General features: G+C 39.2%; 1 protein-coding gene across 1 annotated transcript; it reads left to right on the top strand.

Annotated features, from left to right (window-relative positions):
* Positions 1-13,695: 13,695 nt before the first annotated feature.
* On the top strand, positions 13,696-90,829 carry mdfi (MyoD family inhibitor). The gene is made up of 5 exons (XM_007247753.4): positions 13,696-14,202; positions 16,443-16,592; positions 54,883-55,089; positions 84,542-84,835; positions 85,227-90,829. The coding sequence occupies exons 2-5, from the start codon at positions 16,481-16,483 to the stop codon at positions 85,478-85,480; spliced, it is 867 nt and encodes a 288-aa protein (XP_007247815.1). The 5' UTR covers positions 13,696-14,202; positions 16,443-16,480; the 3' UTR covers positions 85,481-90,829.
* Positions 90,830-113,275: the final 22,446 nt, after the last annotated feature.

The raw sequence follows: 113,275 nt of genomic DNA, 5'->3' as shown, positions 1-113,275 counted from the left end.
GTGAGCATTTTTCCAGAGCCCACCCTGTTACATCATCACTACGACCACTCAAATCCTCTCCACTCAGTCCTCACTTTCCCCCCTCTCTTTTTCTCTCTATCTCTCTCTCCTTCTCTCTCTTTCACTGTTGCACAAGACGACTTGCACTCCTCCCTAATGAGTCTAATTAAGCGCTCTCTGACAGACTAAGCCTGGGCTGGACCACTGGCTCAGTCAGAAGCACAGCAGAACAAAAGCATCTTTGTGAGTGATTGGAACCACATTTTCATCCACCTCCCTCTCTCTTTCTCTCTCTCTCTCTCTCTCTCTTTCTCATTCACTAGTTCTCACTGTCATTCTCTCTCTCTCTTTATTTTTATCTCTATATATTTATCACCAAATTTCTCTCTCTTTCTCTTTCGTTCTCTCTCTTTGTCTCTTTCTGTCTTTCACTTGCTCCTTCTCTCTCTCTCTCTCTCTTTCTATATATATATATATTTCTCTCCCGATTTCTCTCTTTCTTTCTGTCTTTTACTCCCCCCTCCCTGTCTCTCTATCTCTCTCTAATCCACTCTCACTTTCGCTCTCTCTCTATATATATATTCCTCCCTATATCTCTTTCTTTCATTTACTCCCTTCCTCTTTCTTTCTTTCTTTCTTTCTCTCTCTCTCTCTTATTCATTCTTTCTCTCTTTTGTTCTCTCTCTGTCTCTTTGTTTTTCACTTGCTCACTTTCTCTCCCTTTCATTCTTTGTTTCTTTCTTTCTCTCGCTTTTTTATTCACTCTTTCTCTCTTTCATTCTCTCACTGTCTTTTACTTGCTCACTTTCTTTCTCCCTCTCTTTATTCCTCCCTTTCTTTCTCTCTCATTCTCTCTCTTATTCAGTCTTTCTCTTTCGTTCTCTCACTCTTTCGTTCTCTCACTTTGTTTTTTTTCTTCCTTTCTTTCTCTCTCATTCCCTCTCTCTCTCTTTCTCTCTATTTTTCTCTGTCTCTCTCTCCCTCTATATATATATATATATATATATATATATTTACACAAACTTTTTTTGTCTTTCACGCCTCCCTCCCTGTGTCAGGTTGTAAGGTTATTCAGCAGGAAGATAAAAGTTACCAGAACAATACATTATGAAAATTTAGACTGATATCAGAAACCTTTGGTCATATTTATTGGGGCTATACATACAGAAGTATTGTGTAACGCAACACACCTGACGTCTCAGCATGGAGTTGTAGAGGTTCCTAATGGCGTCCTGTGATAATCCATACCATACAGCTTGAATATTATCACACAGTTCCTGCAGCATATTCTGTGCCTGACACCTCTTAAAGGGAATGGCAACGGACACGCTGATTGGTTTATTTTATGTTGCGGCGAAAACGCAAGGGGTACTTTTCCCGTGGTTATGATAGCGAAGACATACTGACAATCCTAAAATCAAGCTGCATGGTATGCGGTTGACTGCTTGCATATAGAGTGCAAAAAATGGCCCAAAATGTGATCCGACATCGGACAAAATTGTATTGATTACTGTTTTTATGTCTATATAAAAACTGCTCTGCTCATTTACTCGTTTACTTGCACGTTTCTAGATCTCACCATCACAAAGTTCCCCCAAAATAAAAGGCCCGATTGATTTAATTCCTCTGGCAGAAGGCTTGTGATGCTCGCTGTAGCGTAGCTGATTACACAGTGTCCAGTCCAGTAATGAACATGTGGACATAAAGTTACGTACGTTCCTCCTCCTCCTGATCTGCCGGACTCTATAGGCTGAGACATACAGCCTTTTCTTTACCACGCACCACATGCTCACACAGCCCGCATGCATAACAATGCTGATGGTTGTCCAAGCACTATTACTCCCGGTCTGGGTCACATTATTTCATTAAAACTGTGCCTGTGGGGGAGAATAGCACAGAATACCACTGTCTCTGAAAAAGCCTTAAACTGGGAGGCCAAGCTGCAGTCTTACTGGAACCACAGCAACAACAGCATGTCCAGTACCTGCACTGTCAGCTGACCGACTGTGAGACTAATGAGATGTTTGGTAGAAGTTCAAGGTTTGGTAGAACTTTAAGGTACAACACAATAAGAACAAACACATAAGTAAAGTAAAAAGTGTTGGCACTGAGTGTTCCAGCTGTTAAAGCACTGCCACTATCCATGATCGAGAGATCGCTGGTTTGAATCCCGGTCATGCAGCTTGCCATCAGCTACCAAAGTGCAAAGAGAGCATAATTGGCGTAGATGGCGCTCTCTTCATACATCACTCCAAAGGATGATGTCACTCAGCACAAGGCATCTGTGAGCTGATGTATCGAGTACCCGAGTCGCTGCGCTTTTCTCTGAGCGCACTGTGATGCTACTCAGCAATGCTATATCAGCAGCAATCCGAAATAAGGCGGTGGTTGACTTCGCATGTATCGGAGGAGGCTTCACCATGTGCTAGTCTTCACCCTCCGTGTCTTGCGGTATTACTAGTGATGGCAGATATACAGCTGAGTAGCAGCTAAATGTGTCGGTCAATTAGCCACATGAATTGGGGAGAAAAATGGGGGAAAATTAAAAAAGAGAAACGAAAAAAAGTAAAAGAAGCAGCACAACAACTCAAAGAATTTTGCTTCTAACAGTTGCATTAGTTGCACTCCAAGATTCAATGGTGTTAAGTTTACTTTAGTAAGTTTAGTAAATATTCCTCATGTATCGTTTGTATATGTCAGGAAGTGCAGCAGTGAAAAACGTGAAGAGCGCAAATGCGAGTATTTATTGAAATGAATATAAAACAAAAATTGAAGAAACAAGGAAACACTGAGTACATGGACAAAATGATAAAGGAACCACGAAACCTGATAAACGTATAAGAAGCAACAAAGTAAACAGGAAACACAGGACTATAAATACAAATGGACGAAACAGAAAACACCTGGAGACAGGTAACAAAGGGGGCGGAGCTACAAATTAGCACAGGTGAAAACACAAAGGTAGAGACGCGGTACGAACACACAGGACCACGTGGGGAATGACAGGAATGGAGGAGGAAAGGTAAACAAACACAGAGAGCAACACAGGCACACAGAAGGGAAACAACAGGGAACAGGTCAAGGATATGACAATATAAGATATGGAATACTGAATACCCAGAGGAAAGTTATCCTGGTGGGCAAGACTATACACTGATGATGAGTGAAAATTTAAAGGACATGCCCATTTAACAAATAAATGATGCCAGGAGCCAGAATTAAAAAATGTACATTACCAGTCTAAAGGTTGTACATACCTTCTACCTTCTGTTTTCTTTTTTTTTCCTACCTTGTAAACGAATACTAATATCATCCAGACAATTAAGGAACACTAATAAGGAATCATGTAGTAACTTAACAGTGTTAAACAAACCAAAATACTCTGTGAGTGTCCAAACGTCACAATAACTCAGGAAACCTGCACAGAACCACCAGGACACCACCCTTCACCCGTCAACTCCCACCAGAGCCCCATCCTCTAGATCAGTCAAAGATCTGGTTAAAGCCAAATTGATCATTTTGGTTGGGAAACTCAAACTGTAGACAGCAGAATTTGCCAGCAGACTCTGTCTGAGGGAGGGATCTATACCTACTGTGAGCCAGCAGATGAGGGAGATCTAAGTACTTTCAATTAGAGAGTTTTGTGCTTCAATCGCAGCTAAGCTTAAACTAGCTTGTTTTGCTTGTGTTGTGCCATGTGGCACAAACTAACACTAGCAAGTGGTAAACGCTCAGCGTAAACCTGGGATGTGCCCAGCAACAGCTTTAATTATTGTTAACAGCTGAAATGTTTTGTAAAGCCCATAGACATATTCTAACTTAGGTAGATAGTCTAAAATAGGTATAATATGTTCCCTGTTTAAAAACTGATGTACATTTTGTCATGTGCATTTTCTAAATGTGTCTAAATGTCTTTAATATGTCTACAGGGTGGTGCTACTGTCTAACTGCCTGCCTGTCAAAATACTGTAGATCATATTTTTTAATCCGAGCAATTTCAATGTGGTAGGTGTTCTGAGATTTTTCATTTTTGACATCTCTAGGTTTACCTCAGCAGTTCCGCTGTTCTTCGGAAAATTCAGAGCGTTTGTTCAGTTTATAACTTTAGCTTTGATGTGGTTGTACATTCGGTCACGGAGGCTCCACCAATAGCACATAGGTCTGAAGAATACACAGGTTCACAGTATTTTCCTGTAAAATAAAACCCTACTTATCATTCATATCCATGTATCATAACACAGTACGCCGAGCGCAGTGCGTCAGTGTAAACACCACAGATTTACACACTCTGGCTGCAGTGCTTAATGTATGGGGTATATACCATAGTCTGTAATATACAGTATAGTGTTGAAATAAATGTGCAAACCACATGCGCTTCCTCCAGACCTCAGAAGAAAAATACAACCGCGATAATATAAACAGAGGAATTCAGGACTGAAGCTGACAACAGGAATATAAATTGGAATGTGTAAAATCGGCCATACCACCCAGAACCGAGCAGGGATCACACAGTAGCTCTCTATCTGATTTATGAATCATAAAACACCTCTCATTCCTTTCATTTTATATCTGTTTCACATACAGTATCATTTCAAATTATGGACACACCTTAAAGTCATTGTTTATTCATTATTTAAAAAAAAATGCTTTGTAGATTAATACTAAAGATATGCAAACTATGGAGAAAAACATATGGAATTATTTAGTAAACAAAAACGTGATAAACAAAGCAGGATATGTTTTATGTTTTAGATTATTTAAACTACCATATTTTTTGCACTATGAGGCATATTTAACCTTTTAATTTTTCCAAAAATCGTCAGTGCGCCTAATAATCTGGGGCATCTTATGTTTGAATTTTACCAGTCAGGTTGTAAGGAGCCGTAAAGCCACCTTTTGAGTTTCAGTAAAGTTTCTCCAGCACCAAAACAGATTGAGACTGTATCAGTATTAGCATTAGCCGCTTACTGTGCTAAGCACTAACTCTTTTGCCATTCATAGGGGAGTATTATCAGCCTGTAGTCTGCTGCTAACCCTGGCTTGCAGTGCTGGAGCAGTATAAGCATTAGCCGCCAATCACGCTAAGTGCTATCTCTTTCACCATTCAGAGATAAGTACTATCAGCCTGGAGTCTGCACCTTTACTGTGTTAAAACAAGCTATGTGGGACGAACCGCTAGCTAATATCGCTCTGGTTTACTAGAACACTCAGGGTTCCTAGTGTAGCGCTGTTGGGCAGCATTAGCCGCTAACCACGGCTAGCCTTAGTGAAAATCTGCAAATCTAAGCTTACTGTAAAAATAAACGGAAGTGCTTTACTCCCAAATAAACAGTTTTCAGGAGAGAAATCTGTGTAGATTAACATCCAGCGCTTGTTTGACTTGTTTTAAGAATTACACCACCCAGAAGTGAGACCTCAACAAAGTAAGGAAAAAGAAGAAATGAGGTCAGTCAATCCAAAAATTAGTAAAAGCCTAAAAAGTATCCTTAAGTGCAGTCGCAAAGACCATCAAAAACGTTATGATGAAACTGGCTCTCCAAAAGTTTTAACAGAGTTACCAGCCTCAGAAACTGGAAGTTAACAGCACCCCAGAAAAGAGTTTACTCTTTAAAGTTTACTACATGATTAAATTACCTAAAATCACAATGTAGTATTAAATTACTATGTAGAAAAAAATATATAAAAAAACATTGAATAAGAAGGTTTGTACAAACTTTTGATACTGTATGATCATGATTCTGTTGAGGTGCAACACTACGCCAATCAGCCATAACATTATGACCACCACACTGATAATCCATCCCAATAATGCAATAGACCATTGCTATACATGACATTTCCTGGATTAAAATTTAATTTTAATTTCATTTTATTATTTATATTATTATATTTATCAGATCCTCAAGAGCTATTAATGAGTTAAGGCTGATAGCTGGGCCTATCACAGAGAATTCACTCCAGTTTGTAAAAAAAAAAGAACACTTATTCAGCCATGGACAAGCCAGTTCTCTGGGAGCACCTTGTGGCTGCAAAACAAGCCTTCTAATATTATTGGAAGGGACACATCAGTCCAAATATTTCAGTGCTCTATTACCATTGAAGTTTTTAAATCCCTGTTGCTGTCTATTTTTCCATCTACTCACCATCACTTTACCTTGTACTTGATGTCTTTAATTCCCTTCCATTGGATTTAAAAGTTAAAATTCCGATCTGGCTGTTTAAACTGAGATACATTGCGGCAAATTGGATATCTATCAGATTCGAATAAGAAAATTGGATTTAAACATTTTAGATTCAGTTACAGTAGTCTTCACACTGTAGGGCACACTAAACCCTCCTGTTATGTTCCGGGTCAATTTGATTAGTCCTAAAGTTTGAAAATCTCGGAAAAATAGTTAAAAGTATTTTTTCATTATGAAACTTCTTCTGCTTGCCTTAATTAGAGTAATCAACATATAATATAAAAATATTATATAAAAAAATGAAAACAAAATTCCAATGTTATGTGTTAATGTTATGCAAAACTATTGTTTTATATGTTGGTCTTTTAAAAGTAATACAGTTTTTAAAAAATGTTTTGTATGAAAAACGAGTGAATTATCCTAATTGAAGCACTACCTGTTAGAGTTGAGGAACACTATTGCACTAAATGTTGATAGAATAATTAGCAATTAAAATATTTACACTGCTTGTAAGGATTTTTTGAGTTTTGGACATCTTTTGGATAACTAAACCTGCACCGGGTCAAATTACCCTCGGAACACCATTGCTGTACTTGACAAATGAACATAATAGGTTAAAATCCTTTAATTTTCCCAAAAATCGTCAGTGTACCTTATAATCCGATGCGCCTTACGTATGAATTTTACCAGTCAGGTATTAAGGAGCAGTAAAACCACTAGGGCTGCAACAATTAGTCGATATAATTGGAAATGTCGATTATTTATAATCGTTAATTTGTAACGGTATCGCATTACACAAAGTGCTGGGGACAGAAGCGCAATGGGAGATGGGTAAATGGCTCACTCACACAGGATACCCTCATCTCAGGCTGTGTCTCCAAAAGTGCCCAAACACAACAGATTACATATTTAATCACTAAATAATCTGTACTTTCCACATTTAAACAACAACTAGATTTAAATGCCTTTTAAATCTCATGTTCAGCTGTTTTTATCGTTTTTAGAGATGGGGGACATGGCAGAAATAATCGTTGACTAATCAATTAATCGAAAAAATAATCTTCAGATTAGTCGACTACCAAAATAATCATTAGTTGCATGAAGTACTGCATTATACAGGAGATTTAGTTTAGTTCTCCAGTACCGAGACTTGAGGCTAAGCGCTAGCTTTTTTGCCATTCAGAGGCGAGCAGTTTAGATGTAGTTACAGTGTTAAAAAAAGCTATGTGGGACGAACCACTACCTAATATCGCCCTGGCTTACCGTTACTCAGTTGGTTTGGCTCTGTCGGGCGGCATTTACTAGCGCTAAGCTCTGCTGCAAAACAAGCTGTTGAAAATATTGGAAATCTAAGCTTACTATAAATAAACGGAAGTGCTTTACTCACCCAAATAAACAGCTTTCAGGAGAGAAATCTGTGTAGATTAACATCCAGTGCTCGTTTAACTTGCTCGTTTCTTGCTGCTAACATTGTCACATGACGTAAAAAGATCAGATTTTTCCATATTTACCTGCTGTGTGAAGTAGTCTTCATTTTTGTGTGTTTGCGTCTCTGTCCCTTGCTCTCCCCAGGCCCCCAGCTTTTCCCTTCCAAAACGTGCCACCGGAAGTGTGCTGCTGAGGGATGAGAGGACCATTTGAGCAAAGCTATCCATTCACTTCCATTCATTTCGGGGTGTCTTTAAACCAATAATAAATGTATTTCCAAGCCGTTTTCGATTATGACACGGCCCGTGTTCTTTTTTACAAAGAATGGATTTTCTGCCATTTGATCCATAAGATTAATAATCTGTTCATATCTTTAGAAAATAAAATTTTTATACAACTATGCTAACGATGACGTAAAAAGACAGCGACCCAAAATACCGTGCTGTAATGTTTGGAGAAGTTGCTCCTCTTGATTTAAAAGTACAGAGCTGTTTGAATTAGAGCAGGGTCAAAGTAACCTCTTATTATGCAAATATAATACTACTACTATCAGTTATAATACATTGTATAGTAAGATAGTAATAAATAGAAGTAAGATAGACTATGAGAATTATAATGTATAGATATACCTGTAATTTATATTACATATTTATTATTCGTATTACTGAGTTTCTAAATGCTTGTTATATAGAAAAACTATGAATATTCTTCAGTAAATCCGTGGACTAATATTGGATATCAGTAATTCTAGTTTTTATCTGCTGTTTATTCAATAAAAGCCCCATTCTGGGACGGAATGGAGCTTTTCTCACTGTGGAGTAAATAGTTCTGTGCAGCTCCTATAAACAGTACGGTTGTTTGCACGGCACCCGGAAGATTCGCGTCATGCTGGCGCCTGCGCAGTCTCTCACTTTCCCGGTTAACGCCCCACGAGAAGCCGATCAGGAAGTGACGCGATTGGCCTCACCTGGCTGCGTTGAAATCAGCGGGATGGCTTGGTCCAGTTAATATATACTGTCAATGGCTCTCCCCCTGCAGAAAGTGCAGCTGACTCTACCTGACCAATGAGAGGCCTAGGTGGAGTGTTGAGGGAGGAGCCAACAGTTTAAATGCAGCATTCAAGATGGCGCCCTGAAAGAGGGGACTGTTGTTACACTATGTGCTGTGTGTTAGTTTGGTTTTAAATCTTATGTTAGAACTATTCTGTTGGGGTATTTATTTTACCTGCATGTTCTGTAAATTTGTTTTATTTAGTTTTAACTCTGTTTTAGGGATTTGCTTTGTTACCCTCTTTGTTATATCAGAGATTGTTTGTTGCACCTGGAGTTTCATACGGTGGCCGAGAAAGCCCAATGCAGTGCAAATTGAAAAGCGCTGCAAAAGCACAAAACACATCCATCAAAATTACAACACAGGCGCAGCAAATAGAAAAACGTGCTGCAAATAGAAAAACGCACTGCAAATACAACCACAACACAACGGAAGTGAGTCACAACACAGCGGAATTTTCCCGGGGGACCTTAAAAGATGCTGTACCAGCTGTGTACAAAGGACAATAAGCTTCTGAAAAACAAGCTTCTGAAAAGTAAGTTATAAAAGTATGTTTATTACCTGTGATTACCACGGTTGTGTGCATATTATTAAAGGTTCTGCTTCACAAAACGCCTTGTTTGCCACTTATTGTCCTTTGTAAACATAGTGAAGAGTGAAGACGTTACTGAAGACGCAGCTTAGCTGGTACAGCATCTTTTAAGGTCCCCCGGGAAAATTCCATTGTGTTGTGACTCACTTCCGTTGTGTTGTGGTTGTATTTGCAGCTCGTTTTTCTATTTGCTGCGCCTGTGTTGTAATTTTGATGGATGTGTTTTGTGCTTTTGCAGCGCTTTTCAATTTGCACTGCGTTGGGCTTTCTCGGCCACCGTAGTTTCAGGCACCTATACATTTCTCAGTTTGTAGGTCTCTACTCTGTTTAGGCTGGTTAATACCAATGTATTTTTTTGCTTATTGGCCAGGGAATCTTGAACTAAGATTTGATTAATTAACATCTTAAATTGTTTTTAGGGTGTCTGTAAATTTGCTGTAAATTTATATTTTCAGATGGTACATTTTCAGATGGTGGGAAAGAACTTTATTGGTGAGCTAGCTTGTGGTACCGGGGAGAGAACCTGGGGTACAATTATTATTATTATTATTTTTTTTTTGTGGGTTTGTTTTTTATCAGGCACCACTTTTAAAGATATGGGCAAATCAAGTAATGATTAAACTATTAGTATTATAAACATCACTACAATTTAATTGATCATTTTGTCTTTTTTTTTCCTTTCTCCGTATGTGCAGGAAGCTACAAAAGAGCTCATTATAAACAACATGCTTTCACTGTTCTTTTATGTGTTCTTTTATTGTTCTTTATGGTTTCTACATGCAATTCAGTGTTTTAATGTGATTCAACTTACATGTGTTATGTTTGCTTTGTTCTGCATCACAATGTAACCAAATTGATGCATTTATAAATAGAAAATGTTACATTTTGATTTAAACTGCAATAAATTTTGTTCCAAGAAAATTTCTACTTCATTTTTGGGTCTTAAATTATATTTATTGTAGTCTTAAAGGTCTTAAAGCATGTTTTTTTGTGTGCATGAAACCTGTCTTAGCATATTTTAGCTTTTTGCTTGGATGGTGTAGTTAACCATTTGGCTAATTCTTAAGTTGTGAAGTATGTGGGTGTTTTTTTTTTTTTCTCTCCCCTTTCCCCCCCTCCTTTTTCTCTCTTTCATTAGTACTGTCCAGTTTGATTATCCCATTGTGATGCTTGGTAAAACAGCAATTTTAGAATGTGATGTCTTTTAATAAAGCTCTCCTTTTTATATACCTTTTCCTCATGACTCTTATTTTCTTCTAATTTTCTGGGTTTTATTAAAATATGCCACATTATTGATCCCATAACCTCTAGCAAAAAATACTTTCTCTCAACTGCTTGCAAATCTACTTTCCAAGTTGTTGAAGATGGAATATAGAGCTAGAATTTAATTTCCACAATTAAAACATTACTGCTTTTTTTAACCCCCATTTAAGTGAAAGGTTGATTAAAATGTTTGTTTTGGTAATGTAATACATTTATAAGTGGTTGACACGTCTATCTTGATATGGTTATAAAAATACCCATTATTAACACCTTATACTTGCAAGGCAATGAGTCACTAAATTCTCTTTATAATAATGTTAGATTTTGCTTTGTTTTTCTATTGTTTAACACATTTGTGAAGCGGTGGTTTTCCTTTTAAATTCAATTTAGTTGGTGCTTTTTCCAATTGATGTCTCAAAGCAGCTTTACAGATCTTAAACTTTATACAACCTCTGGTGAGCAAAGAGAAATTCTCGGAGCTAGAAGTGCTGGAAGTGCACCCTGCTGGCACACACCCGACCTTCAATGTTGAAATGTGGTTGAAAGATGACTAAAGTAATGTCTGTTGTTTCAATGTTGAAACAACGTTGAATCAACACTTAATGTTCAATGGTTGTGCTAACGTTGAAATTTTAACCATAGGATTTTCTCATTTTAGTGAGCTATGGTTTATTAAATGTTTGAACGTATGATGTGGAAACAACGTTACTAGATCAATGTTGATTAACTTTTCAAAAAAACGTTGATTCAACGTTGAAATGCCAGCTGGGAAGACTCGCATGTACTTTGTACTATCAAGGCTAATATATAAGGGATATAATATATATTAATATATACTAATATATAATCCTTCTCTGGTCAGACTACTTTATAAATAAATGTTAAGTCATTATTCATCTACACAGGTCTAATATATTGAGGTGAATAACCACACCAGCAATGGAAGCATTTATAAAATTTTAATTTAGAGTTCGATATAAACTTCGATGTAATCGGTAGTGGAGTGAGCAGATAGTCTATAATATTGTCAGTGTAGCTAATGACTCTGGCAGATCTGAATATAACAGCCTAACTAAAGGAAGAGAGCCAGAAGGTAACATAGACACAGAGGCACCCTGAAACTCAGCAGTTACATCCTCAAACTCAATCTAAATCCACACTATTATTAAGATACTACTTTGCTGCTCCATCAGTCCCAGGTGTTTCTACTCTTGGGTATAAGTAATCTATCCTCTCATTTTAGAGCTGCTTTGTCCGATCCTATGTTAGCGTATAAGGGCTAAGGTGGTTACTCTGTTACATCATACAGTACTTTTGCTTCTTGTTTGTCTTTATTTATGATTTGTGTTTTGTTTTCAACTTGAGTCAGCACTCAACACTGCTGACCATTTATCAGTCCACTCCGTACCCAGACTAAACGTTTTAACGTAGTAATACTGCATAAATATTTGGAAACAGCATAGCAACTCTAAGAACTCTGAGAAAGAATACTGTATAGTGTTCAGCTATGTTTTCTCTCAGGAAATGACATCGTAATTTGCTGACATCATGTGTTATTGGGATAAAGTGTTTCTTAATGAAGAGGCTTTTTAACAGGTAGGCGACTTTAGTTAATGACTTTTGGACATACAAAATGGACTATTTTACTGAAGAAAGATATACATGCATTATTAATAATATGTAAAATAAATATATCATATTCTATCCACTTTGTCCTAGTCAGGGTCGCAATGGATCCAGATCCTACCAGCAATACTTAGGCCAAGACAGGCATACCTGCCAGCCTGTTAATAATAATAATAATAATAATATCAGTATCAGAATCTAAGCTTTTTTTTGGTGGTACTTATAATGGACACTATTACCTCACAATGCAACATGAAACAGACCAGGAGAAGCTACTTACATCTGAAACCATACTGGGGGGGGGAGGGGGGGGACGGTGCATAATAACACAGTTGTAGGTGCAGCAGCAGCAGGAGTGCTTGTAGTGCATATTAGCATAGCAGCTTTTTTTTGCATCCTGTTTTCTTGTTAGTACAGAATAATTTAGTAGGTTAATATTTAATTTACAGTATATAGTATACCTTAGCGTACATTGGCAGTAGACTAGTTTGTCGGATGCAGCCACTGCCTTCCGTCTGTTTACTGCCACTTGTTGCTGGTCACATTTTTTTTACTTATTTGGACAGATGTTGACAGAATTGGCCAGCATAAAATGACTGTCTTTGTTTAATAACAAAAGATGGATCTGGGACGGGTCATGCTGCATGGCATCAGCAGCCCGAGTCTGAGAGAGCACAATACGAGAGTCTCTCTCTCCACATCACTCCTAATGGAATGTTGGTCAGCACTGGTGTCTGTCTGTCTCAGCTGATGTAATGTAGCCAGGATGCTTCAGTAGCGGTTTGAAAAGAAGTGGTGGAAATTAAAAATTAGTAAAAGTTAGTAAAAATCATGTAGTAAAACGTAAAAAAAAAAAAAAAAGTTTTAAACAAACCAAAATACTCTGAGGCTGGTAACTCAACATAGATAACTCTTGGTGTTTCTTTCCTGGGTTGGTCCTGATGAGTGCCAGTTTCATCATAATGTTTTTGATGGTCTTTGTGAGTGAGCTTGAACATCTTTTCTTGAAAGTCCTTGAAATTCTTTAGACTGACTGATGTTTGTTTCTTTTTTTTTGCACAACTGATGCTCTCAAACACGTTAAGAGGGCATGAAATTCAAGTATTTAACTCTTGACAAGTTTAGCACAGCTGTTAACTGAAAGCTCACATTCCAGGTGACTCTACCTAAGCAAGAGGTTTCTACTTTGAAGAATCTAATATATATATATATATATATATATATATATATATATATATATATATATATATATATATATATATATGTTTGTTTACTAAATAGTCCCATATGTTTTTATCTTCTTAGTTTAATTGACATCTATCTACCAACTTTCTAGAAATAGTTTTTCAAACAGTGTTTTTTTTTTCTATTATTACTCTGATTATTAGTATCAGAATGTGGCTAATTATTGTGGTGGTTATTATTTTGGTGTGTGTGTGTGTTTACACAGCAGTAAGTGATTTGTTAGCTGGGCTGGGGATTATTATAGCTGTGAGAGGGGGAGTAAAGGCTGAGCTGTGGCTTTTCTTGCCTGGAGGTAGCATAGAGCACAGTAATCAGCCAGAGAGTGATTTCCTGTGGAGGACAAGTTCAGAGCTGAGGAGCTGCTGCAGACTCTCGGAGTTCGCCTTCAGAGCGCGAGCAGAACTTCTGCAGAACTTTAGGAACTTTTACACAACTTTCTTCACCAGAACTTTTGGCTACAGCTTTTAATTAACTTGCTCGTGCGTTGGTTGTTGTTCTTCTTCGTGTTGTTTTGTTTTTCTTCTCTGAGAGGAGGAGGAGGAGGAACTCTGACTGACTGGGCTCGAGCGCAGTTTTGCTGTCAGCTTTGTGGAGCTGGACACTTTTGGACAAAAGCAGGAGAGCTGCGCGCGAGCGGGTGCAGTAAGTGCTCGGACAGCATGTTTGGACAGAGCTGTGAAAGTGGTGCTCTGAGCTTCTGATGAAGAGGAGGAGGTGAGGAAGAGAAAGAGGAGCGGAACCGTTAGAAGTTTCTCCTCGTGCAGGAGGGGAGCGAAGGATATGCGTTAGCCGAGGAGCGCGTGCTGCGTGTAGAAGGTGAGCGGGCGCTCGCGGGAGTTAAGTTTTGTTTGGCTGGGTGTTGTTGAGCTCGCGCTCGCGTGTTTTTCTGCTCGTTGGCTCGCGGTAAACTCCGCTGTGCAGTCAGTAAAGCGTTCAGCGCGAGCGTGCTCGGACTCGTCAGGGCTCGAGGAGACGTGGGCTAAAAATCACTGTTGGTGCACGAGAGTGTGGAGCTCGAGCTCAGTGTGAAGTTTAACATGCCTTACTGCAAGTTCACTTAACTTAACTTTATTTCACAGCAGTTATATACTCTGCTATATCAACTGCCATGATCATTTATTTGATTGCATTTATAGCTTTCTTGTCTATTTATTTATTTATTTATTGCACAACTCTGAAATTCTGTTGTGAGGCCAATTCTTCTACATGACATTTGATATGTTATTTATTTAATTATTTATTTATTCATTGCACAACTCTGGCATCCTTTTATAAGCCAATACTTGTACATGACATTTGATATGTGTTCTTATTTATTTATTTATTGCACAACTGTCGCAAATCTGAGCGAATTCCGATACATGAGATTCTATATTTAAGCTTGCTTAATCATTTTCAATATTACTGGATTTCGTTGTTCTTTATTTATTTAGTGGCTGCACTTTTTTTGGGAAATATGGGCAATTCCAAAATACAATATTTAATATTTTGTTTATTGCACAGCTTGCGATATTTAATATTATTGTTTTTTCTTGTTTTTAGTGTATTTAGGGGATATTTAAGGAATGCACAACTTTTAGAACTTTGGGCCAATTCTGTTACATTATATTAGATACACTCTATTACAAGTGTTCTTATTTACTTATTGATTGCACAGCTATGGAAAATCTGAGCCAATTTAATTACGTTACTCATAAGATATCCAGTATTCGTTTTATTTATTTAATCTTTTTTTAACTTGTTTATTCAATATTATTGTGTATTTGCTTCTTCATTTTTTATTTACCTAAGGGCACACAACTACATTCTGGGCAAACACTCTATATTCAATATTATCTGATATTATTACTTACTGTTTTTTTTTTCAATATAAAGCGCACCTGATTATAAGGCGCACAATCAATAAACGTCTAATATCTGGTTTGTTTTTATACATAAAGTGCACTGGATTATAGGGCATATAAAACAGAACACTAGTAAGAAATATCTTGTTGACATGTTTTCCCTCTAATTTAACAGGTCTCATTAAAGTAAACAAAACTATGATTCTTAAAAAAAAACATTTCAGATGAGTCAGACAAGTCAAACAGGCAATGGATGAGAATCTACACAAATTTCTCTACTGAAAACTGTTTATTTGGGTGAGTTAAGCACTTCCTTTTATTAACAGTAAGCTTAGATTTTCAATAAAGGCTAGCACTGCTGAAGCATTAGCATTAACGCTAATGCTAATGCTGCTTCAGCAGTGCTAGCCTGGGTTACAGGCTGATAATACTCACCTCTGGACAGCCAAGGGGCTAGCACGTAGCACGGTTAGCGGCTAATGCTAATACTGCCGGAGAACTAAACTGAAGCTACTGTATAAAGCTGTACTTCAGCGCAGTGGCTTTTCTACTTCTTACAACCTGACTGGTAAAATTCATACATAAGGCGCATCGGATTGTAAGGCGCACTGTTGATTTTCCAGAAAATGAAAGGATTTTAATACTTTACCTACTTACTTACTGACTTACTCATTTATTGAACAATTATGGAAAATCAGAGCCAATCACAACACATAATACTCGATATCCAACATCTATTTTTTTGTATGTTTGCTTATGATAATCTGTATTCTTGGCTTTGCTGTTTTATTAGTTATTATTTGAATGAATGAATCTATTAGAGGTTTACACTACTGCTGGAATTGTTTGATAAAAATGTATTAACAATATTTTGTTTGTTTTTTCATGCCAGTGTTGCCAACATATTTGCATTTGCTAAAGCAGTTTTTTTTATAGGGATCTATTGAACTTTTGGCTTAAACCAAATAAAATAAAGGCTGAATACCAGTACACCTAGTTTGCTAATTCCCATTGTAGCCTATTCCTTTAAGTGTTTTGGACTAACCTGGCATGAAAAGACTGAATCCAAACACGGTCCAAACACCATCTAGAAAACGTGTTAGGGGTTATAATGGGTGGTTTGCATTCTCCTGGTGGTTGCTGAACCATGTTCTTCACTGTATGTGTGTAATTTGTCTGTGTGTGTAATTTTTCTGTGTGTGTGTTCTGCAGGGTAGTTTCTGGTCACCTGGCTTGCAGCTCCAGAGCAGATGTGGGAGGAGGAGGAGCACAGCCCCAGTGCCAGCTTGCCTGAACCTCCAGATGGGGCCTGTCCTGCCCCTGAGACATTGCCAGAGGAGCCCTCTGCTGCCCCCAGCTCAGGTACCCACGTCACCTAGACTTTCTGCTATACAGCTGGGCATATTGCATCAACTCTGCCATGGGTTGGTTTGGTTTATGTTGTGTAATGGATCAGATACGGTTCTGCTTACTAGACTTAGCCAATTAGTTTTGCCTTTATTGGAGTATTTCTGGAGTCTGGAGTTTCTACTGTCCTGGATAGAAGGCTTTTACTAGATTTTGAAGCCTTGCTGTGAGAATTTGATTGATTGCATTCTGTGTCAAGAACTATCTGGTTGGGATTAGTTTCTCAGGAGGTACTGAGGTAATTTTCTCTTTTATGGGAGTCCACTGTGATTTTATTCCCATCCGCAACGACCTTATATACGTTTTTTCTCAGACATTCTCTGAGAAAATTACAGGCAGAATTACCTACTGTTTTTTGTTGAACTCCCGTTCGGTTTCATCACCTTATGTTTAATTAGATTGCTAAAAAATAGCTGCCATGCATCATAATTACACTTTGAGCATTCATTTCCACAGAGATTCACATAAACACAACAGCGAATGGAAATGGAGGAGCTACTGAACGCGATGTCTGTCATGTGACCAATAAAGCCAAAAAACTCACTGGTCCTCCTGTTTTTTCAGTTGCAGTCTGGATGCAAGAGTTTTATCACTGAGTAGAAGTGTGAAATATTTTTCACAGACGTCCCCCTGAAAAACTTATCTTGTCCGGATAGGGCTATTGAGAGGATATCAGGATGATCACCACCCCAACTCACCCCCAACTCATCTTATCCAAAGGTATTGGATGGAGCACCATCATTCTAAAGAACCTAGTTCTTGTACGGCTCCACCACTCTATTCTGGAAGGCCTTATACCCCTCTAGCTTTTATCCCATGCCTTTAGTATGTTCATCTTTGTTTGTCTACTTCAGGAAGTTCTATTTTATTGGCAATACTTCTCTGTCAGCATGGTGTAACTTAATAAAAAAGCTGTCCACAAACATTAGGGCACATAGAGTATGTGCATAGCAACTGTATTGTGGCATGGAATGGGCACCTAGTTGATCTGCTCCAGAGAATCTTATTCTATTGGTCAACTCTACTGGAATTAGAAAAGCTGTGTTTTTAGTGTGCATCTGTGCAGTCCATCCATTATTAGTAGGGGTGTCCATATAAACATTTGTTGAGCCTGTTATTGAGACTGGTATTGTCTTTTTTTTTTAAGCGGGCCGACACCAAAATCCAGCGAAATGTGAATAAAATATGTTTATGAACGGATTTTAATAGGAATTCCCCTTGATGTGAAACAATGGTAACTAGGACGATTCACAGGGTGGAGCACAAGGTGTAACACTTCCACAGTAGAGTCTGAATCACCAGGCCATGTTGTTCAGCACTGCATATTTTACAGTTAGCGGAAAAGAGAAGATGAACACATTTTAGGGTTTTTTTCCTTCCTGAAAGTCTGGACCAGAGTCAGAACCAATGTTCGTGCGTTTGTTACGTTGTATACGGTACATTTTAGTCCGGATAGTTTTAGTTTCACATAGTGCTGGACGATATGGCCAAAATTCATATCACGATATATTCCTTAATTTCGGTCGATACGATATAATTTCGATATCGATATAAATACTTAGAAGGCCACAGAAAACTGCGAAGAATCCCTGCAATGGAAATATGTACCTACTACTGTCTGAAAATTTAATTTAAGTCTTTGAAACCTCCTTTCACAAAAACATTATAATACTTAAGAAATAAAAAATAGTCAAGATAAATCAATGCTCAATTTTATTTGCATATAGCAAAATAAAAACATGACATCCCTGTCAAACATAAGCCTATATAACTATTACCAATAAAAATAACTTTAAATTAGGATAGAAGCAGAGCTTCTTATTCTTTTGTAAACAAATTTAACAGATCAAAACAAAAGTGTTTCAACTAGGATAAAGAATAAAAGAAGCCTTTATATACATAAAAGCAACAAGATTTTCCCGTCAAATAAACAAACCTATAGGCTTTATCAACTATAAATAACTTAGTTACAATATAAGCTACAAAAGTGCTTCAGCCAAAATACAACTCTTTATAAACATAAAAGGAACATGATATCCCCGTCAAATAAACAAACCTAAAGGATTCATAAACTTTAAATAACTTAAATAACTTACAACATACGCTATAAAAGTGATTCAGCCAGTATAAGGAAAATATTGTATGTAGTGGAACTGATTGAGGTGGTGGAACAGATTAGATGTTTTAACGTTACCGCTGCTGGTCGGCTCCACTCTCCGGCACAATTTGCAGCAAACTGAAGTTTAGCAGACCTTCGAGAGTTGAACCAAATCCTCACCACTGAATTAGACCTCCCTCCTTCAATTGATCACTTGTGGAAGCGGCAGGGGCATTCATTTTGCATCAAAAATGTCCCGTGCTGGGAGCCAAGAGGACCCGCGACTGACCGCTGACCGAGCGGACCCGTGGGCGGACCGAGCGGACCCGAGGCTAGGCTAGGCTCGGCTCGGCTCGGCTTGGTTCCGCTCCGTTCCACTCCAGCGCGGAGCATTTCAGATGCGAACCGAGCCTACCTTAGCCTTGGATCCGCTCGTCCCGGCTCCGTTTGGCTCCAGCGCGAGGCATTTTAGATGCGTAGCGGACCCGAGCCTAGCCTAGCCTAGCCAAATCTAGCCTAGCCTAGCCTAGCCTATCTGGCTACGTGCCTATGTGATTACATCATCACGCACAGAGATAGTCCAGCTACGGAGGCTGATTGTGTTCAGCTGTGCGGCGAGCTGACGCCAGTAAAACGCCTGTCCGTGACAGATTCTGTAAATAATACATATCGATATACCACAAAAATGATATCACCGTTATTGAAACATTTCTTATCGCGATAAATACCGATATCGAATTATTGTCCAGGCCTAGTTTCACACTATAGTTAGCGAACTTTGCTAGGTCCTGTTATCGCCATCACCTACTTGACTGGGCAATCGATTGGTTTGTAGAAGGACGTGTGTCAGATGTTGGTGTTTGTTGTCAATATGGAGAGTTGCCAGTTTAGGTGTTGTGCCGAATTCTGTCTCCTTGCCAGAATCTGGCTTTTCTTTACGTGCTTTAAGGTAAAAGGAGATTCCTTTTATATCTGTTCATAAATAAGAGTTAATCTACAGTTACAGTTGATACAGAAGAATCACCAGTATAATCTATTGTACTCATACTGCTGTGTGATAGTCCTGCACACCAAGGGGAGTCAGATTTCAACAAAACACTGCTTCTTTTCCTTCTTCTTCTTTTTCTTCTTCTTCTTCTTCTTCATCTATTGTTTAATGGGTGACAATTGCCTGCGTTAACACAATAGCCAACCTGTAATTGGTATACAAGTCCAAACCAATAAGAACAGTAGTTTTTTACACAGTAAATGAACTAAGATTGAATCCTGTGTTGATGGAATACTGGATCCTGCTGCTTTGCCATCAGCAGCCAGAGTCAGAGAGAGCACAGTTAGACCATGCTCTCTCTGGGTGGGCATAGTAGAGTAGATGGCACTGTCTCTCTGTCTAATCACTGCCAGTATAATGCTAACAGGCATTAATAGAGGTGTCTGTTGTATTAGCTATATTACTATTAGTTTTGGGGATCTGGTGTTGCTGCTGTTGATTGGTGGCAAATGGAAAAGAGGCTGGGTTTGACTTCACATATATCAGAGGAGGCGTGCACTGGTTCTTATTCTCCTAGTGTCAAAAACATTGCTAGCTATTGATTAAAGGGTTAAAGGTTTAAGTAAATTTGAGTAGAAAACTGTACCTACTGTATCTACTGTAACTGTAGATTAATCCATAAATCTTTTATCACACTTTTATTCTTCAGCATGTGCTACTCAGTTGAACAGAACAGTGCAGCAGTAGACTTCGCTAATGCCGACAGTAAGCTTCGCTGATAAACGGCGAACATTTTTCAGCTTTCGTCAGAGTTTGAACTACTGCTGGTGTTGATGGGCCAACTTCACTGACATCTGGTTGTGTTTTCCTGCTGTACTGTCGCTGATGCGAGCGCTGCTTTACGATTCCGTGCGAGCACAATTTAACTTGTAAGCTCGGGCCTTCGCGAGAGCGCTGTTCCGTAATCGCTTTTCTGATTTGAGCAAAATCCTCAACTCTCCATATTTGGCTCCAGTCTATTTTTTTCTAAATATCCCGGCTGCTTTGATCCGACCTGGTTGTAGATGCAGGCGGTCCGTCGGGTGGCCTGCTTCTCATCTGCTGCTTTCCTGCGGTCGGGCCTCTGTTTATGGTTCTGCACAGGGTTCTGGTTCACGGTTCACACGCTTGAGAGGACAGATCTCAGATCAGGGATGAGGGATTTAATCCAGAAACTGATGAGAAAATACACAGGCTTCACAATGCATGTGATCTTAATCACGCTAATACCTGTCATGCCCTTACTTCCCACCCAGTGTCGTTTCTGATTCGATCCAGGGTGGAACTGGATGGATTAGAATTCTAATCAATGTAATTGGAAGCAGATAAAAATTATGATGCATTTGGTGCATTTTAATGTGTTCTGATTGTGGTTTTAGGGTGATTGAAATGTAGCTTCATGGTACTTCAAGACAAAAGTAAAAGCGTTTGATAAGTCTGTGTATGGTTTCTCCAAATCTTTGTGGACACCCCTTCTAATGAATGATGCTTTCAGCTAATGTATTTAAATTTGCACTAATTCTTGAGGTATGAAGCCTTTAGAACTATGGAGCTATGGAACGGTGGAACAGTGTTCTTTAAAGTTATGTTTGAAAAGGAGCTGTGGTGGTTACTTAAGCAATAATACACTAGAGGAAGTGCTGTAATGCGCAATACTGGCACTGCTTTAGGCTGAGTACTGTAGTGCAGCACAGCAGTGCCAATATTACATGTTATATCACGAACCTCGAGTGTATTATTGCGATTATACCACAGTTGCATTATTGTTGTTTACTGAAAGATTTTGAGTTAAAGAAGACAAGAAAATATTGTCTGTTTCGTTATAAACACTCTTTTAGTTAAAATTGTTCCATTGCTGCTCTGTTTGTAGCTGCACTCTTTGGCTTGTAAGCGCTGCATTGTTGCTAAATTACCTGTATGGGACGAAGTAGTACATGGAGAGCTTCGGTTACAGTGCAATACCGGCTGATGATGGCACTCATAGAACAAGAACACCTCTCAGCCAATCACATTGTAGGGTCAGAACTAACTGTGGTATAATATCCAATATCTTGACCTCGTTAACAATTGACACTAAATGCAATCTAATCCTTACAGCAATTATCCAAAAAAGGGTTTGCAAGGTCATTGCTAATGTGTTGCTAGGTAATTTCTCAGGTAAATGGTTGCTTAGGTGATGTTAAGTTGCTGCCAAGGTTTTTTTTTTTCTCCTGAAAAGTTGAGATACTTATAGCAGGATAAGCTTATTTTAAGTACCCTTTGTTCTCAGAATAAATAAGGAATTAATCATTTTGCATCCCAATACTTCATCCATATATTGTATATAATTAATTAGCTATAGTTAGATGTTTATGAATATGTTGAGATGATCAACAAACACTAGCAAACCTTTACCAATTTCTTCATGATACTTTCTTTTATGCTTACGAGTAAAAATCTAAATGTTTTTATGTTTTTGGCCATTCCAACCACTAGCTAGGTCTTCTTCAATGTTCCCCATGATGCTGCAAGCTCTGGGTGGGTAAAGGCTTGGCACATGCCAGTCACACACAAATAGCTGCTGACATTAGCCACCCACTATCTGTTGTGTTAGCCACTGCTACATCATTGCATCATTGAACGAACACGCTAGGAGGAGAGCACTAATCGTGCGAATCTGTGGAACGAAGTTACACCAGTGGTTGTTGATGTAGAGCAGTTGAGGTGGTGAGAAGGTGGTACTTAAGGACACGTGTATAAAAGTATAAAAATAGATCTCCTAGAAATAGATTCCAAAAAGAGGAAACTTTCTCGGAAAAAGAGGACATTATGGTCCCTTGAAGTTATAAAAGCAAACAGACACCTGCGTTGGTTAGTACAGGTGGTGATAGGAGGATTAATTGCTATCCTACCCACTGAGAATGAGCATGTGTAACCCAGTGGTTACAGATGAGAGAGACTCTACTTTGTGTTTTTGGTTGGAATTCTTAATTTTGACAAAAAAATATAAACAGCCTGTACTGAAAGGTAGCTTGGACTCCATTTAATATTTACCACAGTACTGTGACATTTACAGGCTAACATGCTAATAGTCCTAATAAAAGGACAAGAGATAGCTAACTTTATCTTTTGTGGGAAATACAGACTCGTAGTTAGTAAGCGTTATTTTACTGTATTTTGCTGCACTAGCTAATTGTATAGATCTATAGCATAACTATGCTTAATTGAAAACCAAAAATTGTATACCAACTTGTACATACTTTATATATGGAAGCCCATTCCTGTCACCTAAAAAAATAAAAAATAATCCATTACAGTTTTTGTGGAACAAAATTAGTCAACTTTTTATTGCTACAGCAGAACACAGCAGTTCACTCCATAGATATCTTATATATGTATATGATGTCTATGGTTCACTCCCCACAGTCACTGCTGTCTTACTCTCCCCTCTCTACTCTTCTCTCTTCACCTACTTAGCTCCCCCTAGTGGTTCGCTACACACCACAGTATGGTAGCTTCACTGGAGGTAAAAACTTTTTTCCCCAAAAGCAAACACACTTGCTATCTCAAAATAACGACTTAGTAACTCAAAATAATGAGATAGTATCTCAAAATAATGAGATAGTATCTCAAAATATTGAGATAGTATCTCAAAATAATGACTTAGTATCTCAAAATATTGAGATAGTATCTCAAAATATTGAGATAGTATCTCAAAATAATGACTTAGTATCTCAAAATATTGAGATAGTATCTCAAAATAACGAGATAGTATCTCAATATAATGACTTACTGTCTCAAAATAATGACTTAGTATGTCAAAATTTTGAGATAGCGGTTTACTTAATAATAACTTAATACTTAATAATTCTCTCAACCCCGCCCAGGTTGATAACTACAGACCGGTCTCACTACTACCCTTTCTCTCTAAAACACTCGAGAGAGCAGTTTTAAATCAGGTCTCTGGCTTCCTCTCCCAGAATGACCTCCTGGACCAGAACCAATCTGGATTCAAAAAAGGACACTCTACCGAGACGGCTCTGTTGTCTGTGACTGAAGCGTTGAAAACTGCTAGAGCTGCAGGCCAGTCCTCAGTGCTCATTCTGCTGGACCTCTCGGCCGCCTTCGAAACGGTCAACCACGACTTCCTCCTAACTATACTTTCAAACATGGGGATCTCAGACAATGTGCTGTCATGGTTTAGATCATACCTCACTGGGCGCTCGTTCAAGGTGTCGTGGCAAGGACAGCTGTCCTCAGCCCACTCCCTATCCACTGGGGTTCCCCAGGGTTCGGTACTGGGTCCCCTTCTCTTCTCAATATACACCACCTCTCTTGGTCAGGTTATCCACTCACATGGTTTTCCCTACCGTTGCTTTGCTGATGACACCCAGCTATACCTGTCATTCTCACCTGAAGATAACTCAATCTCTGCACGGATATCGTTGTGTCTCTCTGACATATCCTCATGGATGAAGGAGCATCACCTTCAATTAAATCTCTCAAAGACTGAACTTCTGGTCATACCAGCAAAACCATCTTTTCAACACAACCTCTCTATAAGCATCGACTCTCTCTCTCTCACCGACAAAGGTTGCTAGGAACCTGGGTGTTATGGTTGATGACCAGCTCTCCTTCACGCACCATGCGGCCTCGGTTGCTCGATCCTGCCGCTTCGCGCTTTATAACATCAGGAAAATTAGACAGTTTCTGACGCAACAGGCCACCCAACTCCTGGTACAAGCAGTCGTCATCTCACGCCTCTACTACTGCAATGCCCTGCTAACTGGCCTCCCGGCCTGCGTAGTAAAACCACTCCAAATGATCCAGAATGCAGCAGCACGTCTGGTCTTCAACCAACCAAAACGGGCACATGTCACCCCGCTGTTCATTGAGCTCCACTGGCTACCAGTTGATGCTTGCATCAAATTCAAAACTCTTACAATCGCCTACAAGGTGATGACAGAACAGGCTCCTTCCTACCTGCACTCACTCCTGAAGGCTTACGCTACCTCCCGGCCGCTGCGCTCCTCCAATGAACGTCGCCTCGCTTTGCCAAACACTCACACAAAGCAATCCAGACTGTTCTCATACAGAGTTCCCCAATGGTGGAACAAACTACCTTCCACTACCAGATCAGGAGAATCTCTCGCTATCTTTAAGAAACTCCTGAAGACAGAGCTCTTCAAAGAGCACTTACTCTCCTAACACCTCTAACACACTAACTACTTCTAACCCCATTTCCTTCTTCCCCTCCTTCACTTCTCTATCCCTTTATTTCCCTTCGACCTCCTTTAAGCCCTATCTAAAAATGGGTTATCTAAATTCCTATTACTTTTGTACTTCATTATTGTAAGTCGCTTTGGACAAAAGCGTCTGCCAAATGAAATGTAATGTAATGTAATGTAATGTAATAAAAAAATTTGCTGTATTATTATTTTTTTTTAGGTGGCGAGAATGGGCTTCCATATTTATAAAAGAAACGCAGTAAACAGTCTTTTTTCTCTGGATAGACATCCCACACCTCTTTTCTCCTGTCGACTCTTGTTTTTCTTATGTTAAGAAATGTATTAAAGGAAAATGTATAATTCACTACATGATATTTACTGGTTAACAGGCTAATAATCTTAATAACAGGATAACAAATGGATAGCATTTTATAGGAAATACAGACTTAGAATTATGTTAGTTTACTGTATTTTGCTGCATTAGCTAATGTAACTGCATAGCTTGATAGCGTATCAATGCTAGCCTAAAGACACAAGTTTAAAACAACCATAAACAAAAACTCTTTAAACCTGATAAAAGAAATATACAGCCTTTTAGCACTGGATAGACATCCTGCGCCTCTCGCTGCCCCTCCATTCTCTCACTCTTTCCATATAAAGGCTAATACTAAAGAGCAGCTAAATCCATTCAATATTCACCATAGTACTGTGATATTTACTGGCTTACAGGCTAATAATCTTAATAACAGGATAACTAAGGATACCATAGCATTTTATAGGAAATATACGCTGATAATTATGTTAATGTACTGTATCTGGCTGCACTAGCTACTGTACCTGTGTAGCTTGATAGCACACAAATGCTAACCTAAAAACACAAGTTTAAAACAACCATAAATGGAAATTCCCCAAACCCGATAAAAGAAATGAAAAGCCTTTTAGCACTACATAAACACCCCACGCATATTTTCACCTGTCCTTTTAATTAATATGAAAATCAAATTACTGCACTTATAATGAATGTATATTTCATTAATATATTGTTCAATATTATTTAAAAATCATTAAATACTGTATCAAAACTTTCTTTTCTATCCCTATATGGGATAGGTTGCCCAGTAGGCTGCTGCACATTGAGTGTAGTTAGTCGGTCTGCTGTGGGTGGTGGTCCAGTAACAGACAGGGCTTTGTCACAGGTATTCCAGAGAAGTGAGTGGGAGCTTTTAAGGGGCTCCGAATTCCACAGAAGAGAATGGCCCACTTGGGACTGACCCCTTGATCTTTCGGCTTGTCTTCCTGGCAGCGGGTCAGAGTGCCTGATTTGTCACGCTGCATCACACAGCACTGGGGGTGAAGGAGTGTGTGGTTCACGTATGTAAACGTGCGGTACATGTACTTGCCTCCATATGGATACTCTGACGCGTGTGTACTACATACAGGGTGTCCACGCATTCGATTTTGCCATTGGCTTCGGAATGTTGGAATGACTGGAATTGGTTATTTTGCAATTATGTGACTATTGGTATCTGTTGCTCCTGGGCTTCTTCTTCAGTTGAGGAATTTAATTCACTTTTTTCTCCTCTGCAGTGGAGATAAATCGTTATGTAAGGCATCCACTGAAGGCCAAGAAAGTGTGGCGATCTGGTGGAGACATTCCTGAGAATCCTGAGAAATGCTGTGTGTGGGCAAGAATTGTCCTACTGAAAAATGGCATTTGGAAACACGTATCTCTGAGCTGTTACTGTCCCTTGTATGACTACTAGGGGTGACTGAGTGTCATATACGTGATGGCTCCCCATATCATAACACTAGCAGTTGCTACATTTTGTGTTACTTAAGCAATAAAACACGAGAGGGAGTGTGTTATCGCGAATAACATCACGGCTGTGATTTGGTCGTAGGCACGAGTTGAAAGTGAATGCCAAAGATCATCGACCAGCTGTTTGCTGTTTTGCACTCCAGCAAAAGATGCTCCACATTTGAGCTGCTAACGCATCTATTTCCCTTTATAAAGCTACGAGTCGTCTCTCAAATATGACGTCTTTTGTTGGTGGTGAAAATGGTGGCGTTTATACAGGTATCAGTGTGCACATGTGAGGTGTTTCAGGGACAGATTTGTTTACACTACACACAGATACAGATCACTTACGTTTGTAAATGTGAATCGTCAAGACAGCCAAATCCAATTTGAGCACAAATTTGATTTAAGAGGATTTGAACAACGTGGCTTGTAACATGAACGTAGCCTCATAGTTTGTGCCTGATTTGATTTGATGTGTGCTTAACACTACTAAACCTAAATCTGATCCTAGAATACTCACCTGCTTCTTTCTGTAAAATCTATACCATACTTTTACTTTTAGCACTTGAGTAGAAACTTTTAGAATAAATTACTTGCAATACTTAAGTAGAAAAAATGTTGAATACTTTAGTACTTTTACTTAAGTAAAAATGCTTAAAGAACACTTCTACTTCTATTCAAGTAATTTTTTTTGATAGATTACTTTGATACAGTACTTTTACTTAAGTCTGGATCTCTAGTACTTCATACATGTCTGAGCCTCAGTGATGCAGTCAGCGATCTCTCACCAAGAGGTACGCTACCCAAACATGTCCTCTAACATACAGGGGTTGGACAGTAAAACTGAAACACCTGTCATTTTAGTGTGGGCTAAATTGGACCAGCCTGGTGGCAAGTCTTCAATAATTGCACATTTCACCAGTAAGAGCAGAGTGTGAAGGCTCAAAATATTGCAATGCACACAACATTATGGGTGACATACCAGAGTTCAAAAGAGTACAAATTGTTGGTGCACGTCTTGCTGGCGCATCTGTGACCAAGACAGCAAGTCTTTGTGATGTATCAAGATCCACGGTATCCAGGGTAATGTCAGCATATCACCAAGAAGGACGAACCACATCCAACAGGATTAACTGTGGACGCTGTAAGAGGAAGCTGTCTGAAAGGGATGTTCGGGTGCTAACCCGGATTGTATTAAAAAAACATTAAACCACGGCTGATCAAATCACGGCAGAAATCAATGTGCACCTCAACTCTCCTGTTTCCACCAGAACTGTCCATCGGGACAATAAATTATTGTGCTCTAAAACCAGGTGTTTTAGTTTCATTTACAGCAACCCAGGGTGTGGCCATTTTTGTAATTGAGTATATGTCAAATCAGATTTCATCCCCCCTAGTTTGTTTGCACAAAGAGCAGCCATGCTTAATGCCAGCCTAGCAGGCGGAGGCCCAGTTTTCGCTCCTGCAGGGCAATTCCCGGCCCAGTCCTGCGTCTGCACGAAGAGCGCCGAGCCACGGGTGAGCTTGTCAGTTCCTGCATAGCTGCCGCAACCAGCGTGCAGCAACAGCAACTCCGCCTCAGTCAAAATTAGACCACCTTGCTGCGCCTTGGTCCGCCCTGCAACCACTAATTACATTTAGCTATGCATTGTTCTCCAGCCGGAGCTTTGTCTAGGCTTGAGTCTGAGCGTTCGTGCCCAGCAAACTGCCACCTTTCCGTGCCTGTAAGCCCTCGGTTACTGCGCCGCTGTTCTGCGGCGTGCGCTGAGCTCTCTCGGTGTCAGCAGTTTGTGGTAGAACGTTTTGCTCCTCTGAATTTCACTCCGGTTGCTTGGACGAGCTCGGCCTTCTCCTGAGGGCAAACACAAGGGCCGCTCTCACGAATGAACAAAAAGCCTGCTTTCATCGCTCCTGACCTCAGAGCTCCTCAGAGGAGCAGCGCCGGCTCTAGACCTGCCTTCACTGTCCGTCTCTCAGTGACTCAGATTTGAGGGGATTTTACAGAGCAGGATGCAGCCTGTTGGTTTTAGAATGTTTAGAAAAACAGAGGATTATAAAACAGAGTATCCTATAGCAGTGTGAACGGATGAGAGCATTGGAGAACAATGACTAAATAAATGATTGAGTGTTCTGAAAGAGTTTGAATGGAACAGGTGCTCTAGATTAGTATGAGACAAATGTATGAGAATGTTCTAGGTGCAGGAATAGAGGAGAACATTCTAAAGCAGTCTGAATGTAAGACAGTATTGAAGAATAGTATGAATAAAACAATTAAGTGTCAGTAGAGGAGAGTATTCAAAACCATTTTGAAAGAGGGAGAACACTCTATAACTGTGTTTTAATGGAGGTGAGCATTCTTGAACAATTTTTTTTTGTTTACAGTATGAATGTGGGAGGGTGTTCTACAGTGTACCTTATTTGTTTAATGTATGAATTCTACTAGTTAGGTATTATTGAGCAGTAATGCCCCTCCACTGAAGTACAGCATTATAAGGGTGAGTTTTCCGTAAATGAATGAATGAAGTTCAGCTTATAAAGCGCCTTTCTAGAAACCCAAGGACGTTTTACAATGAACACGTTTTTACACGCAAGTACATTACACATCAACACTCATCCACACACCAGTGAGAAGCGGCAGCCAATAGCGCACAGCATACTCTCAACCGGAAACCATCGGGCACTACAGCATCGGGCACTACAGCATTTACCCAGGACAGAGTGCCAATCCATATCTGGGCACAGTCATACATACATTTACACACAAACTTTCATACATACCACACACCTTACACATACACACCAGATCAATTTAGAGTATTCAATATACCAGATCAATTTAGAGTATTTAATTTTTCTGAGCAATTTAGAGTATCCAATTTACCTGATCTCCATGTTTTTGGACTGTGGGAGGAGTCCCGGGGGAAACCCATGCAGACACGGGGAGAACATGGAAACTCCACCCAGATTGGACTTGAACGTGCTAACCACTAAGCCATCGTGCCGCCCAGCTGAAGGCTGGGTGCAGTAGCATTAGCATTAGCTGCTAACTGCAGTGCTAGCTCTTCTTTCACCGTTCAGAGTAGAGACGAACCGAACAGTGTTTTTAGGACCGATTTCATCTTGATCAGCCGATCGATGCTACCGATCTTGGGTGGGACCAAATACAACATTAATGCCACACAGGTGCCAGGCAAACCTGGTAAAGATTCCCCTAATTAGTGGAGTGTAGGAGCTTAAGTGTGCGCACACAAAACTGCAGTGTGGAGCTCAGGTTGGAAACAAACGAAAGCGTCGGCATATCTACCTCTAAAAACAGTCTGAACTATATTCCTACATAGGCCTGTCACAATAATTGCAATATTGATTTATCGTACGATAAATGAACATCACCTCAATAACTTTTGATAATCGTGATGTCGTCTATTGTGTTTATTTGTATTTTTGTTCACATATATAACAGTGAACAGTATTTTAGCCAGTCATGCTTCAATAACTGTGACTCCATAACATACACACTGAAGAAATGTGAAGAAATAAGTATATAATTCCCTAAAAACTAATTATAATAAATGATTAATTCAAATTTAGTTTTCTTTAAAAAGTTCAAAATTGATTTTGTATGCTATTCTCTTATCATTATATCAGTGGCATTTTAATAGTATTAAAATGATAAAAATATCGTGTATCGCAATCATTTCTGGGACAATATATATCGTCCACAATTCCTACAGCTACGTGACTCCTGCTGCTGTTAGCTTGTGAGTTTTCTAACTTTGTTACTCACTGACTGGGCTGAAAGATGAACTGTGGAGAGCGGTATTATCCGGTTAGTGGGATTAAAACCTGTGGTGCGGAGCTTTTTAACTGTACCGCGGAGCTCACCTACTGTTTTTTTCCCGCGAGACAGGTTGAAGCTTGACGAGAAATATCGTCATGTTTTAATCTCGCACGAGATCTCGTCACACCCCTAGTGAAAATTGGACTGAACTATAAAAATCTGTTCTATTTACACAGTTTTACAAGACTCTAATCTATTCACACAGTTCTAGAGTTTAATCCTCCATTCTCAATGTTCTTGAATGTTCTCACAAACCTTTTTGTGTCCATAAAATTCTGAATCGGATCATCAGTCTTCACTCCTTTAGCTGTTCACCTAAGCCTAGCCTCCATGTGATCTTACTATGGGAGAAGTTGTGCTTTATGAAACCTCCTCCAGACCTGATCCCAGACCAGCTGGACCCGCTCTGATTTGGGACGGGGCCCGAGGTGCACATGTGCATTAAGAAGTGGCTGATTGTGGACATGGCGCCTGTCCCAGTCTGAACACTGACTCCATTGATTCTGTACTGGGTGCCGGTGCCGGAGCAGCGCTTGCTGCTGTCTGCTGGACTCGCTCACTTTCAGATATCAATAGTGAATGTGCACGCTCACGCTCTGAGCTGTGATAGCACATGTTTCTGTTTGTTTGTTTATTTACTTATTTATATATTTGGGTTAGAACACACACACACACACACACCATGCATCAACTGCCAAGACATATACTGCATTTTTCACATAACAATAACATAAGTCACCAAAGCTGAGATTATACATTTATAAAACAGAGATGCATTAATCTACGCTTAGTTGTCCAGTAGCAGTGCTGTATGGCCCAGACGGTGTTTTTTTCTTATCTTGTCAGACCTCTACTTCTTTTCTTCACTGCTTAGACTAAGACTATTTTTCACACAATAAGGCGTACTTAAATCCTTTAATTTTTCCAAAAATAGACGCCTTATAATCTGGTGCGATTTATGTAAGAATTTTACCAGTGAGGTTGTAAGGAGCAGTAAAGCCACTCCAGCATTATACAGGAGTTTCAGGCAAGTTTCTCCAGAACCAAGGCTGGAGCAGTGTTTGTATTAGCTACTAAGTGCTAGCTCTTTTGTCGTTCAGTGGTGAGAATTATCGGCCTGTAGCCTACTGCTAACCCTGTATAGAAAACATGGCGCCTTCCCTGTTCCTTCCTAGTGTCGCATAATGCGTATGATAATCCAGTGCGCCTTATGCATTAAAAAAGAGACCAGAAAATAGACATGCCATGTGTCTAGGTCAGCCAGACCTCTTTCTGTATCAGTTTTCTCCAGTTTCCAAGAGTCTTTTAAATGTGTGGGAAACAGTACTTATCACTCTTTGGCTTTACCTGTAATTTCTAAATTTCTCTAAAGAAAAGACTTAAAAATTTTAAATATCATTAAAAAGTGACTTTATTTCAGTAATTCAGTTCAAAATGTGAAACATATAAATTGTATTGATGTTTTACACACAGAGGGATCTATTTTAAATGTTTATTTCTGTTCAATAATTAGTGAATACATACAGTACAGCTCTGGAAAATAAACAGTTGTTTTATTGTATGAACTACGAACATCATTTTTCCCAAATTCCAAATAAAAATATTGTCATTTAGAGCATTTATTTGCAGAAAATAAGAAGATGCAGAGCTTTCAGACCTCAAATAATGCAAAGAAAACAAGTTCATATTAATTCATGAAGTTTTAAGAGTTCAGAAATCAATATTTGGTGGAATAACCCTGGTTTTTAATCACAGTTTTCTTGCATCTTGGCATGTTTTCCTCCACCAGTCTTACACACTGCTTTTGGATAATTTTATGCCTTTACTCCTGGTGCAAAAATTCAAGCAGTTCAGTTTGGTTTGATGGCTTGTGATCATCCATCTTCCTCTTGATTATATTCCAGAGGTTTTTAATTTGATAAAATTAAAGAAACTCCTCATTTTTGAGTGGCCTCTTATTTTTTTTCCAGAGCTGTATCTCCTTTAGGTGAGAAAACATGATGATATCAATAGTTAGAGGTTTCCTTTAATTAAGAACTGCCTACCAGTGAATTATATGTGGTGTGGTCCCCTATAGGTGCTCTTACAATGGAATACACTCTATATGATGGTACAAGACAAAGTCAATTATGTATTTGGCGACCAGTCATTCTTCACTGCAGATTTATAGGGAGTTTAGAGCATCTATGTTATGACGTCACATTAAGGAAACCTGCTTAGAACCTCCAGAGCCCCAGCCGCTAGAATAGTTAAAGAAACATTATTTCAGTTTGCTGGTTCAGAAACTCAGGCAGTACACAGCATGATTAGCCAACAGACTTCGTCTGATTGTGGGATCTGTACCTACTGTCCATGGAGTAATGAAGCAGTAACCTTATTAAGTCAAATTGGGAGATGAGTCATAGGGAGTTTAGAGCACCTACTGTATGTTTCAATAACAATATCAATATTTAATGCCATGAATTGATAATGTATCGCAAATGAAATGATACAATATATCGCAATACCTATATATCTGACTCTACAGTCTAAAATGTACAGTTCCCAGAGCTCAGTGCTGGAGGGCTTTATATTCCTCTAGCCCACTACTGACAAAAGTTATGGTGCCAATAATTTAATGTTTTTTTATCCGCTCTGAAGAGCTCTATTGAGATAAATATTGTTTTGTTGGTATCTGCAAACGCTCATGTTTCTAGTGTGGACGTGTGCCCGAGCTGAGAGTATGGTGGGCATTAGCGTTTTATAGAAAGAGGGGGGAATTTATGGTATGTGTTGCCTGTCCAAGTGATTACCAAACGCCAGAAGCCGGCTGATATTCCTGTTATGTAACTTTCACACTCCGCTCTGATAGAGTGCAACTATTGATTATTTTGGTGGTTGAATAATCGATTAGTCGATTAGTCGAAGTCAGTTTGATTCTGATTCAGAGGGTCCCAATTCACTTTGATTTCTGATTTGTTTCAATATTGATTGATTCATTTTCAAATATTTTTTACAAATACAGATTTTGTTCAGATATGAACAGATATGTAATTGTAGAATTTTAATCTTTTTAAGCCATTATTAAAGAACACTACATAGCAAGAATAGCCAGCAGACTTTGTCTGATGGAGGGATCTATACCTACTGTCCATGGCAAGTCAGCAGATGAGAGAGATGCTTTCAAGTACTTTCAACTAATGAGTTGTGTGCTTCTATTTCTTTTAAGCATGAACTAGTTTGTTTTGTCATTTAGCACAAGTTAAATTAAAATATTATATATATTGTTTTACAGTATTTTTCAGACTATTATAAGATGCACTATAAATGAACGTCATTTTTCTGGTCTATACTCATATATAAAGTGCACCAGATTATAAAGCACATTAAGCTAAAGGGGAAGGTCGGAAAAATTCTTAAACATTTGCTTTCAAAGTCAAACAAGCATTGGATGTTAGTCTATACAGATTTCTCTCCTGAAAACCACTTATTTGGGTGAGTAAAGAGCTTCCGTTTATTTACAGTAAGTTTAGATTTCCACTATTTTGTGTAAGGGTAAGTTTTCAGTGAAGTTTCTCCAGCTCTAAGGCTGGGTGCAGCAGCATTAATGTTAGCTGCTAACTACAGCACTAGTGGGATTTAAATGCTGCTTGATAGCGCTAGACTAAGAAACCCTGAGTTTTCGTTCGTCCTACATAGCTTGTTTTAACACTGTACACACGCAGGCTATAGTCCGATATACTCACCTCTAAACGGCAAAATAGCTGGCGCTGTGGTTAGTGGCTAATGCTAATGCTGCTGCACCCAGCCTTAGTGATGGAGAAACTTTACAGAAAACTCTTATAATGAATCTTTTAATGCTGTACTTCAGCATCAGAGTGACTTTACTGCTCTTTAATACCTGAATGGAAGAATTTAAACATAATGCTAATAACCGAAATTTTGGGAAAATTAAAGGATTTTAAGTGCAACTTACAGTCCGAAAAATATGGTAATCGGCACAGCTCCATTGTAAATGAGAGTAATTCTCAATTAAGACCTTATAAAATCTCATTTTCAGTTGTTTTTTAGGAAATATTCAGAATTTATAGGGCATTTCATGAACAATAGTAAAATGATACAATTGTCAGTTTATACAATTGTCGATAATTGTGATTTTTTGATTAATAGAGCTTACTTGTACAGTGAGGATGAATAGTCTCTTTCTCCTTTCAGTGTCACTCTTCAGCCTCTTCCATTCATTCCTGCTGTATTTATTCACTCTCTCGCTCTTTCGCTCTTTAATACACTACTTTTTACACACTCGTGCTCTTGTTATTGGTCAGCCTTCGAGCAGAATTCTTGGCACCAATACATCATGAGACTAAACCCGTTTTACCACAGGGTCACTATTTATCTTTTTCCCGGTACTGCGCTACTTAAGAAGCGCCCAGCGGTCCCACAGGACTTGGTGTGGCAGCAAATCCACTCCATATGATTTCCTTGGCCCCGGATTAAAGCTGCGCTGAGCTTTATGCTCTCAGTGATAAAGTTGTGGTGAGAACATCGCGTGTGCGTAAAAAAGGCCGTCCTGTAACTATTGAAGCCTGATGGATCTTTTGGTTTGTCTTCAGAATGAAACGATCGCTCTCATGAACTGACACCGATTATATTTAAAGCCAGTAAAAGCCGTTAGCGTGAACATCTTGGCTGAATATCACTTTTAACTGATTTAAAGTTTAAAGTTGAAGTCAGAGATACATACCTAAAATAAATACCAAAATATCTAGAGTGCAAACACTTTTTTATTTATTTTATTTTATTTATTTTTTTATTTTTTATTGTTAATTAGATACAAATCAAATACAAATTAAATATCTCTAATATATATATATCTAAACCACTTAAAATAGAGTTTCTTTGATTTTACTGAATTGAAAACCTCTGGAATATAATCAAAAGGAAGATGGATGATCACAAGCCGTTAAACCAAGCTAAACTTGAATTTTTGCACCAGGAGTGAAAAGCAAAAAGTTATCCAAAAGCAGTGTGTCAGACTGGTGGAGGAGAACATGCCAAGATACATGAATTAAAAACCACTGTGATTAAAAACCAGGGTTATTCCACCAAATATTGATTTCTGAACTTTTTTAAAACTTTGAGTATAAACTTGATTTCTTTGCATTATTTATGGTCTGAAAGCTCTGCATCTTTTTTTATTTCAGCCATTTCTCATTTTCTGCAAATAAATGCTCTAAATGACTATTTTTATTTGGAATTTGGGAGAAATGTTGTCTGTAGTTTATAGAATAAAGCAGCAATGTTCAATTTACTCAAACATATGCCTATAAATAGCAAATTAGGAGATTTTGCTACATACTGTGTCACTGACACTATATGACAGTCTGACATGACTGCCATTCCTGTCAGTTAATTCATTCTGGGTGCAGATATTTTTTGTGTAATTAAAAGTGTTGTAGTCATTTTCTACATTAGATTAATACTAAAAACATTAAAACTATGAAGGAACACAAACAAATATATGTTATTTAGTAAACAAAGTCAAAGTCATTCATTTTGCTACAGAATAAATTAGATAGCCTTAATTAACAAAACATGTTGGGTTTGGATTGGAACAATATGGTTTGATATAGATAACTTATTCGCCAAAAAAAAAAAAAAATAAAATAACACTTGGTGTTGAATAATTTGGGTTGCCAAATATTTGGATTATTTCTCCACAAAGTGGCCTCCACAATCACCTGTATTAAAACTAGATTGAGATGGTTTGGGAATAAGTTGGAGAACCATTCAAGCTTCATGAAACTCAAGAAAATTCAAGAGTGGGTAAAGCTGACATCAAATTCTATACATAATAAACCAAATGTACTACATAATTCCATATGTGATGTTTTATAGTGTAGTTCTTCAATATTAAACTACAATGTAGAAAATAATAACCATAAATAAAAATTAAATTAAATGAGATATGGTATCTCCAATCTCTTGATTGCCTCTGTCTATATTGTCTATACTGGCTTCCTCTGGCAGGTTTTGTGTAGGTGCCTCCTGCTGTCGTCTCTGTGTGGGAAAGGATAACAGCATTTCATCATTTGAGACTCTTTGTGGGGTCTGTCTTTGAAGCTGTGATTATGGCGTTCAGTCGCCGTCGTCCTCGAGGGAGTCATCCTGCCATCTTCAAGTCCAAACGGATCTGAGGGTGGCAGAAAAATCTTTCTCACTGTCTTTTCTCTCAGTGAAGGCTGGAGAGCTGCTCTTAAGTCAAGTTAGAGCTTTAATCTGGCCTGTAGTTTTGATCAAACCCAAGAACTTTCTATTGGAGTCCGACCCAACCTAAAGTTTTAAAAGTTTAAAACTCCTCTTCATCCCAGCAAAATTCTCTTTCACAATAAAGTTATATAAAACTGACAAATAATCCAACAGACTTCTGTCAAAAATAAAATTGTAGCTCAATAAAATACCAATCAAACTCAAATATTGCCCAACAGCTTGTTCAAACCCAACAAAATTCTAGTCAAAGAAAATACTTTACATTACTACATTATAACCAAGCAAATACATTATAAACATCTCTGCAACCCTACAAAAATAGAATATATGAGTATTAGCCCACAAAATTCATTCTAAACATGACTGTTACCCAACAAAACTCATCAAATGTAACTTTAACTACTAAATTCTGTCTAAAACTGAATATTGGCTAAATATATATAAAACTAATTATTTCCCAGCATTATTGTAACACAACAAAAGTCAAGCAAAGCAGAGTCCAACCCAACCTACGTTTTTATGTTTAAACTCTTCATCCCAGCAAAATTCTGTTCCAATGCAAGACTAACACAAAAAATGTATATAAAACGTGACTTTAACTACTTAAAAAGGCTGTCTAAAACTAAATATTGCCCAAGATAACTGTCCAAGCATTTAATGTAACTCAACAAAAGTCCAGCAAGGCAGAATTTTGTCGAAAGCTGTTTGTAACTTATTACAAATATCCAAACATTACTGTAAGCCAAAATAAAATTCCACAAAACTGATTAGAACCCAATAAAATGATGTCCAAATATCACTGATATTTTATAAAATTACATTCAGCCATGAATATTACTTCAAAATGCTATCAAAAACTCACTGTAATCCTATTTTTTTTGTCTAAATCCTACTTTTTACCATCCTTTGATTGAATCTAAAGATTAACAGTCTACAGATAAATAATAATAGTAGTTGTGTATGTCTTAAAAAAATCAGATTAATTACAACAATATTCTGTGATTAATCATGGTTGATCACATTTGGTTTTCCTTCTAAGTCTTAAGCATTTAGGAATAAAAAAAGAAAAAAATAATGAATGTAAGAATGGCGAAATATAGTATATATTTATATTATTGTTGGCAGTTGCTCAAAAAACGCATTTTATTAATCAATAAAACATACAATTTTTTTTTTACTGAATTATAAGATTAACACCTTTTAATAATAACAATATTTATATTTTAGAATAGTTTATTGTAATGTTGAAGGAGAGAAACCATGCAGTGTGTGACAGAGAGAGTTACAGAAAGTTATGAGATCCATACATCCATATTTCAAGCTTAAATAAAATGTAATCTATCTACATTCTGAAATCACTGTGTTTACATCATTAAATAAACTTATAATACTAATAATAATAATTACCATGCTCCTGGAACTTGGTTCCTTCTAATTCAGCAGATCTCACCACTGGGTGGCAAGATCTGTAAAGCTAAGCTAAGTAAAAAACTATAAAACTGTAATTCTTAAAAAAAGAAGAGTCAGAGCAGCGCTGGTTGTTAATCTACACAGATTTCTCTTGTGAAAGCAGTTTATTTGGGTGAGTAAAGCGCTTCCATTTATTTAAAGTAAGCTTTACAGATTTACAGATTTCTGCTAAAGCTGGAGCATTAGCATTAGCGGCTAACCGCTAACTTAGCGGTTAGCAGTTAATGCTACCTGACAGAGCTACACTGAGGAACCCTGAGTGTTTCGGTTAAACAGGGTGATATTAGCTAGTGGTTCGTCCCACACAGCTTGTTTTAACATGGTAAACAAGCAGGCTACCGTCTGATATTCTCGTCTTCGAGCAGCAAAAAAGAGCTAGTGCTGTGGTTAGCGGCTAATGCTAATGCATTAACACTTACCTCTGAACGGCCAAAGAGCTAGCGCTTAGCACGGTTAGCAGCTAATAGCAGTACTGCTGGAGAACAGACTAAACAAAAAACGCTTTACTGGCTTTACCACTTCTTACAACCTGAGTGGTAAAATAACGTGCACCAGATTAAAAGGCATACTGACAATTTTGGGGAAAATTAAAGGATTTTAAGCGCACCTTATAGTGTGAAAAATACATTATGACATTATGTACACTGTGTGGTATTTACACTGGTGATTTTCTTTTTGTTTGTTTATTTCAAGTCAGTTACAAATGCCTTAAATATATAGTTCCCAATAATATATTTAGTAAGCAATTATTATCCTTTAAGAAGTATAAATTGTACAATACTAGTGTCTAGTTCAATATAAGACTTTACACACATGTGATAAACTGGTATATTTTGACAGCGATGTTTTAGCAATAATTAAAAATGGAAAAAACCTTAAAGGACAGCTTGCATGTTTTTTTTTGTTTGTTTTTTTGTTTGATTTTTACAGCATTGTCAAAGTAGATAGATACTTTATTAATCCCCAATGGGGAAATTCATTTGTCCAACAGCACACAAATAACAACAACAAAAAACAAAAACACACAAAAAACATACACGACAGAGTCCACACCCAGGTACAAAAAAAGAAGTGCTAAATGGTGCTTATTAAGTACACACATCAGGTGTTAAGTAGTCTAATTCCAGCAGGAACAAATGACCTGCGGAACCTCTCAGTCCTACAGCAGAGAGAGAGGAGTCTATCACTACGCCTGCTCCTCTGAGCTGCCAGGATCCCATGCAGAGGGTGACTGCTATTACTGAGGATACCCTCCATTAAACACCTCATCCTCTTCTCCACTAACTGACCCACAGAGTCCACTTTCCCGCCCATAACTGACACACACTTCCTTACAAGCTTATCCAGTCTGTTCCTGTCCCTAACAGTAATGCTGCTTCCCCAGCAGGCAACACCAAAGAAGACAGCACTCGACACAACCGAATGATAGAATGTGTGCAGAAACTCTTTACACACATCAAATGATTTAAGCTTCCTGAGGAAGTAAAGCCTGCTCTGTCCTTTTTTATATGCTGCACTCGTCTGCACTGACCAGTCCAGTTTGTTGTCCAGGTGGACTCCGAGATACTTATATGACTGAACATTCTCAATGATCTGTCCATCGATGATAACAGGCTGATGGGAATGTTTCAGTCTCCGGAAATCCACGATCATCTCCTTGGTCTTCAGTGCATTGAGGAGAAGACCTTTTCTTCTACTCCAGGCTGTAAAGGCAGCAACAAGATCTCTGTACTCTCTTTCATCCCCACCTCTTATACATGCCACCACAGCTGTGTCGTCTGAATATTTCTGAATGTGGCAAAGTTCAGACATATGTTTAAAATCAGCAGTGTAAAGAGTGAAGAGAAATGGTGACAATACTGTACCCTGAGGAGCCCCAATGTTGGTTACCACCGTCTCAGACCTGCAACCACCCAAACTGACATACTGCGGACGCTCTGTGAGATAGCTGTAAATCCATGTGACTAACATAGCATCCACACCTATCATCTCCAGCTGTTCCCTCAGAAACTGCGGCCTGATAGTGTTAAAGGCACTTGTAAAATCAAAAAACATGATCCTTGTGTATCCTCTTCCACGCCACAAGTATCAGATCGGGACTCGGTATCGGGGGCAAAAAAAATTAAAACATGAGATTGGTACTTTGTAAAGGTAGCCGGTTTCACAGGCATGTGGGTTTCTGTTTAAACGGGATTGGTAGCGTAGCGAAGTCGTCGCGTTCATTTACAAACACAGATATATCGGCCTCCCTCCGGCTTCACTTCACAAAGCCTCTCGAGTCGGCCGCTCTCAGAAAGTTTCAAACGCGAGATGTAGCTCAATTAAATCCCTCTAAAGCCGGTTAAATACCGCACATTTTCTGCGGTAATGAGCTTACGCTGTTTTCCCCTCCTCGCTCTCTATTCTTCTGACTAAATAATCTGCGTATTTGGACAAATTCCAACACACAGCTTTGAAGCCTCTCATCGAGTATCTTTCACTCCTGGCTGGTTTACAAGCTCCGATTAGAGAGCCCATTGTCTTAGAGCCGGGCTTAGTGAAGACGTCGCCGCCGCCGCTATCGCCGCATCTCTCCGCTAGATCAGTTGCAGAAGCGGAGTTAATTATTTTCTTTTTTTTGCCCCTTAATTACACCCCTGAGGGCTTATCGCTGAGAAATCTTATCAAATTTGGCAACAGACTCTCTCTCTCTCTCTCTTTCTCTCGCTCTCAAAAATATATAAAAACAGTGTGAACAGAGATCTGAACTGAGTCACGCTGCACAGCTTTAATCTGCTTGAGGCGTCCAGCAGGGTTATATATTACGTGAAATGACGCAAAAATATAACCATGATTATAGCTGTGATTCACCGTGACTATCATATTGTGGCGTGGAAGAGGAAGGAAGACCCGTGAGACTCATGCTGAATGCTCAATAGCTCCTTTATTACACAGGCTTGCCACTCACTTACAATCTTTAACAAGACTAGGAGAGCTAAACCATTCTATTCTATAGGCTACCAACAGAGCCAAGTGACTGAACTCACTATCCACCTACTTTACGGTGAGTGCCCTAACCAGCACCCATCTGCATGGCCCCTCCCCATACCCTAGGTTACGGGGAGGTACCAATTACGTAGGCTGGAGCAACACAGCACAACAAAACACAAGAGGCCCCACACACAGAAGAATAGAAACATGCCTACAGGCAGCCACACACACAACCCAGAGCCGCCACATAGCCCCCCTCCCAAGGGTCAGCCGTCCCGGCGACCCCACCAACCCAACACAAACCCTGTGTACAACAAAAATTTTATTTATTTTTTTTTTACAATCAGTCGCAAACAAAGTCATTAAGGCGAGCGGGCGGCCTCCGTGCCCGTGGCAGCCTGGAGGGGCCGGGCACGGCACCGCCTGCCAGCGGCTCCGAAGAGCCAGAGTTCAGATCAGGCCACTTCGTGAAATAGTCCATCGCCACCAGAACAAAGCGATTTCCAGAGTCCGTCACCGGAAAGGGGCCCAGCACGTCCACCCACTCCATCGGGCTGCCGCACTGGTAAGGGTGAAGTGGGGCGCGGAGCGCCCTCGAGGGGCCCTTCTTGGCAGCGCACACGTCACAGCAGTGCACGAAGAGTTCCACGTCGGTTCTACACCCAGGCCAATAGAAGCGTTGCCTCAGGCGCTTCAGAGTCTTGGTGACACCAAAGTGCCCAGCCCCAGGTGACCCATAAACTCCCCGTAGGACCAATCCCCTAAGCGCCCGCGGTACCACCACCTGAAAAACGCGCCGCCCGTTCGCCGGATCCTCCTAGGTATGGCACAGCACGCTGTCGGACAAACTAAAACTAGCCCAGTTGGAGCGCAACGCCTTAGCAATCGGGCCCAGCGGCACCACCACTTCCCCCCACGACGGTGTGACGTTTGCGCTGAGCGCGTGTACTGCCCACGATAATTTGCGATCCGCCCGTTGCGCATCGCGGAGCTGCTCTACGGACACCTGAGCCACCCCGACAGCGGCAGTAACATCCCCAGAGATTACAGCGCAGCGCGCAGTCTCAGCAGATTTTCTCCTCAGCACGAGCACAATGTTTGCAGTCGGCGGCCACACACGGCCGACGCGACAAAGCATCCGCGTTACTGTGGCCACGGCCCGGGCGGTGCACAAACCTCAAAACGAAACTCCTGGAGTCTAGATAACCAGCGTGCGAGTTGGGCCTCGGGCTCGCGGAAACGCATGAGCCACTGTAGCGAGGCGTGGTCGGTGCGCAGCAGAAAGGGCTCCCCATACACGTACGCTCGGAAATGTTTAAGGCTTTCGACCACTGCGAGTAGTTCCCGGCGTGTTACGCAATAGTTGCGCTCCGCCTTGTCCAGACGGCGGCTATAGTACGCTATTACGCGCTCGGAGCCGTCCTGAACCTGCGACAGGACTGCTCCGAGGCCGTGGTCGCTCGCATCAGTATCCACAATGAAACTCTCAGACACCTTCGGATACGCTAGAATCGGAGCATTGCACAGGCGGCTTTTTAGCTCCTCGAATGCCCGCTCCGCCTCGTCAGACCAGCGGAATTTCACACTAGGCTTAGTCAGAGCATGAAGCGGCGCTGCCACATCCGCGAACCCCCTAATAAACCGCCTGTAATACGAGGCGAGCCCCACGAAGCTGCGAACCATTTTTGCGTCTCGCGCTGTGGGCCAGTCACGGTGTCCGTCCAGCCCGCACCGCCCGCCACAATCTCAAGCTGAGCTTCGAAGGCTGTCCAGTCAGAGCTGCCGTCGTAGGGGGTAAGGCGGGGTTGAGCCGTCAAGCCCGCCATCCCGGAGGCTTGCACCGCCATCATCGCGCCGTCCGTTCCGCGAGTTGGCGCCGCTGTCCTTGCGTCATCCGCTCCATGAGCCAGCGCCACCGTCCTCGCGCCATCCGCTCTGGGAGTCAGCGCCGCCGTCCTCGCGCCATCCGCTCTGGGAGCCAGCGCCGCCGTGCTCACGTCGTCCTCTCCCCGGCCACGACCTCCGAACAGCCCGCTGGCGCCGTCAGGTCCGAGTCCACTCCGCTGGAGAGCCTTGCCTCTAGTCCGTTGGTCCGCTGTCTTCCTCCTCAGCCGTTCGATTTCCCCTGCCAGCAGCTCAATATCTTCCAGCAGGGTCACTTCTGACACCAAATGTGGCGTGGAAGAGGAAGGAAGACCTGTGAGACTCATGCTGAATGCTCAATAGCTCCTTTATTACACAGGCTTGCCACTCACTTACAGTCTTTAACAAGACTAGGAGAGCTAAATCATTCTATTCTATAGGCTACCAACAGAGCCAAGTGACTGAACTCACTATCCACCTACTTTACGGTGAGTGCCCTAACCAGCACCCATCTGCATGGCCCCTCCCCATACCCTAGGTTACGGGGGAGGTACCAATTACGTAGGCTGGAGCAACACAGCACAACAAAACACAAGAGGCCCCACACACAGAAGAATAGAAACATGCCTACAGGCAGCCACACACACAACCCAGAGCCGCCACAATATGTTTAACTCTGTAGTCTATTTTACATGACGTCATGATAGCTTTTATATAGCTTTTTTAAGCTTTCTCAGGGGGTCCTGGAACGACCATGTATGTGGTTTTCTCAGACGTCTTCTTGGAAAATGACACTGCCACGCACCGTAATTACACGTTGGGTACACGTTTCCACGGAGATCCACGTAAATACAACAGCGAGTGGAAATGGAGGAGCTGCTGAACTTCAGCGATGTCATATGAACGAGAAAGCCACAAAAAAACTCACTGGTTCCCTGTTTCTTCAATTGCAGTCTGGATGCAAGAGCTTTATCAGTGAGTAGAAGTGTGAAATATATTTTACAGACATTTCCTCTGAGAAACTAATCCTATTCAGATAGGGCAGAAAATTAAAATATACTTCCTTTTGACACCAGTTAGGGCACAAGCCTTCTGTCTGCTATATTGGCTATGTTTGGCCAACAAATCCAATATCAGTTCATCTTTTTAAAAACAGATTTGCTGAAAAAAGTCAGAATAATGGACCGAATTTAAGATATAAAGACAGAAATGTTTAGAATTAAAGTAAGATTGGAATGATGTTGTATGTCATTGCATAGGGTGTTTTGTATAAATAGTTGTTTTGATGCTTCAGGTGTGGGCTCCTTCAGTCTGGGTGTATTTCACCCCTTTTCAAATGGTCTGCACCAAAGGTGTGAGTGCTAATTCTGAACACATTTGGAGAAACTGAAAAATTAAGAGCGAGAGAGAGAGACTGAGAGAGAAAGAGATAGAAAGAGAGAGAGAGAGAGAGAGTCTGTGGGCTTAAGTGACGCATTTCCTCTACAGCTGGATCTGAGCGCTGTTTTCACTATTTCTATTCCTCGATTCACGTGCAGCATTCCATCCCAGTCCAATGCACACACACACAAATACACACACTCACACAAACAAACAAGCGCGCACACACACACACACACTTTAATCCTCCATAGACAAACACATACTTCTTCTCTAAAACCTTGGGTCTGTTATTATGATTCGTAAATGTTGACACACAGACGTGTTCCTACAGATTTATGGATCTTATTCTTTATCTCACACTCTTAAAACATCAACATGTAGCAGGGAGTAGACCTGTCATGATATTTTTTTTTTTTGGATGATGAATAATTGCATTAAATATTGTTATTGTTGTTATTATTAAATTTATAATTTATGCCACTGATATACTGATATTTTATAGCATAATAACGTAGTTCCGCCATTTTAAAGAACAAGGCACTTGAAGACGTTCAGAATTATTAAGAATTCAGATATTGTAATACATGAAAGGTCAATAAAAAAATATATACTGTTTTTTAAACAGTCATAATACTGGGCCTATTTACCAAATTGGCTCTCCTTGATGAGAAAAACTAGGATGATAAACAGACAATAACTATTAAACTATAAGTATATAAAAAACTATTGAAGTCATGGCCATATACAGTATTGTATAATAAGCTAATAATATAAATATTGTGACAGGCCTAGCATGGAGTATAACAAAAAGAACCAAAGAATACATTTAATAAAAATTCAGTGACATATTTTTGTATAATATAGCGGCTTTTGCAATATGAGGCTAATGGAAGGTGGTGTATATGGTTTCAGAGAGGAACTAAAGAAATTTGAACTAGACTAGCAGCAGATAAAATTCACGCCTTCCTTCAGTGCTACTTAACAATCTCTGCCCCAGACATTTAGTTCAACCTAATTTCTTCTCATTTTTATTCTCTAAAGTGTCTTTCCATATCCAGTGTCCCAACAATTACGACAGAAATTTTTCTCTATGGTAATATTGTCACATATTTTTTACTTTTCCTCAGAAATCAGTTTTTAAAACCTTGTGCTGTATTGTATGGAGGCGGGGCTACACTTTGAAATGAAGAGATTTGACAGACAGCCTTTGATATTTGGACATACCATCTTTATTACATGGAGTAGCTGAACTGTCATCACGCTGTCAGGCAACTAGATACAGTAAATAATCAATTTACTGTTGGTATAGTGTTATAGTCCTGTTGGTCATGACACTGTTTGCAAAGTTCTTTACATTTATTTATTAGTCTAATTGTAGTGCAAATCTTCGATATCAAATAAATAGGTGTAAAGGATTTGATAGTACTGGCCATGTGTTGTAACTCCCTCAATTTGCAATTTGAGGGTTAAACTGAAGTGTAGTAGTTTGGGTTCGTCTTATCGGTTAACAGAGAAAACAGAGCTGACTTCCTGTGCTGCAATTTGATAAATTTCAATCATAACTAGTTTAAAACTAGGAAACTGGTGTGATGGTGCCCCTGGGAATAGGGGGGTGGCCACCGTGACCCAATAGTCGCGAAGCTAGAATGAAGAGTGAATGAACTCAAAATGCCCTCCACCACACCCAAACAAACTCAGAGAAACATAATGATGGCCCAGTGGGTCATTAGTCGCTTTGAAGCAGGGTTCCAGCTAGCTGCTCAATCAGTCCAATGCATTCCAGCTGGGACAGACAGGGGCTGTGCGTCCTGTCATATCCTGTGTATCTATAATAAAATCCAATCTGATTTTAGTCCCTTAGGCTGTGCTGTAAACTCAATGAAAGAGGGGAGATCTACCAAATAACACGCAAGTCTCATTCTGCTTCTATTCTTTACTGCGCTGCTTGACTCTAATAAAAAATTTGACAGAATGGTGGATTGGCCTGTCACAATAAAGCAATATTCTTGCTTCCTTTCTATAGAACTGAAAGGAAATAGAAGCATGGCGTCCACGTTTTCATACTTGGTATATAAAAGACCTTAAGACAAGGTGCCTTTTTCCACCCATCGTGTTTCGGCAGCAAATTGTGCCATGTTCCTCTGGTTGCTGTGAATCATCCAGCCTTTAGCCTCTTCACCCGTGTCCCTCATGCTCTATGCTCTCAGTGCCCGGTGTCCAGCCCAGTCTGTCCAGCTACCTGCAGAACTGCAGGGAGGCCTGCCAGCCCTGATTAAGATGATCAGCTAACAGCTGCGTGTAATAGGCCGCATTATCACGCCTCTCACTTCGGCTGTGTTTTTTGCTTTTCACCGTTCGCCTCGTTTTTCCTCGTCTTTTCCTTCGTACGAGCTTGTGGATCGTCCTCGGTGGGTTTAGAAAGTAGTGGTTTTAATCAGTCATGGTAATTAACTTCCAAACAGGTGGCCAGCGCCTTGGTCTTCAAGGTCGGTCTTGTGTATTCGACAGAGATTGAACAGCTTGTGTTGCTTTTTTCTTCTCTTTCTCTTTTGTCTCTTTTTAGGGTAAAAGCTGCCTTTCATTCTCCCTTTTGTATAAGCATTTTCTTCAGAAGTGTGGTTTATGGGAAAGAAAAACGAAAATGGAGAGTGTAAAAAAGCGCGACCGATTGCGTCCCATTATGAAAGTGAAGGTCTTTGCCACATTATTAAAGGGGAAGTTTTTTGTGAGTGTTAAGAAAAAGTTTAAGAAAGTTTTTTTTTATTATTATTTAAGCGTCTCGCTCCTTGAAAAAAGAATCTTGCTCCTGTTGAAAAATGCTAGTTGAAAGACATTTTTTTTTTATTTTGTGGGGGAAAAAAGGAAAAACAAAGGCTTTTAAATCTAGATCTCATTGCTTTCCATTAATAAAAGGTAATATATATATATCAGTTAATGCAATATAAGGCTGAACAATGTATTCGTTCAGCTTAAATAGCACAATGTACACACATGCACCACAGTCACACTGCAGGAAGTGCAACAATTTGTGTTATATCAAATGATATCAAACATTTTTAAAAACATTTCTGCTGCACACAAATACAAATTCATACTGTTCTCATTTTACATGACAAAATCTAGCAGATTACCAGATGATATATAACCAAACCAATACCAATTGTTTTACCCTAATCATTATAAACATGTTGCATTATTAATGTTGATGTTGTAATGTAACAAAATTAATATTTGGTGGAATATCCCTGGTTTTTAATCACAGTTTTCATGCATCTTGGCATGTTCTCCTCCACCAGTCTTACACACTGCTTTTGGATAACTTTATGCCTTTACTCCTGCTGCATGAATTCAAGCAGTTCAGCTTGGTTTGATGGCTTGTGGTCATCTATCTTCCTCTTGATTATATTCCAGAGGTTTGTAATTAGGTAAAATCAAAGAAACTCATTTGTAAGTGGTTTCTTATTTTTTTATTGCAGAACAACAAAATATTGCAGATTTAAAAAAATTGCATAGTTGTGAGTTGATGGGTCCTGCTGAGATAATATGTTAATTAATAAGGAAAGTTCAGTGTGTTTAGAAGAAGTCTGAGAATGTTTTGTTTTTTTTGCGTCAATTTTGTCATGCTCTGCGTATTAGCTGTTGAAGAAACCCTTGCTCTGTTTGGATGAGCATTATCCTGTTAAAAATGCTAACTGAATCCCTGAAATTAGAGCCAACACGTGCCTGCAGGCTGTCCAACACATACAGAACTGAACTATTAGTGTCCCTCGCATCACTTCTAGGGGTGACCGACTGTCGCATGCAATATCTCCCCATATCATCAATAACACAAGTAGTTGGGTCCAGTCTAGGTGTCTCGTTTGTGAGCCCACTGCAAACAGAGGCTGACTAATGGCCTAGATGACGTGCTATGTGTAAAAATGACCATCCTACTCCCCTCAGTCCAATGATGCTCCCAGTCTGAGTGTTTCTTTGGCGTTTGTGGAGAAAATCGTGCTAGGCTTGAGTCTGCAGATGTGGGATTTTTATGGGAAAGAAAGAGAAAAAGTTAGAGGCTTTTAAGGCGTGATGGATTGCATCCCGTTAAAAAAGTGAAATGTCAGGTAATGTGCTGTTCTGCGCTGTTGTGAAGAAGGTCTTGCCGAGTTAATAAAAGGGGGAAAGTTTCGTATGTGAGTGTGTTGGAGTGTGTGTTCGAGAGAAGTCTGAGAAAGTTTTTTTTTTTATATATATATTTAAGCGCCTCGCTCCTGCCAGGCTCAGTGTTTCAGCTGTTCCGTTGGGACGGAGGGGGTGTAAAACATCCCTAAGTCTCTTGTCAGTTTCTTCTTCTTTTTTTTTACCCCTTCCTTCTTTCTTTCTTTTTTTTCTTCTTCTGCAGAGACAACACATCTAACCCAATGTTCTCTTTTCTCTCTCGCTCCATCGACTGACTTCTGAGCAGGTATTAGTGAGGGGTTGTTAGGAGACAGAGCAACTCTGCCACAAAAAAAAAGACAGAACGGAGGGGGTCGGGGGGCTGGAAGAATTTCAAAGTGTCCCTGTAAAGCCACACGGCTCCACTGCCTCTAATACCAGCCTCATACCTGCCTCCCCTAAGCTCTGAAAAAAAAAACTGCCTGCCTGCACTCTCACAAAGGCCTCTGGAGAGTAAATAAGGGAACGCTGGCTCGCCGTAAGTGTGAAGACAAAGATGAAAAGAGAAAGAGCGAGTGAGCTGGAGAGGAAGAGGCAGAACAATAGATATACCTAGATATACTGTGCCATTGAGACTAAAGTATTGGGAACCTATCCACTTACTAGGATATACTGTGTGCTTGCTGTGTGTGGGCGAGCATTATCCTGCTGAAAAAGGCCAATCGGAATGTCCGTAGGATGTCCTGCACTCCTAGGGGCGACAGACTAGTAAAGTCGTATTCAGTGCCTTCCAGGATCATCAGCTGCCAAAGCACGAAGCTTTCGGGCGTCATAAAAAAAAAAGCTTTCAAATCATCCCCCCCTACTGTTGTTTCCGGTTTGTGGAACGTGCCCACATTCACATATAGAGGTTGGACAAAAAAAATGAATCAACTGGTTTTAGAGCACAATAATCTATTGTCCCGGCAGACAGTTCTGGTGAAAACAGGAGTGTTGAGGTGCACATTGAATTCTGCCGTGATTTGATCAGCCGTGGTTTTATATTTTTTGGATACTATCCGGGTTAGCACCCGAACATCCCTTTCAGACAGCTTCCTCTTGCGTCCACAGTTAATCCTGTTGGATGTGGTTGGTCCTTCTTGGTGGTATGCTGACATTACCCTGGATACCATGGCTCTTGATACATCACAAAGACTTGCTGTTTTGGTCACAGATGTGCCAGCAAGACGTGCACCAACAATTTGTCCTCTTTTGAACTCTGGCATGTCTCCCATAATGTTGTGTGCATTGCAATATTTTGAGCAAAACTGTGCTCTTATCCTGCTAATTGAACCTTCACACTCTGCTCTTACTGGTGCAATGTGCAATTAATGAAGATTGGCCACCAGGCTGCTCCAATTTAGCCATGAAACCTCCCACAATAAAATGACAGGTGTTTCAGTTTCATTGTCCAACCCATGTACATGGTGAGTGACTCCTTAAAACAATGGAAACTCTGGCCGGTTCTTAAAAGTTCACAGGTTTGCAGGAACTGCCACCGGTTCTGACTCTGCACCAGCACTTTGTTGGTGGAAAAGAGGTATTAGAACCTTTTTTGAAGGGTAGCAGAGGGACTACTTTTATGCCATACAGTCCTGTAACACCTGTAATCATATAAATATACTGTACGTGATCTGCCTGAGACATCACTGGATGCCAATATTTGCAAGGTTCGGATCGTTTTTTTATTCCATTTATCTCTTGTAATTCTTGTAGTGGTTGTTGTTGTGGCTCTTTGACTGTCTGACTGTCCGTCAGTAACGGTTGCCAGATGTTCACTTGGCACCAGCTGGATGCTGTTACACTGGGCGCTAATCAGCATTCCGATACTGTACATGGAGGAGCAGTGTAAACCCAGATCTTGCACACCAGCAGCTCCACCAGTATGTTGGGAATGTTGTATACTAGGTGTTGTGGAATGCTGGGAGTTTTGGTTGAGCTCTGTTGGGAGTTTTTGACAGATACAAGGTGGACGAAAGGAGTTTCTTGGGGTCAGTGAGGTTTGAGCTCAGGGTACAAGTCTCGGGCAGTCCGGTTGTTGTTGGTCGCCTGCTGGAGGAAGTGGGGGAGGAAGCTTGGTAGGGTGGGTTGGTAACGAGCCATGTGAGTCTGCTGAAAGGTAAAAATGGCTTGAGGAAAAAAAAAAAGAGAAAAAAAAGATGGGGGTGGCGAGGGGTGTGGGATGGTAACTCATGGTGCCTGGCTATCATGCTGTCATCAGCTGCCTCTGTCTGCTTTTTATTCTTCTAGAACTTCAACCAGTGGCTTTTTAACTCTCATCTTACTTTCTCATTTACATCTCGCTCTGTCACTCTCTTGTTTCTTGAGGAAAAAGTTAAATTATGGTTCAAGATTCTGACGGTTTCACAGTATATCATGGTATCTTTTTTTTTTTTTAACAGGTTTGTGACTTCCTCTACTGTTATTGTACTGTTTACTGTTACTGTACATATAATATAAAAAACACTAAATCTAAAATCTATGCTTTGATTAATAATATTGTCACAATATATGAAGAAATCAGACTTTATTAGAAGAAAAAAACAGCTTAGCAATGCTTAAAAATAGATATGCCCATAACTTTAACACTGCTTCCTTTGCAAAACAAAATATTTTAAAAATAGTTCCATAAACACTATAAACGGACCTAAAATACTAATACCTAAGAGATATATTTATTAAAAGCTCTATTGCACAAGTAAAACACACGTTTAATATCAATTTACATTATTATTATTATTATTATTATTATTATTATTATTATTATTAAGGACCGTTTCTGGGCTCGTCTGAGGGATGAGAGGATCTTTTCTTCAAGCTGTGGATCTGATTGCCTCTTTTAGTGTGTCTTTTTTTTGTTTTTCTATTTTACTCGGATTGAAACATTCATATTGCAAGGAACAGCAGCAGGAGCTCCTCAGACAAAGTGTTATTCTCATGTTTCTCTGTGAAATGGTTAGTAGGTGTTAACTGGAACTTTTTGTTTGGTCATTGATATAAAATGATCTAAAATAAAAAATGAGAACCACTGGTCTAGAGAACAACCTTACCCTGATGTATAGGTTCATCACAGTCACATTACTGTGTCTCTGTAACAAACATGATCATTAATTGAAGGTAAAAGTGGCATTTCTTAAAAAAGCTCTTTTGATATATCTGTATATTTTTTTATATTTAAAAGAGAGATATGTAGTCATAGAGGAGAGGAGCGAAGATGGTCAAAATCAGAGATAAAAAATAGAGAAATAAAAGAAGAAAGAGTGAGACAAAAGGAAAACAAGAGGAGAATAAAGGATAAGGAATGATGAGGAGAGAGGTAAGAGGAGATGCTAAGCTGCACTTCACTCACTGACCTCTCTCTCTCTCTCTCTCACACTGTCTCTCACACTGTCTCTCTCTCTCTCTTTCTGTGTGTGTGTGTGTGTGTGTGTGTAAATGAAAGGCAGCTGGGCTTTATTTGCTGTCTGATAAACACACTGCATCCAGCTCTGGAACGCCGCTGCTCACCGCTCTGTTTATTTGCTTTAGCCGCTCTCTCTCGCGCTCTCCTGTTTTTCTTCCCGCACTTGGCCGCCTGCACTCGTTTTTTCTCCTGTCTTTTCTGGGTGAAGGATCTTTTTGGGGCGTTTGTTTCTTTTTTCTCGGTCTTTAAGCTTTTTCTCGAGGTCGAGGACAGGAAGAGAGGGTTTTTTTCTTTCTTTACATAAGCGCCAGTAGCTCCACAGAAGAGAGAGAGAGAGAGAGAGAGAGAGAGAGGAAGACAGGGAGAAGATAGAAAAGACACAGGGCAATGTGAAAGAGAGTTACAGTTGATATATGGATGATATATTATGATCATGCATAACATTATCCATCATTCTTATGACTGCAGCGATGCTTGTATGCTGTGATGTGGTAGTAGTGTGTGTTGTGCTGGGATGAGTGGATCAGACACAGCAGTGCTGCTAGAGTTCTTAAACACCTCGGTTTAAAATTGTCCTCCGACACTATTGTGTGGGCAGCGTCCTATGACCACTGATGAAGAGGATGATTAGAGTATGAGCAACACAATCTTTACGATATATAAAAGATGGAGCAGCTAGGTAGGAGATTCTAATTGAAAAGACAATGTTTAAAAACTCCAGTAGCATTGCTGCATCCCACCATGTGGGATATCCAAATAATAGGGACTGCTGCCATCTCAAGAGCATAACTAAAAAACACAGATAAGGGGGTTGCCCGAGTTTTCACTTCCACCTTTAATTCCACCTTAACTGTAGTATCATCTCGACTAGCAGTTCCAAAACAACTTGTGGTTTTTGTCAAGCTAACGTTAGCAACATTTTCTTTTTTTTTTCTCGCTCTTAGTGTTACTAGAGCAGCTAGAGTAGTTCAACAAGATGTACTTCATGTTTTATTAAGTTTATCCCTTGAGTTAAAAATTCCACCTTAAATTCAACCTTAAATGTTGTAGCAGCTTAACCAGCAGTTTCAAAACAAATTGTGCGTTTAGTGTAGACAGTCTTTTCCTCTTATTCAGTGTTACTAAAGCCTGCTAGAGTAGTTTAACAAGAGGAGCTTAATTTTAAAGGAAAATGTATATCTCACTCGCATTTAGCTAACAACTTAGCATTAGCATCCCCCCCACCATGAGTTTTCCACCTTTCCACCTTTAATTCCACCTTAAATGTTGCAGCAGCCCAACCAGCAGTTCTAAAACAAACTGTAGTTTCAGTCATGCTTATATTAGCAACAAGTTTTTTTTTTCTCACTCAGTGTCATTTGAGGCAGCTAGAGTAGTTCAACAAGATGTGCTTCATTTTTTGTAATTTTTTATATTTTACTCATGTTTAGCGAACAAGTTAGCGTTAGCATTTTCCCCACCTTTTTACTTCCTCCTTAAATTCCATCTTAAATGTGGAAGCTCGACCAGTAATTCCAAAACATTTTTTTCTGACTACTGCTAGAGTAGTTAAATAAGATATGTGCTTTTTTTTTTTTTTTTTTTTTTTAATCACTCACATTTAGCACGTTTTCCTTTCCATCTTAAATGCGACAGCAGTGTTTGGAAATCACAGCCAAGTGTAACTGCCAGGTTAATTCTCCATGTAAACTTGTTTTTTTTTTTTAATGGCAGATTGTGTGTTTCTTATATAATTACAATGTTATTACAAAGACGGTTTGGTTTGTTAAATAAAATGCTGGAAATCGAGTTTAGCTTGTTTCTTTTTATCTATATAATGATCGATAAATAAAAAAAAATCAACAAATGAATTAATTTTTAAATAATCATTAGTTTCTATAGCTTTCTATCCAGGTAATGTTTTCTACATATTCTATCCAGGTAATGTTGTGTTATCCACTATTTCTTTATATGTAGCTTAATAATTATGACCAAGAATTATCCATATTAGTCAAAATATTAAATAATTTGATTTAATAATTATGGTAACCTTTGTCTTTTTTATTATGAATTGCACTGATGGTGAACTCAATCAGATTCTCACAGCAATGTTTCAGCAATCTGAAGTAAAGCTCCTTTAAGTCTCTCTCTCTCTCTCTCTCTCTCTCTCTCTGTTTGTCTCTCGCTCAGCTTTGAAGTCAGGCCGGCTTGGCCTCTCTCAGACATCCCTGTGTAATTACCGGCCCGCATAATGAGACCACTTGGCTCCATCGCTTGTGTATAAAACACACACATGCACGCCCACACACACACACACACACACACACACACACACACTCACTCTCTCTCTCTCAAGCACATGCTGCACCATGCATGAACGCTACTTTGAAGATACACAAACACTGTTCACTTTCTCCTACACGGTGCACGCACACACACACACACACACACACACACATTTAAGCACGTAGGAGCGTGCCCACAAACTGATGATTTTGCAGAAATGTCAAGTCTAGCTTGAGCCAGATACAACACAAACCACTGTTATTTACAGTATCTGTTATTCTTTATAGTGAAACACTGCGTGGGCAAAAGTGTTGGGACCCCTGCTCTTCGGACATTGTTTCCTCTGCAGTCCAAGGGTATTATTAAAACTGTTGAAGAGTTCATCCTGCTTTTGTTGGAGTAACTGTCTCTACTGTCTCAATCTGTGAGGATTTGAATGTTTCCAGAATGTTCTGTAACAGTACCTGTTCTGTTTGTGTGTGTTTTGACTGACAGGTGGAGATGGAAGCAGCCACACCCCAGCCCAGGAGCTTCCCCCACAACCTACGCCCTCCGTGCCTCCTACGCCCACCATGCCCCCAACACCCCCCACATCCCCTACGCCCCCCAACACGGAGAAACCATCCAATCCAGAGAATGGCAACAACAACAACAGCCTGTCACAGCCGGACTTCTGCAAGACACCCAGCAAAAGCATAACATGTGAGTACAATGAGCGGTTCTAAAAGACTACACTACCCAGAATTCCTCTACCTCTCAGCTAACATGAGTAATCTAATTCTCATACTGTCATCATGAGAGACTACCATATTTTTGGATCTTGTTGAAACAAACAAAAATTAGTATGATTTTGGAACTTTATTGAAAATAAAAACAACAGCATTACTTTATCTGCTTAGATAGATAGATAGTAGGGGTGAAGAAATCGATCGAAATTATGTCATGGTCTCGCAAGCACGTGCGCGCTATGCAAATGACGCTGCGTGCTACGCAATCGGTGCAGCACACTGTAGCCAGCGCCGCGGACATTGTGACTGCTCAAAGAGCAGCCCTTTCTCCAGAGAATGTGGACATTCTCATCTTCTTAAAGAAAAGCTTGAAAATATAAAAATAACAGTTGTTTTGTCTAGCCTCAAATATGTTAATAGTTTTGGTACCTTAAGGAGCATCTTTCTCTCAGATAAAGTTAATAATATATCTTTATTAAAGAAAACAAAACTTGTCATTCTCAGGGGCAGAGTCTTATTTTTCATGTTTAACTGTTATAGTAGGATACAGTTCAGTTTGTTAAGGCTCTAATTGTTCTATTATTTTGTACATGACTCTTCCTGTATTTTTTTATTATTTATTTTGTTATGTTGCACATTGCTGTTTTAATAGTGCACAATGCTGCTACCAAAAAAAAGCCACTAGATGGCATTACATATATATCTTAATTAAATTATTTAAATTTGACCATTAGTGCCTAATGTGGTGTATTACAGATCACTTGTATCACTTTGCATCACTTATATCAAGCCCACCTTTTGAAATAAGATTTTGGAAATTTGATGAATCAAACCAATGAATGACCATAGACTAATCTAAAACTGGCATAGGCCTCTCTGCTGTAAAAAAAAAAAAAAGAAAAAAAAAGAAAATCGAGAGTCGAATTGGATCGTGACCGTAAAATGGAAAATGAAATCAAATCGAGGATTTAGAGAATCAGGACACCCCTGATAGATGGATGGATGGATGGATGGATGGATGGATGGATGGATGGATGGATGGACAGACAGATAGATAGAGACAGACATACATACAGACTTACTTACTTTATTGATCCCAAAGGGAATTTAGTGGATATGCACCAGGGCACCGTGGCTCCTGTCCTGACATTGAACTGTTTACCTGGCATTGATCTCATTTCATCGGTTGTCTTCAGTAAGACAAAAATGGGATTTGTCAGAGAGGAATACAGTACACTATATGGGAAAAAGGTTTGGGACACCTCCAGATTACACCTACAAAAGATTCCATGATATTCCATTTTGTTCTAAACCCATACACATCAATGTGGAGTCAGTCCCTCTTTTGCAGTTCTCAGCTTTCTCTGGTGTAACTCTGCAGGATTTGATCAACTGTGTGTTGGATACTCACATTATATTAATAATTTGGACACCCCACCCTGTAACTCTGTAACTTTGCGTGGCCGGAAACTCCGTGGTTGAGTTGCTAAACGCTTCCACTGTTCAATAATATCACAAACAGCTGTCCTGTTAATGCACACTTTTTTCGCAGTGTGTGTTGAGAAAAGGTACAAGACCACTGGTTGCAAGACCACATTTTATCATAGCGTTGGGCAGCCAAACTGTCTGTAGTAAAGACTAGTGCATATATCATGATATACCACATTTAAGTATGGTTTCAGTTATTCTTCGAAAAAATATGACAAAATAATATCATTGCTTACATTTTTCCAACTTTGTTTCAAAGTGATATTAAACCAAACTTTCACAAAATGAGAATTACTACCTTTTAGTGCAGCAATATATATGTATCAAATGAAAACCGACGAGGTAGATGCAGTAGCTATTTTTTTCAAAAGAACAATGCGTCTCCATCGTTCAGCTCTCATGAGTTTAATAACGTAAAGCAGCGTCATGTCGCAAAACCACATTTTGAGGCTTTTTTTGCGAAGATTACTTTATTATCACTTATATAAACCGAGTTTATGCAAAGTGACCACGCCAATACATTTTATTGTAGCCTACTTTATATATTTGCATGAAAAATGTATTAAATTACTGTAGAAACGATAGGGACGATAGAAGGTAAGTAGCATGATAGACACTTTTCTATCGTACCCACGATATTTATCGTCATATCGCACAGCACTAGTGAAGACAGTCAAAAATGTTCTGCCATTAAAACAAATTACACCCCACAGCATGACACCAGCCATTTTGGACGTGTGACACGTGAGCGGGAACTATTTATCTGCCCTTTATCTAAGTTCATTGGTTGTCTTCAATAAGACGACAGCGGGATTCGTCACTGAAGATGACCCGCTGCCGTTCTGTTCAGTGCTTATGGTGTCGTAGACACTATGATTACAGGCCAAGACTCAGACAGTCAGACTGTTTAGTGCACGAGCGTGTGAGTGTGTGTCTCAATGTGTCTGTGTCTGTGTGTGTGTGGATGCAGGCTGGCTGGATGGGTTAAGGCCTGCTGTAGACCGTGACTCAGCATGCTAAATAAAGGGTGGATGAAGGGCAAGATTGTGTTAGTGACTCACTGCCCTGTTGCTGCTGTTGGCAGAGAAAAACACACACCCACGCACCTACCATCAGGAATTAGGCCAAATATGAATACACACTGGCACACATTGTTTTTTGTTTTTTGTTTTAACACAAGAGAAATACAGGCCACTATGTGAAAAAAAACATAGGCATTAATGTAGAGCAGGGGTGTCCAAACTTTTTTTGTTGGGGGCCAGAACGAGGAATATATTTGAAGTCACGGGCCACAGACTCTGTAATAAAACAAATAATGAAATATACCACTTTAAATAATACTTTTTTCCTGATTACAACCATTTTACTTGACTTAATATCTTTAGCTTTGACAGTGTTGTGTAAACTACGATTTTTCAAATTGATGTTTAATTTCATGATGTCTCTTAATATTAAACTTTTTAATTACGGCAACTTTTCGACTCTTTGCCCCGTTTTTCTGCGCTAGAAATGCGCACCCTCTCCGCTTTTAGACTCTTTGCCCCGTTTTTCTGCGCTAGAAATGCGCACCCTCTCTGCTATCAGACTCTTTGGCCCGTTTTTCTGCGCTATAAATGCGCACTCTCTCCGCTTTTAGACTCTTTGCCCCGTTTTTCTGCACTAAAAATGCGCACCCTCTCCGCTTTTACACTCTTTGGCCCGTTTCTGTCACCTAGCGTTCAAACGTTGAGTTTCACATTATAAAAACTTGCTTAACAGCGGGCCAACTTTCATTCTATTTCTAAAATACCTCGCGGGCCGCTGCAAAAAAGGAAACGGGCCGCAAATGGCCCGGGGGCCGTAGTTTGGACACCCCTGATGTAGAGTCAATCCCCCTTGTAGGTCTCAGGTGTGAATCTCTGCAGATATTGATTGGTGATTGATTGAGGTAATGATTGACTTTACGTGGTCGGACACTTCGAGTCATTTTGATCGGAGCTTTCAAACCTCAAATAATGCAAAGAAAACAAGTTCATATTCATAAAGTTTTAAGAGTTCAGAAATCAATATTTGGTGGAACTACCCTGGTTTTTAATCACAGTTTTCATGCATCTTGGCATGTTCTCCTCCACCAGTTTTACACACTGCTTTTGGATAACTTTATGCCTTTACTCCTGGTGCAAAAATTCAAGCAGTTCAGCTTGGTTTGATGGTTTGTGATCATCCATCTTTCTCTTGTTAGAATGGTAGGTAAGGCGATGATCACGCTCACTGCTCTTTCGCATATGAACACCTACTGTATTGTTCGTGCTGAACGTTCTGTGTTTGCATTTTTCTTCGGACTATAAAATGAGAGTTTATGTACTTTAGATTCCCATTCATTTGTTCAGCTGGATTCGGACCAAAGACCTACAGGTTTAGCTCCTCAGACTCAGGAGAGTACTTACAGGCCTCAGTCCATTCAGAGCTCGTAAGTCAGAGAGTTCAGTAGAGCTCAGAATGAGGGCGTGCAACATTTTGGATGGCTTACAAGACATGCAGACAGACATGCTTTCTTTTGTGCGGTAATATTTAGAGACGTGGGTCATATGGTCCATTGAGGTACAACCCTAAACCAGAAGAAGTTTTGTTATTATGAAAAGTATGAAATGCACTTTTAACAATGAATATTGTCACAAAGCAGGTTTACACAGAGCAAACCCAACATATTTCAGGTTTTGTCATGCTTTTGTAATGTGAGCAGCATTTGATTTTGCATTGTCTTGCTGGAAAATGCATGGGTATATACTGGAAAAGAAATTTGTTTTCAGCGGTCCTAAAGTCAGCATATGTTGTCTTAGATCTAAATATACTTTTCAGCATTAATGCCGCATCACAGACATACTAACAGAACTTCTGTACCATGACAGACCCTGGCTTTTGAATTTGTGGCTGATAACAGTCTGGATGTACCTTTTTGTATTTGGTTTTAAGCTCAGAGAGCATTATTATTTTTCAAAAAAGATCTGGAATAAAGATTTGTCTGACCAGATTGCCTATATATACTGTATATATTTGGAGCGTTTTCTCCCTCTGTTTGATTTGGTTTCACACAGGTATAAACATATGTATGTACGTGTGTGTTCAGAACAGTCGAGCAGTCCCCCCGGGCGGTCCGTGCCCTGACTGCATGTGTGGTTGGTGAGGTCATGTTGTGGCTGTCCAGTCACAGCTTGTGTGCTGACACACTGCAGACCCCAGCTACTGATTATTTACTTACTTATATAAGGCTCTGGTGTGGCAGTAATGACCAACACATGCCGAGTGGACGCTTAAAAAGCTGCTGTTTCCTTTAGCACCTCCGGAACGGACCTGCACGGGCCGTCTGCGGGACCAGCCGCGGTGCCGTTGGCCTGGAAACCAAGTTTGGCCACAAACAACAGCACTGGTGGTGGTTACCAGTGTCTCGCTATGCACTGAGAGAAGTGAAACAACCATGTCATTGATTTAAAGTGCAATTTTTATTTTTGGTCTAAAACATATACGGTTTCTTGCTTTTTCGGTTTGCCTAAAAGTAAAAATCATGTCTTATTAAAAGAAACAAGTTAGAAGAAATAAAATTTCTACTAACCATCTCTACTACGAATGTGCCTTATCGTATTGTACGCAATAATATCGGCACATTTTTTGAATATCGTAAACGATAATATACCCTGAAATATCGTGCCATATAACCCACCCCTAATTATCACATCAGGGTACTACTTTTTACTGTTTTTAGCAAAATAAAATTTTACACTGTTCTCACTCCCCATATACAGCTCTGGAAAAAAAATAAGAGACTACTTAAAAATGAATGAAAACCTCTGGAATATAATTAAGAGGATAATGGATGATCATCAAACCAAACTGAACTGCTTAAATTTGTGCACCAGGAGTTGCAAAAAGTTATCCAAAAGAAGTGTGTAAGACTGGTGGAGGAGAACATGCCAAGATTCATGAAAACTGTGATTAAAAATCAGAGTTATTCCACCAAATAATAATTTCTGAACCTTATTAATTTGAACTAGTTTTCTTTAAATTATTTGAGGTCTGGAAGCTCTGCATCTGTTTTGTTATTTCAGCCATTTTCTTCAAATAAATGCTGTACATGACAATAATTTTATTTCGAATTTGGGAGAAATGTTGTCTGTAATCTATAGAATAAAACAGCAATGTTCATTTTACTCAAACATATACCTATAAATAGCTAAATCAAAGAAACTAATTCAGAAACTGAAGTGGTCTCTTAATTTTTTTCATAGCTGTATATATACTAAAGACAGATTATATCTGTCTAGTATCATTTATTTTACTTTATTTGAAGTGTATTATTAGTAACATGACATTCTGGATGATTTACTTCTGTTACAAATCTGATACAATTCTTGTATTTTTTAATATCTCAGTTTGGGGTAAGAAATGAGAAATGAATGAAGTAATAAAAATATGTAGCGCTTTCAGACAGAAAACAAGTTCATATTCATAAATTTGTAATAGTTCAGAAATCAATATTTGGTGGAATAACCCTGGTTTTCAATCTCAGTTTTCTTGCATCTTGGTATCTTCATCCTCCACCAGTCTTACACACTGATTTTGGATAGCTTTATGCCACTCCTGGTGTAAAAATTCAAGCAGTTCAGTTTGGTTTAATGGCTTTTGACCATCCATCTTCCTCTTGATTATATTCCAGAGGTTTTTAATTTGCTAAAATCAAAGAAACTTGTCAATTTTAAGTTGTCTCATTTTTTTTTAGAGGTGAATTTTGGTGTAACAAATGAAAGTTTTTTTTCCAAACTTCCTTTTTTCAGTGTGGTCTTGTAGAAGGTGTGGCTCCACATGCAGGAACCCACGGCCCCCCGGCAGCTCATTTGGATGAATTACGTTTTGCAGAGCTGAACGTTCTGAAGGCCCTCACAGGCTGGTGTTTAATAAGGCCGTTTTTGGAGAGGTCTGAGGGGTTTTAAAGGTTTGAGGCGTGTGGAATGTGATTGGGCCCAGAAGGCTGGAGGTGAGGTGGGGGAGTGTATGTGTTGGCTAGGCTTTGAGTGTGTTGGCGAAGGAAGAGAGGTACAGGGAGATGTGAGGAGACTGAGGGCGAGTGAGCTGATAGCACGGCGCCAGTTCATATGATGCCTCTTCCTAATGGTTCCAGTCTCTACGCTCTCTCTCGTCTACTGGTTCTGCTTGGAAGGTGCCCACGGCCACCCAGTAAACCCTTGTAATGTTGCCTTCAACATCTCTGCAGGAATGGGCTATTACTGTATTTTTTCAGACTATAAGGCTCACTTAAAATCCTTTTATCGTCAGTTCGCCTTATAGTCCAGTGCACCTAATGTATGAATTTTACTAGTTAGGTTGTAAGGAGTAGTAAAGCTACTCCGATGAATTACAGAGTTATAAGGGAGTTAGGGCTGCTAATTGCAGATGGCTAGTGCTGCTAACTGCGGCTGGCTAGCGCTGCTAACAGGGGCTGGCTAGCACTGCTAACCACAGCTGGTTATCAATGCTAACCAGGGCTGGCTAGCATTGTTAACTGCGGCTGAGTAGTGCTGCTAACCAGTGCTGGGAGTTTATTTTAACCAAGGCTGGCTATGCTGCTAACTGCGCCTGGCTAGCACTGCTAACCGTGGCTGGCTAGTGCAGCTCATTGGGGTTTGGCTGGCGCTGCTAACCAGGGCTGAGTAGCACTGCTAACTGGTGCTGGCTAGCACTGGTTACCGTAGCTGGCTAAGCTTCTAACTGTGGCTGGCTATGCTGCTAACCGCGGCTGGGTAGCGCTGCTAACCGGGGCTGAGAATCTATGTTAACCGGGGCTGGCTAGCGCTGCTAACCGGAACTGTCTAGTGCTGCTAACCGTGGCTGGCTAGCACTGCTAACCCTGGCTGGCTATGCTGCTAACCTGGACTGGGAATCTATGTTAACTGGGGCTGGCCAGTGCTGCTAACAGGGATGGCTAGCTATGCTGCTAACCGTGGCTGACTATGCTGCTAACTGGAGCTGGCTAGTGATGCTAACCAGGGTTGGCTATGCTGCTAACCGCAGCTGGCTAGTGCTGCTAACCGCTGCTAACCACTTCTATCTAGCGCTACCAATATCTTACTTAGTCCCTATCATTGTGTAGTCATTCCCCTCAGGCATTCCTAAGCTTTTAGCTATCTTGTCTGGCTTCAGTATTTTTTTAGGCTGTAAGAACAAGTTACAGTTTTCTTTTTTGTTTTTTTTTTACAGAGTGTTTGCATTTATCATAAGATTCCACAGAAAAATAATTGTAGGTGGTTCATTTTCATACAGGAGATCTGGAGTGTAAAGAACCATTTTAAATGTACTAATAAACCTGATGTAAAGGTTCTTTTCCCAATTTAAAGATTCTTCACATTTGTGAATTTCTTGATTCATTATTCTTTAGGAAACCAAACCAGGTCTTCTATGGCATCAATCAAAGGACTTGTAGTAGCTTCAATTTTAGAGTAAAGATAAAAATATTATTTAAAAAATAGTATCTGTGGACTAAGGCACAATATGTATCTATGATCTGAGAACCGTTGATTTGAATCCCGGGTAATGCTGCTTCACCATCAGCAGCCAGAGTCCGAGAAAGCACCATCAGCCATGCTCTCTCTCTCTCTCTGTGTGAATGGTATATGGTGCTCTCTCCACACATCACTCCTAAGGTAATGCATATTGATCAGCACAGACATCTGTTGAATGTTGTATTGTAGCTGCAGCGCTGCACTTTCCTCCAAGTGCACTTATAGCTAGATGGCTGGATTTACATTATATCAGCGGAGGCAGGAGCTTATAGTTTTCACCCTTCTAGTATTGAGGGTATTTCTAGTGATAGGGGGAGTCCTAGAGTGGGTTGGGAAATTGGTCTTTCAAATTAGGGAAAAGGATGGGATTAAAAAAAAAATCTGACATTTCGACAGAATTTCTGTGCTTGTTTCTATGATCTCAGTGATCAATAATCAAAGATTACGCAACAGCGTAGACAAGATGTGCAATTGCCTGAACAGCATTGCATCATTGAGTTCACAGGGAGCGGCTTGCTTTATAGACCAGTTCACTCTGGTGAACTGAGGTGAGCACTTGCTTATTAACAATGCCAAACTCACAAACAGGTCACTTCTATTGGTCCAGTTCTTCTGCAGTGTTAATATCAGGTTTTAAATTTCAAAGACGTCTAAAAGTCAAACATATACACTTAGACACACTTGGCAAACATCAAGGGACAGCAGTTTCTTGAAATTCTACATTCTTCTTTAATTCATTAATCACAGGGCATCTGACAATACAATATATTTACGATAAGTTGCCCATGATAACGATGATATCATAATACTGATTTAGCTATTTATAGGTAAATGTTTGAGTAAAATGAACATTGCTGTTTTATTCTATAAACTAAGGACAACATTTCTCCCAAATTCCAAACAAATATTGCCATTTAGAGCATTTGTTTGCAGAAAATGGCTGAAATAAAAACGCAGAGCTTTCAGACCTCAAATAAATATTAAATTAAGTTCATATTCATAAAGTTTTCAGAGTTCAGAAATCAACATTTGGTGGAATAACCCTGTTTTTTAATCACAGTTTTCATGCATCTTGGCATGTTCTCCTCCACCAGTCTTACCCACTGCTTTTGGATTACTTTATGCCACTCCTGGTTTGATGGCTTGTGATCATCTATCTTCCTCTTGATTATATTTCAGAGGTTTTCAATTTGGTAAAATCAAAGAAACTCATCATTTTGAAGTGGTCTTGAAGGTGTATATCACAGGACAATTCTCTACGATACTATCTGTGTTACTGAGAAGGATAAAATACTCCTAAATAAGCAAATACCAGGATTACAGTTCCAGTAAAATGTTGGGATGCACCATTAATGCAGTGTTTTTTCAATATTTAAAAATGTTATGCATTATAGACTAATACTAAAGTCATCCAGAATATTATTTAGTAAAAAAAACAAAAAAACAATGTTTTATATTTTAGATATTTCAAAGTAGGCAAATTTTGCTTAGATACAGACAGCTTTGAACATCTTGGATCTGGATTTTCTCACCCAGTTTTATAAGGTAGAGTCATCTAGAATGTACGCTTTCAGTGAACAGCTGTGCTCTGAACTCGTCAAGAGTTCATTATTTGAATTTCTTGCCCTCTTAAAGTGTTTAAGGGCATCAGCTGTTGAGTTGTGAAGAGCTAGAGTTACAGGTATACAGTGACTATCCCTATTTTAATAATGGTTAATTCATATTATTGCAAGAACTACTCAACTAAGTAAAAAAGTAAAAAAAACTATATCTTAAAAATTAAGGTCAGTCAACCACCCAAAAAAATTAAGTGCAATCACAGTGACCATCAAAAACGTTGTGATGAAACTGGCCCTCAACAGAAACCACTGTGGGAAAGGAAGACCATAAGTTACCTCTGTTTCACCAGATACAGAATCCCAGATAAGAGCCACCTAGAATCTTCACACAGTATTTTGGTTTATTAATACATGATTCCTTATGTCCACCTTCATTATCTGGATGACTTCATTATTAATATATATATATATAGGGACATGCAATGTACGTACTGTATGTGCTGCAGTGACTAAGCGAAAGTAAAGCGACTTTCTGAGGTTTAAGTTTGTCCTGACCTCGTAAAGCTCACATCTGCATGTGTTGTTTCTATTTATCAGCGTTTACTCAGCCTCTTTCCAGAAATCCTGCTGTTTTTCTGACGTACAGGAAGTGCATACTTTCCTAACATGCATGAGGTCATCTCTAAGTTTAGTCCTCTTAACCGGTAACACTGTCACTGCAGGCTGGATTTCATCACGCTGAAGTCTGGACGCAGGTGTAATAAAACAGCTGCACAGCTGAATTCTGGGCTGTATCACCGAGCCATTGACTTGCTAATCGCTAATAATAGCGAGGGCTGGATTGAAGCAGTCTGCTGTAGCCGTGCGGACGCAAGGGAATTTACCGCACTTTGCTGACTTTAATTAGTTCATTACGCAGAAATAACCAAATTAAAAAGTTATCACAGCACTGAAGAGTCTTAAGTGTTCTCGTCCTGTTGCTTATGGGTTGCTATAAACAGACTCTAGCATTAAATAAAACTCAGCGGAATCCTCCTGATGCTTTACACCAAAGACTGTACAAAAGTACAAAAGCATGAACTGTATTTTCTCCTGTGTTTAATTCCAACACTTGTACGAAAATGATACATGATTTTTTAAATTTCATCTGTAGCTCTGGCTGTATTTTTAGGGTCATTGTCTTGCTGGAAGGTGAATCTCCTTCCCAGTCTCAAGTGTTTTGCATCCTCAAACAGATACTTTTCTCCAGGATTGCCCTGTTTTTTAGCTCCATTCATCTTCCCATCAACTCTGACCAGCTTCCCTGTCCCTCTTGAAAAAAAACATCCCCAACACATGATGCTCCCATCACCATGTTTCACAGAACCTCTCTTAAACAATGGAGGCAAGGAAAATCTTCCTTAGAACTGGAGCAGGAACCAAGTCTCACATGTACTTTCTACCACCACATGTACTATCAAGACTAATGTATAAATGGGGGACCCTTCCTCCTCTGGTCAGACAACTTATAAACGAATGTTAAAACGTTATGTCTAATATATTCAGTGAATAGCCACACCAGCAGTGGAAGAGTTTAGAAAATTCCTAGTTAGAGTTATCAGTAGTGGAGCATGAGCATCTAGTCCGAGGCAGGTGGAATAAACTGGGCATGGGCAGATGATCTGTGCTGGGTAACAGGGAAGCTTGACTTTCAGAATCTTCCATCAGTCTGACCAGATAAGTAAGAGGAGAACCTGATATTGGAACTTTCTGGGGAGTCTTAGGGGAGTTTCGAACACCTATGTTTAAGTAATAATACACTTGATGTTTGTGCTTTAACGTGTAATCTTGGCACTGCTGTGATGCGGTCGTAGGCTGAGAAAATGTGATTGGTTTGGTTATAAACACTCCATGTGTAGGTTCCATAGCTGCGTTGTAGCTGCGCTGTAAGCTCTGCATTATCAGCCATTTTAGTCAAAATTGTGGAAATCTAAGCTTTACAGGCCACCTTACATTTAGCTAACCCTATATTAACTCTTTCTCTCTCATATTGCATTTGGTTTGTATTTGGTTTCTAAGCGCTGCATCGTTGCTAGGCTACCTGTATGTGGAGTAATACATGGAGAACTTCGGTTACAGTGCATTACCGGCTGATAAAACACCTCTCAGCCAATCACATTGCAGTGCCGGAACTAACTGTGATATAATAAAAAATAAATATGGATAATTGTTGCCACGTATTGATATGACAGGATGAAAACAATACAATATATAACACATTGACAATATACTTTCCCACCTTTAATACTGTCTCTCTCTCTCTCTCTCTGTGATGATCTTGTTGGCATTTTCCTCATCTTTTTTCTCCACCATCAATCACTCTTTCTCCTACTCTTCTTCTTCCCGTTGCTCTGTTTGTTCTTATCTGGCTCTGTGGCCAAGCTGTATATCAGAGCTTTTCCCATGAGTTCTTCTCCTCTGTCTGAACACAGTCTGACCTTTAACCCTCATTCTGTAGTCTGTGTGTGAGCTGGCATGTCTGTACTTGTTTTTGTACTTATGTTGTGCAAAGATGTCTGGACTTTGTAGGGAAATGATGGGAAATAGTTATTATTCACAAACACATAAGCACAGAGCAGATTCACTAATGTTGGTGGCTTTTACACCGTATAATAAATAGATAAATGGACATATGAAACTTCTGTTTCAATGCAAGTTAAACCGCTTTTGTTTTCCTGCATGTGCTCCGTATCAGTGCAGGAAATTCCCAGACCTTTACACGTGCAAAGCTGCTGATGAGCTTGTGAATAAACCTCGTAGGGAGTCTTACTCCTCCTCCCAGTCCATCACCAGCAAACGTCAATATCAGCACTGGTGACTGGAGGTCTTTATGTTGTAAAAAAAAAAAAAAAAAAACTGATCCGTGATACCAAAACCAGTATTTGTTTAGAACACTAAGTTTGCAAGGAGATCCCATTAATGTGATTGGTTTGATATGTCAACTTTATATAAAAAAAGTCCATTAAATTGCGATAAATCCTGTGACAAGTTATTGTCCAATTCTCTTTTTTTTGTGACAGGTCTACCTATGAGTTTTTAGTGTTTTCAATTCCTGTTGCTTATGGGTTGCTATAAACAGACTCTAACATCCTCCTTATGCTCTATACCAAACACTGTATGTTTAGGGTCATTGTCATGCTGGATTGTCTCCTTCTGCGTCTCATGTTTTCAGCTGCATCCAACCATTTTTCTGTAGGATTGCCCTGTATTTAGCTCTCTTCATCTCCACATCAACTCTGACCAGCTTCTCTGTCCCTGCTAAAGAAAAGCATCCCCATAATATGATGCTCCCACCACCACGTTTCACAGTGGGGATGGAGTGTTCAGTGTGATAAACAGTGTTACTTTTCTACCACACTTTTCATTTAGACCAAAACTCAACTTTTGTCTCATCTGACCACAGCACCTTCTTTCACACGTTTGCTGTTTGACTTATTTTAAAGGTGTTAAGGTGCTTGGACATCTACATAACTTGGTTTTGGTCTGATCAGAGGAGCAGCCTTCTGCAGGTTTCAGCCTGCATCTACTGAACCACGGTACGGTTTGTTTGCAGTGTAAAAACACCTTTTTTTGGATGGTATTTTGGAAATTCATATCAGTTCCTAAAGGTTATGGCAGGCTATCGTCATCCTTGTTTCTTCTAAACAATAGAAAAAGAAAAGGAACTGACGTGAGAAAGAATGAAAACAGAGTTCTTTAATTGTGGAGATTTCTCTTGAATTGTTCTTTAATTGACTTGCAATGGTTGAAACAGGTGGAACTTTTAAATGGTACAAGAACTTAAGGTCAGATTTATGACCCTATGAAAGGACTGCAACAACATATTGCATTTGTATATGTCTATGTATGAGCCCCAGTCCTGTCTCTGTATAAAAACAAACCAATGTGTGTCAATATCAAGGAAAAAGCGTGAGAGAGAAAACAAATCCAGAACAAAGGGCTGCGTTAAGACATTCCTCTAATAGCCAGTCAGGGATTTAGATCCTCAGCCAAGAATATGCTCATCCTCATCTCATATCATGTGATGGAATGCTCTCTCTCTCTCTTTTTCTCTCTCTGGGTTTCTCTCTCGCCCCGTCTCCAGCCTGGCTGATATTTAAGAGAACATTTATTCGTTCTCAGCAGGGCTTAAAGCCCAATTCCGGACATTTCTCATTCATCCATTATGGTGGTTCAGAAGGCCGCTGTCGGGGGAAATAAACTGCTTTAGAGCGGAGGGAAAACGCTCATCAGATTCACGGCTCTGAAATTCTGTGATTAGAGCGCTCATCGCTGGAGATTGTCATTGAAATGAGGCGAGGCAAGAGAGGATTAAAGCCCGATTTGGACTCTCTCGTCATCTCGGGCCATTTTTTAGTGCGAAAAATAGAGTTTTTTTTTATCATTAATCAGCCAAAAAATTAATTCTGTTTGTGTTTTTTACCTCAGACAAAAATGTTAATGTCGGTGAATCCTTAGCCTTTAGCACGTGAGCTCCTGCACTGTGTGGGACGTGGCAGTCTGTGCTAGAGTTAGGGAGGGTTGCAGTGATAATCGAGGGGGTATAGTCGGTCGGTTGTTCAGGCTGAAGTTAATTTGAGTGTTTGTTTGCGTTGCTGAATAAGACAGTGCTGAGTCAGTGCTCTCCTTGCGCTCCGAGACCTGGTGTCAGCTGCGGGTGAGTCACTGCAGCTCAGCCTCGTCAGAGAGGTAAATATGAGTGTCGAGAGAATAAAGAGCACTGTGGAGTCAGTTTGAGGACCTGAGAGAGTCTAACAGAGAGGGGCTATTGAGGCTAACAGATAAAAATGAAGGGAAATGTATTATTAGTTCATTCTACAAACAAATAAACAAAGTGCTAACGGCTAAATGCTAATGATGGCACAATACAAACAATTACAATAATAAAACATGGGCTAAACTGCATCTATTAAATTAAGAAACATTATTTAGTTAGAATTACAATTAATATATCAAATTTTTCGCACTATAAGGTGCGCACTTATAATCTGGTGCACCTTACGTATGATATCGACCAGTCAGGTTGTAAGGAGCAGTAAAGCCACTCTGCTGAAGTGCAGCATTATAAATTAATTTTCAGTGAAAGTTTCTCTAATACCGAGTCTGAAGCAGTATTATCATTTAGCCGCTAAGCACAACACTGTAGTCTCTGTGTTTAATGTGTTAAAACAAGCTACGTTGGCTGAACAGCTAGCTGATAGCGCCCTGGCTTAGCGGAAGAGCATTTATTAGCCCTAAGCACTGCTGCTAACCGTGCTAAAATATTGGAAATCTAAACTTACTGTAAATTAAAGTGCTTTACTCACTCAAACAGGAGAGAAATTTGTGTAGATTAACACCCAGCACTCGTTTGACTTTGAAAGATTTTTTTTTAAGACTTACAGATTTGTTAACTTTTGTTAACTTAGCCTTATAATATTGTATGAAAATAGACCAGAAAATAGACGTTATTGATAGTGCACCTTGTAGATCTGTATTTTAAAAAATCACATATAACGTCTAATATAATACAAAATAATTTGTAGTAGATTGGGCTGAATACAGGACAAATATGGACAAAACGTTTCAGACACCTGCTCATTCGTTTTTGTTTCTAAAATCAGTAGTAGTAAAAGAGTTGATCCTGTTTTTGTTAAAGTAACTGTCTTTACTGTCTAGGAAAATAAGACTTTCTACTAGAATTTGGAGCATTGCTGTGAGGATTTGATTGAATTCTGTGACGACAAGAGTGTTAGCATTAGCAATAAATCAGCTGAACTGAATGTGTGAGCTGTCTGGTTCTGTCTGGTTGAGGGAAATATTTCTAGGTCTTGTGAGTGTGTCTTTGTTTGTGTGTAAGTGTGTCCGTGCAGTCCTGGGGTGGAGGGGTTGATGATTAGTGGGGGTGAACAGTAGTCATCAGTGTTTTTGACTCATCTGCTCTTTGACTCACCTCTGTCTTTATGCTGCTCCCTGATGAGTGATGGCTGATGGACAGTGCCCGAAGGCCCAGCCTGTCCCTCCTTTCCTCTTTCTTTCTCTTTCTTCCTCACTGCTGTCTGCTCTCCTTTCTTCCTGCAGTCGTCTGCGGCGGCACACTAACCCGCTCATGTAAAGACCTCTGTTATTTAGGCTGAGATTTAGGCCTGGATTTGGGTATTTTTAGCCACCTGAGGCTGATTCACTGTGTGCCTGCTTGTTCACACCCACCGACTGATTTCTGCCCGCTGAGCAAAACAGTCGGCGTGTTTACGAAGCCAGTCTGTTTTTAGGCTCGCTAAGCTGCTCCTTTCGGGCAGGAAGAAATGCTTCCGGATAAAACTTCCCCTAATACACTCCTTGGCTCTCTCCCTTTAACCCTTACAGGCCTAGACCTGTTATTGTTGCTTTGTACTGGGGAAATTTGGCATAAAATATGGAAGTTGTGGTTAGCTTATTCTAATCTGGTCAAGCCTAGTATAGCTAAGCACTGTATTAAAGATGTCCTTCCGCTAAAATCCACTTTTTCTTGTTCTTTGTGAAATACTAAAGGTCTCTCTGAGTTTTATATGATGCTGCACATGAAACTCTTCCTTAACCCTCCATTATCTGCAGTAGCTAGTAAAAGAAAATATTCACAAAAACGAGCCGATCAGGAAAAGCGCTCATGTCTACATCAACTTGAGGATTAGTATTCACGGCCTCCACCACCTTGGCTGGCGACCGCTTACAGGCAGAGCTGAAGACAGACAGGCACGTCTTGTCAGAAAGGAGCTAACAGTGCTAGGAACAGCATGGCAGAACAACTCGTTCCTGTATTATTGGTGCAAATAACACATCAGTGTTATATGCTTTGCCCAGTAATTTAGAGCTAAGGAACAAACAGTTAGAATTTGTCTATGGAACACCACCAGCAAAGTACAATTGAGATAGTTAGGTGTATGTTTAAACACATACCAATGGTGTATTTTTACTTTCTGGACCTGAACTACCCACCTCTGTGTAAGTAAGTAACAATAGGTTTACATAGGATCTCCAGAGGATTTTATGTTTTACAGAGACTCTAAGACTAGGTCAGTGGCTGAACTGTGCTTAGAACTGCATCACACATGTTGTAAAGTAACATATGACATTTCAAAGACTGTTATAAGTGTAAAAACATCTTTATTTTAAAACGTTTCGAACTGTTGTTTGTCTCATTGCCACTGACTATCCCCCCCCACCAAACTCCTCCTCTGGACTAAAACAGCGTTATGCTGGATCACCGGAGCACTTTTTTCACAAAAGTAACATTTATTTATGCTAGAGACCACAACTACACATTTTAAAATGAATAAAAAAACGATAGAATAACAAATTTAAAACCAAATATATGCATTTTGAATAAATTTTTTTTAATTGGCACAAATGTCTGTCTGTCTGTCTGTCTATGTATCTGTTGGTTTGGAAAGGTTAGCATTTAACATACTTGGCGTATCACTTAACATTCAACTACATTTATCTGCTTTCCCATAGGACACGCATTTTCCATCCATCCATCCATCCATTTAGCCATCCATCCATCTATCCAATAAGAATGCACAATATTTCGTTTCAGCATAATTATCACAATGTAGGCCTGCTCAATTCGCAGCTGGAATCTGGATTCAGTGTATCCAAGTTGGGCGATATGATAAAAAATATAATATAACAATGATTAGACAATTTTTGCGCTATTTACTTCTTTACTTCAACTTTTTTTTTGTAAACCAATTTGATTCAGTTTTCAAGCAAGAAAAAAAATTACCAGACCAAAAATTATTAAGGTACAAATAATATATATAGAGAGAATGTAGCTACTGTTTTATCTACTACTTCCATCATACTAATTACAGTACTTCATTTAGTTAAACAGGATGTGTATGGATGTAATTTGAATGTACTAAGAAAAGTTTAATGTATATCATACTAAAAGTCACAATATGATGAACAGTTGTCATATTACCCATCACTCCAGATTCGCAGTCCGGATTTGAAGACCTGGGTTCTACAGCATGGCTCCAAAATCCATTTGAAGCACCTATATTGTTTTAAAGAGTGAAGGCTAGGCAACAAAAACAGTGAGCGAACCCACATCGCTCAGATTTTGACAGTTTGACAGACATTCCGATTCAGGATTCCGAGTCGTTTTTATTATAACTGTTATATATTTTTCATTCCTGTTCAGTGTGAGGCCTAGGCCAAATGCTCTAGTTCCCCAGTTTGGGTTCTGAAGTTCAGACATGAGCCTCCCTATGAGTTTACAGCCTACAAATGTTCTAGTGTTCCTCCACAAACCACTCGGCGGGTTGTTCTTGGCAGCTCGTTGGCAGCGCTTCGTATATTTTACTCCTGAGCGCTGAGAAATACTAATTATGCCGGATGAAAGAAAAACGAAGTGAAACGCACACCTCGGCTGCCAAGAGAAACAAGCCCCTCTCGTCCGAAAAGAGAGAGAAAAAGGGACTAAATAGGAGTTTTTTATGCTAAAATTCCTAGAGTGTTATGATAATACTTAATACCATCCTATTGCGGCTCTAAACATTTTCGTGACCTTAGTGCACGCGATTCGGGTCAGCTGGAAACGGACCGGAGAGAGTGGTGAAAGTCAGCTTTCCGAAGTTTTGGGCTTCGGAAGAAGAGATTCCGGGCAAGGTTTTCGTTGAAGTCTGAGAGGAACACACATAAACACAAACTCGTCTCAGTCTGGAGGTCTATAAGACAGTATAGACATGAAAAAAATGAAGAAAAAAAAGCATATATTATACAGTAAAAAAGTCGCTGAAGAGACACATGGCCAGCTGAGCGGCATGTTGCTCTTGGACGGAGTTCGAGGTCATGCAACAAGCAATCTAATGTGATTGAATGAATATATTTTTTCGTCCGGTCTTTTCAAACCTTGACTCCAGATGTTTGGCTTCTTAGTGGGTTTTGTTAGAAGCAGAGAATACTGTTTCTCTTTATTTTAGTTTCACGTTCACAGACGTCAATCCTCTATACCTACTGAAAAAATAAAAGTCGCAGCTAGGGTGCCAATGGTCTAAAATGTTCACGGTGTCCCTCTCGACATGGCATATCATTTTTTTAAGAATTGCGCTAAATCATTAACCGAATAACAAATAATAATAAACAGATTAAAAAGAATAATAATATTAATGTATCACAAAGATACGTAGCATCAAGTATTAATATTTTTTTATTAAAACATAGGAGCTTTATACTCCATAAGACTTGCCCCCAATTTGACTAAAGTTACTGCTGCATTACTCCACATGGTGGCGCTAATCAAATAATTCGGGACAATATCTTATTGTGAGATGCCCTGTGATTCGCATCGCCAGACACATGGACTAGATGGCGCCTGTGGGATTTAACTAGGATTTCGTTTCTATAGAAAACATTACGTGGATTTAAGCAGTTTTTCTGAGCTGGATTTTTCGCTGATAGTTGATGACAGGCTAAAGGCAAAATGCTAGTCAGATAAACTGTTTGCTGTGATATTTTTTTGATAATACTTACTGCAGAATTCTGAAGTAGCTTCCCAAACACCAATTAATCAGTTGACAAATATAGCTACCCAACAGCCAATAAAAAAATAGCTTAGTTGTATCTGGGTAAAATTTACACAATCCCACATGATCAATAACTTTCCAAAAAAAGACAGCAGAGAGTGAGATGCAGGAACACCATATTTAATGTCTAGCATACAACAAAAAAAGAAAGTCATCTCATCATTTGCTTTTGTATTTGCTGATATAAATTAGTACTTGCATCATAAAAATATTGAGAGCAGATGTTTATCAGAATATTATCTTCAGCAAATAATATTAACCATCAGTTTGACCCGTCTATTCACGTTAATCTTAATTCTTTTTCTTTACTTGGTAAAAAAAAAATCTCTCTCGGAAATGACTTTCAAACTTAAGAACCCTCTTTCTGTAGCCTTTTCTGAACTGTGTTATGAATGCTAGAATGAAGCGTAGCCACGATGCTAACAGCCAAGCTCAGTCCGGTTAAAGCCGCAGTGCTACCAGACACAGCGGATGGCCTTGTCAGTGTTGGAGTAGGTTAGTCACAACTGTTTTTCTGTACACTTACAGATGGCTAAAGATGCCATTCCAGCTAATCCCATAAATGCTTGGGTTGGTGATAAATCTGGGGACTGGACAGTAGGGGTGGGCAATATTATATTGTATACAATATATTGTGACAGAGAAACTATTGCAGTGTCTGGGTGAGCTTTGTCCTCTTGAAAAACGACGTCAAGTGTGTGAAATGTTTTTGAGTACATTGTATGTGTTGGAGGTATGTCTTGTCAGTGTTGGAGTGGGTTAGTTACGATGCTAACTGTTTTTCTGAGTTGGATTACTTTCAAATAGTTGTTGACAGGTTGAGAATAGAACATGCACTGGTTAGATTGAATAAGCCTTGTTGTTTTGCTATGATATGTTTGCCATAACCACTAGACTTATCTGATTTGAAACAACCAACAAAACCAAACCAGTTATCACTGGAACCCTGATCACAGCATGTCTACATCTTTTTTTTCTTTCTCTTTTACTTCCCTCTCAGTCCAAATGAAAACAATCTCTCTGCCATGTGAGAGTGTATCAGTATGGAGTCCATATGTTGAGAGGTATAGATTGGCTGAGTAGCGAAGTAACGGAGTAATGGACTACCACCCCTTATGTGTGCGGAACTGGCCTATAAAACTGCAGATTCAGTGTATGTGTTTGCCAGGTGTACTGTAAGCATCAGTTTTCGTCAAAGTAAAAAAAAGGAAAGAAAGAAGTTCAGGAAAGAAGTGAGAGTGTGTGAGAGAGTGAAGGAGAACATCTGGAGAATGGAAGTTCCTACTCTGACCTTAAGCCGTGTTTTAAGCACAACTGTATTACTACAGTATATGTCCAAAATATTTGTGGACAGCTACTTTTTGTTTTTTTTACATTGCACACATTCTGCTGAAAGAAATGTAAAAATGCACACAAACAAGCAGCTTGTTAAGTCCCTGAAGAGAAGCAAATATTGCCAATAGAATAAGACTGTATTGGAGCAGAAAACATAAAGAAAAACATACTATATTTCAGACTATAAGACGCACTTTCAGTGAACATCTATTTTTTGGTCTATTTTCCTACATAAAATGCACTGGATTATGGATAATAAGGTGTATTTAAAGCGACAATAGTAGGAAACAAGAGTGTCGCCATGTTTCCTTTCTAATTCTGCAGGTCTTGCCACTGGGGGCATCTAAATAAACAAAACTGTAATTCTTAAAAAATACATTTTCTTTTAAATTCAGCTGAGCACTAGATGTTGATCTACACCAAATAGTCTCCTGAAAACTCCTTATTTGTGTTTACCTACAGAAAGCTTAGATTTCCAGTATTTTAGTGCGATTACCATCAGCACTAGCCGTGATTAGCAGCACTTAGCAACAGCACTACCCTTAGTGTTCCTGTTAGCCAGGGCGCTATCAGCTAGTGGATCATCCCACTTCTTTTGTAGCTTGTTTTAACACGGTAATCTCGCAGGCTACAGTCCGATATATTCACCTCTGAATGGCGAAAGAGTTAGCTCTGCAGTTAGCGGCTAATGCTAATACTGCTCCATGCTCAGTGCTGGAGAAACTTCAGTAATACTCCTTTATAATGCTGGATTTCAGCAAAGAGGCTTTACTGCTCCTTAATACCTGACTGGTACTTGATTTTTGGGGAAAGTAAAGAATTTGAAGTGCGCCTTATAGTGCAAAAAATATGGGTAATATAAGTCTACTGGAACCTAGGCAAAAGCTAGCTAGAGAGTAACCAGTCAAATTCCTTCAGCAGTGTTCCCAATGCCGTTTCTTCTTAAACTGTTACACAGCAGGATAAAATCTTTTAATAGCTTTAACTCTTTTAAACTTTTTAAATAGCCTTGATTTCGAACGAAACATTGAATAATGAGAAGGTGTCCCAATACTTTTGCCCATGTAGTGTACAATGCACTTTGATGTTCATTGAGAAAGTGCAGAAATGTAAGCTGAGGATAGTTCTGTTGGGTGAGAGTGGAGTGTAAGCAGTGGATCGTACTGTTTGTGCTTGCAGGAGTGAGGGGGGTGTTTCAGTTAAAAATAAAAATGCACTGTGGTTTCTGGTTCTTGAGAAGACTGGTTCTCGTTAGTGTACAAAGCCATAACTGTGCTACTCTAATTCACATCAGAAAGAAAACAAAGTGTTTTGCATTCAGAGAACAGTAGAGTAGAGGTCAGCAGAACTGTTTCCTGTTTCTCACTTTCTCACTAAGCTCTACCCTATAACTATACTGCGATTTAGAATTTATATCGTCTAACCTGGAAACAAAATGAGATACATTCAGGTACGGATGCATACAGGTTCAGGTGGCATCAGAATGCAGAACATTTGCCCTGTAAACTTGTAGGTTGCCAAAAATGTCCCATAAATGCTTGATTTGCGATAAATAATTATTACTGGGTTTACTTTGTCCCTCAAAATTGCATAATATATGAAGAAATCAGACTTCATTAGCAGAAAAACAGCTGAAGAATGTAAACAACAGACCTTAAAAACAGATACGCCAACAACTTTAACACAGCTTTCCTTACAAAACGAAATATTTTTTAATAGTTATTTAAAAACTTTCTGTGCAGGATCAATGCTGGGCTTGTCTGGGGGGACGAGAGACACTTTTCTCTGAGGTGTGGATTGATTGCACAATTCCATTTGTCTCTTTTCAGTGAATAATTGCTGTTTGCTGTTGTTTTTCTTAAATTTTACTCAAATAACAACGTTCATATGGTGAGGAACAGCAGCAGGAGCTCCTCAGATAAAGTGCTGTTTTCATTTTTCTCCAGGCATGATGAAGTGATTGATTCCACAGAGCTGGGCTACCATTACTCCAGTCTATTTGCATGTGTGCTGTATGTTCTTCTTTGGCAATGCTGTTCTACATGTGCTCTGCAGCACCTCTAGTGGTATGGCGGTATGTGAAAAATGCCTTCAGTATACCAGATGAACCGGGATACCATCCAGCACTACCCCCAGTATTTCTCACCAGGAGGAACACCTACTCAAAACTAGCCTCTGAGAGCTTTTCTATAGCATAGCCACTTTCTTAATCAGACCACACTTGTAGTCATTTACATATCTGCTGTCTAAAATACAAATGCATGCTTTTTTGAGTTTTGCAGCAATCAAGAATAGATTTATGTAACCAGTATGTATTTAAGTCAATGGCAGGCTGAGGACTTCTGATTATTAAAGAACTGTATAGTCTGAGTAGCCTAAAATCGATTAGTGTTATCCCTCGTTACATTTTCATTGCTAATGCTGAGAGGACTACATCGTTAACTGGTTTAATGACATGAAACTGATTCAATAATTACCGCTATTAACTATCAGTTAACTAGGCTCTTTTAATGATGTGTCATTTGGGTCATTGCAAAATAGATTATAATAGATTTTTCTGATACATTTATACATAGATTTTTTTTATTTAAGGGAAATGATGATTGTATATGTTGCTGGCACCAAAATGGGCTTACCACCATTATCCTTCTCTTATATCTTAATGCCAACTCATAAGTAAACCTAAGTTTTTTTTTTATTATTAAACAAAATTGTAATGAAAAAAGACTTTCTTTTAGGGTGTTTTCACACCAGCAATGTTTGGTCCAGTTAAAACAAACTCTGGTTCGTTTGTAACTTTATTGCAGTTCGATTGATCAGGTGTGAAAACAGTAATCGCACTCAGGTGCGGATCAAACGAACCGGACCGAGACGAGTGTTTAAAAGCACAGCGTTTCAGCCTTCAGTGTTAAAGCACAGATATACGCACTGGAACACAGAATCTTCTCGCTGTTTTTACTTCTTTCGTATATGTATATTTACTCCCATGCCACACAGACAGCTCTGACCAATGAGAGGACAAAGCCTGCTCACATAGTTTATTGGTTCGCATTATGGTGCATTTTGGCACGTTTTGGTCTGTGTGAAACCAAATTTCCAGCACTAAGGCTGAAGCATTTGCGTTTGCGGCTAACTGCTAGCGGAACCCTGCAGACAGGACTTCACTCTAAACGACAAAAGAGCTAGCACAGTTAGCGGCTAATACTAATGCTGCTCCAGCAGTGCTAGCAGGAGAAACTGAGAACTGAAACTCCTGTATAATGCTGTACTTCAGCGGAGTGGCTTTACTGCTCCTTACAACCTGACAGGTAAAATTCATACATAAGGCACACTGGATTATAAGGTGCACTGGATTATAAGGTGCGCTGATGTTTTTTTTGGGAAAATGAATACGGTGTGCAGAATAATTGTCCAAAAAATACGGCATCTGCTACAGAGAATCCTATTCAATTGTTATGACTTATTTCAGCATTGGGCACAACCAGAACTTGAAAACCTTGAACAAATTTACAGTAGTTGAATGCATCCTTTATTTAAGTTGGTGTCTGTCCACAAACTTTTGGACCTGCTACAGTGTATACACTGCTTTTTTTTAGATTCAAAACATCTAAAAATACACGCTCTTAAAATCCTGTACACACATAAAACATCTCCGGGCATCGGTTGGCATCGCTATAACAGGCTCACTTAAGATAATGACAGATAGCAAATCTTAAACGATGGTAGCAACAGGCACTTTGCCGCTGTGGCATCTTATGCTGGGGGATGTGGTTGTGTGTATGTGTCTGTGTGTGAGTATGTATGTGTGTGTGGGCAGTAAACAGGCAGCGTCAGGCAGTCTCCTGGGCATGTGGCGGGAGGAGTCAGGACTGTCTGCTCAGAGCCAGAGGGCAGAATGTAACACTGAGGAACAGCCTCGGTGCCAACTCACACACACACACACACACACACAACCGCTGCAGGGTGAACCAGGAGAGGAAGAAAGAAGCTTTGTCCAGCCACGGGTCCGATCTATATCAGAAGAGACAAGCAAGCTGCCCAGCTACAGTCCACTGCCAACCATACAACAACCAACTAGAACCTCTATACAGCTCCAGATAAATTTAAGAGATCAGTTTTTTTTATTTTATTATTTGTAGGGTTAGAAATCCAGATCAAGGCATTAAGTTGATAGAAATTCGGCCTTCAGGAGTCGCTGTGTTTTCCTCCAAGCGCACTGTGATGCTACTCGGTAATGCTGCATCATTAGCAGCTGGAAAAGAGGCGGTGGCTGACTTCACATGTATCGGAGGAGGCATGTGCTAATCTTTACCCTCCTGGTGTTGTGGCGTCACCAGTGATGGGGGAGATACAGCTGAGTAGCAGCTGAATGGGAGGGACAATTGGCCTAGCTAAAAAAAACAGTTCAAATCAGAGTTGTATTTAAGAATTATAATTTATAATTATAATTTGTAAACTAACATTTGTGAAATGCATTTTTACAATATTTCTTTAGCCGAGTTGCCTCAGTGTACTCAGAGTATTATGACGATGTATTTCTGACATTCTGATTTGATTTGATTTTATAAACATTTATTTTATTTAAGAAAATATAGCATAATAAAGATGTATATTTAAATAAAAATTGCTATTTAGTACGTGTTTATTTTGTGATAGAAATTGTAAGCTTTGATACTGTGGTGTCAATAATAATTAATAATGAATTTAAAAAAAAACAAAAAAAAAAACCTTAAGGCACAACTAGTAAGTGTTCTTTCTTTTTTTTATTGCATTGACAAAGTGTCAGATTAGGACTCAGTATCGGCATGGACTCAAAATCAAATAACTTCAACTCAGACTCAGTCTATTCTGTTAACTACTGACAACCTTTCTTTTCAAATTCCTAGTAGAAATATTTTCATTAAGAGCATTTATTTGCAGAAAATAAGAAATGGTCAAAATAAGGAAACAGACGCAGTGCTTTCACTGAACCTAAAACATTCATTTAATTCATGTGAATGGTTAAAAGGTTAGAACAGCAAATAGTACAATCTAAAAGGAGTTTGTTTCATCACCAGACCTAACCCATCACACATACATTCTGTTAATGAGGTCAGATGAATGAACATAGATTCACACAGTGTCCTGACATGCACCCAGGATGTTCAGTGGGTTATATGTCACTTTGGAACTTCATGAGTTAAAATAGAGGACAGAGTGCTGTAAGGAACTTTAAAAAATGAGCTTTTAAAAGGTCTGTCACACACAAGTCACCACAGGTTTATGATTAATGTTTTATTTTAATAAACAGAAAAAAGATAAATATGTTAAGTAAGTGATTTTTTTTAAACATGATTCGATCTGTGATCCATTAAACCCCTAATTTGAAGCATCTTTTTTGTGTGTGTGTAGCTCAACTTATTACCACAAAGCAGAAGCCGCCCAAACTCCAGCCCAAAGTTCTTCCAAAATCCTCTCTCTCTCTTGCAGTCTTATCCCATCTTATCCTACACTGATGGCACAATCTGAACTCCTAAAATGCTCCTTTAAAAAGTCCAAGAACCCCTTGTATTATAATTATTATAATGAATTATTTCCTGCTCTGATCTGTTTGCGCTGCTCTGTATTTGTATTCTGTGTGAGCCTTGTTTGTTTGTTATTATTATTTGTGTCCTTCAGGCAAAGGGTATTGCTGCAATGAAGGTGATTTTAATCCTGTTTGTTTATTTGTTCCATTGTTTACCAAAATGCTTCCGCGGTTCTTAAGTAATGAGATGGTAATCCATTCGTGTGCCAGGACTTTATTAATTACCGCTTGTTCCGTTATTTGTTTGTTTGTTTGTTTTTGTGCCGAACGTCTTTGACTCCTTGAGAGTGACTCGTAAAAAGTAGCTCGGATAATAAACGGAAAAGTAAACTTCATAAGGAAGAAGGACGAAAAGGATGAAAGGAAAAGAGTGGGATCTGTGGAGAAGAGTAGAGATCAGAAGAGAACATTGGACAAAAGTAGAGTTTAGAAGAGAACAATGGGGAACAGTTGATAGTAGCAGAGAATAAGGAAGAACTGTATAGAGAACAGTAAGGGAGCTGTATATAGAACAGTGAGAAAAGGTGTAGAAAAGCTGAGAACAGTGAAGAAGAGTGGATAGCACTAGAGATTAGTGGAGAAGAGTATGAAACATTTGAGATCAGTAGAGAGCAGTAGTGAACAGTGGAGAAGTGTACAGAACAATGGAGAACTGTGGGTGGAACAGTGAAGAAGAGTGAAGAACATTAGGGAATAGTGTGCAGAACAGTGTAGAAGATTGAAGAAAAAAGAGAACAGTGGACAACTGTAGATATTAGTAGAGAACAGTGAAGAAGAGTAGAGAACAATTGGGACCACTTAAGAATAGCAGAGAAAACGAAAGACCTGTATAGAGAACAATGAAGAGCTGTATAGATAACAGTGAAGAGCTGTATAGAGAACAGTGAAGAGCTGTATAGAGAACAGTGACGAAAAGTGGAGAAGAGTGGAGACCAGTGAAGAAAAGTGAATAACAGTAGAGATTGATGGAGGAGAGTATGGAACAGCCAAGATCAGGAGAGAACATTAGTAAACAGTTGAGAAGAGTTCCGAACAATGGAGAACTAAGGGGAACATTGTGCAGAACAGCAAAGAAGATTGGAGAAAAGTAGAGAACTGTATATATTAGTGGAGAAGTGTAGAGAACAATTGGGAACAGTTAAGAATAGCAGAGAATAGGAAAGCTCTGTCTAGAGAACAATGAAGAGCTGTACAGAGAATAGTGGAAAAGAGTGGGGAACAGTGAAGAAGAGTGGATAACAGTAGAGATTGGTGGAGAAGAGTACGGAACAGTTGAGATAAGGAGAGAGCAGTAGTGAACAGTGGAGAAGAATACAGAACAATGGAGAACTTAGGGGAACAGTGTGCAGAACAGCGTAGAAGATTGGAGAAAATTGAAAGATTGGAAAGCAATGGAGAACAGTGGAGAACTGTACAAAATACTGGAGAATAGCGGAGATCAATGGGGAACAGTGTGGGATGGCGCAAAAAGTGGAGAACAGTGAAGATTACTGGAGAACAGTGGAGAGCAATAGAGAAAAGTATGGAAGGATGGAGAACAGTACAGAATATTGGAGACCAGTAAAGAACAGTAAATAACTGTGGAGGCCACTAATACAAAGTGAAGAACAGTATAGAAAGGTCAAAGACATGGGGGAAATGGTAGAGAACAGTAGAGATTGGTGGAGAACAATTGAAAACAGAAGAGAACAGTGGAGAGGAAAGTAAGGAAAAGTGGAGAACAGTAAAGAACTGCATAGAACATTGGAGAAGAGTACAGAACAGTGGAGAACCATGGATAATAAAAGAGAACAGTGGAGAACTGCAGTGCATATTGTTAGGTAATGGTATGCTGGCATTGAGGTGTTGGGTAACAGTCTAGACGTGGTGCGAACTGCGTGCTAGCTAGCATGGGGCGGATATTGCAACCATATGGGCTCTTCCCATCAGGACCCCTGTCCCGACTGCTGCTGTTGCCTTTCCCAGAACTGGTGTAAATTTCCCACAAGCTGACCCCTCTCTCCTGCTGGGGAGGAACCGTATGCAGAGGAACGGTCACACTTCAGAAAGATCTCTGCATGCTTTGGCAGATTGTTGGACTGGAATAAAGCCTTATAAGAATAAGTGTGCTGTGGCAAACTGTATAAATGAAAGATTGCTCTTGTATCTTGTTGGGTGGCTCTAGTCTGGATAGAAAATTAGATATTTATGGCTATCGATACATAAAGGCTTAAACCTGGCAGGCCAAGGAAGTGTCGCAATGTAGGGAAGAGATTTCGGGAAACCACTTTGATATGTGTTGGTGAGCAAATTTGCTCAAATTTGAAGCTTTGTTATGAGAGGCATCATATGTGGCCACAGGATGTTGTGCACATATATCGCTTAGCTGTTAGTGTGACTGTGTCTGGCTGACATACATCCTAGGTTGCAGGGAATTTGTCAAAACAAGCATCTTGCTACTCTCAGGCTAAGTCTGTCCGTTGTAGAGGCATGTCTCCCAGCAGTCAATGATCTCTCATCAAGAGGTACACTACCCAAAAACAACCTTTAGCCTCTGAGAGCCTTTTAAAGGTCAGTGGAGGAAGCACTTTTGTTCCCCTCTTGTGGCAAGACCTAGTTGTCTGTTCAGACCTCACCCGTCGACATTTACATCCAATCGCTTCCATGGCCGCAGGTGTATAAAACCTAGCACCTAGGCATGAAGGCTTATTCTACAAACATTATTGAAAGAATGGGTTTCTCTTTGGATCGCTATGAATTCCAGTGTGGTTAGGATGCCAACTGTGCAACAAATCCGGTCGTAAAATTTTCAGTACTAAATATTCCACAGTTAACTCTCAGTGGTATTATAGCAAAGTGGAAGTGAGTAGGAATGAAAGCAACTTGCTCTTTCAAAGTAAAATGAGAGAAGCAGGGCTTTGTGTGGCCTTCGGATTAGCTTAATAACCCTACGTATAACCTTAATATCTTCATGGAATGGGATTCCATGGCCAAGCCATCACCAAACGCAAAACTGGCACAGATAGTTTTGGCAATATACTGTATATGCATGCCAAATTTTGCAGCAAAGCTTTGCTAGATGCCTCCTCTTTTCACTGTTTTCTGGGATTTGGTAGCGAAATGCTTAGCAATGTAATCCTAGAGCCACATTGCCATTCCAGAAGAGGACTCAGGAAGCTTTAGGGCATGTTTTTTAAAATGATGGGGCTGTGAAAACTGGACCAGTTTACAGGTCCACAACTATGCAGCTGTTGGTATTATTTTACACGTCTCTGAGCTATAAGAGGATACTAATTACACAGTAGAAGACCTCATATTTAACACAGTTCAGGCCACAGTTGTGTCCATCTTTGTTTTATTTATCTTCCCCGTTTCTTGCCAGGTCAACCTCAGGCCAGGTCCACGCCCTTGCCTTCATCTTTATCCAGCTCATCAGAGGCTGCTGCGCTCCTGAGGAATGGCAGCAAGCCCATCACCCACCAGGCTCACAGTAATGGAGTCAAGAACGGAGCTCCGCTACTGCGGGCGGTGTCTTCGTCCTCCTCCACTTCAACGGCGCCTCATAAGAACACAAAGAAGCTGCAGTCGAACCCATCCATCAACAGCCAGAGTAGCAAGAGGAGCAAAGGGAGCTCCAAGTCTAACAGCTCCCAAATCCCCACAGAGGCCCAAGATGGTGAGTACTGCATCCAGAAGGAAATGGTACAAAATGGGGACAAAGAACAGGGTCAAAGGAACCCTAATACTGAATCGTACAAGCCCCAATCAGAAAATAAAGTCAATACAATACAGAAAATGTAGAAAATGCATCGTTTTGTACATTTACTTTGACGATTTGTTAATTCCAGTACTCGTCACCTCTTTTTCTGTGGACTTGCCTTTGTAATGTAATGCTAGCTGCATGTGGTTTCGCATTGTCTTGTTGAAAAATGCAAAGTTATCTCTGGAAAATATATCTTTTTTGTCTTGTAGGCAGCATGTATACTGTAGTACCTTACTCATTTACTCACTGATTCCACTTATGCCACTTTGTGTTGTTTCCTTGTATACTCGTTTTTTTGTCTCAGATTGCTGCGTCCACTGCATCCTGGCCTGCCTCTTCTGCGAGTTTCTAACCCTGTGTAACATCGTGCTGGACTGTGCCACCTGCGGCTCCTGTGCCTCGGACGACTCGTGCTTCTGCTGCTGCTGTGCCTCGGAGGAGTGCGGTGACTGTGACCTGCCCTGTGACATGGACTGCGGCATCATCGACGCCTGCTGCGAGTCCGCCGACTGCCTGGAGATCTGCATGGAGTGCTGCGGCCTTTGCTTCTCCTCATGAGAGCCCACTAGGGGGCAATGTGTCAATCGCACGGGACTCTTGAAACTTTGTGGCGATATGGGAGCAAACCAGGGCAGAACGGAACCAAAGAACACAAACCGAAGAAATGCAATCAGAGCACTTGTGGATGGCCTCGGAGACTGTAAGCAAGTGAGGAACTCTGTCGCTTCAAGAGTTTTCAGTTTGCGTTTGGATTTTGCGTAATCCTGGAATATTTCCTGCACATTGGAAATCTTGGACTGTATCGGTCGAATGGGTTCTCCGTAGAGCAGTGGCAAAGAACATCTACTTTTGAAAGGACAAGATGTTTCAGTGGTTGGTTCTTAAAAGCTCTCAACTTACACAAATGTGTTCTTTTATTGTGACTCCTTTTATTGTGACTGGACAATATCCCATTCAATGAAATTCTATTAAATCTATGCTACTATATACCTGTAAAACCAAAATGTCCAACCATTCTAGAGGTTCTGTAAGGGTATTGTTTTAAGAATCCTTTTTAAGCACTTTCATTTTTTTCAAAGTTCCTTTTACACCAATGACTGTAGAAAACATGGACAGTGCAACAGTGTCTTTTGAAAGTGAGGCCATCACAGATCTATCATTGGAGCCTCTTTTTACTGTGCTATATCATAAGATACAGGGGTTGGACAATGAAACTGAAACACCTGTCATTTTAGTGTGGGAGGTTTCATGGCTTAATTGGAGCAGCCTGGTGGCCAATCTTCATTATTGCACATTGCACCAGTAAGAGTAGAGCGTGGAGGTTCAATTAGCAGGGTAAGAGCACAGCACAACATTATATCTGACATAGCAGAGAGGACAAATTGTTGGTGCACGTCTTGCTGGCGCATCTGTGACCAAGACAGCAAGTCTTTGTGATGTATCAAGAGCCACGGTATCCAGGGTAATGTCAGCATTAACCACCAAGAAGGACGAACCACATCCAACAGGATTAACTGTGGATGCAAGAGGAAGCTATCTGAAAGGGATGTTCAGGTGCTAACCCGGATTGTATCCAAAGAACATAAAACCACGGCTGCCCAAATCACGGCAGAATTTAATGTGCACCTCAACTCTCCTGTTTCCACCAGAACTGTCCGTTGGGACAATAAATTATTGTGGTCTAATTAACTATTGTGGTTTCAGTTTCATTGTCCAACCCCTGTATGTCAAGGTTAGGCCCAATCCCATTTCACCCCTTGGCCCTACCCCTTACCCTTGTCCCGATTCTTTCCCGTTCCACCTTAAATGGTGTAACAGATGGCAGAATTTGCAGTATTTAAGGAAAAATGGAAAAATAACATCAAATAAAAGCTAGGTTACTGAACTTTGGCGCTCCTGATGTCTTATCCAGTGCTTGAAGAGTTGTCCCAATTCTTAGGGGGACAATTTCATGGGGTACTTAGGGGTACACTCGAAAAGAAGGCGGAGGGGTAAGTGGTAGGGCCAAGGGGTGAAATGGGATTGGGCCTTAGACTGAGGATAAACTGATTGACAGGCAGTCTTGGCTGGAACTGCAAGTCTACGTTACATGGAGTAGCTGAATTTTTACTAACTGCACTTTTACTAATGAAACATTACACATTTCTGGACAAACTGGACAATCTGTGTTTCTAAGAGATACATTTATTCTTCTTCTGGTCCTTTAGAATATTCTGTAAACTCAGTGAAGGCAGTCTGAGACACACACTGGGTCTGGGAGAAAGGGAAGGCCTCCCAAATAAGTAGACCACTGACTCTGGATTTGCCTCTGGTCTCGTCTGCAGACTTTAGTTGCAAATTCGACAACATGGCTGACAGTTTTAGCTTTGTTTTAATAGAAAAAAGGATACAGAACCACAGCGTCTATGTTTTCTTCAGTCATTGGTTTAAACAGTTTTAACTTTCTGGTTCTGAGACTTGATCTGGATAATAATATGGGTTTATTCTTTGCAACCTTGGACCATTTTTGGAGAGAAAAGGATTTCCACAATGTGCTGTGGTGAACCATCCCACAACAGTGCTCACCACATCCAGTGCATTGAATTGCAAATCAGTGGCTTTAAAAAACATGATGTCACCTCTTCAAAGCAATGCAAATTCAGATCGTCCGGGAAAAACGTAACCAGAGATCAGACTCGATTCCTTCGGTTTGGCTACACTGATTACACTCTCTGTGTGTTTAACCATCACTCAGCATAGACCACTAAAATCATCCTAAAGTGCATCTTTCTTTTGTCCTCTTTATGCCCATATTTGCATTCTGGGTCTGTCTAGTTCTGCATTGTGTTTACCTGAAACGTTGAATGGTAGATATGGGGATGATTCCATACCCAAATTAATGGCGTTCCAATTAAACATTCCAATAATTGTACCCTAATTCAAAACATTCCCAAAAGACATTTAGCTAAACCACAACTGGTTTGACAATCATTTACCACCAGTATTTTATGGTGGCAGATCTAATCCAAATGTCCTACTTTTGTGTAACAGTTTATCATTTTTAGCATTGCCACCGGTTAGCATTGTTAGCAATACCAGTTGATAACAACAAAAACCCTATGGAAACATGTCCACATATATAAAATTTTGGCCTAATAGAAGAGCGTATGTATAACTGTCTAATGCTACAACTTTTACTACTGTTGATTTGCAGGGCAGCCATCTTGGATTCTGAACTGAAGTGAGGCTTTCCCAGCTTTCCTACTGGATCATCCTTTCATAATCACCATTCAAGAAGGATAACAAACCACAATATGATATGACTACTGGCTACTGCCTGCTTTGCCTTGGTGTTGCTTACTGACACTTAATGCCATGTTCACACCAAGTCCAGCCCAAATCTGATTTTTTTTTTGCATATCTGGATTCAATCCAAATTGTGTCCATCTTTGATAATCTGGACAGCCTGAAACCATGTTAAATAAATTTTTTAAACTATATTTGCAGGTGGGTTTGAAACATGATTACAATCGTATTTGCACAGTCTGGATGTTCTGGACGGTCAGATCGGATTTTCGATTGCCTTTTGCATCATTCACGATGCAACAAATAACAACCTTATCAAATCCCGACTGACAAAACTTCCAGACCTCGTTACCACAGCGACACATATAGATACAGTATGTTCGTAATGTCCAGACACGCGAATACAATCGGATCATTTGCAATAACAGTGTGGACGGTCATCTGTAGTTCTGTAAATCCATATTCTGCCATTTTTATCTTCTGTGGTTAAAAGGCGTCTGTTTTGTGTGTGTGTGTGAGGCTTGTGTGTGTGTAAAGTCGCAGCTTGCTCTTCCCTGATTGGCTGGACGCAGTGCAGCGGCCAGATTCATTTGAATAAAATTGAGCTTTGTTAAACTTTTTCGCCGACTCAACGCAGCGACTCTCTCCATTGAAATTAATAGGATGCGCTGAGGCTTAATTGCTAGTGGACACGTACAGTAACTGATGCGCAATAGCATTAGCTTACATGTAGCATTAGTAATAGTATTGCGACTTAAACAATCTCATCGTTTAAAAGTTCCAGTGAACAGAGCGTGTAGGGTTCTAAACATCTGTAGTTTGTACAGAATGTGACCCCATTCATTCTGCTATTGAAATTTAAAAAGTTAGACCCAGAATGCCAAATATGGGCATATCAAGATGGCACCAAATGACGACCTTTGTTGACTAACAAAGGTTGTAACTTCAGTGGTCTGTGTCGACAACGCTTTCCAGTGCAGTTGGCCTCCTCAAAGTATGTACAGTTACTGTAGTGGCACACTGCTGTAGTCCTCCAGCCACCAGAGGCGCTGTTTCCCCTTCAGCTGCAGTTTTACGCAGGATTACTGAAGCCGTAATTTGTCAGATCAGGACTTGGCACAGAACACACGGGCGTGAGCTGGAGGAAGGGCTGTGTTTATTTAATATTTGATTTAATTGCAAATCGGATGGAAATGCACATTTCTAATAATGCTAATGATGCTCAAACATGTGAATGGAAAGGGCCGGTACTGTCGGTATCTCATCCCGTGATTTTTGGTCTTCCTTCTCTTTCTCTCTCTGTGTTTAATTTTCATTTATTTGAATTATATATTTTTGTAATGCTGGAGAGTATTACTAAAGCCCTAATCAGAATGCTTTGTGAATACACTATGGAAAGCAGTATTGGGAGATCTTCTGATTCATTGTTTCTTATGAAATTGAGAGTATTAAAAAAGGAGTTTGTCCTGCTTTTGTTGGAGCAACTGTCTCTACTGTATCTGCTGTACTGTAGAGCACTGCTGTGAGTTATTTCTTTCCAAACTACTCTTGCACTCTGGGAGTTTTACAGGGTCTATCAAGTTTATTCCCAGTTCGTTCTCATATAGTTTTAAAAAAAGTATTTTTTTGGCTGTGTTTTTGCATCATGTTTATAATAATTATACTATTTTTTTCATCAGAACTTTGCTGGGTGTTCAAAGAAACATTTTATTTTGATTCTCCCCATCCACCCAGTTCAGTGAAGTTTCTCCAGCACTAAGGCTGGGTGCAGCAGCATTAGCATTAGCTGCTAATGACAGGGCTAGTGCCCCCTGATAGTGCAAGACTGAGAAACAAAGATAGAGTCTTCAGAGTGTTCCAGTAAGCCAGGTTGATATTAGCTAGACTCGCAGTCTACAGTCCAATATACTCACCTCTGAATGGTGAAAGAGCTAGAGCTGTGGTTAGCGGCTAAAGCTAATGCTGCTGAACCCAGCCTCATTGCTGGAGAAACGTTACTGAAAACTCACCCTTATAATAATGTACTTTATTGAAGTAGCTTTACTGCTCCTTAATACCTGACTGGTAAAATTCATACATAAAGTGCTCCAGATTATAAGGCACACTGTCATTTTTTGGGAAAATTTACGGATTTTAAGTGCGCCTTATAAAGCGAAAAATATAGTATTTCATTTTGTCCGATTAGTATGAGAAAAAAAAAATCATAGTTTTCTTTTCCTGTTTTCAAGTATTTCATTTCTGATCAATTCTGATTTTTTACTTTTTTAAATCATGTAAAAAAAAGTAGGTTAAAATTATAGCATCACATTTGTTAAAAAAAAATGTAAAAAACAAACAAACAAACAAAAAAAAAAAAAACAAGGGGAAAAAAAATCTAAAAATATTTTTCTCATTTTCCAAATATTAGATCGTGATGGACAGAAAAGGAAAAATAGAGAATTGGAAAAATGATTTTCAGTAAAAAAAAAAAAAAAAAACTTTTTTCTTTAGTATGCCAAATGGGAAAATTAAGTTTAATACCTAATTTTTCATTTTCAAATGTACACTCAAATAGTCCAGATATAAATTCTTAAAATAAAAAAAAAATAATAAAAAATCTCAAATCAAATGACAATTTTTTTTTGTCAGTACTTAATTAATAAAAACATTGTTTTTTTTTCTTAGTTAAACAACATAATCCAGTGCAGTTTTTGATATACAGTTAGACAATTACATATAAATGCTGATAATTCACACATTACTTATTACTTATTTATTACACAGTTTCCAGGTGTAGTAGGATATCAAAGTGGGAAATGATATTTTAACTTATATTTATGGTTTTCATATCATACCATAAATCATACATCCCCATTTCTCTTATATATTTTGAGATATGATTTTTTTTTTCTCTTATCATCCATTCCTACTGTTTTTGCTAACATTAACATCAAAACCATTCTGATTAGGGTTTTACGTATTAAATTGCATACTGTAATTTTAAACAATTCTGGAAAATGTCTTCTAATGGTCACTCATTTTTATATGTTCAATATATAAGGGTTTTTTTTTTTACTGTCTGCTGAGAAATTTCAATACCGACTTTCCTGAGATGTGAGCATTTAGATTTTTTTTCAGAGCAAATGTTTTATAACTACAGTAATGTAAATACTTCAACTCTCCTGATTTTCCTTTTTTTTACTGTCTAACCAAAGGTCAAATCCAGCAAATTAGCAAATCATGTAGTCAGATTTGTGTTTGTGCGCAGTTTATAGCCTGGTACATCAACTACAGTCATAACTAACCGTCATAATTAACCAGCATCTCATACAGTGACTGTTTGAACAGATGCATTCTGGGTGGTTGGGTTTTTTTTCTCATCCTTTTTCTACAATGTTTACATCTAGCAGATATATCTTGCTGCGGTCTTAACGAATAAAAACTGGAGATTATAAAATGATAAACTTGATAAAGAGAGATTCATACAATGTAATAAAAGAACTATCTTTAAAGAAAAAACTCTGTGTGGTTTGTTGCGTTTTGTTCCCATGGACTCTTGGGTAAATTTTGGCCGGGCTTGTGTTGACTCAACATTATTTATCCTTCATCGTAAAAATACTTGATTCACTCAGTGTAAATTTGCTGAGTAAACAATTAACACGTTTCAATATTGAACTATTAGGATGATATTATCATTACAGTCAATAGTTGTTATCTATGTATCTTATTACACTTATTGATATAAAAAAAAAAAATTGAAATCATCTCCCGCCTTAGACAAACTCTTAAACTTTATTCTCACAAAAACTCATAAAACTGCATTTTTAGTATCGATAACAATGTTATAAATGCACACCGCACTTTTTTTATAGCACAACAGTTTTTCATTCTCGATTTTTATGTTGTACACTACTTAGGATGCCTACAACGAAGTGAAAAAGTTTGTCTCTGTTCCTTCTTTTTTCTTCATTTGATTGTCCTCGCTGTCCTTTGTTCTTTCTTTTTCCTTATTCTTTCTTTCTTTCTTTCCTACAGACCTTCTTCCCCTTTCTTTTTCTTTCTTTTCTTGCTTGATTCTTTGCTTTTTTCTTTTTCTACAGACTTTCTTTCTTTCTTATTTGTTTCTTTCTTTTCCTACAGACCTTATTCCCCCTTTTTTCTTTCTTTCTTTCTTTCTTGCCTACTCCTTCCTTCCATTTTCTTTTATTTTCTCTATGCGTTCAGCCCTTCCCTTCATCCTTCTTTCTTTCTTTCTTTCTGCCTTTTTTTCTTTCTTTCTTTTCCTACAGACCTTCTTTCTCTTAATTTTTTTTTCTTTCTTTCCTTCTTTTTATTTATTTCTTTCTTTTCTTTATTGCTTCTTTGCTGTTTTCTTTTTCTACAGCCTTTATTTCTTTCTTTCTTCCTTATTTGTTTCTTTCTTTTCCTACAGACCTTCCCCTTTCTTTCTTTCTTTCTTTCTTTCTTTCTTTCTTTCCTTCTTTCTGACATACCTTCCTCCTTTTTTTCTTTCTTTCTTTCTTTTTTTCTTTCTCTCTTTCTTTTTTCTTGCCTACTCCTTTTTTCCATTTTTTAAAGTTTTCTCCATTCAATCAGCCATTCTTTTATTTATTTTTACTTTCTTTATTTCTGTCTTTCTTTCTTTTCCTGCATACCTTTGTTCTTTCTTTTCCTACGGACCTTCTTTCTCTTTTATTTTTCTTTATTTCTGTCTTTCTTTCTTTTCCTGCATACCTTTGTTCTTTCTTTTCCTACGGACCTTCTTTCTCTTTTATTTTTCTTTCTTTCTTTCTTTCTTTCTTTCTTTCTTTGTCTTTCTTCGTTCTTTGCTTCTTTATTTTTTAATGTTTAACTTCCCTTCCTTGTTCTTTCTTTTTGTACATACCTTCCTTCCTCTTTCTGTTTCTTTGTCTTTCTTTTTTGATTTTCATTTATTCATTTATTCCTTCTCTTTTTTAACATCTACATTTCCTTTCTCTTTTCTTGTTTTCCTTTTTTCTTTCTTTCTCCCTCTTATTTTTTCTGTTTTCGCAGGTCCTCCATTACTTTTTCTTTGTCTTCCTTCTTTGCTCTTTTCTTTTTCTACATACCCTTTTTTTCTGCGTTTTTCTTTCTTTCTGCTGTCTTAATGTACTTTCCCCAGCTGTTTCTCTCTTTTCTTACTTCCTATCTTGTTGCTCTCTCTGTTCTTGTCTCTCATTGTCTTCATTATTTCTCTCTCTCTCTCTCTCTCTCTCTCTCTCTCTCTCTGTAGTGTGTGTAGATAATGGGGCTGTTGTGTGTTTGGACGCTGGGGGCAGCAGGACTGTAATTGTTAGATGTGTACAGAGCTTCCATTCATCCTTTCCTTCCTCCTCGAGAGCGTCCACTCCGCTTAACCACAGCGTCCACCAGCCCATCTGCATCCAGTTTCACCAGCCCAGTGTCCTCCTCTCTCTCACACACACACACACACACACACTCTCTCTCTCTCTCTTTCCAACAATCCCCTCAAGATATTCTCCTACTCTCACACTTCAGGAACAGAGGACAAGTGGCTATTGAATATTAACCATGAAATTACAAAGGCTGCATTTTAATAGAGGTGAGGGGGTCACCAGCTGTGATGAAAATCATAAATTAATACCCCCGACATAAAATGCGAATCGCCTTCGGCGCATAGAAATTCCACTTTTTCTTTCCTCCAGAAGTCTAGAAGTTAAAAAAACGCCAAACAGAGGATATAGGGCCTGTTTTATTAATGTGGGGGGTCAACAGGGGCCAACGCCAGCCATACAGCTATTGTTTTTCAAGTAATCCAGTTCACACTGCGGGGCCATTCGTCTCAGAAGTGGACGGCCGGCTGTAACCTTCAGGAGAGCCGAACAAAGACGAGAGCCAGCTGATGAAGTGCTGTTCTGGAAGCTTCTGTGGCCTCCTGAGAGTCAGAAAAATTTCATATTTTAAGAAAATTAAAGTACTGTGGCTGAAAGAAATGTCTCTTATAGCAGACATCAGGCATTGCTTAAAACATACTCAACAATCCAGACGTCTTATCATGGAGTTGTAGAGGTTCCTAATGGTGTCCAATATTCTCACTTCAATTCCTGCTGTAGATTTGCAGTAGGTGTGGAAAGTTAATTCAATAGATCATCCAATAGAATGACACACATTCTCAATCAAGCATAGGTCTGGCGATATGACTGGCCTTGGCGTAGCATCTCTGTCCTTAATGCAAGATCTTGAGATGGTAGCAGAATGTGGACAAGCATTGTCCTGTTGGAATAGAACACTTGAGTTTGTGTTTGGAAAATGTAGGGTCATAGGTTCCATGACCTTATTAATGTAACATTGGCCTGTCAAAGTATGTTTAAATTTCTTTGATTTTTACCAAGTCAAAAACCTCTGGAATATGAAGATGGATGATCACAAGCCATCAAACCAAGCTGAACTGCTTGAATTTTTGCACCAGGAGTAAAGGCATAAAGTTATCCAAAAGCAAAAGTGTGTAAGACTGGTGGAGGAGAACATGCCAAGATGCATAAAAAAAACTGTGATTAAAAACCAGGGCTATTCCACCAAATATTAAATTCTAGACTCTTAAAACTTTATGAATATGAACTTGTTTTTTTTTTTTTTTTTTTGCATTATTTGAGGTCTGAAAGTTCTGCTTTTTTTTGTTCTTTCAGCCATTTCTCATTTTCTGCAGAAATGTCGTTTGATCTCAGATTTTACTTGAAAGTTAGTGAATCCTTTAGAATTGTCTATGTTTCTATATTCTACCACCATGTTTGACAGATGGGATAAGGATCTTCATGATGGAATGCACTGTTCTTCTTTTTACAAACATAGTCTTAATTTGAATAACTCTTTAGAGATGGTTTTGTAACCTGTTCCAATCTGATGAGCATTAATTACTCTTTTTTCTTCCTCAAAAATCTCTTGTGTTCGTGCAATGATACATTTCCACAAACGTGTTGAAAGAAGCAGATTTTGATAGATCTTTGAAGGGATTGCCATCCTATTGATTAAAAACCTGTGGCTCTAATTCCTTCTACCTTCAAACTAACTGTTAATCCTGGAGATTGACATACATTTCCCCCTTAGAAATATGTAATATTGGATCATTTTCCTCAATATACAGGGGTTGGACAATGAAACTGAAACACCTGGTTTTAGAGCACAATAATTTATTGTCCGGATGGACAGTTCTGGTGGAAACAGGAGAGTTGAGGTGCACATTGAATTCTGCCGTGATTTGAGCAGCCGTGGTTTAATGTTTTTTGGATACAATCCGGTTTAGCACCCGAACATTCCTTTCAGACAACTTCCTCTCACAGCATCCACAGTTAATCCTGTTGGATGTGGTTGGTCCTTCTTGGTGGTATGCTGATGTTACCCTGGATACCGTGGCTCTTGATACATCACAAAGACTTGCTGTCTTGGTCACAGATGTGCCAGCAAGATGTGCACCAACAATTTGTCCTCTTTTGAGGGTACCCCATAATGTTGTGTGCATTGCAATATTTTGAGCAGAACTGTGCTCTTACCCTGCTAATTGAACCTTCACACTCTGCTCTTACTGGTGCAATGTACAATTATTGAAGATTGGCCACCAGGCTGCTCCAATTTCTTCTAAAAAGAAATCTGATGATGTTTTAGGTCATATTTATGCAGCAATCTAGACCATTCTAAAAGTTTAAAACAACAAAACACTGCATATTTAATACAGTGGACTAAAATGAACCGCCTGACATCTGTACAACCTCTACCTCCAACACAGAAGAACAAAAACAGAAACATTTGCTGAACTTTTTTGGGACTTTTTTGGTAAACGAGGACTCCAGTCAATGGCCCAGAACCTTCTGCTGTTTTCTCCAGTCCGCAGGCCTCAGCATACTTAGTGGTTTCTTCATCATTCTGTGGGCTCTTAACACATGTACTGTACTCTAAATCTCTCTCTCGCTCTTACACACACACACACACACACACACACACACACACACACACACACACACACACACATGCTGACTGCTCAGAAGTCGAGAGGTTTAATGACTCACAAGAGCTGCGGGACAGAAGCCAGCGTCCCACTACAAGCAAACATCTCGTCTTCCACTTCAAAGAGAAGAAGCTTCTTATTCATCTCAACCCAAGTAGTCTGATTCTGACCCATCCTTCTATCTCTCTCTCTATCTCTCTCTCTTTCTCTCTCCTTAGACATACAGAGGTTTTAATAATCATATTTCTACTTTACAACCAGCTAATAATCTTAAAGAAGTATGTGGTGTAATCATGGACCCACTTAGCCATCAGATATAGACACAGACATAGATATATATATATCTAATGTTTTTTATCGTTTTTAATAACACACTGATGTTTTTAAGCTAGAATATACTTGCTGTTGGCACTCAGAAAACAAAATACTGAGATAAAATCCAGCTCTCTTTATTGGCTTGTCTCTTTAGATTTCTTGGCCTAGGAAAATGGAGCAAACACTTAAATAAAATGTATAAGTGAATATAAGTGTGTACAGTCATTTCCAGTAATTATATAAAAACAGGAATAGAAAGGATATGTGCTTATGTGGCTATTATTAAAAGTACTATTTAATAATAATTCTACTGTTAACAATAGCCACATTGTTTCCACTAATTACTGAAAATGCCTGTACTGCACACACACACGCACACATTAGATAAGGGGATTGTGGAGAACAACACTTTTTTACTTTTAACTACAAAATTCCATATGTGTCCCTTTATCCCTTTAAGTAATAACATATATTTACATTAAATATTAATATTATACAATGTTTGATATAATTTATAAAATACATGTAAAAAAAAATACATTAATTAATAAAATAAATAAAGACTTGGTATTTATACTATGTATATTTTACTATATGTATTGTATATTATGTATTTATTTATAATTTTAGTTTTAATCTAAAATTGAGAAGAGAACAGGTATAAGGAAGGTCTTATAAGGACAGGTGGAAGCCGATGATTGGCTGAGGTAAGAGTGACGTGCTTTTGAGTTTCCCGCTATAACTTGTGCAGAGACGAGATTTTTTAAAAGTGCTGGGTTTATAAGTTCAACTGAAGGCTTTAATGGAGGAAATAAATGCTAGTGTAGCTCCATATTCCACATTCTACGAATAAGTAAAGGATACATGCTATCAGCTGTACGTGTTTGACAGAAAGAGAGAGAGAGAGAGAGAATGCGTGAGAGGCCAAAACACTTGAGCATAAATAAAAGATAATTACCTTCTGAACTCAACAGTATGCAATGCTGTTTGTTATATATTGCTAAATAAAACCTATAATACACCATCAGGCTCTGTAAACTTTGTCACAATATCATTTTCGTAAAAAATAAAATTAAAGTTAACGTATCCAGATTACATATTTTTATACCACAGTTAGTTCCGACCCTGCAATGTGATTGGCTGAGAGGCGTTTTACGAGTGACATTATTAGCCGGTAATGCACTGTAACCAAAGCTCTTCATGTATTACTCCAACATATACAGGTAACCTAGCAACGATGCAGCGCTTACAAACCAAATACAAACCACATTCGATGTCATTACACACCACTGGGGGTGCAACAAAATTGCAATTTTGTTTTAGTTTTTGTAGTTTTTGCAGGGGGTGGTTGCAAATATGTGAGATGAACCATTTTCCTATTATATGTTATATATTACACTAATTAAGGCAAGCAGAAGAAGTTTTATACTGGAAAAAAATACTTTTAACTATTTTTCTAGTTCCTAGATCTTCGAACTTTAAAACAGGTCAAAATATATTATTATTATTATTATATTATTATATATTTATAATGTGGGGTGAGCTGTGTTATAACGTAACGAGGTGAAAATGGGTTAACATTGAGACTTTTTTTTTTATTACCTTCGTAATAATTTTCTTTGTGGGTTTCGAACATGGAATGTTATCGTTAGCCAACAGGATTAGGGCAAAGCGATCAATCTCTCATGTAGCGAATTAGCCTGAAGCGATTGTTGAGGATGGGGTCACATTTTATCCCATAACAGCCCGTTCTGGATATTTGTGTGGGAATTTAAAGCCATTAAAACTTGCCTGTGTCAGCCGACACAATCCTGTAACTGCCAACGAGGCCATCTGTTTGTTTTGCAATATTTCTCCTCGCTCTACGCCAAATTCACGAACTGCAGCAAACCCAGCGCTACCACTCAGCTGTTCTGTTCGTACCCTCGCTGTGAAAAAAAGAAAAAAACGGCTTAATTAAACGCAGCTGCTGGATTACTCATGGATGGACTGATGCAATCAAATGCCTTATACATCATACAGTATTATTATCTAGCTCTTAGATTTTATATCAGTTCAACGTAATTCCTCGAGCCGTACGTCCGTGAATCTTTTAGGAGCGTTCACTTTTAGGAGTTTCAAGGGTTTGATCCAAGAGTGCGATGAGATACAATCACTATCGATAAAACAAGCAAACGAGAGAACGAGAGAGTGGAAAAAAACACCTAATCTGCCTTCCTCCTTCCAAGCGATCGTATATAACGATGTTTTTCGCCGCTCGCCATGTGTAACGACTCCAAACTGCTCCCCTGCAAGCCAACAAGCCTGGATTCATTACAAAAATGCATAACTCCAGTTAGTGCTTTGCAGGCAACCTCTGGCAGCCAAGACTGTTCGAACCACAGCGCTTGCACAAGCTCCATAACTCCTTTTTTTTTTTAACAAAAAAAAAATCTAATAATAAAATTGAAAAAAAAAAAGAGAAAAATCTTGGCCTGGAATTTTTGATTTGTTACTACTCCCGTCTCATGGAAGCAAAAGACTGAGCTGAACACTACAGTTCAGTGATATGGTGGAAGATTGCTCTGGGAAAGCATCTCAGGTCGAGTTGTAACTCAAAATATAGTTAAAAAAAAAAGACAGAGAAATTCTTCTCAAAAAAAAAAAAAGCAAAAAAAAAAAAAAAACTTTTACGGAATTCTTCCAAAGAAAATTTGTAAATCAGAAACCAGTGTTTTTTTGTTGTTGTTTTTTTACAGTTAAATATCTGTTCAGCAATATTGTGTTTTAAAGCATTGTAGAATGCAAAGCATCTTGGGATGCCCTAGAAAAACAGCTACCGCTTGTATACATAAAACCGTAACATCTGAGGGAAAAATGGTCGGTTATTTTTTAAAATAACCAGTTTCCCAGGAATTTACTGCTAAACTTCACACAAGTTTCCTAAATTTTACCCAATAACAGACTGTAAAAAGTAACATATAGAAAATACTCTATATATTTTTAGCAACAATTTGGTCTCACTTTGTTTGGGTAATTTTTATTTATTTTTTATCATTTTATTTCAATTTTTTTCCATTTTCTCCCCAATTTACACGGCCAATTACCCAACCCACACATTAGGACTCATTAGGACCACTATCACTAGTGATGCCCCAACACACCAGGAGGGTGAAAACTAGCACATGCCTCCTCCGATACATGTTAAGTCAGCCACCGCTTCTTTTCGAGCTGCTGCTGATGCAGCATTGCCAAGCAGCATCACAGCACACTTGGAGGAAAGCGCAGCGACTTAGTTCTGATACATCACATCAGCTCACAGACGCCCTGTGCTGTGGACATCACCCTTTAGTGGCGTGGGGAGAGAGCGCCATCTACCCACCCGGAGGGAGCAGGACCAATTTTGCTCCCTCTGAGCGCCGGCAGCTTGATGGCAAAGCTGCATGACTCGGGGGTTCAAATCTGCGACCTCCCGATCATAGTGGCAGCGCTATTGACCGCTGGACCACTTGGCGCCTGTTTGGGTAGTTTTTGCTAATATTACCTAAATATAACTAAAGACACACCCTGACATCCTTTATTTGCATAATGGGCAGTTCATAAATGACTGCAGACAGGCCAATTCAGTGTAGTGTTGTGGGATGGGGTCTTAAAGTGGACACATTTTGCTCTAATATTTTAATGTACTTTTCTGTATTTACACATCACCATAATATATATATATATATATATATATATATATATATATATATATATATATATATATGTAGCCAGGTGGTGAATTGAGAATACACCTTTAAAATGTGTGTCTGTAACTTTAAGAAACACAATCAGAAGTGTTGTCACCCTGAGAGAGGAAAGGGAGGAGCTAAGAGCATGGTAGAGAAGGAGGCTCAAGCTGCAGTGAATGGTGGTGCTTCATTTTAGGATCCATCCAGAGCCATCCTAATGAAATAAGAGGTAAAAATCAGGAAATACTGAACAATATAAGGTTTAGTTGGCCTATAACAGTAGTAGATGCCTATTTTGCCTTTCTAAACATGTATTTTGGATGAATCACAACCAGATGCGGGCAGATGGCATTGTTTCTGTGGGGTAGTGTGCTCCTCGTGGTCAAGCCTTGTATTTTTCTGGGTTACAGAAGCTGTTTGTCCAAGTTCTCTTGATGAAATGCTCAAATCTTGTTGAGTAAAGCTGGGTAAATCGAGGTGAGCTTAAAAACAAATATTAAAAGAGCTCTGTTAATGGTATTAAGGTGGTATTAATGTTATTTATCTATTTTCTGTAATTAGTGCCACTACCAAATACTGTACTGTGTTCTAAGTTAGGGTTTTACAGTGTATTAAATTTATTTTTATTGTTTTAAATACAACTAAATCAGAATAAAATACCCGGAAAAAAACATATTTTGTCATTTGGTGTGCGTCCTTTTCCCGGTGACATATATATATCTTTTTTTTAGATTTGTTACTGATAACAATGCAACTCTGAATGGTCCTTTTTGTCTTTTGCTCGAAGCTCATGGTGACTCTACCAAAAAAAAGATATACTGACCGTCTCAGATGCCTCCGAGCCCATATAAGTCAACGCAATTTACTGTAAACAAAGTATGCAGAGTTTTACAGCTTTGTTAGAGCTTCGCAAGTTTCCAAAAGCAAGGTATCCAAAAGCAGTGTGTAAAACTGGTGGGGTAGAACATGGCAAGGTATCCAAAAGCAGTGTGTAAAACTGGTGGAGTAGAACATGGCAATATATCCAAAAGCAGTGTGTAAGACTGGTGGAGGAGAACATGGGAAGGTATCCAAAAGCAGTGTGTAAGACTGGTGGAGGAGAACATGGCAAGATATCCAAAAGCTGTGTGTAAGACTGGTGGTGAGAACATGGCAAGATATCCAAAAGCAGTGTGTAAGACTGGTGGAGGAGAACATGGGAAGGTATCCAAAAGCAGTGTGTAAGACTGGTGGAGGAGAACATGGCAAGATATCCAAAAGCAGTGTGTAAGACTGGTGGAGGAGAACATGGCAAGATATCCAAAAGCAGTGTGTAAGACTGGTGAAGGAGAACATGGCAAGGTATCCAAAAGCAGTGTGTAAGACTGGTGGAGGAGAACATGGCAAGGTATCCAAAAGCAGTGTGTAAGACTGGTGAAGGAGAACATGGCAAGATATACAAAAGCAGTGTGTAAGACTGGTGGAGGAGAACATGTCAAGATATCCAAAATATGCCCATATTGTTCTATTAGTTATTATTGTTGAATCATGGTTCTTGATGCAGTGCCATCTGAGGGATTAGAGATTACAGGTGTTCAGTTTCGGCTTGAGTCATTTCCCTTTATACATAGAAATTCCTCTTGATTTCTTAAATGGTTTGATTTTGAAATTGCACTTTAGAGGGTGAAATCTACAAAAAAATCCTGCAATATCTTCTTGAGGTACATAGTTTTTAAACATTTCAATTAATTTCTCAAGCATTTGTTACAAACTGGAGATTCTATCCTCATCTTTTCTCCACAAAGACTAGAAGAATCACTTTTCCTAAACCCTTGTATCCCATTCGCTCCCATTTGCAAGACTTTTAGGAGCCAAGCATTAGTCAGTAGTGTTTCAGTAAAGATATGGTACGCTCCCAAGTGGCAAACTGACAAAGCTACCAATAACAACAGTACCTTTTGCAATACTAAACCCTCCAACCCACACACACACACACACACACACACCCACCCGTCAACACCAACCTCCACCCCTCCACCCACCTCCTTTCACCCACTTGTTTTTGGAGTTTGTGGTCTTAGAGCAGTCCTGAGCAGCATGAAAGCTTTCATCAGAAACACATGTGGAGCCGAGTTCCTCTCTCTTTAGACCCACCAGAATACTGCTACAAAATGGCTACTGCAGTAAAGACCCACCAGCTAGCATTCTTACACTGCTGTTGTCACTGATCATACTGTAGCACTACACTATGCTATACTGTATAGTATAACATTATACACTGAAATATGTTCTGAAAATCAAGGGTATTAACCCCCTAAGACCCGAACTCTTGCATGGCATGCATTATTTTTTTCATAGATGATCTCGCAACTTAACGTCCTACGTCTTCTTCAACACGTCTTCCATGTTAAGGTAAGCTAAGCCACATTCTCAGTCTTTGGATCTCACTGTTGACGAAGTGGTCATGTGTTACCATTTGGCTGAGATACAAATACTTGTCACCTAAAATTATCGTCCCTTTGGTGCACTGATCGTTCTTCATCGCTTATGTTTTAACCCGATTGATTTGGAGGTCTACTTCACTGCTTCTTTTATTTTGTTCTTTCAACTTCTCTGCCATGGTTGTAGTAGATCTATCACCAGACAGATAGGAGTGAAGCTTGCCGGGTAAAAGTAGTGACTGGTTTATTTAGAAAAGTAGTACATCTAGCACTAGAACCAAAAATCTCACCAGATACAGAACTCGTAGTCGAAAAATTACAGTCCGGAATCTTGACCAAAAAGACAGTCCAACATTATAACAAATCCAAGAAGGGTAATAACAAAGAAGGCAATAAACAATATACAGAAACACAGGGTCATAACGAGAGGGCAGTCAGAAAAATACAGAATAATAATGCTCAGTATGCAACGGAATGTTGACAATACCTCGCTAAATTTGCCTTATATACAGGATGTTAGATTAGATTGAACCAGAACTTCCTCAAAAATCAGGTGACTCTGAGTACTGGAGCAGTGTTGGAATGTGATTGGGTGCGGGCGAGCTTCCGGCGTTGATGTCATCACCCATGGGGGTTCTTGGGAAATGGAGTCTGCGAGTGTGTAAGGAGAGCACTGCGGCATGACAGCAGAATGATATCATTGGCGAACTACAAATTACTGAGCGGTTTTCCATCAATCATGGTGGTGCGGCTTTTCTAGTTGAGGTTTCAGAAAACGTCTTTGATGACTTCAGAGGGATTGTGTTGCCTTGTCGCACTGTTTGGTTGAAAGGGATTCCAGTGCCTTTATGGAACAGCCGGATCAACGTTGAACAACCAATATTTATGTTCAAGACCATTCTGAGATATTCCTTTGGGATTCTCTGCCAGACCGGTGCATTGGTAACAGAAATGATATCAGTTGTACCAAAAAATCCATATTAATACACATATTTTTTGTACTAATCTGCCAATCCTAAACTATAGAATTGATGTGTGGTATGCAATTGGGATGCAGCCCAAGGCTTAGGAACATAGCTATAGTCTTGTTGTGTGCATTTGTACATCTGTGTCAGCATTGGATACAATGGATCTCTTAAAGCAGCCTTTATCAGAATACAGTCTTTATTAGAAAGCCTTCTAATAGGGGTGCGTACAAACATATTCTTTTTCTTTTTTTTTGACAAAAAGAGAGTAACTTCTAGCAAAAGGAAGAGGAAGACGCTAATAGGCTTTAGGCTAATTTTCCATGCTAATGCTACACATTGCTCTGACTGTTTTTTAGAGCACTGCTTTCCAGACACTAGTTTGATAAAACTACGGTTAGGTTCTCTTCAATAGCCTTTCTTTTTTTTTTTTTCCTTCTTCTTCTTTCCGATTTTTTTTTTTTTTTTGTAATGTAATCATCATACATCTTTATAGATGCATGACAGAAAGATTAATCAACCTATCCAAATATCCTTGGTGGGAGACGGATTGCGGAATAATGAGTCAATTGATGAATGCCTAGATATATTCCTCTGGTTTTAATTGAAGTTTGGTAGTCGGACAATGGCTCGCCGCGGCACAATAAAGAGCGGCGAGGATAATGGCGGTTTCGGAGATGAAGGGGGAAGATTATTTTCCAGTGGATTGCGGCAACCAAACGCAGGGCAAAGTTAAATTAAAGGCGGAATTTGCACAACAGATGTGGGGGGCAGCCGGGAGTCGGGTTTTGACAAACAGAGCCTGGCGGACTCGGAGGGCTCTAATGACCCCTGCACTGTGTTGATTCAGCTCCAGCCACAGCCATCCACAATTAACAGCCACATCCACCCCCATGGCTTCTTATTTAATCAAAGACATGTCTCATAGAGAAAGAGAGAGAGAGAGAACGAGCGAGTGAGCGAGCGGGAGAGAGAAAGAGAGAGAGAGAGAGTTGGAAGAGAAATTAAAAAGGGAAAAAATTAAAAGATGGAGCAGATACTGCACCAGTCAGTGCCTTTTATAATGAACCTGCCATATGTGCAGAAAAGAGAGAGGTGGTAGGCAGTGGGCAGTGCAGAAGTGTTGGACAATGCAATAGAATTCTACTATACATCTGGTAAATGGAATTCTATTTATGCCCGTGTGCATGCATTGATCACACAGAATCTGTCACACATTAGTCATAACTGTATGTGGAACATGTGAAGAATTCCTTTATGCAGATACTGCGCTGTAAACATGACAACATGAAAGGATGTCAAAAGATGTGACTTAGGTACTCCTGAGCCTGAAAAGTACTTCACAGAAGGACGCGAATGCAGACAAAAAAAAAATACACATACTGGATTTTAATGCTTTTAATGGTTTTGTTTTGCTTTATTAAATGAATCATCATTGGCACATGTCATAACGCAATCCAAGCACGAGCCCTTACACAAGGGGCGCAACAGTGACTAGCAAATTGTCTTGAAATGTCTGAGACTACCCGATTTACATCCCTGGATGAATTTTTGCAAAGCACAAGAGTTGAACACTGCTCTTGTGGTTGTACGCAGTGGAGAGCGCTAAAGGATGGTCTTGACGACCATGGTTGGTCTCCAGGGAGTCCACAGAAGCACCAAAGTTGACTGTAGCTTCCTTGGTCAGCCTCAATGCGGAGCGCCAGAGCTAATCATGGTTCCCTTGGTTGATTTCAATGATGATTGAGTGATGATCGCAAATTCGGTGCAAAGCATGAGAGTTTATTGTGGTTTCCTTTTGTTGAACTTGGTGCAGAACATGAGTGTTGATCATGGATCCCTTGATTTATCTCGGTGCAGAGCAGAATTGGTTATTACAACACCCTTGATCAACCTCAGAACAAAAAGTAAGTGGAAGAACGTAGCTCCATTAGGCCTTGGAGCAGAGCGCTGGATTTGATAATACAAGAAGGGCAGAGCTTGAGAGTTGACTGTGGCTTCCTTGGTTGATTTCAGTGTAAAACATGAGTGATGATCGCAAGTGGTGATATTGAGGGATGGTCGCTGCTTCCTCTGTAAGATTTGGTGCAGAGCATGAGAGTTTATTGTAGTTTCCTTTTGTTGAACTTTTTGCAGAACATGAAAGTTGATCATGGATCCCTCGATTTATCTCGGTGCACAGCAGAATTGGCAATTTGGAGTGGTGATCTCAGTTTTCTCAGTCACACTTGGTGTAGAGCACAAGTGGTGATCACAATCGTAGCTCCATTGGTTGGTCTTGGTGTAGAGTGCTAAATGTAATAGAAAATATGATAAGGGTGAGTGGATTGCAACTCCCTTTACTTAGCCTCTATGCAGAGCATGTGGACATTGGTGATCCCAGCTTCCTCGGACAAGCATGGTGCAGATCACAGAGGGTTATCACAGCTCCCTCTGTTGGCCTTCATGCAGAAAATGAGTCAGTCTTGGAGTATTCAGATATTGGAGTGTTCATTTTTAATATTACATATAAAAGTAGCCATAGTGCAGTCAAAGGATGCTGAGGTGCATAGTGCCCAAGGGTTGGCAACTTTCTGCAGAGTCAATCACTACAGAACTCCGAACTTCATGTGGAATGTAATGTAGAGAGCTTCATGGAGTGGGTTTCAATGGCCGAGCAGTTGCATCCAAGCCTGACATCAACAACCACAATGCAAAGTGGGAATTCAATGGACTGGTCGATTCTGGGTTTGTAAGTTGCCAGGAGAATGGTAGTTGTCTGACCCTTAGTTCCAACATCAAGGTTGAAGCAGTTACAGCTGCAAAGGGTGGGCCTGCATCATATCCTTTAAAGCTCATGGATTAAGCCACCTTTAAATGTGTGCAAAGGCCTATAGACACTTTTGGCAATTTAGTGTAACATAACCCTAACCTTGGTGGTTGGCTTTGGTGCAGAAAGCAAGTGGTGACCGCAACTGGTGATCCTTGCTCCCTTGGTTTTCCTGGTTGCAGAGCACAAGAGGGAGATCAAGACTTCATGCTGGGCACAAGTGGTGATCATGGCTTTCTTCGTTAGCCTTGCTGAGAGTGTGAGAATTGTTCATAGCTCCCTTTGTTGGATTCAATAAACAGAAGATGATGGCTTACTCGGATGGTAGCAGATTCCTAGTTTGACCTCCGTGAAGAGCACTTTTGGATTTTGGCTCCCTTGTTTTGTTTGGTCTCAGTACAAGAGATGCAATGCAAGATGCAATGACCATGGTTTACTTGGTCGCCATTGGTGCAGAGCTAAAGCAGTGACTCCCTGAGATCTGAATGTTTAAACCGCCATAGAGGGCATTGAGTTTGTACAGCAGGACACTATTTGTGTAGAGCGTTGGCCAGGCAATAAAATTTCTATTATTGTGTCCTCGCATTAAGTATGTTTTGGGCCTTACATTCAATTTACATTCAGCTTATATCATCGCTGTCCTATGAAAAACACTTATCTCCATTTTTGTCGATTTTTAGTTTACTACATAATTTGAACAGACAAACTGTCCCTTACACTGTGCCAAAATTTCTTGATGTACGTACCAATAGAAACTCTGATTACCTGAAATAAACTCTTTTTACATCGACTTCCATTGAAAGATTACAAGGTTTTTTCTCTCTCCTGTAAAGTTGCTGTTTTGGAGATAAGTGTTTTTCATTGGGCAGCAACAAATATGTAGAGTGTCAGAGAAACATGGATGTGAATAATTGCATACATACTGTATTTAAGACTACATCATTAGTACTTATGATATTCACACTTTGTGACATTCCATATAAAATCCTTTGCCGTTCTGTAGATCTTCTCAACACAACAGCCAAGCGCAGAGTTTCCACAGAAGCGTAGTTTCTGTAAAGCTTTTGAGATTCACATCTTCACAGCTTAACATCTACTCGTGAATCAGAGGCTTGAGAGGATCTTCACTACCTTTTAAAGAACAGGCAGTGAAAGAAAGAAGTTGCGTGCTCAAAAGCAGGCGCATGCTTGGATCTCGGTTAATGGGTGGCACGCCACTGCAAGGCTGTCTGCATGTCTGCCTGGTTTGCTGAGCTATTTCCTCAGCTCTGTTATTAGCAGAGGGGGAAGTATACAGAAAGCACCCAGCTGCTTTACAGCACCGACTGCTGAAGTTTAGGATCATCTTGCCGGCCTTGGAAATGTGGCATAGGGTACTTACTGTACCAACAACTGAATGGAAGCCCAAGGAGCTTGGTATTCCAATAGGATATAGCATTTTTGTCCATTGAAAAACAAGTATCTCCAGAACAGAGAGAAAACATTCTTAACTTTCAATGGAAGTCAATGTGAGAGTTCATTTTAGGTCATTTTGGAGAATTTCTATTGGTCCATTCATTAAGAAATGTTAACACAGTGTAAGAAGACATATACTTATGCTTCAACTCTAAAAGATTACCAGAGTCCAAGATTAGCTTTTGTCAGATTTGTCAGACATGCAGATTTAAAAAAGGAGAGAGGCTTTTATTGCAAGACTATGATAAATGCCAAACAGGTACATAACAAAGGGGCTAGGCAAAAGGGCTAAAATTCAAAAATCATATAAGGAATGCTAGTAATGCTAGGTGGCTAGTCAAAACTGGGCAAGGAACTAAAAAAAGGAGAGGGTATAAATAGACAGAGTAGCAGGTGAAAACAATCAATACTCAGGTCACTGAGACCGAGTGAGTGTCATGTGATGATCCGGAGTGTAAGCAGCATTCTGGGAAATGGAGTCCAGATCAGCTTGAAAGACAGAGGGAAGTGTGACAGTTTTCCCATTTCATAATTCTTTTTTAGTCTGCAGCCTTTAAAGTAAGGAAGAAATTCATTCATATTTCACCACAGTTTTAAAATAAGGGTTAAGGTTAGGTTTAGGTGTAGATTAAGGGGCAGGTTATAGTTAGGTCAAGATTAGGTTTAGGTGTAGGCGTAGGTTAAGGATTAGAGAAATGTAAAGTTTAAAATAAGGTTTAGGTGTGGTTCAAGTTGCAGCATCAAAGAACTATGCTCAAAATATACCTGCTTCCTTGTTTTTTTTTTGTTTGTTTTTTTGCACAAAGGTCGCCAAACTTTCTGCAGAGTCAATCACTACAGACCTCCAAATTTCAATAGCCTTCAGATTAGCTCAAGAACAGTAGAGGGTAGAGAGCTTAATGGAATGGGTTTCCATGACTGAGCAGTTGCATCCAAGCCTAACGTGACCAAACACAATGCAAAGCAGCTATTGGGTGGACTGGTAGAGTCTGGGTTTGAAAGTTGCCAAGAGAAAGGTAATTGTCTGGCTACATTGTGTATGTGTATGAGCGTAAAGTTTGGTGGGGGGGGGGGGGGGATTATGGTATGGAGATTTCTTTCAGAAGTTGGGCTCCGCCCCTTTATAGTTCCTTCATCTGTGTCTGACCTTGAAGAATGGTTTCAAATTCCCATAAACACAGTCCTAAACCTTGTGGAAAGCCTTCCCAGAAGTGAAGATTTGAAGCTGTTATAGCTGCGAAGGGTGAGCCGGCATCATATCCATTAAACCTCATGAGTTAAGCCACCTTTAAATCTGTGCGAAGGCATAGACATTTATCCTAACCTTAGCCCTAACCCCATAACCCTAACCCCTAGCCATGTTACAAGATTACAAAAAAAATCCAATGTAGACTTTTTTACTGTGAGAACAGACTGTCTGAATCTCTGTAAAGATTCCCAACTATTGTTTTTCTGCTTTATTTTGACCTTTGATCTGAGATTTCCAAATCTGTCTTTGGGTATTTGACTCCTCTTGCAAAATAACTCAAGAAATGTTGTGCATCTGAGCTCAATGTCAAACGATCCCTTGGCAGCCCGTACGAAAAACAGGCTGCCGTTTAACCCGCGCTGACTCACGGCTCCTTAGACAAACACTGGACACAGACTGTGGCCTTGTAGCGTGTAACAGCCCCTCGCAGAGCTTTGCCACATGTAAACATCTTCTGGAGGCTAACTGCCCCTCTGATTTTGGCCTGATCTCCAGCTCATCTTAAACACTTGGAGATTTTTGTCTCCTCTAATATTTACCTCCGCTTGATTTGAAACGCCCCACTGTGAGGGAGCGCTGCGGTGCGACTCGGAGAGAACTCGCCGAACGCACTGAGGTAAATCGAATTAGCATTCGGCTGGACGATCGGAGGTCCTGGCTGGGTTGCTGGCTGGAGAGCTGGGTATTGATTCTGGAAGCAGACGAGGAACTTCACTTCCAGCAGACTTCCCAGCCTTTAGGTCCCTAAACAGTCTGGAATAGAGGTTGTATTTGCACAGCTTGGTGAAGATAGGTTGCAGATCGGTGGAGTCAATGGAGTCAATGGAGTCAGTGGAGTCAGTGGGTTCTGGGTGCTCAGATGGAGGCTAAGAAACCTGGGATTCAACTGCTACAAGCAAGCATGAGGGGACCAAGAACCAAAAGGGAAAAGCAAGGGCATAGATGGGAATCAAATCTTGGATCAAGTCTTGGATCTTTCTGAATCACTGCAGGAAGGATTTCTATTGTCTCTAAAGACTATACCGTTCCAGTCTGTAGGAGTCTACAAGTCCTTGTTTATGACACCACTGCAAATGAGAGGGACAGTGGCTGGTTGACAGTCAGCCTAGATGTTGGGCAATTCGTTAAAATGACCAATGATGTGCCGTCTCTAAACCCTTTCAGACCCGGCATCCATTACAATGGACATCATGTGTTTTCTTTATTTTAAATGTTCTGTTGCACATAACACTATTCAAGAGCTGTGGTCCATCAAAATAGACCATGAACCAAAAGTAAATTTACTAATCTTTGCTAATTAAGGTGATTTAGAACACTTTTTTATCATTTTATTTCTTACTGTTTAGGGATGATTTATATATATATATATATATATTTTTTTTTTTTAAAGAATGAAAAAACAATGTAATGAGACCTTTTATATAAATGTAAATATGATGTTCTACATATATGCAGGTTGTCAATACATACTTTGCCATGTCTCATTTATTTCTGATGTAATTACATGTCATGTCATGTTATGACTACTGGTTAAAGCCATTCATAAATATTGAAGCATTGGTTTATAAATGCAGTGTTTATAATTATTATATAATGCTTATGTTATGACCTGTTATAAAGATGCCATTCACGTTTTTTTTTCACATTGTTCCCATATATTATCCATATAGTAACACATGCTAATGTGTTAATGTCACACACTGAAACAAATTATGCGTAAAATTTACTTGAAAAAAGTTTCGCAACTTTCTGCATTTGCTTTTTTTTATTTCATGTAAATTTAAATTACTTAAACTCAGTTTCAGGACTTAAATGTTACACAGAGTAAATAAGTGAACTGAACTTCAGTCAATCCTTTCTTTTAGTAAACTTTACTTCATTTCTGCATACAATATTACCTAATTACTATAACGTAATTTATACAATATTACTCAAATAATTTATGATACACAATATATTATAATTCTTGAAATTTAAATATTTTTAGTTAAAGCACACGTATTACACTGTCTCAACACATGTATGGCATGTAATAAATTGTTTATAGTATACTAAACAGAATGTATTACATGCCAATCATGCGTTGAAACAGAAGAGTATGTAAATATATGAATGTATGTTTTAACTAAATGTATAAATAATAATATTGTACAAATTAAGTTATTGTAATTTTGTATGCAGAAATTAAGTAAAGTTTACTAAAAGAAAGGATTGATTCAGTAAAAATAAATGAAGTAAAGTTTACTAAAAGAAATGATTGATTCAGTAAAAATAAATGAAGTAAAGTTTAATAAAAGAAATGATTCATTCAGTAAAAATAAATGAAGTAAAGTTTACTAAAAGAAAGGATTGACTCAGTAAAAATAAATGAAGTAAAGTTTACTAAAAGAAAGGATTGATTGAAGTTCAGTTCACTTATTTACTCTGTGTAACATTTAAGTTTTGAAACCGAGTTGAAGTTACTTAAATTTACATGAAATTAAATTTACTTAAAAAAAAAGCAAATGCAGAAAGCTGAGAAACTTTTTTTAAATAAATTTTACGCATCATTATTTTTTTCAGTGCAGCTGTGCCAAGAATGGTCACTATCTAAATAATACCTAGTCCAGTGATGGTCTTCTTCCACTAGTATACTTGAATTAAATCTTAAAGCTCCAGCCAAAGAGACCACCCTGCCAAATTGCAGCCCCTTAGAGATAAAGGCAAAGAACAAAGGAGGCTTTCATGAGTTCCAGCTGTTTTATTTTTTCATATCTAAATCTTCACTTTATCCCGCTCATTTCATACAGCTTTACAGGGCTGCTGGGAGGCCGAAACTGTTTAGATCATAACGAATCTATTGCCAAGGTAACTAGAGAGCCTGGCTCTCCATTCTGGCTCATTTCAGATTACTTTCACACCCACCTGTTGTCATTCCTTTTGTTTTCCAGAGGGAGAAAATAACACCAGGCTTCAGACGCTTTGCTGTGAGCATGGGAACAGATATTATATAAAATTACAATCACTGAACGTTAACTTTGCTGCTGTTTTACTACCAAAACATGAAATTTTAAATGTAGGCAACAAATATAAAAAAAATCAAAGAGGAAAATATGGGTTGAGGATGGATGTCAAACATAACAGCTGTTCTGGATGTGTTAAGATGTGGTAACTCCTTGAACAGCTATAATCACAGTGACTTTGACAATTCAAAGCCAAAAAAAATAAAATAAAATTTGTACATATGACCAAAAATATACTTTATGATTTTTTTAGGGTACCTATTTTTTTCCATTAAATCAGTGGTAAAAAAAAAATGGTTTTAAAATGACACCAATATGGTTTAAAAAAGCTGATTTTTTTTTTATTTTACCAACTTGAAAACCTCTGGAATATAATCAAGAGAAAGATGGATGATCACAAGCCATCAAACCAAACTGAACTGCTTGAATCTTTGCACCAAGAGTGACTTAATGTTATCCAAAAGCAGTGTGTAAGACTGGTGGAGGAGAACATGCCAAGCTACATGAAAACTGTGAATTGGTTATTCCACAAAATATTGATTTCTGAACTCTTAAAACTTTATGAATATAAACTTGCTTTCTTTGCATTATTTGAGGTCTGAAAATGTAGTTTTTTTAGGGTACCTATTTTTTGTTTATTATATCAATGGCATAAAATGGTTTTAAAATGACAGCAATATGATTTAAAATAGTTATAAAAGAAAGAGTGTGTACATGTTTGTCCAAAAATGTAAGATTTTTTTACCAATTTCTTTTTTCAATAAATATCAGTGGCATAACATGGATTTAAAATGACAACATTATGATTTAAAATAATGAAGAAAGAAAGAGTTTGTACATATAAGACCAAAAATGTATGTTTTTTTAGGATACTTATTTTTTTTAAATGATCAAATGAATATTCTTTTTTTCAGTTTTGTAATTGACACATTTAACCATTCTCAATTCAATGGCAATATGGCTTTAGTATGAGTTGCTACTTCTGTTTCAACAACAAAAAAACAGTTGTACCCATAAAGAAGTAATCAGCAGAAATGAAACTTGGTGGGCAGTCATGCTTTCATGGATTGACTCAGAATGGCATTGTAACATTTAAGTCTTGAAACCGAGTTGAAGTTACTTAAATTTATCTGAAATTAAATTTACTTAAAAAAAGCAAATGCAGAAAGTTGCGAAGTTACTT

Source organism: Astyanax mexicanus, chromosome 24, assembly GCF_023375975.1.
Source record: "Astyanax mexicanus isolate ESR-SI-001 chromosome 24, AstMex3_surface, whole genome shotgun sequence".
NCBI lineage: Eukaryota > Metazoa > Chordata > Actinopteri > Characiformes > Acestrorhamphidae > Astyanax > Astyanax mexicanus.
Note: the sequence above shows the minus strand (reverse complement) of the source record. Positions and strands in the feature narration are given on the sequence as shown.

Coding starts and splice junctions, on each gene's coding strand:
- mdfi (XM_007247753.4), top strand. CDS start 16,481: ATGTGGGAGGAGGAGGAGCACAGCCCCAGTGCCAGCTTGCCTGAACCT. Junction 16,593..54,882: donor CTCTGCTGCCCCCAGCTCAG/GTACCCACGTCA, acceptor TTTGACTGACAG/GTGGAGATGGAAGCAGCCAC. Junction 84,836..85,226: donor CCCCACAGAGGCCCAAGATG/GTGAGTACTGCA, acceptor TTTTTGTCTCAG/ATTGCTGCGTCCACTGCATC.